Source organism: Lepisma saccharinum, chromosome 11 (assembly GCF_977018435.1).
Source record: "Lepisma saccharinum chromosome 11, izLepSacc3.1, whole genome shotgun sequence".
Taxonomy (NCBI): Eukaryota; Metazoa; Arthropoda; class Insecta; order Zygentoma; family Lepismatidae; genus Lepisma; species Lepisma saccharinum.
The window spans coordinates 21,441,127-21,585,305 of NC_139239.1; the positions used below are offsets into that span (position 1 = coordinate 21,441,127).

Consider the following 144,179-nt stretch of genomic DNA (forward strand, 5'->3'; position numbering starts at 1 on the left):
ATTCACAATGCCCTCACAGACGTGTAGTGGGCCAACCCCAGATGCCGTCATGCATCCCCATACCATCACTGACGCAGGTTTCTGTACCCGACGTGCATAACATTTTGCTTCATTCTGTTCCTCCTTCCGACAAATGACTGTTTTCCGTATTTTCCCGTACACAACATTGAAAATGGATTCGTCCGTCCACAAAACCCTGTTCCACTGCCGAAATGTCCATCCCCGGTACATTCGTGCCCACCGTAGTCGATTGCCATTGTTCAACATGGAAAGGAAGGGTTTACGTTTCGCCTTGTACACTCGGTAACCGCATCACTGTAGGTAACGGCGAATGGTTCTGGTTGACACTTCAATGTGAAAGCGTTCTCGAGTCCACAGTCGTAATTCGGCCACAGAAACATGATTGTTGGTCTGGATATAGCGCCTAAATATCCGTAGGTCACCACGCACGCTCAGCAGGCGTTTTCGACCGGGAGCCTTACCTGGCTCTGTAGTACCCGTATTTTGGTGGTGTTTGATGATGCAGTGGACGGTTGACTTGGGTAAGTTCAGTTGGCGCCCTATTTCCCGTTCACTGAGTCCATCCCGTTGCAACTCCACCACTCTTCTCCTCACGGTGTTGTCAATAGGTTTACCCCTGGCCATGGTGATGATGCACTGCGGTTCCTCGGTGCACAGCACGCGCTTATACACGGCGGACTCCCTTATCGTGTCCGTGACGTCATGCTTCCGTCGAATGCGCCACTATCTGGAATTTGCCGTATGGGTCTGGTGCCTGGTCGAAGTTCAATGTCACGCGTATAGTTCCCCGTTTTCGTTCTTTACGTGACCTTGGGTGCAACATGCTGGGATCACGATCAGTGGCGTACGCAAGGGGGGGTTACGGGGTTTAAACCCCCCCCTTGAGCTTGTGAAATATTATGAAAAATGCTGTGGGAAAAAAATTAAATGGCCAATTTTTCACAGTCAAAGATCTGGGACAATAATATTACTATTCCTACTTCTACTACTACTACTAGCTACTACCGTGCGTCCATTTCGATCTCCAGCCGAGAGATCGGGAGAAGCGTGGCGCTGTGTTATAAGAGTATGGTTTTAATTTTAGTAGCTTAGTGACTGTATGTGCCGATGATTTTGACACGCCCACCTCTTGTGAAACACGGCGTAGAGGTTTGTTTGGAGAACGTTCTAACGCTGCACCAATATCATCGAGTTTTGCTTCGGTTAGAATCCGTCGTTTTTGCTTAGGTGTTTTAAAATTTAACGATACAGTTTCTCGTAATTTAAGGACAAGATGTCTAACCGTATCTCTGTGTGGAGTTGAAAAGCATGGGAATTTCTGTACAAATTACCTACACACGTCTCGACACGAGTTTGTTTTCACGTAGGTACGTGTCATACATAAAAAAATCTTTGTTCTAACGTGAATCTTGCGGCTGGCATTCCAATCGTCTCACTGACACGTCACACATACACACTACAATAACACAAACAAGTAACTGCAAGTAACCAAGAATAACACTCTTGCGCACAGTACGAAATTAACACGCTCTTGGTTTACATTGCTTGCCACTATATTTACAACTCTGTCTTCATCTAGTCGCGAAGGAACAAAAAACTCGAGCTCGGAGATTTCGGATTGCAAGGAAGCTCACGAACACTATTGACTTTTAACGGTTTCTTCTACAGCGTAATCTTGATACAGTGTTGCACATTCAAAACCTCCAAACGATCCCCATCGGCACAAAACTCTTTCAAGGATATAAACTTAAGCAGGACGTTACTGGTCAAAACTATGATTAAAATGTTTTATTATCTGTGGCTCTTAACATCGTTTCTAAAGCGTATTTTTTTGTGTATATAAGAGCAGAACTTGGATGAATTACAGAAGAACTTTTGCGTGTTATAACACAGGTTAGTGATCGTTTTGCAATATTTATATAAATGTCTGCATATGTCTATAAAAATAAGCGGGCATTACAGGCCGCAAATGTCGGCATCTCCGTCAGCGCCGCCCGCCACGCTTCTCCCGATCTCTCGACTGCAGATCGAAATGAACGCACGGTACTACTAATAATAATAATAATTTGAATTATTATTTCCATGCAGCATGGAGAAAAGCGCAGCATTCCAAACACACGCGTCTTTCAGAGTGATGCCTTTCTGGGGTAACTATGATTTAAAAGAGAAAAATGTTGTTTTGTATCTCAGTTGCAACAATGTTCAATGCACTGGCGTACGCAGGATTTTTTTTTTCGGGAGGGCTGGAATAGTAAATGTGGATAACACATGGCTTCGTTTTGGAGGGCAGGATGCATAATAAAATATTTCGTATTTTTGGAGCTTTTCAGTCTATTAAAATTGTATTCAAAGACAAAAATGGTCATCGGGATTCACTTTAAAAGAGGTTTCGCATTTACACATTTTGATTTTTTAAAGTTCTTAACGGATTTTTATTTGAAAATTCTGATTTTCTCAAAATTTCGTTAGGGGCTGGAACACCATCGAGCATCCCTCTACGTACGCCAGTGTTCAACGAACATGCGTTTTTGTGTGTGTGAACAATGAGAATTAACTAAATAAAGTTATTGGTACGTTGTGAGAGGCTAACGTATAGACAAAGGCTAGGCGGACAAGAATACAGTCACGAATTCGCCTTCCCATTATATTGTTTACCGCAGCACGTTTGAATGTCTCTCTTTTTATATGTCTCACCTTGTTGACTAGACAATTATTCAAACGACAATAAGATCAACTATTGTAAAATGTTTTGTTGGTAAGAACAGCGAGATAATCCAGATGTGAATTATCGGGGACATTTATGCGGGGAAAAGGTCGGAAAAATTCCAACCAATTTCGGGAATCGAATCCAGATCTCCCGCGTGATTGTCACTTGTCAGACGCTCTACCGACCAGATCACCGCTGCTCCTTGGATGAGTTCCATACTTTGATTATTTCAATTTATTTTAATATATTTTCTTCTATTTATGGATCTTCTTCACCCTTGAAATGTCTCACCTCGTTAACCAGACAATTATTTCGTAACAAAGAAACAAACACATGCTCCCAGGATTTGCTAAAAATCGAATGAGTAGAAAGTAATTTCGTTTTATTGTTTTCATAAATACTAAATTTATGTAGATCTCTACTACTTAATAGTAGTAGTAGTGGTATTAGTACTATTATTAGTAATAATTAATTACTTATAAGTATTATTAATTAATTGTGATTATTATTATTGCATTAAAGTATAATAAAACAATGGTAATGTGAATTTGGAAAAAAAGTTTTAGAAATAACACCCCCCTTGATGAAATCCTGCGTACGCTACTGATCACGATTCTCGCGTGCTCACACGCCTTCTCTTACACACATGCGTCACTTCTGCGGGTCACCCATTCCACCGCCTATGCCTCTGTGCATTTAATGACGTATTCCTTTCTGGTCGAACTTCATTGTCACCAAGGTTGTAGATTGATTTGATTATTTTAGATCGCTTCGCTGCCGCTTTTGGCTAATCACTACGATGAGTGATATGATGAAATTGATGAAAGAACGCTCACAATGTACACTAAATTTGGATTCGAACACGGGATCCCTGGCGTCGTAATGCGCTCAGATAACCACTCAGCCACAGAGGTCGGCGCTCCGAAATAGAGGACCTGCTACGAATCTCTAGCTGGTCAAGGAAATCTTTAGATGTTGTAAATTGCCGTTGCTTCGTGTGGTTCTCTTTTACTTACGTGATTAAACACAACGAAGATAAATTAAAATGTGATAAACTATAGGTCTTGAATGGAATAATTTGGAAAATTTTGAAGCCACGGCCCACCTCGATGTTTTCTTCAGTCACAGGCGTAAGTTGAGGGCATAGGGGGCAGGGTCACCCCCCAATTTCCAGGTTTATTAAAATTTACAGGTTTTGTTGTATTTGTAATTTTGTTAACTTCTTGTGATGGAAAACTTTTGATTCTACTTTCCAAAAGTTACCGATCTCCATAGCGCAGTGGTTAGAACTGCGAGTGCGACGCCAGACATTCCGGGTTCGAATCCCGACCTCGGCATGGGTGTTCTTTGTGAGTGTCCCTTCATCAATTTCGTCATATCGACACTCATCCTCATGCTCACGATTAACCAAAAGTGGCAGAAAAACGACGTTAAAACTAGGGGTGTGCGGGATCCCGAAAAGTCTGGGCCGGGATCGGGACGAGAATTTTTTTTCCCGATCCCGACTTCGGGAAATGATTTCCCGACTTTTAGGGATCCCGAGCAGTCGGGAAATACTGAATGGACATTTTACAAATTCGTTAATTTTCGACGTTTTCTGCCTTCTAAGTTTCTGGAACTTATCGGAAATTATTAGTTCTTATTCCAGAAATACAAAAACAATCACTTAAAGTGAAAATCACGTGTAGAATTCGAGATTTTCAGAGCTTTAGGAAATTTTGAACATTTCCCGACCCGAAAATTTTCCGACTCTGTCGGGAAATAGCGAATATTTCCCGTCCCGACCAAAACAAATCTGTCCCGCACACCCCTAGATAGTGCTCAAGGTAGGATTGCTCATTACTGATGTCGGGTTGGAAATTGGAATTGTAAGATGTCTCCCATCCCACACTCCAAGAGTTAGTGTTCTTGTTTGTGTTGTTTTTGTTTGTTAATTTATTCATGAAGTTATAGCTGATAGTGGTTCAGAATAGTTTTCACTATCAGGGAGTGATAGGTAAGAACAGTTATACGAAAATGAATGTTCTAAAGCATTATTCGTGTGTTTCGTGAAAAGGATGTTGGTTGATAACAGTCGTTTGCAGATCAAAAGTAAGCTCATATTGGTAACAGTTAGATATAGTGAAAACACATTTCTTCAAATTTACAGGAGAAATGACGGGAAAGTACTTACGGAATTGAGTTCATACTTGTTCACTACATTCAGCTTGTATGAACACCACAAAATAATCTGCCGTAGGAGTTACGAGTAAAGGTAAAGGTTAGATTTCTTATTTAATATGTTTGTGCTCTGGCCCAAAGTACACTGTCCCCAAGGATATACAGGGTGATTCAGAATTCCTATTACTTCTAGGGATTGTAAAGGGTACTTAGTAGATTTAGTTTTGGTAAGGAACCCATGTCCAGAAACGTACCATTTTGGTACTACACATATGACAAGATCATATAATTTCACATCTCCCGCTTCACGGTAGGCAACCCACATGGATAGAGGGCGACGTCTTCAGTCACGTGATGTCATGTGTGCTGCTTCCAACGTCCTCTATTTCCAATCCGGTGTGCTTCGACCTTCACGTCAGTTTCTATTCAGTCGTTGCGGAAGACAATACAGTGTAGTTGAATACAGGTTTGCCGAGAACACCAGCATGTTGTTAATTTACGACTAAGCTGAACGTAATGGCAGAGCTGCGCAACATCTGTATGCAGCGCATTTTCCGCATCGTGTCACTACATCACATTACAGTTTTGCCCGATTAGAGCAACGGCTGCGAGAAACAGGTAACTTCAAAGTTAACAGGGCTGACTGTGGTGCTCCACGGACATGCCACACTTTCGACATTGAAGAGGAGGTCCTTCATCGAACTGACGAGTACTTGCGCCATTGCACGTCACATGAATGTGTCTCAGAGCAGCATCTGGCATATTCACCCGTACCACCCCCAGAGGCTACAGGCAATGGGTCTGGCAGATTTTGTGGCAGTGTCAATTACTGTGCATGGTTTCTACACCATGTGGAAGTTCCAGAGTTTCTTCGGCTTGTTCTTTTTACGGATGAAGCACATTTCACCAGGGAAGATGTTTTCATCAGTCTGAACAGGCACATTTGGGATGACGAAAATCCTCGTGCCATACATTCTCATGGATTTCAGCAACGGTTTGGTATCATCGATGGTCGTCTGATTGGGCCGTACCTTCTTCCTGGCAGCCTAACTGGTCCGAGGTAGCTTGACCTTCCTGCAAGAAGTGTTGGTGCAGTTCTTGGATGAAGTGCCGCTGCACATTCGCAAGCACATGTTGTTCCAACATGATGGCACACCAGCACACTATTCCCATGATGTCCGACAACGGACCAACTCCTTGGCCAGCATGGTCGCTGGATCTAACTCTTCTTGACTTTTTCGTATGGGGCCACATGATTAGTCTTGTTTATGAGACTCCTGTAGTGTCGGAACAAGACCTGGTTGCACGAGTTCTGGCTGCAGCAGACACGATTCAGCACACACCAGGTATTTTTGAGCATGTGTATGCAAACATCCTTCGGAGGTACACTGTTTGCAATGAACTTCAGGGTCGCCACATTGAGCAGCTCTTGTAGTGACCCAGGTAAAGTGGGAGATGTGAAGTTATGTGATCTTGTCATCTGTGAAGTACCAAAACTGTATGTTTCTGGACATGAGTTCCTTATCTAGGCTTGATCTACTAAGTCCCCTCTACAATCCCTAGAAGTGTGTAATAGGAATTCTGAATCACCCTGTATATGCACCCAAATTATGGAGCACTACTTCAATATCAGACACAAGAAATGTCTTCTTCATAAAAGTGGTTCCTATCCCTAGTTTTGGCCAAGCTTCCGGTTGCTAATTTTGTAATGTGTGCCTGCTGTGCATAATATGAATTAGCAACGTGGCTAAATAAATGCACATACAAAAGTGGCATAATTATACTTGCTGCCTCTTGTCTTGCAGAATGATTTTACTGTGCCATATATTACCATATATAGGTACATTTTGATGGATTTGCTTTATTTTACTTCACTTTTTGTGCCACTTTTGGCTAATTGCAAAGATGGGGATGTGTGATGACATGATGAAATTGATAAATGGACACTCGCAAACATCCATGCCCAGGCCGGGATTTAAACCTGGGACTCCTGGTGTCGTAGTGCGATGTGCTAACCACTCTGTGACATGGCCGGCTGACAGGTACATGTTTCACAGCAAGTGACCATTTGTTGATTTTTGTTAATGAAATAGACAGTGCTGTTATCTGTGCAAGTGTGTGCACTTGGGTAAATTAAGTTTTCTTTACATGTTCTGCAAATTGTATTGGTGTAAAAAAATATCAATCCCCTACAAAATGCATACATGAGTAGGTTCGGTGGATTTTGTACCATTGTCTTTTTATTTCTCCATTTATTTATCTTTTAAATGTATGCAACATTTTTCCGTTAGAGAAATGTCATTCCCTTACAAATACTTACATGAGTAGGTTAGTTTATATTGCCCTAGTACAGTATTTCTGCAGTTCTAAATGTAGTAACATGTTGAAAACCAGAAAAATGTTTCCACAATTACACATTCACACACAAATTTAAACACTGATTTCCCAAGGTTCAAGCATTTTCCTAGTGCTTGTGTGCACCATGTGAAAATCATTCAGCAGTCAAACCAAAGTCTTATTTATTATTCAATAAAATAGTTAAACAAGAGAATCTACCCTTCAGTACTAAATGGAGTGGGCAATAACTGGGCTGAGTTGCTGAACTTGCTTCTTAGTTCACAGGTGACTGTTTACATCCAGTAAAGTGGAATACTAGAGTGAATCTATGTGTGGTTATTGATTATGACAATATTGTGTACAAAAACTGTCTTGAACAGCTGCACATACTCACTCCTCTAAATGAATTGACAAATCTAAGATGGCGGCAACTAGTAGAAGCTGCGCTGATCGTCGTCCCGTTTTTCGAGAATTTTCAGTGTTTTTTTCTGAGTTTATCTTTAATCCTGGTGTACTCGTGCCTCCGCTATAGTGTTTCCTCACCGATGTCAAAGGATTTTCATGATCTATTGCGATGGAGATGTGCTGAGAGAGACTTTTCATTTTCGGCACTCGCGGCAACAGGTATGCGTGTGTCCACCATGGCTTCACCCAGCAGCAGCAGGGAGCAGTGCTCGGCAGGTAAGGGGACCCCAGCCCGGTACTTTCACTTCCTATGCATGGCTTTAATCTGTGGGGACATACAAGTGAATCCAGGACCTGTGAAAACGTTGGCAATTTTCTCTGTGTATTACCAAAATACACAGAGCATTAAGAACAAGCTTTCTGACTGTGCTGCTTTTGCATGTGAACTAATGACATACGATTGCTTGATATTTACGGAAACGTGGTTAACTGAAAATGTTAGTGACAGTGAACTACCATTCGCAAGCCATTTTAACATATATAGAAAAGATCGTGTGACTCGCGGTGGTGGTGTAATGATATGTGTTAGCACAAAATGGTCCAGTAAAGTACGCAATGACCTGAAGCGGAACTGTGAATTACTTTGGGTTGAGGTTTCAGTATCCAATGCAAATAATCTTCTCCTTGGTTCGTACTATAGACCGAATAAAAATAGTCCACTGTACCTTCTCGAAGAATGTCGAGATTCGTTACTTGCAGCAATTGCCTTGGGGGACGTTGCACTTTTCGGAGACTTCAACCTGTCTATTGAGTGGCAAGATCCTGGTCATGGAATCGCGAAGTGTGCAAATGACCTATGGTTCATCGAAACTTTCATTTCTGGTTTAAAGCTAAGGCAGCATAATTTATTCAACACCAGGAAGGACAGTAATCTAGATTATGTTGTGTTCACATTGAACAATGTAAACATTACACACGTAAGAACCTCCTCAGTTCTGACCACGATAGTTTAGAAGTGTCCATTTCCATCCCCCACCTACCAAAAGAGGTCATCTCCCATCGATCCAGAAGAAGCGCCACCTATGGAACCGAGCACCGTGGGAGGAGATAAGACGTACCCTCGAATGCTTTACCTGGGGGCTTTTGGAAGATGGGTCAGTCGACGACGCAGGTGAGCTATTTACAGCTGCCATTCATGCAACGGTGAACGACCTTGTTCCTTCGGAAAGAATAGCATCTCGCCGATTTCCAAGTTGGTTCGACTCCGAAGTGCGCGCTGTACTGGCTAACAAGAATCGAGCCTGGCAAGTTTGGAAGGACTTCCCGAGTGAACACACTTACAATACTTTCGCTGTTCTTCGACGGCACTCAGAGTACCTTCTCCGAAACAAAAAATACATAAACAGTATCAATACAACAATCCAGGAAAATCCAAAGAACTTCTTCAGTCTAATAAACTCGAAGAAACAACAGCAGAATTCCTCTTGAAATTACGCACAATAGTGAAAGTGCGAAAGGTGACCGAAGGGCTGAACTCTTAAATGCTTATTTCAACGGCAACTTCTGTCCGCTTGCCCCCCTTGCAACGTTGCCAAACGTAAGATCAGTCTGTTCTTCCTCTCTAACAAAGCTTGCCACTACAACCGATGAAGTGAAAAGTCTATTGTCGTCTCTTCCAGCTCACCGTACCCTAGCACCGGACAATATCACCGCCATGTTCCTGAAGAAAACTGGGGAATCCCTTTCTTATCCCCTCTGCATTCTTCTGAATAGATGTTTCTCGGAGGGCGTCTTTCCTCACGCTTGAAAGCAAGCTAACATCACTCCCATTCACAAAAATGGCAACAAAAACCTTGCTTCTTCCTATAGGCCAATCTCGTTACTCTCTCCTCTGTCCATCATTTGTGAAAAAATCATCAAAGACAGGCTATATAAATTTGTTTCCGTACCTTAGCTCAAATCAACATGGTTTTCTTTCTGGTAGTTCCTGTCTTACGAACCTGTCCGTTTTTCTATCACATGCTATGAAATGTATTTCAAACAATTCACAACTAGACGTTATATATTTTGATCTAGCCAAAGCTTTCGATACTGTCAGTCATCGTCTTTTGATTCATAAATTATGCAATAGATTCAACATTCATGGTAACTTTCTTAACTTGCTCACAGATTACCTTAGCGATCGCCAACAACGTGTAGTCCTTCCAGGAACTCTATCTAACTTTCTTCCCGTCCTTTCTGGAGTACCACAGGGCAGTGTTCTAGGACCACTCTTGTTCATATTATTCGTTGATGACCTTACCAACCATCTCCCAGCCGCCTCTAGTAATTACCTTCTTTTCGCAGATGACTGTAAGATTTTCAGAGAAATCTCCACTTCCAACGATGCTCATCTTCTCCGGAATGACATAACAACGTTTTTTTTTCATGGTGCCTGACATGGAAACTTACTTTAAATGCTGAAAAATGTACTACTCTCACCATCTCTCTCAAAAAGAACCTGTTAAAGTCATCTTACTCCATCTTTTTCAATAACATCAAAGCAGTATCCTCTCATCATAAAGACCTAGGCATTGTTTTCGACCAAAAACTCACATTTGAAGAACATATTACAGACACGACAAAAAAGGCTATGCGTCTCTTAGGTTTACTGTATCGTTTCACCGAAATTAGTGACATCTCAGCCCTCACCTTGTACTTCAAATCATTCATCTCCCCAATAATAGAATACTGTTCTCCCATCTGGTCCATGGCATGTCCCACTCAGCTCTCCCGAATTGATTCTGTTCTTAACTTTTTCCTGACTATAGTTCGTTACAGGATTCCCTCATTACGCAACTTTCCAACACCACATCTCGTGGCCTTTCTAAACCTACAGACTCCCTATCAGCGCCGTTTACTGAACGATTTTAGGTATCTTTACAAAATTGTCAATGGCAAACGTTGCAACACGCTCCTCCAGGAATTCCACTTTCGAGTGCCTATGCGCTCAACACGCAACACAAATATATTTTACACAAAAAAGCCTAGACTGGAAATTCAAAAAAAGATCGCTCCCCCACAGACTTCCCACTCAATATAACGACCTCCCATCAAGTGCTGATGTATTTTCCACAGAGTATGCCTTTCGGTCAACCATCAGAAGATATGTTGCTAAATAATATTTAATTGTGCTATCTTGACTTATTTATATTAATATTTTGTCTTACTTTGCTATTTTTATTTTTGTTATTTTTTGTTATTTTCATTGTTACTGATTTCAGTGTAAAATGGCTACGTGCTGTATCTGAAATTTTCTCAATAAATAAATAAATTAAGTAAACTGTATTTTCCACAATATCCATATGCCTGTGCATAAAGTGGACTTAAAACACCAACTCAATCAATCGTTTATTTTTCTAATGTGTTTTTCAGCCACACTCATGTTTAACAGATCCACAAACCTTATGATACCAGGGACACCTCCAGTTCATAACAGCATACTTATTATCCAACCTTACACTCTGTGATTGAGTGAAAAAACTGATAAGGAAGAGTTGCACTTGACTCCTCTTGGCTAAGTACCTGTCGACAGTGACAACTATCCCAACTACTGGAGTAATTGAGTCATTTACGGAAGGAGGGTAACCCACTTTACCTGACTCGCTTCAGTTACTTGGATCTTTACTCCATCAATGTAATCTGGTCTTAAGACTAGTAAATTACTTGCTACCAGATTTTAAAATATATATATATATATTGAATAATGGAGTGTGCTCTATGCATCTTGACTGGTGAATGAATGGCAATGAATATTACCAGGAGTTTTCTCTCAGTATTATTGTTTTCAGCTTTCAAATTTTCAGACATGTCCAAAACATTGTGATGTTATCTGCACCATGAAATTTTAAGCTATTTAGGAAAATTTAGATCTGCCTTCTTGTCAAAATCTACTAGTTTTATAACTTTTCCATGATGCAATTAAGTAAAAAAGCTGTATCTATCCCAGAGTTGAAAATAAGGTAAAGGAAGACATCTGGATGAAGGAAGATATTTAGAGGAACATGATTTTAAAGTTTTCATTTTAACAATTTTCATACAGTTTTGTTACAGCTATTTTTAGATAGAAAGCATTCTTGTCCAATCTACAAGGTGTGTACTTGTACAGTGAGGCAGGCTGGTTTTTCATGCCCAACTCTGTATAATTAGAAATGTTGAAAATTTAATTGAAATAAATTAATTAATGTATTAGAGGTACAACTAATGTGATAACTGCTACATACAATTCCAAAATTAATTTCTGACTTCGTATTCACTGATTTGTAAGCTTATTTGTTGATTTCCGTAGCCACTTTTCATGTTCATATGTGTACAGATCATAGTAGTAACAAGCACATTTTTCATTCCAGGAAGGAATTATGATATGAGCCAGATTTCCATCCCCCAGTACAAGTTAGCTGAAGACTCTGATAAACCACATTATGTTTATGTAGTGCAAGCGTTAGATTGTGGAAGATATCATAGAGTAGAGAAGAGGTACAGTGCTTTCCATTGCCTGCATAGAGAGGTATGTTATTTCAGCTATTTGTTTATACATGGTGGCACAAAAGTCACTTTCTGATTTTGAATTAATGATGTCTCAGATTGAAGGAGAGGCAGGGTGCATCATGTGGAGATATGTGCGCAGGCAGTGCAACTTTATTTTGAGTATCACCAGTTCCTACCCCAAGCACAGTTAGTTTATTGGAGAAATATGTTTGAGAAACGCCTGCAATAAGAAATGTGATACAGAGATTTCAACACTGAATTACCCCGGACAACTCTCATCTCAAGAATGAATTGAGGCACTGTTGAAAGGGTACAAAATATGGGAAAGCTGAAATGGAAAATAAGTTAGGTTAAGTGACCACTTGCTGTCATTGGAAAACTGGACAACACAATTTTGTGTTTCATAGTTGCCGATAAACTCAGCTTTTTTATGATGATAAAGTAAAAATTTCCATTAATCTGGTCACATGATTTAAGTGATTTAGAATGGTTGTCTGGTGAAAGTTATTTGCCAAGTTTCAGTGTTGAATTTCTGTATCTGGCTGGTCTCTTGATAAAAATAGATAGATAAAAATGTTCATAGCTGTTCTAAGTGCACCTGGGGAAAAGTTTCTTTCTTTCTTTTCTTAAGGGGTCTCACTTGCCCCACTCTCCCCTAATGTTACAAAGCTCCTTTCTTTCTGTAACTAACCCCATTTTCATTTATAATTCATGCAGTTTCAACCCACATGAATTAGAAAATGACTTCTGTACCACCCTGTGCGTGTGCGTGCGTGCGTGCGTGCGTGTGTGCGCGTGTGCGCGTGCGTGTGCGTGCGTGCGTGTGCGTGCGTGCGTGTGCGTGTGTGTGTGTGTGTGTGTGTGTGTGTGTGTGTGTGTGTGTGTGTGTGTGTGTGTGTGTGTGTGTGTGTGTCTCTGTCTGTCTGTCTGTGTCTCTCTCTCTCTCTCTCTCTCTCTCTCTCTCTCTCTCTCTCTCTCTCTCTCTCTCTCTCTCTCTGTCTCACATCACTTTAAAGGAACTTGCTCCTGAATCTAGCCCTTCAAATTGATTATTATTTATGATTTGAAATAATACAATATTTCTTTCTTGCTTGTATGTAGATAACGATGGAAGCGGCCCCGGCACCCACCCAGCGTCGAATAACATGGGTACCTGGGGGAAACCCTGGGGGGTAAAGGCGGTCAGGGGCGTGATGCTGATCACATCACCTCCACTCACGACCGGATCAAGAAAGTGTGGGGCGTTACCCCCACACCCCCTATACGCCTTCATGGCGTGGTGCTAAGCACAGGGGAGCACTTTACCTTTTTTGTATGTAGATATCTATGTAAACACTATTACTTCTGAATTCTTTGGGGGAGGGGGGACATGGCACATATGATTCCACTATCAAGTAGTTGGAATTTTGCTTTTGAGGAGAAATATTTAATGTGTTTACATTTAGTTCTTTTCACTTAGTAAGATTGTGTTGGGGGAGGGGAATAGGGCACTTTCTTTTTTGGCAGAGAGGGGTCCATATGTTAAATGTTCCAAGTCAGAATTTTCGCTGCCCTTGAAAACCTGGGAATGTCAGGGAAATCAGCTTAGTAGCGGAAGGATCATGGAAAGTCAGGTAATTTTGTAAAATTATTCAAAAACATGTAAAGTCAGGGAATTGAGTGGTTGTACTCGCTAGAATTAGACACTGAAAATTCACATTCCATATATTTTATTTTTCGTCATATATTTTCAAGTAAATAAATTCCATTAATTTGACTAGTATGCAAAGTTTAAGGCTTAACATTTGTTTATTAGCATGTGAATACATTTTACAGCGGCCTTAAAAGTTACTTGAAAATAACTGGAAAAATACAGAAATTTCGTTTCGTCTCAGCACAATTCCATTCCTTCAACCAACATAGGATGTTGATGTTTAAAAGAGAATGAAATAGCAATGGACAATTTGCCCCCCCCCCCCCTCATTATTTTACAGTTTTCTATCCCTTAGGTTAATTGCAATGACAGATTAATGTGTAGCCAAATAGTTAGTGCTCTTGCCTTTGGTGCACACAATCCTGATGTTTGAACCCTGGTGGAAGCTCCAAACTTTCAATGTTGAGCCAGCACTGTAACATAATATAAATGGAGTTGAAAGTATGCTAAGAAAAATAAAATATACAAGTATTTTTGTACAAGATATCTGCAATCAACAAGTTCAAATATCCAACTAAATTATCTGTAAAATACATGCATGTAAGCTGGTAAGATATTCTGCTGGAGTTTAGATAATTTAATTTCCGAGTATTTAATGATTGTATCTAGGCTTATGGTTGTCTTTATGTTAAACATAATTACAACATTTTCGAGAATATTCCATTAATTCTATAGGGCTGGTGAATGTCATAAATTAAAGATGGAAGTAAATCCAAAATATAAATACAGGTATTAGTTCCACTGGACATGAGATTAATTTATTGATTTTCTTGATATGCAGTGTAATTAAACTTTGTCTACAAGATAACACAAGGAGAAAGAAGGAAATCACAAAATTCACTTGGATACCACATTTTGTTGTTATCTAATATTGGAACGTGTTTTAACTTGGTTCATGGTTTTGTTTGTTTTATTATTCTTTCAAATTTAAATTCCTTTTTGTTATTTAATGTTGCTTTTCTGCCACTTTTTGCTAATCACACCAATGAGGATGAATGGTGATATGATAAAATTGATGAAGGGATACTCAGAAAGGAGATGCATGCCAGGATTCAAACCTGGGACCCTTGTCATTGCAGCATGCTGTTCTAACCACTGTACCATGGAGATCAGCTATTATTGTTTTTGATGAATTTTTGTACAGTATCACTAAACATGTCTTATTGGCACAAATAATAAATAATTTGGATAGCAAGCAATGAATGTATGAGTGTGTTCATTGAATAGGGTATCTGATTTCCACGTGAGAGACAGGGTGCGCTGCCTTGTTCCTGCATAAAAGCAGCTCTAGGGTTTACCCAGCCTGTAATTAGTAGTGACCAAAGCATGGTATTGATCACACAATCTCCAAAACAAAATTAGCGAGGATCGTGAATGTGTGGGGGACTAGCTTCACATTCCTCTATGTGCCTTTATGAAACTAACTAACTAACTCCCTAGCCTTCTTAAACCCGAAGGTTCATGGCTGCAGCAACACAGGCCTTCCATCTTTCCCTATCTTCAGCAAGTTCTATATACTATTTTCCATCCCTACCGATTTCCCTTAGGTCCATCTCAACGTTATCCCTCCATCTTAGTCTTGGCCTTCCTACAGGTCTTTTACCATCAGGTTTCCCAACAAGAATCCTGTAAACTCTTCTTTCCTCTCCCATTCATGCCATATGGCCTGCCCACCTAAGTCTTCTTGATTTAATTATTCTAATAATATCTGGACATGAATACAAATTATGTAGTTCTAAATTATGTAACCTTCTCCACTCACCTGTCTCCTCATCCCTTTTAGGTCAAAAGATTTTCCTAAGGATCTTATTTTCAAATACTCTCAATTTATGTTCCTCTTTCAATGTAAGGGACCAAGTTTCACATCCATATAATACTACAGGCAAAATTACTGTTTTGTATATTTTAACTTTTAGTTTCTTAGATATTAAACGAGAAGACAAAAGTTTATGGAGAGAGAAGTAACATGCATTTCCTGAATTAAGCCTACTTTTTATTTCCTCTTTAATATAATTTTCATTTGTTAATATTACTCCTAAGTACTTGAATTTGGAAACTGGTTCAAATGAGTTGTTATCAATAATTAGATTTTGATTATTACCTAACACTTGGTTTCGGCCTGTAAGCATATATTTAGTTTTATCTTTGTTAATTTCCAAACCTATCTCTTTAGCAGTTTTGAAAAATATTTTAGCATTATTCTTAATTGTATTCACATCATCCCCCAGTAAGTCTACATCATCTGCATATGCTAACAACTGAGTCACACCATTTAATTCTAGTCCTTCTTTAGTTTCTTTTACCTTCCTTACAGCATATTCTAAGGCAAAATTAAAGAGCAATGGAGATAATGCATCTTGTTTTAACCCATCATGAATTGTAAATTTGTCAGACATATTAATACCCACACGAATTTTACTTTCTGTTTCACTGGTGCATATTTTTATCATACTAACAAGCTTCTTAGGTATTCCAAACTCTACTAATATATTATATAATTTATCTCTTTTGACCGAATCATATGCTTTTTTTAAATCAATGATGGACATTTTGATTATATTCCCACTTTTTTTCAAGTGTGTGTCTGATGTGAAAAATTTGATCTGTAGTTGATCTGTTACGTTTAAATCCACATTGATAATCACCTATAATTTCATTAGCATATGGGGTTAGTCTTGTTAAAAGAATGTTAGACAATATTTTATATGTTGTTGAGAGTAGAGAAATTCCACGGTAATTATTGCAGTTCATTTTATCACCTTTCTTAAACACAGGAACAATTATGGATTCTTTCCACTGTTGAGGGATTTCTTCTTTATTCCATATTAAACAAATTATGCCTTTATGGTATGATGCAATGACAAGTGATCTAGAAATTTATTGAAATTAGGATGTTTAGGATAACATGATCATAATCTAAAAACAATATTTTTCTGCTTAATCATAGGAGGATGTGCGTGGAAGAGAACTTTGATGTACAGATGGAGTGTTTAGACATAATGTAGAAAATTCTGTGGGTGTTCCATAAATATGCTAAGGAAAGTTTATGGTGAGATATTTATTTATATATTTTTTTGTGTGTGTGTTTTTTATAGCTTCGGAAACATTATGATACCCCAGACTTTCCACCAAAACGAGTTCGAAATTCAAATCCAAAAGTTCTAGAGCAAAGGAGACAAGGTCTAGAGAATTACCTGCAGGCTATGCTCAAGTTTGGTCCTACTCGCCCTCACGTGTTGTCATTTCTTGGTATCCAGAGACCCCGAGGAAGCATTGAGTAAGTAATGTCATTGATTTGAGTTTCTGTGCCAATAGTAGTGGCTACACTTTATTTATCTTTATGCACAACATCACAACTTAGATTCTGTTTTTCATGTGATAACTGTCTTTCATTAATTTTGAATCAGTATTGTGAACAATGAATAAATGGCGCCTATTTTAGTGTTTTAGGCTTCAGCATTTTGCCGCTACTTTGGAAGTTAAATTACTGTTTCTAAATAGCTTGTATTCATGGCTGTTCTTGGGTTAAATTGTATGAATATAGGTTCGTCTGTCACTTTGTAACAACAGTAAGCATAACTTCGAACATACCCAACATAACAATTAAACATCTATGCAATAACAGCGTAAATACACACAGCTCAGCACTAGTCGGGGTTGAGTGCCTTTAGTGGAGTTTCAGCCAGCACAGAAAAATCTTATATTTGTGAGGGTGAAAGTGCCGAGGCTGAAAGGATCGTAGCAGGCTATGCCCAAGCATGAATAATAAATATACTTGGGATTCCAGAAAAAATTCTTGATTGATCTTATTTTTAAGCGTTAATTCTCCAAGTTGATTCAAAGTTCTGAAGGTCATGTAACACATACGTCATTTGCAGAAATTACTTGCCTGTCGTTTCTCAAGTGTTTTTACAATATTCACATATACACTGACATGTAGTCTTACCTCTCTGCCTTAAGATAATTATATAGAATTGATTCTCAGCTTATCGTAATGGCAGTATCTTAATTGTGACAATAAATACAGTGATTTCTAACTAAATATAATCAAGGCCAGTTCATTAAATAAATTTTATATTCAATTTCATGGTCTCTGCGTTAAGAAAACAATAAATGCAACTTTCAGTAAGGAATGGGTCGAGATATTTCATCCGAGTTTATGTGTAGCCAAACGATTTATAATTTTTCACATTGGAGTGCAAGCAATCCCAGGTGATACCTGCTAGGAACTCTTAAATTTTTGGTGTTCACAAGTACTGTGAGGACAGTTGGGAAGATAGTTGAAAAAGAAGTAGTGGGCTCTAATGTAGAAAGTGTTCGGAATGGATGTGTTGATTGTCATCCAACAAAAAGAATCTTCTGGCATGGGCATTGGGCCGATACCTGGTGGTGGTACATTGAATAGTGGTTCGGATTCCACTTTATAAACTGTAGGTCAAGTCCTGATTAGTCTATCTGTGGACTTAACAACTCAAACTCAGCATGGGCATTGGGTGGAATCAGTCCCCTCAAACCCTCATCTCCCCGAAATTATCGAAGTTACAATAAATGTATTAACAGAAAGAAGGTTCAGGTAGTATTTGAACAGAGTAGCCAAAGTAAAATCTATGTTAAATTGAAAAGAAAAAAAAATGATTGTAAAATAGAGAAATCACAGCGTGTTTTCATATTTGACCATTTAATATTCCACAGTTTTCCAAATTTCAAAACTTAGGGTTTTTATGTGAGTGGTCAAACAGCTTTTACAATGTTTTCTTGAACAAGGCTGTAAAAGTTTTTAACAAAACATAACAATGCATTTCAGTACACTAACTGTATGAAATATAAGAAGATAATGAAAAACAATTGTGCTTGGATATTCACTCATCTGGTGGAATGAATAGAAAAGTCTCCCCAAAGTTATAATTTTAATGATAATAAATTTGGAATAAAATTGGTTTATTTTAATCAGTTTTTAAGTTATTATTGTGTAATGATAATGATGATAAACTTTTATTTAAGTACTGAGCATAAAGTACATCAGTATGTTAAAATAGGAGATACAAAATTATACATCATTATAAGTTCATATTTTAGCTTTCCACAAGTTTGATTTTTAATTCTCTGGCCTTTTTGTGAGATGCTATAGTCGTTTTCACATCGTGAAGCCACAATGGCTCTTTTGGAGAAACCACGCGGTGTTGCCATTTAAGGTGCGCTAGCTCTTATCGCCGGCCGGGATTACCATGCTTGCTTCCTTTCGCAATAAACATGTTGTATGTATTACATTATTGTTACAGTTGTTGTTACATTTGTTATAGTTGTTAGTTTTCCATTATTGTTATTGTTATTATTATTAACCGGAGTTAACAAAGTATGGGGAGACTCTTATGAAATGCAAGCATAATTCACCTATTTCATAAAGTAACATTCATTTATCTAATGTGTTAATACAGTAATAAGTTTTTAATGTAAATGTTATATAATAAGTGTTACCTTAATCAGACAGTGGTTCAAAGCCCTCCATCGGTGAGTCTACAGACTGTTCCCAGCTGCCGTCATCAGAACTTGTCTCGTCGCTACTGGAAGAACTGTTCTTTAACCTAATGATTAGAGTTTCAATGTCATCCTGCAGTTTATCCACTTTCCACATGTTATTTTCAACCCCTTCAACATATCTACAGTAATTACACCGTTGATCCTGGGTGACTGATTCAAATGCGCTGTCTATCAAACGTTCCATTTCCTTCACCTTAAAACTAATGTTATGTCGTCCAACATATCCTTTTATCTAAATTCATACCATTTCAATTGGATTAATTTCACAATGGTATAGAGACAACCTACAAACAACTGCCCCATGCTCTTCTGCAATTGAGTCCACAATATTAATATTGAATCTCTCACGCACAGAATTTACAATACTGAGTAATTCTCTTTTAAGAGAATCGTCAGAATGGGGTACATGTTTTGACGTTAGCCATGCCGTAATATCTTCCTTATGGTTTTTTGAGGTGGGAACACTTTCTTTTTTCCTACAATGATAGGATGCATTGTCTATATCAATTACTGTTCCTGGTTCAATGTTAGGAAATAGTTGATCTTTGAACCACTGTTCAAACCTAACACTGTCCCATTTCATCATGGTAGTCAGCAGAATTTATTTTTGCTAAAAATACTTGCTTCACTCCCTGTACAAACCCCATCTTACCACCAGCGTGCAACAAAACAAACCGTGGTCCCCGAGCGGGGGACCTGTAGACAAGCCAGCCAGAAAAGCATTCTTGGGTGTTGCTATTGTTTTGTACTTCCAAACTTTAGACGTATGCCCTATATTTACCCAACTTTCATCTAAGTAAACAATGTTCCATCCCTCATTCCTAAATTGTCTCATTTTTCGTAAATATGAATGTCGCCAAAGTATAATATCGTTTCTTTCAATCAATAAAGCCTTATTTCATCGCTTTTCGAATTTAACCCCCATTTCTTGCAGCAAATGGTAGAAAGTAGAATATGTAAAATTTTTGCAAATCTTTATTGTCGTTAACTTCTTCATCACAGATTAAATTGTTGCGGGAACATTTCTAAACAAAAATGCATGAAATTTGCATCTTATGGCACTACGAATGAAATCATTATATTTCACTTCCCTGCTGGATTTTTATTTTAGTCCAGTTACTCTTTTTTTTTCCGGGGTGTAAAGATTGAGCCTTTTTTACTTTCATTTCTTAATCTAAAGAATGTACGCCTAGTGACACCAGCCACCTTTCAAAGTTCACTAATAATGAACGATTGACTATGTCCAGGGTTCTTTTCCTTTAAATATTCGAACATTCTTAAAATAGTTTTTCTCTCCACTTCTAATTCTCTCACCCTTTTTCCTGCGATCCATTGTGATGACTGAAGACTTACAGATTAGGACGCTATTTATCACTTCATGAACCACTTGTAAAAATCGCCAAAATGTCAACACACAACACTTCACCAGACCACCAAGAGTGTTAAAACATCACTGAACTGTTGGTCACGTACGAACTCATTACACCTGAATATAACTAAGACTCACGCCAGCACGTCGCCTTACTTCGCGTGCTGATCGGCTTTTAAACAAACTGCATTTACAAGAAGTAATGCCTCTGGGGACCTTTGAGTGAAGATAAAAAAAATAATTTCATTATTATCTTTACAATATTTTTAAAAATATTGCCAAATTTTCAGCACCACCATCACCAGTGACACACAACATAGTAGTGTCGGTTTTTTTGGTAACAATTACTCTGATTTTACGGCATGATTTAACGTTTTGAATAGAAAAGATGTTCAAAATTTGGTTTCAATGAAAACTTGCATTTTAATTATTTTAAAATATGAAATAAGGTTCACCATTTTCATATTTGGCAATAGCGTGCTTTATTTTCCCATAAGAAAAGCATTGTCCATAAGAGTCCATTGTGAAAACCACTATGGAATTGAGATATTCCTCCTATTGCACTTAGGAATTTTATAAGATACTAGCTGATTACCCGATGTTGCCCAAATATTTATTTATCCCAGTCTTGTATTAGACAGGAAAATAATGAATTCTAACTATAGTGTAAAATGTAACTAATTTTAAATGTGATCCTGAATGTCACCAATTAGCTTAGAGAAACTGAAAACTATGGATTCGACACTAATCTATGTCATTTGTGACATTTTATTTTTCACCCCCTTGCCGATAGGTGATGAACTTGAATTTGAACTGCATTGGGAGTGTCACAAAAACTATGGATTCCATTCGCAACACAGCCTGAATGTTAGACAACCCGAGAAACAGTATTGTTGTGAGGGATTGCATACTCATGGATGTCTGTTTGTGCAGAATTTAATATTGGTTGATCTCGATTATTTTTAAATGCCACCCCTTCCCACCCCATCTTTAGGGGTGCCAGGGGTGTCTTACCCCAAAAATATTATTTCCAGATTGCAAGCAATATGTGTACCAAGGTGTACCAAGTTTGGTTGAAATTGCTCCAGGTGTTCGAGAGTTATGCCGGAACAAACATACACACACACACACACACACATCCATCAATTTTTATATATATAGATATTATTCAAAAAGGATGCACTATCTATCTAATTGAAGACAATAGAAAATTATTCCTTTTCAATTTTCTTATTTCTTCTAAGGTAAGACTTATTTAACTGTGTTAGCCATTCAGGATAATGCTGTTCATAATAATTATTTTTAAACTTCGTACATAGTAATCAGATAAAAAGTTTCTGAACTGATTCTACTTTTTGAAGCTAATTTGTGGCTGCTAAAAAACATAATTCATTCCCATATTCCAGAATTGGACAGACTATTGTTTTATACAAGTATAAAAATCTTTTTGACAATCTTTCCATGAGAAAAATATAAAACGTAGCATCTTCTAATCATAACCATAATTATAATTATTATTATTGTTGTTATTTCTACTATTCAAGTTTTATAAATGATCAGACCTCATCTACCATGTAGTTTAATTTTATCATGTAATATTTTTGACAATGTAATAATAATGTTCGTCAGTTAATTAGAAAAAATAATTTCCCTTCAGCTCTTTGGATACTTTGGATGGAGACAAAGGTCTGGACCACCAGCCCATGTTTTCTTACGTAAAGGATCCTTACGTAGAAGTTGAAACTAACAGCAAGTTGCCAGACATAATTACCAAGGGATTGCTCATGGGCTTGTATGGTGAGCAGCATTGGAGCTAGACTTCTTCTGTGCAGGTGAAAAGTAACATATCCCGTCATCATGGTTGCAAGCATCGGAGTGTACCAGATAGTGACTTGCATTATTGTGTGGGTGGCGTACGCGTCGACTTACCTGACGCGAAAGCCATTTGGTGTGATAAAGACTGATATGGAAACCGAACTTCACTTCACGAAATCGGAATTAGGCTGCATCGACATGGCTTTGCTGTTGCCATATGCCATTGTCCAGATGTGTTTTGGTCCCATTGGTGACAAACTTGGTCCGAAAAAGACTGTAAGCTTGGGTTTGTTATTAACAGGACTTAGTACAGTTAGCTTCGGAATGTGGAGTAATTTAGCGATCTTTATAATACTGATGGCTCTCTCTGGAGCATCCCAAGCTCCATGCTGGCCAGCAGCCTCCAAATGTTTATCGTCTTGGTTTCCTAGTAGCTCGTTGAACACGGTGTTTGGCATCATTTCTACTGCTGCATTTGGAGGTAGCATTATAGCAACAGCCGTTGCTGTTTATTTGCAGAGCATGCACGGCTGGCGATCAGTCTTCATTTTGCCGTCAGTATTTATTCTTTTCATGGGAATCGTTGTTCGCTTATGCTTGAAAAGTCCCGAGGACTACAAGTTCACTATTGAAGGTGCGAAATCGTCAGACAAGTCGGCGACAGGCTCCCAAAAGAACTATTCCCTGTGCGAGTTGTGGAAGCTACCAATGGTTTGCGAAATATCCATAGCCATGTTATGTTTGAAACTTGCACGCTATTGCATGTATTCGTGGTTACCCATGTATCTCCGCCAGTCCCTTAATTACTCCCAGGTTCAGTCTGGAATGTTTTCCACCATGTTTGACATCGGTGGGGTGACGGGTAGCATTCTAATCGGTATCATTGTGGATAGGTACTGCAATCAGTACAGCTTGTTCGGAATTTGGTTGAGTATGATTATCAGCTCTTTGAGCTTTGTGCTCTTTGCTGTGACGGCAAAGAGCGGTCTAGTGTACAATTCGATTTTCATGATTATAGCTGGGGCATGCATTTGCGGGCCAGATGGTTTGCTGGGTGGGTCAGTATCTGTGTCTATAGGGGAAACGAAAGGTCGTAATGCAGGTGCAGCTGTTACGGGACTTGTAAATGGTTTTGGAGGGATAGGAGGTATAATACAAGGCCCGTTGGTAGGCTATTTAACTGAGAAATTTGGTTGGGATTTTATGATAATACTCCTAATAATTTTGCTCAGTTTGGGATCATTCGCTGTGTTGAAGGCATTCCTTATACAAAAAAGGCAGGTGACGGAGGAGTTATTGAAAAATGTAGACAGTTTTTAGTAGATGGTGTTAGAGCTAGAGTGTGATATTTATACATATGTGTATATGGATGGGACTGAAATTTGTATTTTGTACATTACATTTTTGTAGGTAGTTTTTTGTAGGTAGTTTTTGATTGATAAAGTGTGCACACATTTTCAATATGCACTCAACACGTATTTGTTTTGTTTGCTGTCCCATTTTAATGTGTGTGAATCACTTGGAGTTGTAAAAGTCTTAAAAACGAGCTACTGTCCAGGGCAGTGGAATGTAAATTGAGAGGGAAGAATTAACACACTGCACCAAATGAGCAGTTAAATATTTTCCTGCATGGTTACTTTTCACCTGAGAACACTGAATTCCTAATTTTGTATAAGTGTATACTCTTTCCTTTAAACTTGATTCATCCACCCTTCTAGGTCAGGTTTTCATTTTTCAAACATACGTACATGCACACATAATACAGGCTGTCTACTCGCCGGGAATTCCTTGAATTCCAGGAATTATGCGTGTAGTATTGGCTCTGGAAATTCTGCGTGAATTGTTCGTGAATTTTTCTCCATAGACGTGACATATTGCAACTTTTATTAAATCCATATCCCATTGAATTTATACATATTTATTAATGCTCTGAGGCAAGTTTTTAACATATTAGCTTGTACTTTTATCGACGAAGGAAAATAAAGCTACGTGAAAAATAAAATTGAATTCTCTCGATCCGTTTACTTTGTTAGTGTCATTTGCAGAACAATCTATCTGATAGACGGAAGATTATTGCAAGATAAGATATCCTGAAGTTAAATAGGTAAATTTTAGTTTGAAATTCTTATACAATTAACAATTTTTTGTATGTTAGTATATCCCGTAACATTTGTGACTTGTGTTTGTAGATGCATTTTCAGTCTGAAATCGCAAATGTAAACTCCGGACCTTAAATTTAATATTTTAAATATATATAGGGCCTACCATTTATTTGAATCGATTTAGAATTTTTGGATACATTGGAATCACATGGACCCTTTATATTTTGTTAATATATTTGTGTGGGGGGGGGAGTGGTTTGTGAGAGGTGGTAATATGTAAGATTGAAAAAGAGAAAACATCTTCTGGTGACCTTGATTTTTTTTTTTAAAAGTTCACCTTGAAATCCTGGAATTATACTTGAATTTTATCATGGTCCTAGAATGGCCACCCTGTAATATCCACCAACATATTCACATAATGGTGAAGGAAACAGTCAACAGACAATAATGAAAATTATTATGTTTCATATTCCATGGTCTTACTACATCTTCCAAACTAAAGAGAGGTAGACAAAACTAAAAATAATTCAGGCACCAGCCCCTTTTTCTCAGATTTTTTTTTACAAATACGAGCTAAGAAAGCCATGAATCCAACTAAAATATACCGTGAAATGTGATCTTAAAATATTTAATTTATTAATTAATACAAGATTGAAATTAATTCTTGCACCACACTGGCCTTCTTAAAGAAGGCTCAACTGGTAACAGCATGAATAACTATAAAATAAATTCTAATAACAGGTGGCATGAAAGTCATCATCCTATTTGAACTGACCTTTATTTTGACATCTTGTTGTTTATATCAGTAGTGTTTTGTCAGTTAAATAGAATGTACTCACGAAATTTATTGTGTGCGAAAATGAAGAAGTATACCCCCATACAACTCGCGAAACATTAGCTCTCTTGCGTGACACTTTTCCGGCCAGAGTAATATCCTGTTTTGGTGATTTGCCATGGCCGGCCAGGTTTTTTTTTTCCTTTGGGGATATTTGAAATCATTGGTTTATATGAATAAGCCTGAGACGTTCCAGCAACTAAAGGACAATATTCAGCATGAAATTGAAAACATTTCCCCGCAGATTCTTTCCAACATCACCAATGCAATAAAAAGAGCCCAAATTTGCATCAATTCGAATGGTGGTCATTTATTGTATGTTACCTTTAAAAATTGAGGACATAAAACTTACAAGTATCAATAAAAGTTTAACATAAAAAACCTACTTTGTTTGATTTAAAACGTAAGCTATAGGCTAAGAAAATCAGGTGATGACTTTTGCGCCACCTTGTACAAGCCATGAATATTGCTGCAGATTTAAAATTTCACTAGCAACAGCATGTTTATTAATCTGATTTAATTATACATGTGATACAAAAAAACACACATACTGTACTTGTTATTTATAAAAGAAAAACTTAATGGAAATTGAAATACATATGTAAAAATTTAGAACTGAATTTAAAAATGCAGTCACCAGGTGAAAATTTTCAGGCACCATATCAACTGGGTACCCTGAATTTTTGTACCCCTGAAGATGAGCTTATCTTTTCCTTCACAATTGCATGTTTATTTAGTGCTTCAAGCTTCTTTTGAGTTTATTCACAATTACTCACTTGTGTGCTCACATTTTTGCTTTTACTGATGTAATTAATGCAGAGAATAGATATTTTTGTAAGATAGTTTTCCAGCTAACGATTTTTTTCTTTTGTGTGTGTATGTGTGTGTGTGAGAGAGAGACACCCCAAAATGAAAACTTCATGATTAAAATTTCCCCATAACTTTCAGTGATTGTACTTGAGTGAGCTGGGTAAAAAGTATGACAGTGGCCATGTATTTCAGTGAATTAATGGTTTGAATACAATTTAACTGTCTTTCCTTTTATAGACTCTTATAAGAATTACATATTTTTGCATAGTGAATTCATCTTTAGTCCCCCCCCCCCATTCTGGATCTTCCTTTATGCATGTGTGTGTGTTTGTTTCACTTTTTTGGGGGGTTCTTGATTCAAAAGAACCTATCGGTCAGACAATATCAGAACTGAAAAGGATTTACTTAACTTAATGAAATGTAGGCGTGTCCTTTTTCTTTTTTGGACATAACTATGTGAAATTATTGTAACTATCTTAACCATATTGGACAAAAATACAAAGCCAATGCTCGTGATCAGACAACAATCAATGTAATGTTGATTGGCCGTATAAATTTTGTGTAACAAGACCAACTGAGGTCATAAAATTGACTCCTCCACAGAGTCTGTGAGAATGAATTTCAGTAAGAATAGCATGTCTGTTTAATGGTGAATGGCACTGTTCGTAGACGTTGCCTCTAGATGCAACATCCTGTTCCTGTCAGAAATGTATTCCCTCGTAATGGCAGCTAATCACACTGAATGCTCAATACAGTAAAACTCCAATTATGTTTCCAGATTTTACATTTTCCTGCATTATACATCAAATCTTCATGATCCGGAAAGAGCAAAATGTTAACAACATTTTCAATGCATTTTAAGATTTTACATCTTGGTTCCCTGAAAAATGTAAAAAAGAGTCTCGACTTTATTTCTTTTCGTAACTATATTACATAAATTCCATGTTCCTTAATGTATCTCTTTCCATTGAGATATATAATACAATTACTTTAACTTACCTGAATATAATATTCACAAATGTTGTCCTCCAAAAACTGTATGTAATTCTATAAAGAGATTGTAATTATCATCTTTTAATGGATAAATTATATTTTTTGTGTATGGAATATGTTCTATATGTGTCGTAGTGTTAGTCACAAGTAAGTGAAGTGTATGCATGTGTTCTTTTAAAAGTTTTAACTGCTAAGAAATGATAGTTTCCTTTTCTGCAATAAATTTATCTGATTTAGTTGTTATAACTCCTGACAAATTACCATATTCCTTCTATTTATTTATTTATGTGTGACATAAGCCCCTTCTAGTTCACTGCCCTTTTTGACACTTAATTTGTTACAAAGTGCAAATACTGAGTTGTCTACTTCGCTGATTTAGTGTCACATAGCGTATTTGGTGTCTCCGCCTTTTGTACTACTGTCTCAAGCCGTGTACAGTGTGGTAAATGGTCTAGTAGTACATGCTAACCCATCAATGAACATTCAAAGAAGCAGGTAGACATTTGTTGAATCTTGTGAAATTGAACACCCCCTTTCTTGTGTACAGTGTCTACTTGATTGAACACAATTTCCTCGCACTAGGTTGATACAGGGATGCACCTGCACTACACTTAGTGTCAAAAAGTGCAACAAACTAGAATGGGATATTAACACACTTAACTGAGCACTGTTTTGATGTGTTGTATTATAAGTATTTAAATGTTGTTATATTGTGTATATAGTGAACTGTATTATATAATAATATATACTATTGTGAGAGTCTAGTGAATATGCATGTTTTAACCTTGACTGAGTTTGAGTTTTAAAATTGTTGTTCAGTGTTTTATCGAGTATTTGAAGGAATAAGAAGGCTTATCATTATTAGGTTTTGTAGAGTTCCTTATAAAGTGTGCAAATAAAATAGTCAAATAGCAACAAGCATAATTTTTCCTCATCATGCTAACATTATGTTGTTGATTTATGGATTGAAAATATTAAGTTTCCTTTGTGTACATGTGTTTAATAAATAGTGGTTGATTGGTAATATTTGTTGTTTTTTTACAATTGTTGCATATTTCATTCATATAACATGAACCAATAGATCTTTTGTCTGTGGTTGTGTGTGCATGCAGACAATACTGAATTTTATTGATTTATGCTTCTATCTTTTTATATTTTCACAATCTTTCGACTCCTAGTGGTCAGTATGGAGTGGTTATAATGTGCTATAGTGCCAGGGGTCCCAGGTTTGAACCGTAGAAAAGGCATGAATGCATGTTTGTCCCATCATCCATTTCATTAGTTCATCATTCATTTTCATCGTCATAATTAGAGCCCGGAAGTTGGCAAAATGCCTCTTTTTATCTACTGGATATATTGATAAAATTTTTCTGGATATACGTTTTTTATGTTGTTTCGAATGTTTTAGAAGCCTTTTCATTTTGCCTATTTGGGACCCCACTGCCTATTTTTAATTATAATGCCTTTTTTCTTGCCTTTTTCAATGAAATTGGACCATTTTTATTAAAAAAAGTGTGTATATAAATTATTTTTCTCCCAAAAAACGTTGTTGGCATTTATTTTTCTTCCGTTTCTTATGTGAATAATTTTCGCCTTATTTAAGTAATATTGAACTCACGCATGTCTCAACATTGCTGAAGGAGAAAAGTGTGAGAGAAAAGTATTTCATGCTGAGTTAGGATATTGGCTTTCGGTTAACATTTCCTTGTGCATGATTGACTGCTGAAAACCTGTTGCAGAACATCTACACAATTACGTCATCACGTCCGTGTCAGGACGTTATTGACAAGAAACAGCACTAATGCCCGAGGGCCTTTGCATGCATTCCAAAATCAAGTTCTCTGTCTTTAGTTTAGTTCTGCACTTTGGAGGGAAACGATCGTTTATTTTTCATCATGCCAAAATTTAGTGTGCCATTAAGTGGTAAGTTACGTGCGTGAATTTGGTGAAAATTGAAATGATCTTCCCAATGTAGATTTTAACATTTTGCCAGAAATTATAAATAAAAGTAAGCGACTTCCAAATGTGCCTTTTTTCATTTTTAGTGCCTATTTTCCACATTATAAATGCCTTTTTGCCTGCCTATTTTAACGAAAATAAATGCCTGAACTTCCGGGCTCTAGTCATAATTAACCCAAGAAGTAGATAAGTTGTGAAGAATAGCTATCAGTAAAATGATATGTACAGAGTGCGAGGATGAAATGGTATGGAGAAGACCAGACAACAAACAGGGTAGGTGCAATGAAAGTGGAATGGGAGAAATATGGAAATTAGACGTGTGATATATCAATATCGATTAAGTATTTTTGAAGTATCAGTGCATTGATATCAACCTTGATGTCACTGCAAGTGATGATGCAACAGCACCATTCATTCTTGTGTCTTTTTAGTTCATCAGTGGCAGGGTTGGGAAGGGGAGGGGGATTTGCTGGTTGAGAATTACAGACTGCAAGACAATCCTTGTGTTTGGGGACTCCTGTGTTTGCTTATTCAATGAACAGCACAATTCTCTGTTTCCCGTAGCTAAAATTTCAATTCAAATGTCAAAGATATTTATTTAGTTATATTCATATCAATATGCAAAGAATATTGCACAACCCTAGAAGGAAAGGAAAAATTGCAAAAGGACCGTGACATGAAGAAAATATTAGGATAAATGAGGAATCACTAGAATGGTGGTGAGCTAGGAAGAAAAAATTGAGAAGCTTGATATCAATAAAGGATTAAAATTAGAGCTTAACCAAGATAAGAATGCCCCAACAAGCTCACGAAATAAAGTGCACAGTCATTTGTTCTCTCCTCGCCACAAAGCAGGACCCTGTGGCCAAGTGGTTAGCACATCGCACTGAGATGCCAAGGGTCCCGAATTCAAATCTCGCTCGGGCTTGGTTGTTTGTGAATGTCCACTCATCAATTTCATCACTCATCCCCATCTTCGCAAATTCACCAAGAGGCACAAAACGCGAAGTAAAATAAACTAAATCAGTCAATCTCCTCGCCACACAGCCTCCCCAATGGTGCACCTTGTAATCAAGGGTTCCTGGGTTTGATTCCTGGTGGAGGGACATGGTGGTTCAGATCCAACTTTAAAATGTAGGTCCAGTCCTGATTAGCCTTACTGTGCATAAATTTACTTAAAACAACCAAATCAAACAATCTATCTCCTCCCCACAGGGGCATTCTTATTGTGGCCAAGCTGTTAAGAAGTATGACTATTTTAATCACATATATCAAAAAGTTTTCAAAGGGGAGACCCTGTTACTACGTATTTGTCATTCTTGTAAACCAATACATTAAAATCAAAGTAAATTCTGTGAGGGCCAGTATGTAAACTGATTGCACTGGAACGCCATATTTCAAATAATAAAAACCAAGATGTAAAAATTAAACTCGTGATTCACAACTTGTAAGCAGCCTCCAATTATTCAATTATTCTCATCAAAATTTTGGAGCTCCCGCTGGGAATTGAACCCTTGACCAATCACATCAAAGACTGAGCACAACCATTTGGTTATGCAGGAACTCAAAGGTGTAAAAATCCACAAGCTTATATTTGAATTCAGCTCGTTAGCATTTGTACTGTTGACATGAATGTCAATAATCTTCTACACTGTATAGGTAATTATTTCACAAAGGCAATTTCTGATGGCTACATGTTTTCTATACCTTTTACTACATTATATTTGGTCTAGGAATTAATTCGTGCGGTTGTTACGCACACATTGAAGCTGTAGTTCAAACACAAAATATATAAATACCTTAAGAAAAATATTGTCCATCACGAGCCACCACTTTCGCCCATCTGTCAGGCAAGTTACGGATTCCGTGGCGAAAGAAGTCCTCATCCTTTGAAGCGATCCAGTCAAATCGTTATTCATGCAATCGAACAAGTAGTAGTCCGAAGGAGCAACATCTGGTGAATACGGCGGGTGGGGTAAAACTTCCCATCCGACATTTTCTAAATAGGTTTTGACCGGTTTTGCAACATGTGGGCGAGCGTTATCATGTTGAAAAATAAGTTTATCATGTCTGTTCTCCCATTCTGGTCGTTTCCTGGCCAGAGCTTGCTTCAAATGCATTAATTGTCGTCGATAACGTTCTCCATTAATAGTTTCACCTGGTTGCAGAAGTTCATAGTACACCACACCTTTCATATCCCACCATATGCACAGCATAACCTTTGCACAGTGAATATCTCATTTCGGTTGTGATGGACCTGGTTCACCTGGCTTCACCCAGGCCTTTTTTCATTTCGGGTTCTCGTAATGGATCCACTTTTCATCGCCAGTAACAATGCGATGCAAAAACCCCTTTCTTTTCTGTCTTTGAAGCAGCAATTCGCAAATGGTTTTTCGTCTTTCAACGTCTCTTTCTTTCAATTCATGTGGAACTCAATGTGACATCTTTTGAATCATTCCCATGACTTTGAGGCGTTTGGAAACTGTTGTTTGATCAACGCCTAATGCTTCTGCAAGTTCTTCCTGCGTTTGACATGAATCCTGATCGAGCAATGCTCTCAATTCTTCGTCTTCAAATTTTTTTTGGCTGTCCAGGTCGCTCTTGGTCTTCCAGGCCGAAATCCCCACTTCTAAACCATGCAAACCACTTCTGACACGTTCGCTCAGCTAGCGCATGGTCACCATACACTTCCACCAAAATACGATGACTTTCGGTAGCACTTTTCTGCATGTTAAAGTAATGAAGCAGAACACCCCGCAAAAACACTTTATCTGGCACGAACTGCGCCATGTTCAGTTGACTACAAAATGCTGTTGTTGATGCGTCAATCAACTGCCCTATACTACGAACGATGCGCGCTGACAGGAGTTTTCAACGCATGTGTGGATACACGGAACTGTGGGATGATACGCTCATTACGCCATCTCTTGTCCAGGCGCACGAATTAATTCCTAGACCAAATAATAAACTACATAACTATAATAAACTTTTGTGATGAAGATTTTGTCTTTTAGTTGCACCTCAAAGATTAGCTGATTTTGAATTCTAGCCTTTTTTGTCAGTAAAAAGGAACAGTGTTCTGCCCCTCAAATGTCTTGGGACATACAAAAGAATAGAACTGAAGAAAAAAGTCTAAAGTGTTGTGTTGTGAATGTAAGTAATTTACAACAAGGTGTCCGAATGATCTGGGCTATAGCCTGAAGAATGTTTTCAAGCAACATTATTAATAATAATAATAATAATGACCCTGCTTTTACATCAGGATCATTCTTAATCTCAGCCAGCATACTGCTTTACATTCCAGGCAAATAATATACCTTGCACAGCTAATTTACATGATGTGAAACTTTGCTAAGCTTTACACATTTATCCGCATATTAGAAGTTTTATTTCACCAAACAATATATGTTCTCAAGATTTCAAGCACCATCGTGTGCATTTCCTCATTTGCCGAAAAAGTGAGGAAAGAATAGGATAATGCATGCATGTTTTCAGTTTCATTACTTTAAAGATTCTTTGTTATCTGTATTACCATAATTATTAGATATGTACTGTATTTTATTTTGTATTGTCATTTTACATTGGCATAGCACCTTGACGCCAGGGGTCCTGCGTTCAAAACCCAGCCTGGGCATTGTGTTTGGTGTCCCTTTGTGAGTGTCCCTTCATCAATCTCATCATATTACCACATCCTCAAATTCATCTTGCATTTCTGGATTAAATGTGCCAATGAAGATGGATGATAAGCTGATGCAATATAGTAAAGAACAAACATAAAAACATGGAAGGTTTTTTTTCTACACTTTTATCACATGAGAGATTAATATTTGTTTCACTTTGCCTAAAATATTTATAATGCAAATGACATCACCTATTTCATATATCATTAATGACAATGGCTAATTTTAACTAATTTTTAAAGCTATGTAGCTCACTTATTTTTCTCTTTTTTTCTTTTGGCGATCAACAGCAATACTGTCTAAAATTGGGCTTAGTGAAAAAAGGACCCATACCAGAAAAAAACAATTTTATAGGAAAAGCATTTTTAAACTACTGTCTTTCCTAAGAAAGGTAATAGATGGGAATTTGTAAGTGCTTTTGTAATGAGATAAGCACATACCGCAAGCATGGAAGTTAAAGGACTTAATGCTAGATGACATGCAAAAACAACAATTTCACCAGTGAGTGACATGGGCTCCTTTTCCACTGAGTCCCTATATTGGAGTTTTTTGTACATGAATTGTAGGTATATGTGTATGTTTAGGCATATGTAACTCTTAACAAACTTCTTTCCGACTTATTCCTAACTCAAAAGGGAATGTATTTAAATATATTTAAAATACGACATTTGATAATTACTTTATTTACAAAGTTATAAAATTATTTGCAATTTCTTCTGTACAAAAGATAGTTAGAGGGTAAAGAGGGGACTGTCACTGTTCATTGAACTTGCACTGTCTCCAAGTCCAACTTCACATGCTTCCTCAAACAATTCAGGATTCACAATTTCCATCACCTTCCAAGCCAGTGTCTTTTTCAGAGCTCCTGCATTGTCCTCGCAATAGGCTAATGTAGCCTTCTTCAAAGCATCGCACTGGAACTGATCTGCCAGAAGCAAGAGTGAAGCAACACTTTCAGGGGTTATTGTTTCCACCAGACTACGTTCACACAAAGCCTTCAGTCCAGGCAATTGATATTTCTCGGCTGCAGCAAGCAATGTATGGGCCATTGAGTCCAAATTGTCAACACGATCTGTGTAAATGTAACGTAAGAGTTCTTGAAGATTTTCTGCAGATATGTCCTTGATCTCTACCTTCATGAGCACACTCTCTTGCATGTTGTGCTTAAACATTGCAGCGAACACAGGCGAACGTGCAATAAGTATATTACGATGCACACGAAACTCACGTTCTTGAGCGCACAGAACCAGATCCGTGTCCTGCTCGGCTATCAGAAGCCGTCGCAAATCTTGTGACAGACTGTGTCGTTCCACTTCAGTTTTGTTCAACCTAATTTTACAGAAAATGTTCACTTCGCCATCAGCATTCAGATGGCGATCCAAGATGGTCATGTCCCGGTAACCAACCGACAGCATTTCGTTGGAAGTCTGCATATTGAGTATCACGCGGTTGGAATTACACAACTCGTACTGCTTCACGTCTTCATTGAAAACTCCAAACTGAAACTTGACTCTCACTTGTTCCGGTTCGTCCATTGAACAGCCCAGTAGATTTAAACACAGAACAACTGGGTTTGTTAAGCGTTCACCGTGTGGTCCTGTCCAGTAGCGGATAGACAGAGTCCATCGAGTGCGCAGACCGTTAATGTTCACATCAAAGTCGGGGCTGTCAAATTCTCCCTCCTTGTCTAAGCAGTGTGCGTACTTCTTGATTATCCAGGTGTACTTAAATACAGCATCAGCAATATTTGGCAGTTGAATCTCGAGTCCAGCCATGGTTTATTCACCTGTAAAGATTTGAAAAATATTTTTAAGTTTACATAGACAATATAAGTTCAATTACGATAATAAATAATACAATATATATGCATTTAATATGAATCTTCAAGCGAGGGATGCAATGTCATTAAGTATAACTAGACACTTTGAAGTAACCATCCTCAGGTAGATCAGGATAAACAGATTATTTTCTTGATTTTATCCACTTTAGTGGATATTGTGCTCTCTATGGAGACTCATCTCAATAGTATTCACTCCCAATACCGATTTTTGAAACAAATAAAATGCATCATCAGTACGTTTAGTAATGTAATAACAAGAATTGGATAGGATTTCATTTCCTAATGAAAGTAAATTAAAAATAAAAATTATTTTCTTACTACTGAAGTTTTTAACTCGGCCTTATCCCTTCAAGGGCTGTCGAGCCACAGATTATTATTATTATTATTATTATATCAATTGCTGTGTGTTAAGGCATTAGATATAATTTAAACACAGTGGCATGATAAACAGGTATATTTCCTTATTCTGCTTTGGTTTCTAGTCAAACACCGCCAAAAACGTTATTTCTACAGACTTTTAGTACAATATTGAAACAATCTTTTAACAAATATCCTACTTTCTATCAGGAATGATTTAATGTATGAGGAAATTTATTTTCAAGATCAATTTATGGCTGGGGGGGTAGACAAGATTGTTATAACTGAAATTTGAATGAGTAAAACTTGTCTTCAACAGGAACTCTAAATGTTATTATGGGAGAACACACTTGACCAGGGAGCTATTGGGAAGAACGTGGCGGCGATGAGGGGGGGGGGGGGCAAGGGCGGGCAATTCCCCCCACTTTTTGCCACCTTTCTTCCCGCACTATGCTAAACCTTATCTACCAAGGGAAAGTAAACTTTTTTTTGCCCCACCCCCACAAGTTTTGGAACACAATTGCCGCCACTGCTTGTCGATCATACCAGTGTAAAGTCGAAATGGGTAGAACCAGTGGCGGCCCCAATTGCTTGTGGTGCAATTGCCCCTCCCACCTGCAAACACTTTTTGCCCCCCTAGTATGGTCTCTTAATGTTAAGCTTGTCTACCAAGAGAAAGTAAACTGTTCTTGCCTCCCACTTTTGACACCCAATCGCCGCCACTGGGTAGAACCTACGTTTGGAACTAGTTGGGTAGGTCATGTGATGTGGATGAACAAGAGGGAACTTTTTCCCTCATCAGTCATGGTCTTACTGTTTTTTCTAGACAACTTCCTACAATGATGAAAAGATTCTCTCGGGCTATCGACCAGGTGAGTTCTCTACGGGGAGATTCTTCAAACTCACCTGGTCGATAGCCAGAGAGAATCTTTTTATCGATCGTCGCCAGGAAAGCTTCAAGTCTTCCTGCAACTTCCTACAAGTTTCATCATGATTAGTTTTTGTTGCATAATTGAATTGTCTTTGTCAGGACACTGTATTTATAAATTGAAATGCATCTCTTCAACTACTTTCTTTTTAACCACTCATTGCAATCAAAGTGCATTGTCTTAAGTGATTAAACCGCTTGATATTCTCATTATCTTGATCTTCCCTGCCTCTACCTTGATTTTTGTCAGACTGCACGTCTCGTATTTCTACCGCGCCATTCCCTTGATGTTTACCTCGATATAGTGTAGGCGTTTGATCGGGTTTGGCATGCAGGTCTTCTCTATAACCTTTCGCAACAGGGATTTCCAACTCGTTACGCCCATCCCATCTTACTGGGAGGTCGGTCACAGTATTTTTTGTACATACGTTCGTCGGCGTTACATCGCATCATCGTCAACAAGAGCTCGCAATGAATATAAAAAGTGCTATCATTGTAATGGCTGCTCTGTCGAATTTTACAGTGATGAATAAACTCTTCCCTTTAGACAGAGACCTACGTCCATGATGCATGAATAATTAGAGGATTGGTGTGCGTACGGTATTTACTATCTATGCTCATTTTTACTAGCTATTCACCACCTCCGAATCGGAAGGTCTGTAGCCTAACTTGGAATGTTTCACTGCATGGGTTGGAAACCTGGATAATGCGTTTGAGATGTGGCGGAAAATTGAAAAATAAAGTTAATCGATTAGGTGCGATATTGACAAGTTCTTCAAACGATTAAATAAGAGAAACGTTATCGGCAGGGAAAAACATATACTTTGTGCATAGCACGGTGTGTGAATGTCGAGCCCAACACATCCTCGATCGGGGACACATGACCCTGCTCAGGCTGCCTTTCCACCCACGGTTGGCCCCAGGTACCAATTGGTAAGCCCCAGAGCCGTTTTATGCAAGGGACTTTGCTCGAGATCATTCCGGGAGTCGAACTCTGGTCTTCCGCTTCGCAGTTGGACGACCACTGTGATTTATAAAATAGACACGAGTTTGTAAACAAGTAGATTTTAAAGGAATCGGGGGCGCGAGCATGTTTTAAGACAGAACGAGTGCTGAAGACGTCAATAGATAGCTTTGAAATGTTGTTTTAAGTCCACTTTATGCACAGATAGGCTAATCGGGACTGGACCTACAGTTTAAAGTGAGACCCTCCACCGGGTATCGAACCCGGATCCCTTGATTACAAGGCGGTGACGTTACCACTACGCCATCGGGGAGGTTTGGCAATAGATAGTTGTATTGAAGGAAGAAATATAAGAGATGGGAGGGATCACCATTTACGGACATCTTGATGAGTAGGTAGTGTTGATGCGAATAGAAGCTGATGACAGGAATCTACGCAGCTACGAGCAGAATATCAGAATTATGAGAGTTCGTCAAAAGCAAAAGGACACTGTAGATCCTCTCCCTTACAGATAGGCAACCCACAATACATTCATAGACTTTTATACCTGTTACAGTGACGGATGGATTCATTTGCTTTATTTTACTTCGCCTTTTGTGCCACTTTTGGCTAATTTGCGAAGATGGGGATGAGTGATGATATGATTAAATTGATCAATGGACACTTACAAACATCCATGCCCAGGCCAGAATTCGAACCCGGGACCCCTGACGTCGTAGCGCGATGTGCTAACCACTCCGCCACGGGGGCCGGCGTTACACTGACGGAAAAGGTAATTATTATTAGTTTAATCAAATTACTCAGCTGCATATCTTTGACGCCTAGAAGTCAGTACACATATCTGTACAAATTATTTGTGTTCATTTGTATCCTTTTTGCCCTGAGTTAATACCTTCCTGGAGATTACGTCTGCTCGAAAAATGCTTTTATAGCGCAATACGACGCAGGCGTCATTGACGGACGCTGCTGCAACTACAGGGTCACAAGAACAACGTGTTCGAAGGAGGCTTGCAACTGTGAGTAATATGGCGTCAAAACAATACAATGTTAAGTTCGTGCAAATCACAGAAAATCATTCTTGCTTATGATTGAGAGACTTACAGAAAAGAATGTTACAGATAAAGGTTTGTAAGCAATGGATGATGAATCAATACAATACAAATGGTGAGTAAAATTCTTTGTACATCAAAAACTAATAACGTAGAACTGTTCTGTTGGGGTAACTAATGATTAAGACCTTGATTAGTGCGAAAAAAGTGTGATTGTGTAGATCACTATCTAATGTCCCTAGTAAGCATACACGCAAATAAACTCGGGGGGGAAAGCCATTAAAATATATTAATTGCAATAATAATGTATAGTTGCTTTTATTGATAAGCCATAATTAATTCTCAAAGATGTACTTATCTATTGCTTCATAGGCTACTGTTGCAACACAGCTCCCACTAAAGACAATGAAAGCTTCCAGGACATAGAATTATGATCTTACGTTGAGCTCACTACTGTGACAGTGTTCCAGATGTAAAATGTTTTACAAGTCTGTTTTAATAAAGACGAATATTATGTTATGAGTATATCCAAGTGAATATTTCGTGTGTGTAACGTGTTTTGATTTGGCTGAAAGATTTTTAGCGGCAAATAATTACCGTATGGTTAAGTATACTTTCGCCGATGGATTTACGAGTCTCCTTCAATTAATGGTGTTTATTTAATGAAGAAAATTGTTTATAAATGTTTCCTGGAACTGACGAGCAATTAATAAAATCCGTTTAGTCAATAGTTTATAATCAATAGCGTGTAGCATGTATGATATTATCAGAAAGCACAAAATTTCCATAAAAGCCAATTGTAAAACGTTTTTGGTCTTTTGAACGAAGTAAATATTTCTTATAAAATTATCTTCATGTAGGTATATTCCCTTCGTATTTTCTTTTGTCATATTTGCTGAAACGCTGTATTTTGTATAGTATTTCTTGTTTAACATAAAACACAGTTGATGCGTTATGACCATGCTTGTTTCTGTGATTGCGTTTGTCTAGTAAGCAACGTCATGTGACAGTAATCACTTCTTCATCTGGTGACTACGTCAAACTTCCAGCTTTGGTTCGCCACTGTTAATAGCTGTCAGGAGCGTTTCAAAAACAGCAAGTGCGCGAAGGACAAAGAGAACGCACTTAACAGTCCAGTCATGACATGATTACTTGATTTGAATTAATGCAAGTGAAACGAAATTAAAGTTTTAGACATTTACGTTTTCCTAATGTGATTGTAAACACTCAATCGTCACCATGCCAATTTAAGTAAGCCCTTTGTTGAGTTGAGATATACGCCTTTTTCGGTGTCCGGAAATAAATTTCGAATTCCATTCAGAAATTCGCGAACTTTGTGACCTTGATCACTAACGTCAGAGACTGGAATCTTACGTAAAGTCGTTGAACTGTCTTGCTACACTTCTTTATCTACGCAGTTTCTTGGAATGGTTCCAGATGCGTCAAAACAACCTGTTTACTGTGGACACGTGATACACTGAAAAATTAATCCAACAAGGAATAGACGTTCATATGTTTAACACGTGAATGGTTAAAGAAGGATATTAATAGGAATATATGCAAATTCCGCCAAAACCAAAACGAAATAGTGAAAGTTAGTAGTTTCTAGTAGTCGAATGTATATTTTCTTATTTGTGGTTTTATTCTACGTAGCTAAGTTTCACATGCATGTCTATAAAATGAATCCCTCTTTGTTTGCAATCTTGATGTTGTCTTGTGAGAGTCAGGAGAGCAGAACATTCTTAAAATTTTAAATTTGCACCGAAACTTGTACGAAAAATGTAAATGTTAGTAAAAATCTAGAAAAAAATATTGGAGAGCCAACTTATGTACAAAGGATAATGAAAACTGGACCTGGAGAGTAATGTAATAAAATTAAACCAACAAAGCCTTCTAGGCATTGAATGGAATTCTGCAAAGAAACGTCATCCTTTTGAAAATACAATGAAAGAACAGGAAACCGATTAGAATGATCCAATGATCAACCAAAATAAATCCGAATTTCAAAATACGCCAATAAAATAACCATAACCAACTCTTTGTAGTCATGTTCTTGCACTTAACAAGATTCGGGCCAACGAGAAAAACAAGCCCCGAAACAGAATCGTGACGTCAACAAGAGAGACTGAACGTTTGAACATTGGTTCCGACAAGATTAGTTTTCATTCATTTAGTTTTTAATATTCAATTACGTTTAAAGGAAACACGGAATTCGAAATGAACCAAAATAAAGTTGAAATTGTTGAAGTATACAGTATTTGTGCAAGTCACCGTAGCCATTCGGTTTCATAAAATTACACCGTGATGAAATAACGAACACATTTACGTAGAAAAATGACAAATAGAAGCCTTGATTAACAATAATCTACTTCTTGGAACCTCAAAAGAATGATATCTTCAAGGTTTGTAATGCTACAAAAAAATGTTCGCTTTGACAAAACCTTAAATCAGAGAAAAATCTTGACCAAGAAATGTGCAATCCTAGGAAACCTGCTGTTCACTTGACCCCTTTTAAGAATAGGTATGAACGAATGTCGATGAAATCTAAGGTTAATTTTATCCAACACCTACCTACTTTGGTGAAGCAGTCCTAAGTTTTTATCCAACTAAAATAAAGGAAGAAAAATCATTGATGTAATGCACTTGTGGCAAACTCAGCAAGGTCTATTTCCAGTTGCGTGCTGTTTGTACAGTTGGCCTGGTCACAGGCCAATCTGTTTTTGTTACAGGAGTAGTTAAGGGGTAGCTTTAGCGCGATAATCAATCAGTATCGATTACCTTAATCGATTTCCAATAATCGATAAGTGATCAATACATTTTTTTTGGGTGAAAATCGATTTTTTTTTAATTAGCAGTGGGTGGGGTTGTTTCCAAATAAGGAGTTGTATGTAAGGGTATGTGGGTGTTGTTAACCTAAGATAGTGATTGATTGATTGACAGGTGTCATATTTATTTATATTTTTTCCAAATAAGGAGGGGTTGTGGGGTGTCCTAATATAGTAATTGATATGTTTGTAGATTGTTGTATTGTTAAACCTTATTATAGTTGTTAATATTATTGATAATAATATAGATTGATCGATTGTTTCTATAGGTGACGTCATCGATTGTACTGGGTGTTTCCAAATAAGGAGGGGTTGTGGGTGTTCTAATAATATAGTGATTGATGTGGGTGGGGTAAATGATATGTTTGTAGATTGTTGTATTGTTAAACCTTATTATAGTTGTTAATATTATTGATAATAATATAGATTGATTGATCGATTGTTTCTATAGGTGATTGGTGACGTCATCATCGATTGTACTGGGTGATGTCTCTGGTTGTGTTGTCGTTGCTGCTCTGCGGTTGGTGTGTGCGTGTTTGTGGTTTATATAGTAGCGGTGTGTTTGTGGTGGGGGATGAATGCGTGCGCATGCTCTGTGGGGGAGTGCAGGTGGTGTCGGCAGCTGTGTGGATCGAATATTTTTAGGCTCTGCGTGGGAGCGTCGACATCTGTGAGTATTGAATTTTTTGCTCTCCGTGATATGTGGACGTGATGAAAGATAATACTCTGTGGGGGTTCGTTGACATCTGGCGGATGCTCGGTTCGAATGCGTGCGCATGCTCTGTGGGGGAGTGCAGGTGGTGTGTGTGGATAGAATATTTTTAGGTTCTGCGTAGGAGCGTCGACATGTGTGAGTATTGAATTTTTTGCTCTGCGTGATATGTGGACCTGATGAAATTGATCTCTCTGTGGGGGTTCGTTGACATCTGGCGGATGTTCGTTTCGAATGTCTCTCTCTGTGGGGGGTAGTTTTGGCGGTATGTGTCCAGTTCAAATATACATCTTTGTGGCGAGCGTTGGCATCTGACCAGATCGAATTTTTTGCTCTGTGGGGGATCGCAGGTGTGTGGATCAAATATATATCTCTGTGGGGGAGTGCAGGTGTTGTTGTTGTGACCAATGCGGTGTTTGTGTGGGCAGGAGTCTCCCACGACTTGTTGGTATAAATATGTTTGACATCGACGAGTTCGATGTGTCTGTCTCTGAGAGTGGAGAAGTTTTTGAGTAGACGAAGAAGAAGACGAAGGAAGGACGAGTTGAAAGTGATAGCGGAAGTAGAAGGAGAGGACGTCCCACTGCTAGCATCAGAATTGTTCAACGAGTAATACAAGATGGTGAGTACAAATAAATAATAACACTTATATGTCGTTAGTAAAAAATAAAATAAATAAAAAAAGTACTTACGGGGAGGTTCTGTTTTGAAGAAGTAAGCGTGTAGATGAAGGGGAAATGAAGGATAGAGGGAGAAGAAGGTAGGAAGAAGGGTAGAGGTTACTACTGTTGGGTTAGTAAGGTAGTAGGTCATGAAAATTAGGGACTAGGAGGTCGTCAACGGCCTCCTCTTCCTCCGCCAAGCTGTCCGGGGGTGAGGGGTTGTTTCTAGGAGGTGGAGGGGAGTAGTTGTAGGACGGGTTGGGGGAAGGGGGTGTCGGTGCATGCGGGTGAGGTGTGGGAGGTCTATACTGCCGTTGTTGGGGTTGTTGGGGTTCTAAACGGCAGCCCATGAATAGGTTGACGTCACCCTGAACCAAAGGGTGATCGGGTAGGACGTAATACACGTTCCCCTCCCTTTCTACAACGCATCGGGTCCTCCGTACAAACCGCCCTCCTACTTCGACCGTTTCTACTTCTATAATTTCCCGGGTGACAACCTGTAAAAAATATAGGTAAATGTAGTAAAAAAAAGAAGTAGGAAATATGTTTTGTATTTACAAGTGTGTATTGTTTTCTTTGCAGACATCGCCACCAGTTTTGTTTCCCGGGGACTACTGTCTACCATGCAAAAGAATCCACGTGATGGGAGAAAGGTGTGGTGAGAACGAGATTGACGAGTCTGCGTACTATTTGGAAGCTCTGACAAGGAAAGAAGGAGGGATCGAGAACCTGATCCTAGCATTGGAGACAAAAGCCCAATCAATCGAGAAGGATATTCAAGGACTTGTGACCCTGTACCAGACTATGCAGTTACTACAGAAGTCGTGCCCCAAAATAGAAATGTTTTTTGCAAGAGTTGTGAACGAGGAACCTATAAGGTCCTACTATACAATGCGAAGTGCGTATGATTTGTATAAACTATTCAAGAAGCAGAACTTCGCGGGAGCAGATAAGTCTCTCACCGCTAAATACAGAATGTAGTTATTCTCTAAGGATATTCAGAACTGGTGGCCCTGCCCCCCAAAAAAAAAGTGTTTTTGTTTTGTTTTTGTTTGCCGAACCCATAAGGTCCTACTACACTATTACAGAATGTAGCAAATCGAGAGGGGATATATTCAGGACTATAAAGTCGTGCCCCCAAATAGAAGTGTTTTATTTCTTTTCATTTTTTGCAAGTGTGTGTGTGTGTGGAGAACCCATAAGGTCCTACTACACTAAGCGAAGTGCGTATGATATGTACCGTAGAATGTAGAACGTGTGTGCAAAACTAAATAAAGAAAAGATTTTTCCCTGAACGCTGTGCGTGTTTGTTTGTTTACCTCAAACTAGAGTTTGAATAGCTGTGTATATGTACACTGTTTTGTTTGGTGAGAAAACTCGCACTGAGTCTATCCATGCTGATTCGAATCTATGTCGTTCCCCCCGGCTGGCGTGTGCTAACCACTTCGCCACAAGGGTCGGCAAAACTAACTTATGCGTGTGTAAAGAGAAGATTCGTAATGAGTGTATCCTTACTGAGATTCGAATCCAGGTCGTTTTCCCTCTGGCGTATGCTAACCACTTCGCCACAGGGGTCGGTAAAACTAACTTATGCTTGTGTAAGGAGAAGAAGATTCGAATCCAGGTCGTTCCTCCCGGCTGGCGTGTGCTAACCACTCGGCCACAAGGGTCGGCAAAAACTAACGTATTTGTGTGACACCTACTGAGGCGTCCGACTCTAACCACTTCGCCATAAGGGTCGGCGCTAACACAAGTGTATATATATATATATATGCTACGAGTGTCGAACCAAGGATGAGAGAGATAGAGAGAAAAAGAGAGAGGTGGAATGGTACTTACGAGGGAAACCACATCGGGCGAATGTTGATGTTGCATGGTGCTAATACTCAAACTTTTCACACGCGCACGTTTTAAAAGTACAAATGAGGCAAAGAATAGCGTATTCTGTCCTTTTATGCATTTAAAGATCTCTGCACGAGGTTCATTTATCGTGGAGGGCATCTCCCCCAGATCGGCAACTAGAAGCAGGAACGTGTGGGGTGAGCAAAAAACAATTCGCACGTGTGGCGAAAACCCGACAGTGTTGCAGCCCCAGGGTAAAGAATACCAGATGTAGTTTTTCCCTCCGCGCGGGAGAAATGACTAGGCCAGCTGTCGCTCGGGAGGAGTGGGGGGGAGCGACAGCGCTGCTGGCCCGCCAGATGTCGTGTTTTTCCTCTTCTTCGAGCCATTTCGCTCTTTCGCAAAGCAAGCAGGTCGGTCGACCACCTCGTGGATGTGTAGTGGTTAGCGCAGAGAGTCCCACCTGGTAGGAAAGAGAGAGAGAGAGAGAGAGAGAGAGAGAGGCGTCTGAGCCATATCTCTCGCTCTTTCTTCTCTCCAGTCGACCTAGTCTACTATGCTACGGCTAGGAGAGAGAGAGAGAGAGAGAGAATCACGCAAAGTGGTGTCCAATGGCGCCTTTGGCGCCATTGGACGGCCTTTGGCCGCCGCGCGCGCGCAGGGGGTTCCCTCGCTCTCGCTCTCGCTCTCTCCGTGCGTCTGGAAGGGATGCGTTGAAATGAAACACAACGGATATATGTGAACATATCATTTTAATTGCTCAAAACACACAAAAGCATACAAAATAAGAAATCATCATTAGCAGCAGCAGTATTCGTAGTAGTAGTAGTTCAGGGTGCCACACAGGTAGTAGTAGTCTTAGTAGGCACGTTCTGCATCACCATCGCCATAAGTAGTTAAGGGGTGCCACAAGTAGTAGTAGTGGTAGAAGGCTTGTTCTGCATCACCATCGACATAAGTAGTTAAGGGGTGTCCATGTCGTCAGTAGTAGTAGGTGTCGGTAGGTTCTGTCACTGCGCATGCCAACGTCGGAAGTAAGCCTTCATGATGGGGTGATACAGCTCCAGAAATTCTTCCCATTGTGCGGCACTCATCACAACGCTTCCGTGCTCGTCCTGGAGGATCACCACAAAGTCACTCATGCAGTCTTTGACGATCACTCGGAACGTGGAGGTGATGACGAACTTGACGCTTCTGCGACGAGAACAATCCAGATGACGTTCGTGGAAAAGATGCAATATTGGTGACAGAGTCTTCACGAGCTCGATGTACTTGTCCGTGTCGAGAATCACCGTGGACTCATCCTTGCGAAAGACGACCGAAGTGGCATCCTGTTTGTCCACCACGGACACTTCCAGGCTCTCGTCAACGGCGAAAACGACCTTCTCCATGCTGCTGCAGTCACACACTGGGCGACGAACTCCTAGCTTTCACTATATTTATGGTTTCTGCAGCTGCGCACGCACGATGCGCAGAAGGTCGTTGTGGAAACGTTGAAGTATGGAGCGACGTGGAGGGGGAGGGGGAAGTACCCTGGTTAGCTTGTCGTCCTCGGCGTGCCGTTGCACGCAAGCTGAGACATGTTCGTGGAGATGCTCGTAGAAGGTCATGTATGCCGACAGAAGTCGTCTGATGCTCAGATAACGGTAGAATTCAGCTTCGTTCCAGTGGATCTTCCTATCGCCCACGATCAGCATGAGATGGTGTTTGGAGAACAACGTCATGGTACCGATAGCCATACACTTCTCCTGCTGATCTGCAACCTCGCCTTCTTCTTCTTCTTCTTCTTCACCGGCGGCGATGTCCGGTTTCAGGTCGAAGCTGTACCTCTCGCCCGTCTTGAAGTATCGCGCCATAGGGGCGGGATCGAGCGCTAGGAATTTTCGGAACACGTTCCACTCGACGGCGATGTCCAGATGGTGAGATCGAAGGAACACGCAAGGAACACATCCTGCTTCCCTGCCGCCGCCGCCGCCGAAAACACGTCGATAACCGATCAGGATGCATTTGGTGTGCGACGGAGTGAGATACTCGATGCTGGGTAGGAGGAACAGACCGTCTCCACCGTCGGAACGTACTCTGCTGCTCTTTTTGGTCCCTTGGATGTAGGCGAAATCGTTGTCTTCTTCTTCGTCTGGTGCTCTCCCCCGGCTGTCGCCGCTCTCCGCCGCCGCCTCCGCTGTCAGCATCGCTGAACCTCTTCTTCGCACTTCCGTCTTCGACATCCTTCCTCTCCGCTCGACTCTCTGCCACATCCACGTCTCGCTCTCTGTACTTATGTGACTGCCGCTCCCGCTGCCAGCGCCGCCGTCGCCGCCACGTCATCGATGGGGTTGCGTCACCAGACTCACTGCTCGACGACGACGACGACATCTGCTGCTGCTGCTGAAACAACAAAGAGGAGGGGGAGGGTGAGACAGCTCTGTTTTTTTTCTTCTTTTTGTTACCAATCGTTGTTCATGATGATACGTCTGTCTTTTGTAATTTCCACCAATGCGTCGCTGAGCAGGTACTCGATGTTAGGAAAGTGGGAACGTGATGTGCTTTGGAAATCGTTGTCTTTTTCTGCTGGTGCTTTCCCGCTGACGTTGCCGCCGCTCTCTACCACAACCAACTTCTGCTCCATCACAGCTGAGCCTCTTCCTCTTCTTCGCACGTCCGTCTCCGACATCCTCCGCTCGACTCTCTGCCACATCCACGTCTCGCTCTCTGTACTTATGGAACTCGCTGTTCGACGTCATTTCCTGCTACTGCAACAACAAGGAGGAGGAGGGGTGCGTTTGTGGTTGTTGTACCGTGGGCGGCAGATCTGGTTGCAACGTGTCTGCAGTGACGACGCTCTGCAGGGTGATCGGAAATAGTGGTTAAACAGGCGCACTACTTCCCGATCATTTTGCGTGAAACAATCGGTGAAATGCGAGTAAAACGGATATTCCGACGTTGACAGACATGCATGATGCAGGTACACGCAACAGTATTGTCCGCACACTGTGCTGAGGAAGCCCTGCAATTGTCGAGAGTTGCTCCCCCACCGGATGCAATTGCGGTCCAAAAAGCGACGAAAGGAGGGTCGAATAGGTTCGATCCCGTAGGAATCAAAGTACCGTCCGTAACCCTGGGCGTCCACGTGTATGGCGACCCAATGTTGACCCTCTTTGCCGTATGGGTCGGTGTTGGCCACGAACACTGCAGGTTTCTTCACGACGACGACGTCGGCCAACATGTCGCTCGGGTACACCCCTTGGAATGCGGCCCGGGTTACGTGGTTTCCAGCGAGGGCATCATGGATCTGGGTCGTGTTCATCGTCCAAATAGTTCACATGTGGGCAGTGAACACTGTTTTATAATTCTTCTTCTTCTTCTTCTTCTTAGCGATCTGTGTGGACTACCCGTCGTGGTTAAAGATGACACGTCTGTCTTTTGTAATTTCCACCGATGCGTCGTAGAGCAGGTAGATCAGACACGTCATCGCCCTGTTGAGAGGGTTCTTGAATCGTGCCTCGATGCGGAGTTCACCCTTTTCCGGAAGACTTCTACAGCTGTTGTCGTCAGCGAGATCCGGTGTCAGTAGGTAACACAGCATGAAGTAACCGTTTGCAAACATCTCCCTGGTGATCATGTGACCTTTGTCGGAGTGATGGATGTTCGTCCCAGTGAAGAGTGTCTCGTAGCCTCGGGTGATCGCTCCACGCTCGAAATCCATTTCCAACGGTGCAGTCTGAACGAGTTGTTCTCTGACGTAGAGTGCAAAGTAGTTGAGGGACTCCGGCGTCAGGTGGAACGGGTTCGTGTTGGGAGTCCCCACGAACGCGTTGTTCGGCACCATTGTGAAGAGCAGGAAGGTAGGTATCGTGCCGTTGGTGATGTTGTTCAATGTCAGCGACTTTCCGCCCGAAGGTACAGTGAAGGTTTTCAGCTCCGAACGCTTGAAGAAGTATTTTGCGTTGCTCTTCTGTAACGCCATGCTGTGCGCCACCAGGAACGATGGGCTGATCGTGAAGTGGTTCACGTAGAGAGCTGCTTTCAGGATCTGGATTGTCACCGGCGAGGTTGCACCTTCTCCCCAAATGTAGAATTCATTCTTCGCCTTGGTCAGCACCACCTTCATGTCCACGTCATTCAGAAGGTACCGCTCCTGATTGAAAAAGTCCACGTTGAGTCTCGAAATCAGTTCCACCTCATTCTGGATTTCGCTCGTGTCGGCATCGCTGGCGCTCCCACCTTGGAACAATTCCCAACGCTTCTTGAATCCTTCGTTGGTGGTCGTGTTGGGTTCGTTATTTGTGTCCAGGTAGAAACCACTCGACGTAAGGTGAGTGTGCAAAGCGTCCTTTCCAAAGTTGACCACGTTGGTGAGATACGACTTATAGGGGTAATTGGTGCTAGAACCTGTCACCAACGTGTTGTTCAGGTAGACGCTAATTTGACTGAAGAGCGAGTGCTCCACATTGTTCACCACACCCCACTTCTTTGTTTCGGCTGCGTTGTATGTCAACAACGTTCCATCCGGTTTAGTCATCCGACAAGTAACACCAAGACGTGTTGTTGGCAGCCATCTGTAGGAATTGCTTGGTCCCTTGCTGAGAAACTGATAAACGGTCGCATTGTCCATCGACGAGATGGGGTGACATATTTCCTGGAAGTTCCCTGTAATCGCCGTCTGGAGACATGGTTCCTCGAATATATCCATTTCCGGTAACATTCCCTCCATGGTCATTGCGCTCGCTCGCGAGATCCACGTCGGGTAGCACAAACACTTCGACTGGAATCTTCGTCTTGGTTTCAGTGCCTTTTATAACGTTGTAGTCTCTCTCTAGACTAGGGTGCGGAGAATAGGTCCGTGAAGTTTCTTCGGTTATGGCCGCGACGACGACGACGGTGCACTAGGGTGTCTGTCCTTCTCCTCGTCGTCCTCGTTGACGTCTTCCTTTTTGTGTTGCGTGCTGTTCTTCTTCTCCTTTTTCGTCCGACCAACCTCGTCGTCGTCGTCGTCTTTCGTGCTCGTTTGCGTGGTCTGTTCAACCGCCTTCGTTTGCTGCCCGAACCTGTCATCTGCTTCACTTTCGCCTCAGCCTTGTTCTGTAGATTTGTCCTGGACTCGTGCAGACGCTTCCGTACAATGTCGCGGACTGGTCCTTGCGACGTGGCGACGTCTCCTAATATATTTGCTCCGGTCCGCAACGCTTCCTTACCCAACGCTTTAGCACCAGACACCACCAGCGGTTTCACCGTGCGGAACAACCAGGGGAAAAAAGAACCTAATATGCCGTGTCCACGTTGGTACCTTCTTCCCTGGTAGTACGGACCCACACCGCGACCGGTTTGAGCCTGGAAGGTATAGTAGTCGACGATCGAATTGGTCATCGTGACGGACTTTCTCCGAATGTCCATCTCTACCAGCGTCTCGATCTTTTAAGGATCTCTCTGCTGCCGTCTTTGTCGAAAGTGTAGCACCACTAGGGATGGTATGTTGTTGGCGTGAAAGGGTAAGGGTTCGTTTTTATCGTTCCGGAACTCGATGTCGATGGTTTCGAAGGTGTATTTGTCGAGCGGGTGATAGTACACTCTGTCAAACTTGTGATGTGCCACGGTGCGGTTACCCAACATCGAAAAATCCTGGGAAATCACTCGCAACAGGCGGGACCTGACGTCCCCGGTGAATTGATGTTCGATAATGTCGCAATACACAAAGACCAGCTGGCTGTTGAATGGTGTGACCGTGGGTGGGACACCGTGAAAGACGGATCTACCATCTTCATCCACCTTGTCGAGGTTGTATCTCAGGGCACTCGCGGTATTGATCATGTCGTTCTTTGTACCTTCCGCATCCCCCTTGTCCGGGAGGAGATTGTGAATGTTGGCCAAGAGTTCGGTCGGGGAGGTGTACAGTTGCGGCGGTAGTTCCAGGATTTGATCGTGAAGACCGATCTTGATTGTGTTTCTTGTGGAGAGTACCTTCACGTTGTACGGGTAATTGTGAGACTTTCCACCTCCGCCGCCGCCGTCGTCGCCACTTTCATTCATCTTCCTTTTCTTGTGATCCGGTGGAGGCACACGTATCACGTTAGGGTCATCTTCCTTGGGCTTCTTCTTCTCCTCACCACCACCACCAATATCATCTAATTTTCGTGACACAGATCCACGTCCTACGTTCGAGTCTTCCACTTCTTCCTCCTCAGGGGTGGGTATCAGCGTTTCTCCTGGTATCGGTAACGTCATGCCATAGAAGAGGTCGACGTCATCTCTCTTTTCTCGTTCTCCACGCAATTTTTTCGTTCTCCTATCGTCATTCTCTTCGTCTTTGTGCACACCTTTCCCAAAGATTGCCTCTATGTTGCTGATGAAATCGTCGATGTAGGCGCGCATCTTCTCGCGAGGTTCGTGTTTCAGCGCATCGAACATCATCATCGTCAACTCCGCCACGTGGTCGTACTGCATGACAGGGAACTTCAAGAGTAGAGTCTCGTCCAAACGAACTACGTTGTCGAAATACAATGGGTAGAGAACCTCGGACAGACCCACTTCCCAACCCGGACCCAACTCTACGGGTTCCGGTAGTTTGGTCGTGTACCGGGCGATAGTGTTTCCGGGAAAATAATCCATTGAACTGTTGGACGGTAGGAACATCATAAATTCGTCGGACTCCATGGTTCTTGTTCTACCTCGTTCGCCGAATGTCCTCTTCGCCTACCCAGGAGGAAAATGACATGGGGTAGCCAAGCCACTTGACTTTATATTCGCGTTTCCCGTTACGAGTACGACGTTGAAGGATGCGTTCGATACGATACTCTTTGTCCTCGGGAACAATGATCTTCTGTAGTTCCTCAGCGTAAAAGGAACCCTCCAACACGTTTCCGTGTAGGTCCTCGACCAGATACACCGGTACAGGGTGGTGTTGTATCGTTCGGTGAACCTTGAAATGTTCACGCGACCAATTCGGTACATACCCCTTTTCGAAGGGGAGTTTTAACTTGCTCACGCGAACCATGTCGCCCACTCGGAGATTTGTATTTGTTTTTGTAGATTTCTGCATACCTCTCTCTCCTTTCGTCAGGTTTTTCCACACCGTGTATATGTTACCTTCGTTCACATCCGCTGGCTTCATGCCTACACTTCTGTGGTACGAGTGGTTGTACCCTTCCACGAGTCTCGGAAGAACGTCGGTGTACTTGTATGTACCGCGAGCTGTGAAGTACTTCCACATTCGAGTCTTTAACGTTCTGTTAAATCGCTCCACAACGCTCGCTTTCATGTCCGTGTTTCTGGGTATCCGATGTTCTATCCCTTTCTCTTTCAGCAGTTTCTGGAAATGCGTGTTTTTAAATTCCGAACCTGCATCCGTCTGTAGAACCAAAGGTTTACGACCCTCCTCCTTCCGCAGTATGGCGGCGAAACCTCGTGTCACCTCCGGGCCTGTTTTGTTTTTCAACGCCACGGCGGACGCCCGTTTTGAAAACACATCGATCACAGTCAACAGATACCTCCAACCACGATTGTACCTTTGAAGGTTTTGCATGTCGTTGAGATCCGCCTCCCATAGGTCGTCCATGTTTGTCACGTTGTACCTACTTCTGGGGTAATGGATGCGTTTCGGTCGGTGCACGGTGTACGTATCCTGTTGTTGGAGCCACTCCCGCACCTTCTTCTTCGGTATCCGTCTCCCTGTCGCCTCCCAGAGTTTCTCCGTCGTCGTGAAGGACTCCCCCTTCTCGGGAGCGTAGTAGACGTCGTGAAGCGTCTTGTTCACATCCTCAGCGGCTCCCATGCTACGTGTTTCGACCAAGGTCTCTTTGTTCCCACGGGTCGTCTTCGTAGTCGAAGTTTGATAGGTGTTCTCTCTTCTCTTTTCTTCTTCTTAACTCTCCGTTTCTCCTCCTCTTCTTCTTCTTCCGTCGATTCAAACTCCTCCTCCCCCGCTTTCGGCCACGACCACCGTTCCGTCTGTGCGAATGGAAACTGTCTCGCTGGCGTCTCGATCTTCTTATCTTCTTCTCGTTTCACCTTTGCTGGCGTCGCGCTCTCTCCACCACCATCACCTTCCACCACAACAGGTATGTTCACCGGTACCTCCCCTCTCCGAATCACTCGCAGATACTTGTCCAAGGTCTGTCGATACAGTGACCACTTTTGGTGATCGTCCATGATTTTAGAGCGAAGGATTTTTTGCATCTCCTGATCGAGATCCGACAGTTGCGCATTCAGGTCGTTGCCTTTTAACTTGTCGAACTGATCCGGGGTCATCATGATCAGTTTTCTGTACTGTGTCGACGACGCCATGTCTCTCTCACCGATTCAGGAGTGTTCCCAGCAGACCGCTAATCACGCTGCCCAACAGCACAGGAAGAAACCCTCCTTTTTGCACAAGAAGACGTTTTCGATGCCGCAGCGGCACCTTCTTGCTGGCGAGTTTCCGCAACACGTTTTTGTACTGTCTCAACTTGCGCTTGACCACCTTCGTAACGGGTACGTTCTTGTTCAACACGTTCAGGCAACACTCGGACAGGGCGTTCACCAGTTTCGGATCCGCCTCCTTGAGGATGGCCTTGCGAATCCGTGGGTTCGACGTTCGGAGAGTATGTAAAAGCGCTTTATTGGAGCGTATATATTTGCTCATCTCGGTCGTACGACAGACATCGATCGGGGTCGGGAACGTGAACCGCACAGTACCTGTATCTCTCTGGAAACAGCTCCGAACGTATACGTAGAGGCTCCGGTGTGTCCTGCGTGAAGTCCAGGAAACAATAACTGTATGGTTGTCGGGTGATATCGTTAAATACCTTTTCGAAGCATCGCCACTTGGAAGGGTATATTTGTCGCGCCAACGTCGACACCTGCAGATGGTCCCTCGGGTTCTTGAAGATCACCATGTAGTTAGCGTTTAGGGCGATATCTCGCGATTGGGAACCTTTAGGAAATAAATTCTGAGTCAAAAGAATGACGCTGATTCGATCGTGATGAGACATTTTGGTGAACAGGTCGGACACCTCGTGCGCGTTGTAGGCGTCGTTCATAAGATCGTCCAGGATCACCAGACATGGAGGGCTGGACCTCAAATCGTCGTAATTCGGCATACCGTTATGTTGTTCCACCCCTTCCACTTTGGGTGGTGCGAAGTTCGAACCAGTGCACCACACAATCCTCTTGAATCCTCCTCCATCGATAAGTTCACCTCTATTTCGCAACAGGTTCAACACAAAAGTCGACTTGCCGCAACCACTAGGACCAGCCACGATGCATCGGAACGGTTGTTTCCATTGGAGAACCATCGCAATGACTGTGTCTTTCACCGCATTTCCCCCGTTTTTCTATTCCTCCTCCTCCTCCTCCTCCTGGACGCTACGGTAGCCGTATGGTAGGGTGTCCAACGTGGAATCTCTTATCCGTCGTTTTGTATTCACCACCTGATATGTTTTTTCCTGAGGTTCTGTCACTAGCACGAAACGTCGTTTTCTCGCAATCCGTCTGGGGTATTGGATGACCATCTTCTTTTTCTCGTTCATGTGCAGCACAAAATCTTTCACCACATCAAAGTTCAATTTCGAACTCGCGGCGTGGTCCAACGTGATACCCTTCATTTTTACCACGTGGAACTCCTTTCCCTTTGTTGGAGACCACACCTTCAGAGCATAATTCTTCGGACCGCCGGACACAAACTCCCTAATGTAGGCACCTTCGCCGAATTCCGACATTTCGTCCGTCAAATCTCCCAGGTGGTCGCCCAACTGTAGTTTCCCGCGTGATCCTCTGGTCTCGCGAAATATCACGCTGTCCGTGTCGCAGTACAATATATCTTCCCCCACAGCGTCCAACAGCTTGTACAGACGGATCCTGGCGAAGGTTGTCGTGTACGCACCTATTGCGACGTTTACTTTGCTGTTTTGAGGTGCACACTCATTCAGGTAGTCCCAACTCACAATCACCGTGTCATCGTTGACAAACAACACCTGCTTCACGTTGACACCGGGTTCCGTCAACTTTTCAAAGAGATCCCTGGGTTCTCGTATGATCGACGTCTGTGGTTTGTTACTGTTCTGCGCAAATTTACCCCAAAGCGAGTTCAGGCACAACTTTGCAACAGCACGCAGTCCTGGATTCTTGTCGATGCGCTCCTTACGTAATTCGATCCCTTCGTGCTCTTTGTAGGTACCAATATACTCCTCCTTCTTCTCATCGTCCGTGCACCACACTGGCCAACCACTGCTCTCCTGTTTGATTTGCAGAAACGTGTTCACGTACTGAGCGAACAAACCCCCCTCACCTGTCGTCGGGTCGTAGACGCTCACCTCGTACCTCCACACTTCGTACACATCCTGAATCTTGTAACCCTTCTCGACGGCGAGGCGAACTTCATCCAACACCCACGTTCCCGTGATTGCTCTCTCCGCATCCGTGTGGTCGCACTCTCCTTCTTGTCGGAGCCCCGTTGCGCAACTCCAACACAACGGAAACAACAGTTTCCCTCCCGTCTTCATAGGCAGCACTGGAATGTATAGGTCCCTCGGCGGAAGCACTCGGAGTTTGGCTATGCCGTCCATTTCCAATACCTCCTTTGGTGTCGGTGCTGATGCACCGAACAGAACCTCTGGGTGTCCCACGGGTGCCTTGGCGAATTTATTGACGGTCGGGTACAGCGATGTGATGTCGTAGTAGCGTATTTTCTCCTCCTCCTCCTCGCCGGCGCCAACCACTCCTCGCATTTTAAACACCTCCACCCTACCTCCATACAATGCATCCCTCGCCACCAGCGGAGAACTCCGAAAAAACGGATGTTCTTCTAGTTCGCGGCTGAGGTCGGGTCGGTCCCGCAGTATCCCGCGGAACGTGCACTCCCACATTTCCACCACAGTATAACCCAATAGGTGAAAGTTCGATGTCACCCTCTGCGTTCGCTCGTATCGAGCACCCATCGTATCCGCCGGGTCGGATTGGATATTCTTCGACACGGGTCTCGATCGCTCCTTATAGCAGGATGGACATCCGTGAAAATAGCACCCGTGGAATTGGTAGATGGTCCTCGTGGTTTTGTCGTACCCATCCACAGCGATGCCATTCACTGCCACATGCTCCCTTTCTTTACCGGCATACTCCAACTCTACTTTCTCCGACTTCTCCAGATGCAGCAACCACTTCAGCGCGATCTTGCTCTGATTACTCACATTGCGGTAGCCGTCACGTGGAATCACGCCTATGGTGTTGTCCGAGAGGAAATGTCTTCGGTACGCCAGGGAGCATGCCGACGCTATGGTGAAACAGTCCTGTAGAATGTCCACATTGGCGATGTCCAGGAAATACCGACGTAATTTGAGCACTCCTCTTCGAAGTACTGTGACGTCCTGAATGCAATACTTGCGACACTCGTGGGCGTTATCGTACAACACACACTCCTTCGATGCTCTGTTGTACCACTCGTAGAATTTCTGGCGGTGTTGCGGCGACATGTGGTCCGGATCGAAGAACCGGTCGTTGGGGAAGGGACCCTTGTAGTCGCGATTTCCTTTGGTGTTGAACAGATGCGGATAGAATCCCTTTGTCTCCTCCAAATCGAACGTCTTTGAGAAACTCGACAGGGGCATCTGCAAGTAGTTCAAGGAATCCAGGAATCGCAACTTCTTCCCCACGCTCATAAACAGGATTTTCGTACCGTCCATGATCACCTCGGGAGCTTCCACATCCCTCTTAAGCAAATCGGACAACACAAACATACCGTCGTAGGCTCGGAAATTGTGGGCCACCAACACAATCCTCTTGAAGTAGGGCCGCTCCACGAACACGTAGTCCATAAACTGTCGCACAGGATCCTCTCCCTCGAAGCAGTGCTGGCGAATACCGCACTGTAAGCAATCTTTCATCATATCTGTGTCCTCGATGCATACACTGCACACTTGCTGCACCACACACAAGCATGGTTCGTGTACATATGTCGAAGGTCGACCGACATAGGGTGTGCACTGCGTGGCTTCGAAATCATAAAACATAAACAGGTATCTCTTGCAGCTGATCTCCTCACCACCTCCATTGTCCCTCTGCATGTAGCACAGATGGTTCATCTCGCGTTGTGATTTGCACGTCTTGCAATACCTGTAGCCGCAACGATGCTTTGCACTCTCCGGATGGGTAGCGTCCAACAATTGGTAACATCCCGTGCAGCTTCGTATCTGCGTGCACACCGTACCCCCGCCGTAGCGAGTGCTTAGGTGGTTGTTGTAGCACACATCGCTGTTGAACATCCTGTTGCATCGTTCGCAATGCACCACATCTTCCTTCTCGCACACGGGCGACGTGTGACACAGATGACACATATTTTTGCACACGTGCCGCAAGTTTCGGGAAAAAGCGTAACACCGTTCGCAGAAATAAGGAATCGAGAACGCAGCCACTGGATTCACAATGACGTCATAGTGGTTGTCTCTCTGATTCAGCAACAGGTATATCGACTTCTTTGCCTGAGGTACCTCCTGGGCGAACAACACCTCCGGCTTCTCCAGATCGCTGAACACAAAGATTTTGTACTCACTTCCAAAATAACGCTGGAACGCAGCCAATTCGGCGAGACCTCCCCCCGTCGACTCCAGTGATACCCCGGCCTTTCTACACAACTCCATCGCCGATGACGTCAACACTCTACGCCCACGTACAAATGCTTTGTGGTATTTCCGGAAATACTCAGGATCTGACTCTTTGTCGGCATACATCCGACCGATCACCAGAGCTTTGGCCAGACATATCTTCTCACCTCTGATCTCGCTCTTCACAGTCACCACACTTTTTTTCACTTTTGCGTATCTCTCGTGCGCTACAAGACCGCGCGAGTTCAGTTTTTGTCCGTAACCGACAGGCATGGCAATCACGGACACACGCAGTTGTAGAAGGTCCGTCGACAAGAACGTGGCGTTCGATTGCAACACCCTGGCGACCACATTCCATAACATATCAGCACCCAGTTGGTCGATTCTCCGTAACGACAAACCAATCGGTCGAACAGACTCGTCAGACTTGTTCTCCAACACCACGCCCACTTTGTCCGATGGTTTGTGTCGATCCACGATGTGGTTCAGCACAGCATCCAACCCCTCGTGCACCCAACTCATGGCATCTCCGCTCTCGTCCGGCGACCTGAAGGTAAAGGTCGTCGTAGTGCACGTAGCGTTATACTTTTTCACTCGACGAACATTCATTTCTTTGATGTCCACATACTTCGTATGGGGTGCCATTTCCCGTCCTTCTTCTTCTTTTTCTTCCTCTTCGTCGTCGTCCTCTTCTACCAGGAAATCGCGGTCGCCGCCTGTGTCGTCATCCCTCCTACTGGAAGACGTTCCCGCACCCTCCTGGTTTCCGTCCAAACTACGCACTTCGGACATCAAACGTTCCAGCAAATCAAGACGCCGGCATGGTTCGCCACGACCCATCATTCGGATAATCTCCTGTAGAATCATCCTCTTCCTCTCCGATCCTCCACCTTCTCCCCTTTCATATTGGTCCAACAGAATATCGCAGGCGCTCACGTATATCTCACCCGATTTCAACAACACCATAGCGTACTGGTTGACCTGTGGTCCTCCCTACCGCAAAAGATGCTCACACCGATCGACGGTCCCTTATATCCTACCCAAACTCCAGGGATCGCGCGCGCATGCGCATCTACAGCTGCAGAGCAAGTCATTCGATCCGCGCATCCGGCCACCTGCGCTCCCCCACAGAGCAAAAAAAAATCGATCCGCGCAGCTGGCCGGATGCCAACAACAGAGCAAAAAATTCCATCCTCGCAGATGGCCAGGTGCCAACACACACACACACACACAAACATTGTACATCAAATGCTCCACTTACCTTGTCCGTGCAACCACTCGTTCTGCGCGATGCACGTCACCAGCTCCCTCATCAGCGATGGCAACTCAACCAATCGAAGCAAAGTCTCGTAAAACATAAACTCCACTCCCGTCGTATCGCCGTCGTCGTCGTCTCCGCCGGAACCGTCGACTAATCTACGGTGGTCGCGAGTAAAGTGTGCAAACATATGATACATATTTTCCGGCTGTCGGGCGTAGCTAACCCACCTTCGTATCTTCTTCCGCACGCAAACATTACAGTCACCATCTACACCACGGCCGCCGCAGACACTATTATGCTCCCTAACACACGGATGAGCCTCGCCGTCTGGGTAACCCTCGAAACAACCAATACAAAACACAGCGTACTCGGGAGTATAACTGGTCATACTGCGGAAAACACAGTACATATCCAAACTGTCGGGTAAACACGTACACGGCGACATCACACAGACGTTATCGTCAAACTCCATTCCCCGTGCCTACTCCGCTTCAATATTTCCCACAAATATACCCCTCAGGAACGGACAGTACGGACTCCAACGCCTGTGCTCTTTCTCTGCACTATCCCCAAACTCCCAATTTCCTATCTCAACACCACAAAACACACACTTTACTACGTCCGGTAACCTATTAAAGTAAAAACCCGTCTTTGCTAGAGATTTCGGATTCATAAACCTAACACCCCACCTCTTAAATGTAGCCAATCGCGACCTCTCGCTATTCAATATACCTGGCTCGTCAGTACGAACAACACCCTCTCGGAGAAAACGACAGAAAACACCCACGCGACCGTCAAAACCTCTACCCATCGACCCCGCACGACTTCTCGCATTCATTCCCTCGCGACAAATGATCAAAAAAACCAAACCAAACCACTTAAACATACAAGAAACAAACACAAAAAACAACAAAATATGCAGCTGCTTCGCACATCTGCTTCTCCTCACCTTACTCTCCTCGTAAAGCCCAAAACAACTCCGGACCGTTAAGCTTCTCATTACGTTCCAAACAACGTACAAGATCCTCCATCAAAACACTGTCCTCGATCATTCTCTGAAGACCACCGTACAATTCCATTACTGTTTTGTCGCAACCTCCACATACCTCCACATGCTTTGGCTCGTAATATGCAAATACATGCTCAGCGTTCGACGGATCGCGGAAATAGTCGCACGCGTTTTTCACCTTCCTTCGTATACAGTTCTCACAATTATCGTCGCGACTTTCCTCCGAATCACAATAACGAAAATGCTCCGTCAAACATACATGACCCTCCTGGTTAGGCGGCATTTCCCAACAACCTGCACAAAACACGGGCTTCCTTGGTGTGTACTCTTGCAATATTACAACCATACAATACAAATCGATATACCCCGGAAAACAACCGCAACCATTCAACGCTGACGTTATCAATTCTGCTTCTTCGCCCGACAACATCGCAACGGTTACTGAAACTACCAGACACCATTGCCGGACTCTCCCACAGAGATATATATTTGATCCACACAGCTGCGATCCCCCACAGAGCAAAAAATTCGATCTGGACAGATGCCAACCCTCGCCGCAGAGATGTATATTTGAACTGGACACATGCCAAAAGCTACCCCACAGAGAGAGACATTCGAAACGAGCATCCGCCAGATGTCAACGAACCCCCACAGAGTATTATCTTTCATCACGTCCACATATCACACAGAGCAAAAAATTCAATACTCACATCCGAACAGATGTCGACGCTCCCATGCAGAGCCACTCATCCACACAGCTGCCGACAGCACCTGCACTCCCCCACAGAGCATGCGCACGCATTCACCCCCCACAAACACACCGCTACTATATAAACCACAAACACGCACACACCAAGCACAGATCAGCAACGGCAACACAACCAGAGACATCACCCAGTACAAACGATGACGTCACCAATCACCTATACAAACAATCGATCGATCAATCTATATTATTATCAATAATATTAACAACTATAATAAGGTTTAACAATACAACAATCTACAAACATATCATTTACATCAATCAATCACTATATTATTAGGACACCCACAACTCCTTATTTGGAAACACCTATCAATAACTATATTAGGACACCCCACAACTCCTTATTTGGAAAAACTATAAATAAATATGACAACTGTCAATCAATCAATCACTATCTTAGGTTAACAACACCCACATACCCTTACATACAACTCCTTATTTGGAAAAACTATAAATAAATATGACATCTGTCAATCAATCAATCACTATCTTAGGTTAACAACACCCACATACCCTTACATACAACTCCTTATTTGGAAACAACCCCACCCACTGCTAATTAAAAAAAAATCGATTTTCACCCAAAAAAAATGTATTGATCACTTATCGATTATTGGAAATCGATTAAGGTAATCGATACTGATTGATTATCGCGCTAAAGCTACCCCTTAACTACTACAGGAATGGGAAAACAGAGGAAAACAACTATTGCGCAAGGAAATCCATGAACAAATTTATCCACATTGACAACAACTTGACATCGCCTACGTCAGTGTACATGTAAGAAAAAAAGAAGGAAGTAAATATAGCTTGACCTATTTCCTTCGTCCAAATTCCGCCTTTCTGGTTTGGGTTGATCCACCACCCACTTTGCGCTGAATTCTTTTACTTGAAATGTTGGTGCACAAAATAACACGCATCGATTGTACTACGTTAGAATCAAAAGCGTAACAACGTAAGTTGGTCAAGTTCGTCGATTTGGCTGCGAGTTTGGGAAACTGTGATAATTGGAGCTTTTATCTGTCTGGAACCAAGCCAAATCCTGTGTCTGGAGACCAGACCAAGCTAACACTCCCTCACAAAGTTCCATACAACTTGCAGGGACCTAAGAAGATTTGATGTTGATGTTGTTTTTGTTTAAAATCCGTTATACCACAATGCAGTAGATTGTTGTAGTGTCGATATTTAAACTTGTAAATAGAAAATTGACCCCCTGAGGGAAGGGGTTCGGTTTCCTCACACTCTGCTAGTTACACCTATATGGTTTCAACTTGTCTGCATGTAAAGTTATACTGGGAAACAACAATATAGAAACAATGTAACGCAACCACAGGGGGGAGGGGGCATTGCCCCCCCCAACCTTGGTCGGAAATGAGTTCTAGGGGGGGCAAACATTGACGGCCAAGTGTACCTGCAGTGGGCAATTACCGCCCAGAACTTCAAATTTTATGCAAATAAAAATACTTTTCGTAAAATTTTATTGCTCGCTTCGCTCGTAATACCTGCTTTTCTTATAGTCTTATGAAGTTGAGGACCGTAGCTAGGGGACATCGGGAAACGGCCCTGAATACCGAACGATATAAATGAAAAAAAGTTGTAAAATTGAATTATTGATTTGTGTTTTTTTAAGTCTACTTATGCACAGAAAGGCTAATTGAGACTGGACCTATAGCTTAAAGTGGGTTCCGAACCACTATGTGCCTCCACCGGGTATCGAACCCGAGACCCCTTGATCACAAGGCGACGATGTTACCACCACACCATCGGGGAGGCACAAAAGTTGTAAATGATATAATGCCATGGAGTTCCGTGAAATTATTTGCACCCTATTAAATTAATATTAATTTCAGCCTGCAAAATAATTGGATCCAAAAAATTTCTTCATCGCTTCGCTCGCAATTTATGTTTGTTCGCTGTAATGCATTGTAAATGGCCACACAGAGAAATAACACTTGTCTTAATTGGTTTTGTTTTAAATGCATAAACAATTGTTTTGAGAAAAGGGAGCGTGCACATTTCAGAAACAATTTATGTCATTTTTGCTGTTGGTTTATTGTGAGATGGATGAATTGATTGTGTAATGTATTTAAATAATATATGCTGTATATAATATTTATTAAAGAAACTTTGAATACGTACACAATTTAGTGTCCACAGCTTGGGCATGGATGTGTGCGAGTATCCTTTCATCATTTTCATCATGCCATCACTCATCCCCATCTTCGAAAATTAGCCAAAAGTGGCACAAGAAGCGAAGTAAAATAAAGCAAATCAATAATAATAATAATGTTATAATAACATTATTTTTATTAACATTATTATTATTGAAATTATTATTATTATTTGTACGTTTATCCTGGTACTTGCCCCCCCAGACAAAAATTCGTGGTTGCGCCTCTGCCTTTATTGTGCGACAGAAAGTAACGCGATATTAATGTGTTACTTTCCGCGTAAAGTAACCAATTTGTTACTTTTTTGAATAACTTACAGCATTGAAAATCGATTGCTACTTTTAAACGTATGAGGGGAGGAAGAATCGTTTAGTTTAATATGTCAAGCAGAAAAGTGTGTGTGTGGGAAGGGGGAGCGATCTTCGTTTATTGTTGCATTATTTACCAGTTTATTCCCAGACAGATATGCTCCCTATTTTGCACCTTTGGACAAACAGCAAAGAATAAAGTTTCTAATGTGTATAATCACTGAATCTTTGGATCATTAGCTCTTACTTTTTAAAATTTTGGTTACTTTATTGGAAAAGACACACGAGACTAAGCACAATGGCGCCTGAATTTAGAAATGCTTTATCAGCTATCAAGATAGAGTGGAGAAAACTTAATGTATTCTAATGTATGCAGTGGAAAGTTCCCGTATCATATTTACTTTAAATTTTATTATCGCGACTGTAGTCACATTTCAAAGTGGACGTCAACCGGAATCGAAACACGGGAATCCTTGATTAGGAGACGATAGGCTAACGAAAGAAACGTTTCAACTCTTTTCCAATTGAATTACATTAATCTTCTAATTTACTGTATTTACTTTTAATTCGATTGTATTGTCTTGTCCTAAAATTTATTTGTGATTTGTCGTTTTATTATGTATTACGTATTATTAGGTATTCGGTACTTTTGGGGGGAGGTGGGGGACCAGCTATAGCTGAATACGCAATGATATGCATTTTTTAATGAAATTTTGATCTACAATGGAACTCAAAGGAGAACACTGACTGTGTTTCAACGAAAAAAATTACAGCAACCCCACTCAATCATCCCGTGTATTTTGCTAAATCCAAATTGATTGATTTGCTTTATTTTACTTTGCTTTTTGTGCCACTTTGGCTAATTTGCGAAGATGAGGATGAATGATATGATGAAATTGATGAATGGACACTCACAAACATCCATGCCCAGGCCGGGATTCGAACCCGGAACCCTCGGTGTCGTAGCGCGATGTGCTAAACACTCCGCCACGAGGGCCGGTGCTAAATCAAAAAATTGAAGCCACTACTTATATGACTTTGGAGATTAACAACTGTTATGAAACTTTATTCTTGTAGCCTATTGACACAAGGAAGAATAATGTATATGAGGTGCTTGCTTACATTAGTTCCCGTAACTCCTTGACACATTTCTACTTTGATATCCACAAGGACGCAGAAAAGCCACCTCAGCAATTCTGACATCATTGGACAAATACAATTGTGTTCTGTTCTTGTCTACAAAGCATGATGTATTTTCTTGAGCAAAGCTATAAATCTTACATGTCGAGATAAAGGACAGAAGTGCAAAACACGTGCACTGCATGTTCCTTTCTTGTTGAAAGATAGATTAAAGATACTCATGTTAACCTCATCAACAGTGTTGCCACTCGTGATCAGCACGATGTAGACCTACCTCAACACCAACATAGTTGGATTTGCTGTAGGCTTCTCACGCAGTGTTTGTTGTGTGCATTACAGTAAGGTTGCTTTACTATAGTGATGTAATAAGAACCAAGATCAACTGGGGGGATCTTGGTACCTGTTTCGTGTATTCATGAGAACGATGTAATGTTTTGCAAGCTTACGTAGTTATACATAGATATTCAAGTAATTACATCAGTCGAGACTCGCAGAATAAATTTTGATAAGTGTGTTTCATTGCAAGGACAGAAAATTAACCTCTACTCGAACAATATTTGTATGATTCACTTTGTAACTTCGAATATCTGCATTATTGGACAATATCTAAACATTATTTGAGGATAATGAATTTTAGTGCGCGTAATGGATTTTTTATCACTTCAGCAATTAAACGAATATATTTTTAAAGTTAGTTGAAGCCGAGAAAAATTGCGTTTTCGTTTTCCTTGATATATATTTCGATAAACTATTAAATTTTACAGTACTAAATGGCATACCAAAAGTGATTTGCTGAATTTGGGTAGCTGCGAATGTTGACAACCTAATTCTACATTGTGATGGGCAGTAATGAATGGTTGGGGGACAAAATGTATTAAAATTATGTGCGTCTCATTATTCACGTACGGCCTATAATTTCCAGATACGATCGTCAGTGTCGGAACCAAAGTGAAAGGATATAAATAAATGCTCTTCTGAAAATAAATTTTGGATGGTATTTAGGGAATATGTATTAAATGTGCAAGCGCCCCCTCTGTCTCCCCCAAAAGCACTGATGCTCGTTCGTCCAGGAATTGATTTTTTTTAAATCTTTATTTATGTTATGTTAAAAGGACTGCAGTGCTATGGAATGGCCATGAAAGAATTCACCACCCCAAAATTCACATCTTTCCAAATAGAAATATGGAACTTTTTATGTACGTATAACTTACAGAGATATAAATCTCGTACATTTTGAGATGTGTTAATGCATGTCAGATGTACAAGTATACAAAATGCTAGAACCTATTATAACACTCACGCTTTCACTATCAATGCCTTATGCAAAACTTCATTGAAATTTGCAACACATTGATCGAACATGTCACCTTTCTATATTATGCAAATTCTATAAAGAAAATATCTGCGCATTCATAGTTTGTCCTTCTGACTAGGACCGTGTGAATATTGATGTCGATTATCGAAGATATGGACATCGATACCGACAATATCATAATTGTCGATATCAATACTCGCAATATCTCTATCTTTGGCTTTCCGATAGTTATGTAAAAAGCGAGGTCATAAATTGAAGATGAATTGAAAATAAAAACAGGAAAATCGCTACGGCAGAATATTACATAATCAGTTGAAAGTGTTGTCATACGATACAGCTGAAAGTCCTATAATATTTGCTTGGCAGAAGACATGCGAAAATCATGTGTTCGTGTCGAGTGCCATACAGATCTCTCAGTTCCTTCCCTTCCACTTCAAACTATGCGTGAAGTAAATATCCTGAGTCCCACTTGAGACACGTCTGTAAGAAAATATTGTGAAGGTAGACCAACGTTTCCATTCCCTTCAGTACATTTCCTTTATGACGTATCGGCCTTGTTTTTTGTACCCACTAACTCTTGAAGAAGTTCTCTCTTGAAGGATTCTTCTGTGTTTCTCCATTGAACCTCACGTGAGTTATGTTCCACGTAAAGATGTTGACTTTCTTTAGGTCCGTTTTAAGTTTTTGCTGGTTAATCCGGACCGGACCTCCTTAAAGTGGGATCCGAACCACCGTGCACTTCGATTACGTGGCGACAGTGTTGTTCACAACTCAGGAAGCCCCGACATATGTACCATGTATCTGAATAGAATGTAGCTTGAAAGTTTATGAGAGCACTCTTAGAAGATGCACATTGTTCACTTTTACAAAAGTACATTGTGAAAGTATGCGAGTGGCTCCTACGAAACCGTTAACACAGAATTTACTCTTCGGGAAAGGGAAGTAAGTACAATTTTCACACAAGCAGGAAAATCTATATAAACGGAAATAATCTTAAGATCGGTACAATCCACCTCAAGTTTGGAACTAGGAAGTCAGGGCCTGTAATGGTGAACAGACCCTGTGGCGATATCGAACAGGTGAATTCTGGAAAGGTTTCCAAGCTTTCGAGAGCTAACGTCTCTCTCATCTTCAGGGTAGAAGTTCGTTTGTAGTTATGCACAGATAAGATAATCGGAACTGGACCTATACAGTTTAAAGTTAGATCCGAACCACTGTGCAATGTGCCTCCACCGGGTATCGAACCCGGTACCCCTTGATTACAAGGCGACGACGTTATCAATTCAGGGTAGAAGTATAGGCGATCCCAACTTAAAGAGTTCAGTATGAGACCTTAGGCTTTGCCTTTTAGGATCACCACCCTCCAAATAAGAGTTTGTTGTTGTTTTTTTTTTTTTTATCAAAAAGGAAAGTCGTTAAAATTTGAAGAGAAGAGGATATGAATCAAGTATAGGGAATGTAATGTGATAATTTTCTACCCTTTCTCTTACAATCCAGATCATCTTACAAAAAGTATTAGTTTGCTGTGTTTTCCGCTATTTGTGGGGGTGAAAATAATATTCGTAAAATTAGAAGCTCTAAAAACATAACCTCAAACTTCATTAGTATTTGAATATGACGTGACATTAATTGGACTTACACTGTTGCGTAATTGTTTGATGCCAATGAATATTTCTAAGAATGACGACACAAATTTTATGTATCTATTTCTGGGTAATGTTCATTTGAAGGAAAAGCTGCGGCTTTCGTGTGGGAAAAAAAACACAACAATATAATCTGTGACAAAACGAACTGTAGCGAATGGCATCAGATCTTGCAACCATGATTCTTTCAAATATGGGGTCAAGATTACGAGATAAATCCAGAAAAATATTTTATCACGTGTTCATTCTAGAAGGGTAAACAGGATCAATCGACATGTGATTCCGTCGATAATTACGAGGGTCACAAACAAGATTCTATCTGAGAAAAACAAGAGGATGTCAACATCTTCAGAACATAAGAGCTTGAATACTGTAAACAACACGAGTATTGAAAGAAAAACAAAGGGTTTCAAAGATATTGAATAAGAAAAAATAAGGATATTGAACTTCCTCCTGCGTATGAGTAATACTTCTGTACAATATAGTTCGATTCCCATTAACTTTTGTTGCAGCCAATTTCTGGCATGGAAGTAGTTTAATCATCAACAATGGTTGTCTTTTAGTTTCAGTGTGTTGTGTGTTAAATGGTTAATTGAAATGCCAGCATTTGATTGGTGGAACCGTGGGTTTCGCGAAAGCCCTTGCACAACACAAATCTGCTTTGTTTGTACTAACAGCTGAAATCATTGTGACTAGCACATAACTGGAACAAGTGAAGGCGGGCACGTTAACATTTGAATTGAACAGATGTGTTTGTGTGGATCTTACAACACGGGTCGTTTACTTACTTACTGTTACTTCAACTATCTTATTTAAGCAGTGAAGGTACATAAGAAACCAATAGTTTACCTAGTTGTCTAAACAGTAGCAACAGTAGAATTGAGGAATGTATAGGGTGTCCCAAATAAAAGTATACCCAGATCGAAGGCATCCATTCGGGTTGGATATACTTTTGTTAGGGAGACGCGGTAGAAACAGTATATTCTGCCTACGTATGTTCAATCGGTTGCTATTCAGCGAGGTTTACCCATACCATCTCGTTCCAGTGAAACATCAAGAAAGTGTTGAGGCAAGGATGGCGTCAGAAAACTTTGAGCGGGTGGGTTAATAGAAGGTAGATATTGGATAAATTAGGACAGATAAAAATGTTCACTCGCATGTACTTTTCTCACAATCCCTGTCTTTCTCTTTCCTCTATCTTTTCCCTCCCCTTTACAGTTTTACTCTTTCTATTATTTTTATGAAAACTGAGCTACATCTCTCAACCATTATATTTTTCCTTATTCTCTGTACACAAGCTTTCTTCTCCGTCTCTTTTTGTTATTTAATCTCTCTCTCTTTCTCCACCTTCTGTTCCCCTTCCTAGTTTAATCTCAATCATGCTATGATCATGAATTTTCTCAATGGGATACTCACACTTAGCCACGCCCACTCGCCCTGCAGGCCCTATTCTCTCTCTCTCTAAGATCCATAGCTCTGAAGTAAGAGATGGTGGATTCGAATCGCTGATGACGTGGATATTACTCCTCATTTCGATTGTGTCTGAACTTCTCAACATTAGCGCGTTCAGGAATGGTGGAGATTTGATATTTTCTCTTTACTTGACCAGAACTCAAACTAGGAACTTCCCTATGGCGCAGTGGTAGCGTCGTAGTCTTGTAATCAAGGGGTCCTGGGTTCGATTCCAATTGTAAGTCCGGCCCAGATTAGCCTTACTGTGCATAAAGTGGAATTAAAACACTAACTCAACTCAACTCAAATTAGACTAAAAAATAAGTTTACAAATAAATATAATTTCAACTACCATAATTTAACATCCACGAATTGCTATTAAAATGAAAACATCCCACAGCCCATTTCCCATTGTCAAATTTCCTATGGGTATACATAGTCTCCCCAGTTCCCGAAACCCATTTTCCACCTCTGTGCATCAGGGGATGAAGGAGTGTATAACTCCAATCAAACATCTTGATGATACGCCAGCAACCATCGAACCGAGCACGATGTTACCCAAACTAATTTTGATGAAGACAAGTGTTTGGTAGATTCCTCAACCTCTTCACGACGATTTCCCTGACGACTATTTTAAATTGGAAAGTTTCCTTTTAAGGAATTAATAGATCAGTCTATTACGGAAACCGTTTTGAAAAACAAGAAAACGTGCATAAGTTATTAAATATACTTTTACATACGATTAAAATATACATCGTAAACAATACTCGTATATTGCCCGCCTTTGTGGTGAACGTAGCGCGCTATGAAGCTAGATATTACAGGTTGGACTGGACGTACGGCTGTGTTTGTTTCATCATCCATCTCATCTTCATTCATTGCATTCTCATCATCGCGATTAATCCAAAGAGGTATAAAAGTGGCGAAATGACGACCGAAATAGAAAGCAAGTATCGTATCGAATATTCAAACCTGGGAGAACTGATTATAAGTGCAATGAATTCTTCAAGTACTGAACAGAAAAAGTTGAGCACGCATAGTGAGGGAAAAAGTTTATAACTTGCACTATAACCAGGAAAGAGAGAATAGGAAGAGATGTTGAAAAACCTAACGAACAGCAGCTGACTGTTACCATCCCCTCGGTCCCATAGATAGCTAAGAGTTTTCTCCCTCACAACAAGGGAGTGTAGGAATACAAATCGTGAATATACTTCCAGTTCACCTTTGTGCCCGAGTTGGTTAGGGTCACTACGAAGGTTTCAGATTCGAGTCTTAGCCTGGGCCTGTGATCACCATTTCACTCTCGTCATCGCGATTAGCCAAAAGTGACAGAAAAGCCATGCAAAACACGAAACACACATGTACGTATTGAGTACTTTTGTTTTGAAACAAGAACGGTGTAAGAAAAAAAATACTACTTACCAGTATCAAACGCTCTCGACTACCACCGTACTTCCTTACGCATCTAATCTCGCATGCGTGCGTCCCATGTGTGAAACTGCGTTCGCGAGGATGTTGGAGAACGGTTCGGTTGCGCACGGCTTTTGCGCTGTTTTGATTCCGGATGAACTTTTTATAGAGTTCCAGCTCGTCACACCAGTCGCTGAGCATAAGCTGCCTTTTCTATACAAACAATTTATCAGCCGCATTGAGCGATTCGAGGATGTTCGTTGTGCCACGTGTCAACGTGAAAATCACGTGACCGTACACTTCCAAAGATGACGATCTTTATTTTTCTTTCTTTTTTTTATCGTAGTAGAAGGTAAACTCAACATCATTGGCGAAAGGCCAACCACTGTTTCCTCGCACCACAATGCGTGCAGTGCGTGGTAATTATGTGACTAGCACAATGCCGAAGAAAATGTTATTTCCTTTACAACTTCGCCTTACTGGCCTTACCTAGAAGATTCCTCGTACCTGTTAACCCTTGGCAGTGCAAACACGTTACGTTTATTCACATTTCCTTCCTTCTTCCCTGCTTTGAATATATTTATTTCGTCCAACATCACTTACAATCAACCTTTCCCAACCAAGAATCGACCACACCCCTTAAGTCTAGACGCAGTTCTTGCCAATAGCTTTGTAACCAATACAACTCAAATAATTAGTAACAGTTAATATGTATAAACGCAATGAGATACTTCAAATTTGTGCAATAACTTTAAATACCAGTAAATGTAAATCATATAAATGTTTTTGTGAGAAAAACTTAACTGTTGTGTTTGTTAATACCGCAAATCATGTGTTGTTTGATGAAATATTATTATGTTACATCATGCTAATTTATTTGGGATTACCACCGTTTGCAGTTTTTCCCATATTAATTTAATGCTAATTCGCGTACATTCACAAATTTTCTTCAGTTTTTATCAACATCCAAAGTTAATATAAGCCACAATTAGGCTACAAGCACGCCATTGAACTGATCAAATTCTTAGATTTTCCAATTTAATACATACTAAGGAATCAAACGTTTATTGTACGTACGCAAATAACATTAAACAGTTCAAAACTTTCGACACAGCTTTTTAACGACCAGCGGGAACCAACTAAACAACAGGAAATAAGTAATCTTGCTTGAGAAACAAATATTACGTTACTATTGTATGGCAATTAGAAATTGTTTTAGCACTATTTGACCTCATACAGTGTGACGCAATTTGCTCATGTCTAGTTTACGATCAAATAACGGACCAAAACTCGAAAATTATTAACGTTAACCAAAATATGTTTTGAGGTTTTATTCAAAAAGTCCAGTCCATTTTATGCTCAGATAAGCATAGTCGAGACTGGACCTACAGTTTAAAGTGGGATATGAAGCACTGTGGAATGAATAGAATGTCCAGCGACCTACAATAAAATAAACTGCTGCTTTATTTGCATGTAGGTTTGTGTACCGCTTGGATTCTGGGTACTGAATACTTTTCGAGTAGAAAAGTATCCGAATGATATATTATTATTAATACTAAATTGACAATTGCATTATTATTGTAGTTTATAAGTTCTTTGCGTTGTCCCATTGTAAAGTTTGTTATTTGAATATGTTTCTTTTCCTCTTGCACAAAATTTGAAGACCCAGTACGAGAAGCAGAGACGGGAACATTGGTGTTATTAATCATTTTACTCTATGTGCAGTTAAAGTTAGCTTTCATCCTCATTGTGTTTATCAGTTATGAATGACGCACTTCGATCGAACTATTTTTGGATGGACTCTAGTACGAACTGGTATTCTTGGATCTGAATATGTAACTGAAACTACCGCATTTCGCAAGAATGCCTTCATTGATATGTGTGTGTGAGAAGGAGAGGGAAGATTTGGTTGAATAGACAGGTGAATTCAGTGGTGTCTTAATGATTTAATTTGGGGTCGTCTTTAAACAGTGGAAATGTGTATGTCTGTCAGTCCGTAAATTTCACGACTGCATTCCCGTTGTAGTCATTAATCATTAGTAGGGTTAGGATTTTTATGACCTAAAAATTACCAAAATATGCTAAATAAAATATGCTCTTATGACCTAAAATATTACAAAATATGCACTATAATTTGAAAAATATCCCCGTATAACTAGACTATTTCAAACATCAATATCTAACTTATATATAACTTATATAACTGAAATATTTTCATAAACATACTATTTTTAGTTCACTTTATGGGCCCTGATGAGTTGAAATGCACAATGTAGATTTTAATTAAAAATGAAAAAGATTTTGCTGCAGTCCAAAAGGAAAAAAACTCGAGTGAACATGGGAGTAAGAACGAATGCACTTGTAAAATGACTGTATATTTCTTGAAAAAACGAAAATATTCTGAATATGACCGAAAATCCATCAAAATATGCTCTACCATGTAGAAATGGGCAAATATGCCAAAATATGCCCTTAAAAAGCACCTTAATTCAATTAGTTTCTTCACAATATGAATTTCTATATATTTAGGGAACACTTCACCCTTACCAAAACAATATATGCTAAATCATAAAAATCCTAGCCCTAGCGGTGGGATGACCGACCCTTTCTGAAGAAATTCAATGAAAGAAATATGAACCACTCGTCCACGTAGAACGCTCGCAGTCCCCGGCAATAAAAATGGGACACCACATGTTGCCGTAAGGAGGATTATGCATTTAAAACAACTTGCTTGATTTGAAGAGCTTTTCCCTTCGGAAATAACACTCGTGTAAAACCGCGCGCTGAAGAGGATAGCTCGATTCAGCCATTCTCGCCGCTGTATAGTACGATTATTAATCAATCAAAATAAACATAGGGTTAAAATAGTGGGATGTGCAACACTGATATCACGTATTCCACGCGCTCTGCAACGTATTCAGTCTTGCTCGACTCGCTCTTGAGCTTCAGCGATTCTTCAGCGCAATAGAGATCTCAGTTGGCGAATCTGCGGATCCAAGTTCGTCTGCACAGTGATTGCAACCGATCAAGTACATACCTGCTAATGGATGTATTATTTTGTCTGTATTTTACAAATTCAATAAATGTTTTCTTGCAAGTATGCAGTTGTGTCGGAATAGAACCCGTCTCAGTGGAACTATATTCTGCGCGCACGTTTGTATCTACATACGCGAAAACCTGCTGCAAAGTTAACTTGACGCTTGGCTTAGATGCTGAAATACCGGTTTCCTTGCAATGCGTTGTGTGTTGCCTACCTCTACGGCGATGAGCATGGGCATCGCCAGAATTTTTTGCAGGGGGGTCGGACTAATGATAAAAGTTGAATAGTAGATAAATAATAAGTATTATTACCACGGTTAAGAATGTTGTTATACAATAATAAATATTACAAACTAACCAAAAGAAATTATATTCGAAATAATAATAATAAAATTATTATCATTATTATTATGTAAATGGGGAGACTCGATCCACCAAACGAGTGAATATCAGCACAAGTATTTTCCATTATTTCTTTTTCATTTTATGCAGTTAGTATCTGAATGCATTTTGATATTAACTTTGCACGTCTCGTTCAAGAAATGGCTTTAAATGTTAGGGGGATTATTTATTTTATAAAGTTTGTTGTGTGACCTCTCACCTACAACTCTAATTATTAGAATTTTGAAAACTGTGGAACCATTTGTTCTTTGGATGAAATGGTAGAATATAACCTTGTTACTGTATTTTTCAGTCAATGTTTTTGATCCAATGCATTTTTACTTTGATTGTTCTGTTCGAACACTAACTAAATGAACTTTATTTCTGTTCTTAACAATAAGAGTAACAAACTTTCGACTTTCTTGTATCTTTAAATGAACGATGTCAATTTCCAGGGAATCCACCGACCCGTTCGACCCCCTCCCGACGCCCATGGCGATGAGTTAGTTCAATAATAACTTTTCAATATTAAGTTCTCCTATTGCCTCAGAGCAGTGGCGTGGCGTGGGATTTTTAAAAGTGTTACCGGTTATCAATCAGTAGGACTTTTAAGGGAGACTTAGGCGCTTCCCCACCTCATGCCCCCCCCCCCCCAATGTATTCCAAGTAGTTCATATAATATTAATCTGGTACGTCTGCAATTCAATACTAGTGCGCCATCGTTCCCCAGTGTGACTGGACACCTTCAGAGTAAGATTTTTTTATTATTTATTTATTAACCAATCGCCTATAACAGAGCGAATGCTCCAATTACAATAGGCATTACAATTTGCTATATACAATATAATTTACATAAATATATAATACATGATACAAACACATAGTAATTATTACACAAAACATTAGATAAATATGAATACAAAAAGTTATACAAATACAAAAGTTACACAAATACAAAAAATTACATACATATACATATTACAAATTTTGAACAGAGGAGAAAACTAAAGGACAGAAGAAACTAAAAATAAACAAGTAACAAACTATAAAAGCTTGAGAAGAATAAAGAAATTATACGAATACCACTATTTAAATAGGAAACAGGAATAATCAATACAAAGCGAAAGTTCAAATTTGAATTCGTTTATGTGTATACAAAATTTAGAAAGCTATAAATTGTATTTGAGACTATAAATAAATCACTCTAGAATTAGATCTGTTTTATTTGTATATTATATCTAATATGTTGTTTAAACTATACAGATAGTTTTTAATATTAAAAGCAAAATCCAAATCAATTCCATTCGGGACAATATTATTATGTTTACTTAATAATCTAATGATTGGAGAATTTTGATGGAATTTTGTTTGATTTATTGCAGTAAAATGGTTGTCTTACTCTTAATACCTTATAATTGACGTCAAAGTTTATCAACTGTATAAGATTTTCACACTCAAGTATACCATTGACAAGTTTGTATAGGAATATATGGTCAGCCGTTTCGCGTCTTCGTTGAAGTGTATCACATGAGAATTCATTTAGTAATTTAACATAGGAGATGCGATCTGCATATGAAGATCTCTTGTATTTTTTGTAGTAAATATGTCGTAAAAATTTATTCTGAATTTTTTCAATTTTATTGATATGGCATGAGATATATGGGTTCCATACCGTACTCCCGTATTCTAATTTTGCTCGTACAAGATTATTAAATAAATATACTAAAGAGTTGATATTAAATAAATCTTTGGAGTTTCCTAAAACAAAGCCAAGCATTTTATAAGAGTCGTTAACTACTTTTTCAATATGAGTATCAAAGGTGAGTTGTTGTTTAACCATATTCCTAAATCCTTGGTAATGCTTTTTCTACTTAAAGAATTACTGTTAATTATATATTTGTGAGTGTATCTCATATGTCGTCGAGCAAAAGAAAGTACAAAGCATTTATTGACATTAAAAGAAACTTATTTGTTTGTGACCAAACGCAACATTTATTTAAATCGGATTGGAGAGCTAGACAGTCAGTCTCATGATTTACTCTCTTGTATATTTTTACATCATCGGCAAACAATAAGCACTTGGAGTATTTAATTGTTCGTGGTAAGTCATTAATATATAATAGAAAAAATAAAGGGCCCAAATTTGAACCCTGTGGTACGCCAGAGTGCACAATAAACGGAAAAGAGGTTACCTGATTATATGTTACAAATTGGGTTCGATTACTTAAATAGGAAGCTACTAGTTTTAATAAACTTATGGAAAAGCCAAAGTTTGATAATTTCTGAAGCAAAATTGAGTGGTCTAATTTGTCAAAAGCTTTGGCAAAATCAATATATATTACATCTACTGGGGATCCCTCATTAAATGAGTCAAAAACAAATTGGGTTAATGTGATCAAGATAGACCCGATTAGGCGACTTAGCTCTTTTCTGTCAATTGAATATGGCAACATTGGTCTGTATCCGGTAAGGATCACCGGCAACTGCGCCGGCTAAACAGGCATGCCAAAAACCCGCCTCCTCCTCCCGCCGTAACAGTCTTTGCCGCTACGCGAAGTCTTCCTTGGAGTGGCTCAGGACCCTTTCCTCATGTTGCCTGTGGAGGGTACCGGATCAGTCCTCCTCTTCGCTTTTGCCGGTGTCAGAAAAAATGTCAGTCTGCAATGTTTACTTTACGCCAATATTACCAGTTTATGTACGTAATAATATTTTAAGACGGGTTCTTCAATTCTTTATATTTTGGTGTTACCTGCGGTAACAGCGGCTACATGCACGCCACGCCTCTGCCTCAGAGTTAGGCAACACACATAACGCATTGCAGGAAAACCAGTATTTCAGGATCTAGGTATCCCATTTCTATTGCCGGTGAGTGTACACACTGGACTGCATTTTGAAGACTACTGAAAATCTGGCGCCAGGATAATCCTATATCTCAATATGAATTGCGTATCGTATCACCATTCGTCACGATTAGGCAAAAGTGGCAGAAATGCGACGTAAAGTAACCTAATTTATCAATCAATAAAGCGGGAAAGCGAGGTTCCACGTGTCTCGTTTTTTTCTATTTTTACAGTATATCGAGCAGTGCTCAAAGTGGGAGGATGGGCTCACCGATGGCGTAATTAACGTCGTCGCCTTTTATTCAAGAGGTCCCGGATTCGATACCCGGTGGAGATTCGGATACCACTTTAAGTCCCGCTCTGATTAGCCTATCTGAACAAAATGGTAGACCTAAATCAAAAACTCAAACTCGAAATGGGAGGGAGGTGTCATCCAAAATTTGTGTAAAGCAAAGCATACTTATGCCTAAACTTATCCCCAAACTCGACCAAGCATTCTCCACTTTGGAGTTTCCACTTCGAGCACATCGAAAGAAAAGAAAAAGAAATATCTCTTTTCATCTCAGTAATCTGTTAAAATATAGCTTGTCTGTAAAATAGTAATTACTTGATATCCACTGCTGAACGCATGATTGTTCTTATCGGCACTTCGACAAAACAATTCGATGTGTTCTAGGTCAAGAACTAACGTTAGTACAGCTTGAATAGGAAGTGTTTTATCACAACTATCTTGTTACTGACTTAACAAGCCTTTTTGTACAATAAACATTTTTTTAACGAAGATAAAACTCTGATAAGCCCAAGGGAAAATTTTTGGTGAAGTTTTTGAAGGATTTGAGTGATCAGGTTTTGTTATCATTACCGTGTTATGCCATTATCTCCAGAAAGTTTATAGTTCAAGAGAAAGACAAGAATACTTCTTTTAATAAAAACTGAGGCCCTTGCTTTGTAATGCTTGAGAAATATAACTAGTTCGATTTTGTTGATAGATATAGCTTATCAGGAAACCAATACAAATCTGTATCATCTTCTTTCTATTTGCTGACTTCTTCAGAAATTAAAGAAAAATTCATAAATCCTCTTAATGTTTTTGCTTCACATTTATTGTTTTTTTATGTAAGGTAGAATTTTAATGTAGTAAATATTTAGGTTTACTAAATTTTCATAAATTTGATTACATTTCACTATAGTTTACTTGGAATAGATTAAATATGTAGTTATCGTTACAACTCAATATGTCCTTTCACTTGGAAATATCTCCTACATGTACAAGTAATTTTAATTATTATTTTTCTATAGTTTCATTATTTTCCGTTATTTTACCTGAATCTTTAACAGCTCTCTTTCCTCTAAGATTATTGTTGAAACAAGAATGTGCAAAAACAATTTACGAGTGAGGTTTTCCCCCTTCAATGAATGGCGACCTAGACTTTATATTACACATATTTATTTATTTTACTTGAAAATCCTAAATACGGAGATAGTCCGTTTTATGTTAATATCAACAAACGAAAATGTAACGGAATAATATTAATAGTGTATTTTAAAACTATGAAAGAATTATGGACATTTTCTTGTTATGTAGATTACCGCCATGCAGTGGCGGCGATTGGGTTCCAAAACCGGGGGGGGGGGGCAAGGTTCCAAAACTGGGGGAGCAAAGACAGTATATTTCCCTTTGTAGATAACGTTTAGCAGAGTGCGGGGGCAAAAGTGGCGAAAAACGGGGGGCAACTGCCCCCTCTCGCCCCCCTAATCGCCGCCACTGCCACCAAGTGAAAAAATGTTTTTATAATATAGCGATACGTTACATAAGTTGATAGAGAGACTGAGAGAGCATTTATTTGTATGCTACTCAATACGATGGATGGAATAAAGTATGTAATTAATAGACCTCGGATTTTTAGGTTCTAAAAAATGTGCATTTAGGTTCCTAAAATAGACTCTAAAATCCTAAAATATGTTCTATAAACCTTAAATTGGGCTCGAAAAATCCTAAAATAGGTTGCAAAAAGACTTAATTTGGTACAAAATTCCTGAAAAAGACTGATTACGTACAACATGGATGGAACATGTTATCGGTTACCAAGAACTTTGAAGGCAAGTTCTTTTTTTAAAACATTTCCACACTCGCGAAAATTGTGCTAACATTACCACATTCTAACGCAGAAACGGAAATAGTATTTTCAATGTTATGTGATACAAAAACAAACAAAGATAAATAAAATGCGACCAGAATTGTTAAATTCTTTGCTAGTGATAAATTCTTTCCTTAAGGGGGTTCTAAAGCCATGCTAAAGCATAGACCCAAATTTCTTTGGGTAACTGTACAACTAATATAGATTCCGTAAGGAAGAAATTTCCCGATATAAAAGATTGTTTTATTCACTACAACATGTGAACCTTATAATTTTGTTACGATTGAAGGGATTTAAGTAAATAACAGAAAATATAAAGTCTCCGTCATGTTCAAACTGCTGCGTACAGATGGCGCTGAAGTGTTAGTTTTGTTAATATCGGTGCATTTCTTTTCTTTTCTTTTTTCGTGGTGAAACAAAGATCACATGCTCTTCCCGCAAGTATCTGAAATACTATGTGAAAAAATTAAAACATTTCGTTCCTTCAGAAAGTAGTGGTTATCATTAAAATTTTTGAAGTGGCGTTTCGTCGCAATATACTCCGTGGTGCAGATTTAGCATACACTGTTGCCAAGATTTCATTCCGTGTTGTCTAACGATATGATCAATGCAAGTTCTTGAAAGAGTGAAAATCAAACCAAGCTACCAGAGGATATCGAATTCCGTACAGATACGAGAACAAGGGAACAAATATTCCACGGAGGATGTTAAAAACCTAAACAAGCTCGAAGGTAAGTCTTTATATTTAATTGCTTGTTGCTTAATATTATCCATCAAAAGCAAAATGTTTGAAATATAGGCAATATGTATAATTTATTTACATGTTGAAGAAATATCTTCTGATGTAATTTCAGTGAGAATATCGCTTGAACCTATCAATTTCTTAAACACTGCATGACTTTTTTACTTCAAAACGAAGTTGATAATTCTTTGCAAATGTCAAATCAGAATAGGATGTTATATTTTACTTTAGGCATAATCCTAATAACTACCGTTTTGAGATCATTACCATAACATAAAATATACGTAGCTTAATATAGATTATATCTGATATCATTAAATCAATATTGCATAAAATGCTCTATTTTCACTCCGGTAAGTTAATTTCCAAACCTACGAAACTCGTGCTATTCACATGTACAGCATCGGAATGTTTATTACAAATCAGTAGTTTGTTTAAATGTTTTTTTTTACTTTGCCCTTGTACATGGTTGAAACAAGGACTTTCTGACCTGTTTTCTGCAAGAGTTTTTCCATTTTTATTTTTGAAGCAGCTCGCAAATATTCATATGTATTAAGTAGGTCAGGCTTAATTAGGTTTGATTCGAATAGATGAAATGTGAGATCCCTGAATGTTTGCAAGTTTCAGACACAATTCTGTTATCTTCCTTTACAGAAACACGTCAGAAAACCGGTTCTGTAAACTGTATGAAGCTCTTCTGTTTTCTTGTCCTTTTATAATTTAGGACGACTTATAATGAGAGTGCATTTCGTCCAATAACTTGATGCTGTATATTTAAAGTGTAAAAGTACACCCTAACAGTTATGAGACTATAGTCTTACCGTCTATCGAACACAAATCTGTATGTTTACTGATAATTTACAAATGAGTACCCGTATAGATTAATGAAGATACCAGTTCCCATACTTGCAAGTACAAGGGCAATAATTTAATGGTGGATGACACAGATCTTCATAGAAATCATAATTTGTCCTGATTATGCTACATATATTTGGTTCAATATCATATTGAATTTCAGTAGCCGTTTGTACTAAATAGTTTACTTTGAATATCAGTGAGTATGAAGCTTGACTAGTTTTTTCTCAGACCTATGCCTGATTGATTTTGCATGGATGTATGATATTATCATTCCATACAGTTAAATGTTTTAAACATGCTTTTTTGCTTCTTGGGTGGTCCACTATGTAGGACTTCCGTGTATACAAATTTAGCCTGATTAACTTTACCCCACAAGACTACTGTTGACATCGATATTCTGACCTAAAAATATCACCAAACAGTTTGTCTCGTCCATACCTTTCATTTGATATATTACATGAACATATTTGGATAAGTTTGAAATTTGACCTTTTATGGTCAGACTATGAGCTTGAAATGACCTGTAAGGTCAGAATTTTTAATGGCATCCACCCTAGTTTTGCTGTCAGACCCATGACTGATTGATTTAGTATGGATGCCTATTATTAACATTCCATGCAGGCAAAAGTTTTTTAAGCTTTTTTGCTTCTTGGCTGGTCTACTATTATAATAATTCAAATAAAAATATAGTAGGAACTGAATTTCCATTTCATAATGCATTTCTGTTATTTTACCTCCAACTTCTGCTCCTTGGGCCAATTTATTTGTATTTGTTCCTTTTGCAGATGAGCATTTGAGAATCTAATCGAAGTGTCTTCTACCAATAGTAAAGAGCACTCTTGAAATTTGTACAAAGGACAATAGGTTTGACTGACAATGACAGTTGCGTACCATGGCAGTTGGTGTATAAGCTTCTACGGAATATAAATCAACAAAGTGGACTGTTTGAACTTTACATGGAAGAGTACATACATTTTTGCTTGATTGAATGGTGATGATTTACTAGAAATCTAGGGTCCAAAATATGCTCAAGAAATGATGTTTCAAGCCTTAATAATATCTGATAGCAAGTGGTCATCAATTGTAAATTGTATATTAGGGGGAAACAGGAGGAAGAAAACAATGCGAGGGGTGTGACTTACTTGTCTTGTCTGTCAAGCATTGGCACGCATTCATTGATATTCTTGCAAGTTGAAATTTTGAGAGGTATTTTCCCAAAATCTTTAGACATTCATTGCTTCCTGAATGCGATGATGATTTGCAAAAAGCATATCTCTCAGACAGTGGCGGCAATTAGCGGGAGGGGCACATTGCCCCCACTTTTGCCCCAATACTATACAAAACCTTATCTACGAAGGGAAATTAAAGTGTCCTTGCCCCCTCCAAGTTTTGGAACCCAATCACCAACACTGCTCTCAGAGAACGCAATAATGTTTTGCAGGGTATGATAAAGAAAAATAATAAATATGCATTGAAACAACAAGTAAATATGATTTTATATATCCCGAAAATCTAGTTTTAGTAGTCCCTGTAAACAATGATTTGTAAGTTATTGGACTTCTATTCTAATGGTATTTATTACTGTATTATATCTTCCCTCGAAATACGTTTTTAAGTCTACCTTATACACAGAAAGGCTAATTTGGACTGGACCTACAGTTTAAAGTGGGATCCAAACCACTATATACAGTCACCGGCAATAAAAATGGGACACCTAATTCTATATCCGGAAATACACGCATCCCTGCAATGCGTTATGTGTGTTGCCTAACTCTACGGCAGTGACAGAACTTGTCCGTAGAAAATTTGCTATTAAATCCACTCATCGCTGTAGATTTAGACAACACACAAGACGCATTGCAGAGAAGGGAGAATTTCAGAATCTAGTTGTCCCTTTTTTATTGACGATCACTGTACATCCACCGTCTATCGAACCTGGGACTCCTGTATTACAAGGCGATTACGTTACTACTTTGCCAAGGGGGAGGCTCAACTTCCCTCGCAATTTGTACCAATATTTTGCTGAACTCGATGATATATCAGAAGTGTTTGAATAGTTACTCTTTAAAAGTAACTCCGAGTTAATTACTTGAGAAAGTAATTCACTTACAATTACTGTCATTACTGTTCTTTAGAAAGTACCTAACATAGTTATGATTACAGTTACTTTATTCTAGATTTGTTTCATCTCGTAAGACGTTGTTCGGATCATGAGTTGCAAGCGCGATGTTCTTTTCACCACCGATGACCACTAAATGCTAAGCATTAAGTTTCATGAAATTATAACTTATTTCTTACATTTCATGTACAAACATTCAGGCAATAAAATTCACAGTAAACTTCTGTTACAAAGCAATGACGATTAACATATCATTTTATTTTGTTGAGCAAACAAAATATTTTTTAGAATTGTTTTGAACTATAAAATTACTTGTCCATGAGGATTGTTGGAGATTATGTATGTAGTCTTATATGGTAAGTGTTCTAATACAAATAAACTTGGAATACATCCTGGCTCTTGACGAAAAAATACAAAATTGTTCTCATGGTCTCAATATGTTAATAATCATCAATTGATTGATTTGCTTTATTTTACTTCGCTTTTTGTACCACTTTTGGCTAATTTACGAAGATACCTTTACGAAAGGTAAAACAAAGATTACATACACGGATGAAAAACTACGTTGTTATATTTAATAACTTATCGTTTCTCATTTTAATTATAAATTAAAATATTAAATTATTCATAGCAAGAAGTTAATAATAAAAAATGGTAATAATATTATTCTCATTTATAAAATGAATAAATAATAAATAAATGAATCTAACAAAACCACAGGTCATTTTTTTTCTTGAACGTGTTCTTTTATAAGTTCTGACTCATGATGTTTCTAACCTACGTTCATTTATCATTATTTGTAAGTAAGAACTTTTAAATACATTTCAAGAAAACTGCACAAAAGATAAACACGTTTCTCCGGAAACTAGCAGCTCCCAATGAAGGTTTTTCAATTTCATAAAGTTGGTATGAAGTTTTTACAGCAACTGAATTTCAAAGTTGTAATTTGACAAGTGACCCTTTCTCATTCCCTGAAATGAACACTCTTTCGATTGCAGATAAGGTGTGCATGCCAGTATTATACTTCAAGAGATTTGTTTTAAATTCGGGAAATGGAGAATTATAATAAAACGTGGCTGTTCTGATATTAGCATGCAAAGGAGGCAAGTTTCCTTGCCTTAGTCTATTCCATGAAAATCCTTTCACCTTAGCATACAGAGAATACAAATTGGAAACAGAGTTGCCAAATGCAGCCTTTCCCCACGTTAAAAATTTTAAAGGTAATAATTTAAGTTTTGTAAAGCAACTTGTTGATAACGTTACTTCTACTGCAAATAGTAACTTTGTTACAGGTGAAGCTACTTACTTATAGTTGTAATTCCTAAAAGAGCTCACTGTTACTTCCAAACATAGGTGTATGGTAAAGATCATGTCGCCCTTTGTATAATCCGTCAGGCGTAATATGGTGGCCTCAGAGATGGCCATTGTACTTCATTGTGCTAATTAATATAGATAGTTATTTAAGCATTCTTATCTCATTCTAATAATGTGATGAAAAATGTGGAAATTTGCAATTTAAAATGTCAAAATATTAATACCTCATAAGAGGAACTACAAGATGTCCACATCATAATGAACTGAACCGCCTGTTTCGAAGGATCGTACGGAGACATGGACGGCTTGTAAGAATCGAGGCGAGAATGAGACGAGAACGAGACAGACCTCTGTAAAATCGAGACGAGACCAAATCTTAATATCAGATCCTCGTTCTCAATGTCATTTTTTTTTAAAACAAATACCTTATGCCCAGATATTTTAATTTAGCCACTGTGCTTTTGTCGGGAATCAACACGGGACCCAATGAATACAAGATTATGTCAAAAATGACTTTCACAAAATTAACTTCATTATGCAACTTCTTCAAACGTATTAAGCAGGTTTCTACCTGACTATTTATAGGTAAGCTGAACTATATATACACACCAAACAGAAATACTATTGTTAAAGAAATTTGTGCCCGTATATGTGTGTGTATTTATTTATTTCGGATTAAGAGTTTGGAACTGGAAGTATCTTTTGGTAAACTAAAAGTATTTTAATTGTATGAAAGCCACTGTCACTGATTGATAAGGCTTGAAAATTCCCTTCTATTTTCTTTCCAGACATAAATTGTTCGAAACAATGGAAGGTATGTCAATTTGCTTGCACAAGGAAGGAGCAATGCCTTGGATATTCCTGATTGTTGATGTTTTAAAAATAGAAGTGTTTCCATGGAATTAGTGCTGCGAAAAACAAGATTAGCACTAAATGTATATTTTGCGACAAGCAAAAAAAAAAAGATTAAGAAAAAATAGTGAAGGATATATTCACGAGCAAAAGATAAAAAGGACAGTGAAGATATGGCTAACACGTCAAGTGAAGAGCAATAGCTGCCAAGCCCAGAACAGACCGAGGCAGTTAGAGAGACAGAGACAGCTACCGAGTCCGAGAGAGTTACCGAGACTGAGATAGTAGTTACTTGTATAAGTGATGAGGCTGGCCCTTCAGCCCTTCTCAAAGTCCACTGAGGAAATCCAGGTCAAAATTGATTCCTCTGAAGAGTGGCCGACAAAGAATGCCACGACTCTATGATGAAGCCGAGGAGAAGACCGAAGACGTTCCCGCAAGAGTGGTTAAGTTCGCAGACGTTGTTGAGCAGTACTCCATAAGCAACAATTCGCGGTCAATAATCTCCGAACTTCGAATCGGGATCGAGACCCGAAGAATCAAACGGATGAAACCCGACGCACATCCCGCCGAAGCCAAGACTTACCTAAAAAGGATGGAGGTACTGTTCTACTACAGCAGCCCGTGCATCGGCATCGGTGGCTTCTGGCGATTCCCCTACCTGTGTTACGTTCATAAGGGAGGAGCTTCCCTCATCACCTACCTAATCTTCATCCTCATTTGTGGGTTACTTATGTTCCACCTAGGAACGGTGGAAGCACAGTTCACTAGTAGCGGGTACATCAAAATGTTTGGTGCGTCTCCAGTCCCGCAAGGAGCAGGATATGCAACGCTAATAGTGAATATGTTCCACTTTTGATACATTCTAACGTGTTACATACGTATATACACTACATGAAAAGGTACTATAACGTCGCTTCTCCTCGTTCAATATCCACATCATGTGATCTCCAATGAAATAACGATACAGCCCATTTGCAAACCATGTGCCGGGTGAATACGATCTGCAGAATTCATTCCAATAATTTGCATCCATTACATACTCTGGTGCCAGCGTCGAATAACATGGGTACCTGGGGGAAACCCTGGGGGGTAAAGGCGGTTAGGGGCGTGATGCTGATCACATCACCCCCACTCACGACCGGATCAAGAAAGTGTGGGGCGTTACCCCCACACCCCCTATACGCCTTCATGGCGTGGTGCTATGCACAGGGGAACACTTTACCTTTACATACTCTGGTGCGAACTGCGGCGATGTACGGATGAGATTTCGCAACCGTTGTAGCAGTGTCCCGCCCATGTTTGCTACCATCGTTATAACGTACGCTGGAATGAAAACTATTGTAAGGAACGATGCCCCACACCCTGCTGCTACAGTCCAAAGGGGGAATAGCTCTGCCCCGTATGAAATTTGTTTGCTGCAGACAACGAAGGAACCAAAGACGCAGAGTAATGTTACCGGAGTTATGACCACCCAACACAGCCACCATAATCCATTAAGTGTCCTTCCACCGTGAACGAACTTCAAAAGTCTTTCGTACTTTTTCATACCGTATATGAACACAAATGCAAGCACTTCCATTATGCAGATGATCACTAGTGTCGGCGTAGCGTGGGTATCCAGCAGTTTGAACCAGTATATGCCATTTTCTCGAATGCAGAATGCAGAGACTAGGAAAATAAAGAACACGGTGACTATGATGCGAGGCAATCTGTCCTTCTTCAGAGTGGGATAAACGTCGTACAGACTCCACTGGAAGGCGTCAAGTTGTATCACTATCCAAGAGAGTGCGGTATAGCCGAGAGAGGCAAACACCAGCACGTTCCATAGCTGGCGACAAGGCATGGTGGCTATCATCGCAGGATAAACAGAGAACATCACTGCTGGCCCGTCCTTTGCCAGGGAGAAGAATGGGATACCTGTCTGCGCTTGCAAGAAGCCCAGGCCGCAAAATAACAGGAGTCCGAAGATCACGCTCACAGCCGTACTCAGACCAGGGACGCAGAACACTTCCCACCAGCAATTGCGATTCACGTAGTTGAAGCGAGCTCGATGAACCGCAGTGCCGTGTCCGACCCCGACGGTGAACAGCGCTTGGACTGATGCGCCCACCAATGCTCCGACGCTAAGAAGTTCCTTAATTTCAGGTACAAAGAATGCTCTAAGCCCATTCGCTGCACCTGGAAGAGTAACTCCACGGATCATCATGATTATCATGGCTATGTAACCGAGCGGCATGAGAAAGTAGAAGCTTATGCGAAACTTCTTCCAGCCTACGTTACAGCAAGTAATTATCAGAGCGCATAATGCGAGATGCAAAGCCTCCAGCAGGATCCTCAATACTTGAAGATGTTCTGAAGGCGAATTTCGTAAGATACTGCTCTGACGGGCTCTGTGGATTAGCTGCTAAGCTTGCAAAAGTACTGCTTCCCAGCTCTGTACAGTTTCCGTCATTCCAAACGTTCTTGCACGTGCTCCAATCTATGCTTTGGCTCAGGGGATATGCCATGAATTTTAATTTGAAATTACTACTACATACAAACAGTGCCGGTTTTACAAGTGTTGGGCCCTCCTGCAAAATATTACTAATGGCCCGTAGCCTGAATTTTATATCGAGGAAGGCAGCAGCGAAAAACTTGTGTGTGTCAGGAGGGGCGGTACAATCCCCTAGGATGAATTTCTCAGTACATTACAAGTTATTATACATGTTTAATGGAAGTAAAATTAATTTCCACTATACAGTGTTTAAATTATATATTTGTAGAATTTCGGGTGGAGCTTCAGTCTCCGAGCCCTGAACGACCCGCTCTGATTTGATCGGGCTTGGGAAAGAAAATGCCAAAGGTTTGCTCTTTTTCAGTTTCTCCATTGTATGTGGCGAGATTTCATTGTAGTTATTTAACTTTGATTTTCTGTCACTTTTGCCTAATCGTAACGTCGAGGATGAGTCATGATAGAATTAAGTTGATGAAGGAACACTCACAACGAACACTCAACCCCTGGCCAGGATTCGAATTCGGTATCCCTGGCTTAGTAGCGCGCTGTGCTAACCACTACGCCACGAACGTCGGCATACACTTCTGGAAAGCTAGATAGAATTGAATTGAAGTTTTGCCAAATCAAATACAGATGAAACTTTCGAGAAGTTACTTTTGAAAGCGACAACAATTGAACTGGGAATGGTGGGTTGATATCTGTTTCAGATTATTTCTGTAATTGCTGTGCTTTTGCTTACAGTGCGGTATGCGTTGGGTTGGTCATGTAAAGTGGTGGTTTGGTAAGGAAATTAATTTTCGAATTAATAACCGATTCTGTTGAACTGATCAACCGGGAAATTCAAGCCGGGGATTTATGTCTTCATTATATTCTAGAATGTTCCGCAGATAAAATGTTTCGTTAATATTACCAGTAGTTCGACTCCATCTCTTATTTAAGAACGTTTCCTTTCCAGCTTTCCAAAGAATAAATAATACGAAGAATCGTCCTACTCGTGGCAGGCTTTGTTGTGCAGCTTCCAAATGATGACAAATCTTTACACAACGATCGCGCTCGCTGCGACTACAACAATGAAAGCGAAAGAAAAGTTTACTTGCAATATTGTCAATAAAAGGTTTATAGAACATTCTCCGTCTTGCCTCGATAATTACTCTCCTTAAATTATCGTCACATTATTCAAGAAGCCAAAAAACGAATTTATCCAGTGTAAACTGATAGATTTCCGGCGGAGGCTCGATCCCCCTGATCTCCACCTTGGATGCGTGATGTTATCAATAAAATAGTTATGGAACATTCTCTATCTTGCCTCGATAATTATTTCTCTTCTTAAATTATCGTCGAAGGTTTCAAGAACCCAAAAACCTAATTTATCTAGTGTAAACTGAAAGATTTCCCTGGGGAGGGGCTCGACCCTCCCCTCTGATCCCCATCTTGGATGCATGCTATTATCAATAACAGGGTTGTAGAACATTTTCTGTCTTGCCTAGATAATTATTAGTCTCCTCAAATTATCGAGAAGCCAAAAACCTACTTCATCTAGTGTAAACTGAAACATTTCCTGAGGGGGGGACCCCTCTTATCCCCACCTTGGATACGTGCTATTATCAATTACAGGGTTCTAGAAAAATTAAACTTGCCTCGATAATTATTTCTCTCCTTAAATTTTCGTCACATTATTTTATTTCAAACACACAAGAAAACAAAAAGCCTAATTTTATCTAGTGTAAACCGACAACTTTCGGGGGAGGCTCGAGCCCCCTGAACCCCCCTTTGGATCGGTGCCTGAGTCAACGCAGCATTTGCTTTAAACGAATTCACAAAATGTTTTCAATTATTTCAATTACTGTCCTCACTTGGCCAGTTTCGTGTTTGAATTAACTACACTTCCCGTTGCCTTGAACTTTTCATACCATCTCCTGATACTTGAATTTGCTGGGGGTGGTTTCCCATATGTTGTCTGGAACTTTCTCTGCACTGAAACACAAGATTTTAACTCTGCAAACCACAGAACACACTGTGCCTTTTCCTGGATGGACGCCATCTTAAGTCACATGATCACGTGATTACCAGTGCAAGCGTGACTGAGCAGTGTGGCCAGAACAAAACTTTAAACTTCCACCCTTCTCACCCAAAACAATGTGTATTGTTAAACGCAACAGCTAAAAAGTTATAGAGTTTTAGTTTTTTGCAGGACTTTATGGACTCCCTGTAAATACTTCATATAAAACAACGGATTTTATATTAATATTTCGACTATTACTACCTTCCGCTGATGATAGGCTATATTGCTTATTTCTGTAATAAGAACATATAACTAAAATCTCATGGTTATCAATTTCCCTGATTTACTACTATTTTTTAATCCACTAACTCACCTCTAACCAATATGGCGTCATCTCACATCGAGTACCCTAATCGACCAACCTGTATGTATCTATCTTGGTTATATTTACGCGGAGACCTGGCAACCTGGCCCTCGGTTGGCATGGCAAACGGTGCTGCCATCTGTTATAGAAAAATTACCACAAAATTGCCTTTAGTACGGCCTTAAGGCACGTGAAGAAGACTGCAGGAAATACAGCATCAACAACCAACATCTATCTCTTCACAGCAGCAGCATGTATGACTTCAAATAACATAATCAACAGTAAACGACTCGCCGTTATTCATAAATTGTGCAAGCATCGAGCAGAAAAATTTGGTAAGAAAATGTGTATATTTTATCTTCTGTCTCGCATGCTCATGAGGTGGTGTTTTTTTTAGTCGCTTTACTTGGCGTAGGGACATTTGGTCAGTTGTAGGAACATTTTGACTACGTCTGTAGGGACATTGTCGAAAAGTGGTTGGCAACACTGATAACATATTGCGGGGCCTAAGCGAGATCTGAATACAATTCCCCGATCCGTTCTTTAAAATTTACATCTCAAAGTGCATACGTACAAAATCTTCAGGTATACGTCACCAAAGGTATTTTGAAATTTAAATACCGTATTTCTTCGAATTCCCGGCTCACCTTTTTCTCGGGTCTTTGATCTTGAAAATTTGGGTGAACCTTGGATTCGATGTCGTATTGATCAGAGTATGTATGCATAAACAGGGATAGAAAAATACAGCCTGTTTTTTTTTAATATTTCTAGTTAGCTAATGGAAATTTCCATTACCTTTTTTATAAACAAAATAACGAGCACATTATGTGTTTTTTATAATGTTTGTGTGTTTATCACGTGGAACATTACATCATCATAATAAACATGCTATTTTATTATTTTCACTGTTGCTAGCCGAATTTCAAAATCTGTGGTGATATGGTAGAGTCGCCATATTATTAGAATTATTGCATAGTTTATCATGGAGTTAAAAGTTTAGCCTTCTTGAGGAGGGCCACTCTCGCGCAAGAATTAATTGCTTTTAATCCAATCCAATTAATAAATTAAATGTTTTAAGATCATATTTCAAAATGTGTAGCTTCATCTTAGTTGGATTCATGGCTTTCTTAGACCATTTGCAAATAAAAAATAGAGCTCGCTCTGAGGATAAGGCGCTGCTGCTGAATTCCAACCCTGTGGTATTAGTGTAATATATAATGAAGTATTTGTAAATTTCAGTAAACAAGTTTTCTCCTCGATGTTTTGCCGAAGTACAAGTATGGTAAAAATAAAATCACCCTTAACGAAATTTTGTTTCCTTTAAATTTGTTGTGATATTTCACAACAAAGAGTCAATCTATTTTTAGTAGTGAGCTATGTGATTTGTTCTTATGCTGATGTTCCTGTAAATAGGTGGTCAGTGAGCCAGCTTTTGCAAAGTGCACAACAAACGGACATTAAAAATGGAGAGACAGAAGCATCACTCATATGATGCAGCATAAAGTTATTTTGTGTGCTGAGGAATTGGAAACTGTGAATCCGGTCGACCTTTGACCATAAGCGAAGTGTACGTTCGTCGTTGGACACGTCAACGACAGAAATCTGTCGTCATCAGCCGCTCTCTTATACATGGGAAAAAGTGGTATAATATATAGACAGGGCTCGAAAAATCCCGGTCGCCAGGTAGCCATGGCGACTAAAAATCTCAGCCTGGAGACTGTGATCTTATGTACGAAAATGTATAATATGTACGAAATTTTAATGATTCTAAGTCCAAATTGCAGTACAGCGTAAGTTAGTATTTTTTTTTTTATCAACGTTGTGAACATTCCATAGAATCCGTAACAATTTCTTACCCTTTGTCCCCAAAAAAAACCATTTCCTGCTTTCTAAAATGATTTAGCGTTGTTTTGAATACCGTGATGCTCAGTATCTTATACAGAGTGTTTCAAAAGTCGCACAACCCAATCTTTGTAAATGTATATCATGAAAACCGTAAGAGATTTTCTGCATTATAGAGCCTCATCCATTGAGATATTTTTCAATGCTTAAAATTATCAGTTCACCCCGTACAGAAAATTATATAAATTAATAACTGACGGAAAGCAGCATTTGTTCCAGAAATGAACTTCTAAGAAAAATATGTAAGAAATTATCGAAGGGTCATAATTAGACATTTGATGACTGGTGCCATGTCAGTCTGTCATTTGCGACCAATATTGGTCACGTGCAACATTTGATTACTTTTTGATTGGCGATTTTATGAGTTGCGTGAAAAGTGCCATTTTTCGGACATATCTCCGTATATGACAACACTAGCAGGTCGAAATATTGCCAATATGTGTCTAAGTATTGGCTATACATTTACGTGAAAAATCGTAAACCAAGATTTTGTGCCGAAATTGGACTCTTTTGAGAGAATCCTAGGTTGTCCCTGGTTACATTGAATTCCCTTCGCTCACTGTGCCTGTTTTTTTTAATTGATTCAGCATGGCGCATTCATTGGAGCAGTGCGTGTGCATCGCTGAAGAGTATTTTACTACTCATTCTTACACTCATGTGCAAGAGGTTTTCCAATAAAAATGCCCTGCTTCTGCTGTACCTCACAAAGCAACTCTTTTACAACCATCAAACACCAACAGATGATCCCACAAATTTTTTAAGAGTTGGTATTTATTGTTGAAAATCAGTTCTCAGATGTTTTCAGCAAATTAACAATGTTTTTTTTTTTAAATAATGTAATTGCTTTCATTTAGGTAAATGCTAACATAAATTTATGAACCCAGTGATAGCCTACAGGATTAGCTTAGTGCAGAAACCCGGTGTGAATATCTCTTACGATTTTCATGATATACATTCTTAAAGTTTGGATTGCACGACTTTTGAAACATACTGTAGTATGCACAATTGCTAGTAGGTGGTTTCCTGGCGCCTGATATTCAGAGCTGGCGCCTATCATTGAAGAAAATTTGTCGAGCACTGTATATAGATAATTCTGCAATGGTAGGGGCGGGCATATCCGCCAATTGTTTTGTAAATTCTCTATATTGATCTTCCTTGCACCAGTATATGGCGGGCGGTTCTGTGTTTGATTATTTGGTCTTCATTTGTGATGATGTTATTTTTTATATATATATTGTATATTTTAGGTAGTCTTATCAGATTGGTCCGTCGAAAAAACTATCGCGTTGTAGATTAGGAATATGTATGGGTTTATAAGCGACATAGGGAGGCTGTACGAGGTGTTCGAACTTATTGCTAGGTCATTCTCCGTCAGATCGACCAGAGCCTCCAGGTCATGTGTTTTTTGATTTGGATGAAATTTGGCATGAAGGTTCAATCATATCTGGAAGGCTTGTATTACAAATATTACGTTCCTCCGAGAAATAGTTCTAGAGTTATAGCCTGTGGAATAAGGTGGTGCGCAACAGAAAATGTGACCCAAATCTGGGAAATGAGTCTCAGAGCTAACTTCATGACTCAATAACTTTAGAACTATTCATCACAGCCTAGTGATATTTACACACCAAACAAACCTCTCACCAAGGAAAACGTGTATTGCATCAAAATACCCTCAGCCTGTTTACGGTACCAAATAAAATACCCCAAAATATGCCTTAAAAAGCCTTACGCGTCAAAAAATGCATATTTTGTGTGCCGCTGTTACAACTGTAATCCAACCAGGAAGGTGGCATTAATTTTTCTAGTAACTCTGATGTGAGCTCAGTGTGCATACATATGTCGTCCCCATATATATCACTAGGCTGTGATGAATATGCAAGAAATTGAAAAATCACCGGAAAATGGTGGATTTTGGAAATGGTGTAGCACAAAAGGGACAAGAGATATCGAAGCCCAGTTGAATACACTACATAACTAGACCTTCCTCTAATGTGTGTCAAAATTTCAACTTGTTATTGCAAGGCACTAGTGCATAGTAATGGTAGACCCTTAAACGCCCAGCGCGTTTCCGGAGGGAAGTTTACAATTGCGCAAGGTTTTACGGTAAATGAAGATTTATATCTCCGTAACTACAAATGCTGGAGTTGCAAATTATAGCTTGTTTCTTTCAGTACAGTCTCAGCTACACGCCTATTGTTGAAATAGTACAATCTGCATTAACCAAATAAAGACGAAAGTTAATAATCTTATTTCTTCATTACAAAATTTCAATTTCGTCGGGCCCCCACGTAGGCAACGCCAGAACGTGAGTGTTCAAAACAGTTCCTGCGTATTGCCTGATATGTATTTCATTCTCGTAGCAAGAATTGTGCACTTACTGATGATACTTTCGTAGAAAAATATTTTCTAATATAAAAGCCGTGCTTTTTAACGGGAAATTCCAAATTCCAAATATTGTTATCTCGGAAACTATGAATCCTAGAGTTAAAACTTATACCTCGTTTTCTTCCGTACACACTAGACAATACGTCCATGATCGAATAAACTTAATTTTCATTTATCAAGTAGAAGAAGAAGAAGAAAGTTAAATAAAACTATATTTTTACGAAATTTAAATGTCATGAGGCCCCACGTAGGCAACGCCGGAACGTGATGGTTTAAAACGGAACCTGCATATTGCCGGATATGTGTTTCATTCTCGTGGCAAGGATTGCGGACTTGCTTCTGATACTTTCAATAAAAATAAAAAAAATTGATGAAAAAGCAGTATTTTTTGGGGGGGGGAAGTTGCACCCACTCTCCCCCTTAAATATATTCAGAATCATGTTGAACTTTACTAAATACTAATATGATGCTTAAGGCTCTTTGTGTAGCACTCAAAACATGTACCTCTTAACATTGCCTGAGTCGCAATATGCTCCAAAAGTCGAAAAAGCCAAATGTGACATATTTCACGTCTCGGCGTTTATGGTTTAAAAACATGTATTGGAACAGATGACGATTTTTTGTAACAACCCCAAAATTGGGCTTTAACTTTGCAAAAAATTACGAGAAAGGAAGTACACGATTATTTATTGTTCTTTAGACATACATTAACAGGGTGAATTGAAAATCATTGACGTATTTAAATCTAAGGTAATAAAAATTGCACAAAGCACTTGAAATACCTATCACTTAACCTAACTTACAAGCTTAAGGAATTACTTTTGAGTTGGTGTTTTAAGTCCACTTTATGCACAGTAAGGCTAATCGGGGCTGGACCTACAGTTTAAAGTGGGATCCGAACCACTATGTGCCTCCACCGGGTATCGAACCCGGGACCCCTTGATTACTAGGCGACGACGCTACCACTGCGCCATCAGGGAGACCATTATGAGAAGTCGAAAATTGTATTTATGCTTATCAACCTTTGTAAGAGAACGTTTCATTGGTGATCTTTGATATCCAGAATATTCTAAAATCAGACGGCTACCACCCGGTTTATTTAAAATACTAAATAGTTGACGTATTCATTCAAATTGTAATGTTTCACTAGAATTTATAACCGGATAAAAACATAATGTTATAGTTTTATCGCCCACAAAAATTAGCCCTTCCTGTCTATTTTTCTATTTATTCCATTTTTTTAAAAAAAATAATAAGCCCAGGGGGGGCGAGGCCCCGGGCGCTCGCCCTTTGCTACGCCTCTGTTGTTATCATAATTCCTCCCATTGTCACGATAACCTGAAGGTCAGATTTGAGGAGTTAAGAGAATATACACATAAATAAAAACGGATTCTCTGCAGTGATCTCGGGTCCGATTCTCTTTTAAGGCGTTACCCCCACACCCCCTATACGCCTTAATGGCGTGGTGCTATGCACAGGGGAACACTAATAATATATCCAAAAGCATGACAGTTCGGAGGGGCGATCGCCCCTTTAGCCCTCCCCGTGGATCCGCGCCTGAATCCATGTAGTAAATTTGTAAATTGAATGTCCTATAAAAAGGAAAAATGAAGTAATGACATACCAATTTTTTTTTTCTGTGACACACACCAATAAAAGTGTTCACAAAGGCCTAATTTGAAGTTAAATTTCCATCCCCACCCGCAAAGATAGTTCGTTTACCTTCCTAGTTCGACATCTCTGGATAATCCCTCAATATTTTTTTTATGTTTTTTGTTTTTTATTGTTTTGAAAGAGGAAATGTTAAGATCGAAGAGGGAATTTTTTGTAATACAAGGAAATTTCATTCTGAGCCAGGAATATCATTGCATGATGGGTATAAAAGTCATAATTCATCCTGTGTGAGTATGCAACCCGTTAATCTCGGTCGCACGTCTATGAGGTCAATATGGAGGGCGAAAAATCATGGTGCATATTGTTGGACATAAAGTAAAATATACAGAACCTTTTTACCTGTACTATAATTGGCGTATGAATAAGGAGAGGGTACAGGGGATGCTATCCACCCCGGTAAGAAAATTTTCAAGTTTTCAGGAATTTCCACTTCGAGCACTTTAGGCATTCAAGTTCGATGATGATAACGTCGCCGTTTTGTAAACAAGGGGTCGCGGGTTCGATACCCGGTGGAGGCACAAGGCTCAGTGGTTCAGATCCCACTTTAAACTGTAAGTCCAGTCCCAATTAGCCTTTCTGTGCATAAAGTGAACTTAAAGCAACAATTTAATCAATCAACCAATTCAGTTAGATAATGAATTTTTTTCTTGGACAATTTCTGAACCAGGAGGAAAGCGCATAATTATATGTGCCAATTGGTGGCACTGCGGGAAAAAAAATATTACCTTTCATCGCAAATCGGAGATGCAGATTATCTTCCATTTTGCTTTGAAAATTAAAATGTCACCTTGCCGACCTCCGTGTTGGAGTGGTTAGCACAGTGCACTACGACGGCGTGGTTCCCGGGTTCGAATCTCAGCCTGGGAATGGGTGTTCTTTACGAGTGTCCCTTCATTAATTTCATCATAGCATCGCTCATCCTCATCGTCGCGATAGAAGCAACGGCAGGCAACCTGTGTTATCCGCGACACAGCGGTTTTGAGTTCTGTGATGATCCACCAGCAAGTTGGAGAATCTGCCGCTAGATGGCAGGGAAAACCCAATGCCTTGGAAAGATAACTTCTGCTCTTGGCGAAATGAGCAAACACTGTGGCGGCGCGTAGTGGCAGTTTCATGTAACTACTTGCCAATATCTTTTTACTTTTTGGGACCTGCTATAAACAGGAGAGAAAACGTAGGGGGAGGGGTAGGAATTTCTGTTGCACAGGGACGTCGGAACCGGGGGAGCAGGGGGGCGACTTGTCCTCCCACTCATCATGGAGGGTAATTTTGCCTCCCCCGGTCGCGAGCTAAGAATGAGACTATATTTTTTCCAACTTGTGTTTCGTTTTGAAAAAATTGGAAAAATATTTTTGCACTAGTTAAATAAACGTGGCCTCAAGTTTCGATACCTGCAAGAAGTACGCGACATAAAGATCCATGTGCAGATAAGAATCGCAGCCACGTCTCCGCAAATCGAATTATCCCCTTAGAAATTCGCCGTTTCGATTTTACGGACACATGCGGTCGGTGTGAAAAAATAAACTCCGCGTACCCCGATGGAAAGGGGCAGAGAGCAGCCTCATTTTACATCTCTTCTTTTCCATCTGCAACTACATTCCATGGATGCAAGAGCTCCGAACCAGGGGGGCAGGTGGAGCTTGAGCCTTCTAGGTAAAAAGGTGAATGTGGGGAAAAAAATCGAGACGAATGCGAGACGACGCGGTGGTTTAGTGGATAAGGCGTCTGACTGCCACGCGGAGACTCGGGTTCGATTTCCGTGCTGGGTGACCTACGGTCGGAATTTTTCCGGTCTTATCCCCTCAAAAAGCGGCTCCCGGGGTCGCCCAGCCTAAAATGAATGGGTACCTGGGGCAACCCTGGGGGGTAAATGCGGCCGGAGCATGGTGCTGATCACATCACCTCCAAAATGTCCGAGATCGAAAATGTGCCCACCCGATTGCCCACCCAATCAAATTCATTACATATATACAATTAGGGAAATGTAAACGGTTCTGTAAGTGTAGGCTGATCCTCACTCTATGTATATTTTACTTGTGAATATTGTAGATATTAGAAAGTTCACAAGTTTCAATTCATCCCATAACAAGCTTTACTGTCAGTTGGCGAAACTTTTCTCTAATAAGTCAGTTTACGAAGATTAGAGCAAATATCTTGTTGAATGAAATTAATTTAAGCTTTTCTTTCTACTTCCTTAATTTTGTCATTGGAAAGCTAAAGGAACTCTCAGAACTCTTTTTGAAATGTAATCTAATCACTGCTATGATTAGAAGCAATCAACAGGCTTAGTAAGTTTTATGGGATACTCTCAAAAATCACAATTAATCGGTATGTGTATATGATCAAGAGTTCATCAGGATTTAGGAGGATTTGCAGGGTTGCAGCTTTCAATGGAGAAAAATTGCTTTGAAATCAGCCATATATTGAAAAGGAAAAAAAAGATATTAGGAATGTGGAAGTATAATAAGTATAACTTGGATGGTTGGTTGATTTAGTGTTTTTAAGATTACTTTATGCACAGTAAGGCTAATCGGGACTGGACCTACAGTTTAAAGTGTCCCTCCACCGGGTACCTAACCTGAGCCCACTTGATTACAAGGCGACTACGCTAACACTGCGCCATCGGGGAGGCCCCTAATAAGTATAGCTAACCATCTGACATGACTTGGGCTAAAGGTTAGACTAACTGAAACTGTGCATAGATGGGAGTTCTTGATGTTGTCAGCACCGGCCCTCTACATAAATCTCGGCCTGATCAAAGTAATAAACAATAAACAAAAAAAACATCTTCCTTGCCTTAATCGCAATGATGAGTATGAATGATGATGATGAAGGGACACTCACATAAACACCCATGCTCAGACCGGGATTCGAACCTGGGACCCCTGGTGTCATAACGCACTGCGATAACCACTCCGCGGGTAATTTCATGTGTCACTTTCTTTATTCTTTCACAGTTTTTTTACATAACTGTCATCTTCAAATAATGCAATGTTTCTAATATTATACGCCAAGGGTCCCGGGTTCGAATCCTGGTCGGGCTTGGTTGTTTGTGAATGTCCATTCATCAATTTCATCCTTTCATCACTCATTCTCATCTTCGCAAATTAGCCAAGAGGCACAAAACGCGAAGTAAAATAAACTAAATCAATCAATCAATCAAATCTAATATTACAATTTTTAATTTTTCTAATTAAAAACGGTAATCACAATTACTACCATACCGAGGTGACCAAATTTCAATGTAACAGTTTTGTAGGTTTGGAAAAAATCTATTGTATTACTGAACTGATGTAATTAGTGGCTAGCACTAGTTACAAGTTCTCTTCCAACATATAAATTTTCACTATCAGTTATGCAGCTCTTATGATTAACTTACATAAATTTCAAAGAAGATGAAGAAAGGGGTGGAAAGAAACCTTGAGTCGAGGGTGTCAGAGACCTATAATGAGGTAGCCAAATTAAAGGAAAAAAATAATCAGGCAATAATCCACGAGTGGTTTTTTTAAGGTCCATATGCTCAAATAGGCTAATTTTCACTAGAGCTTCATTTTATACTTTAATCCTAAAGATTGTACATTGGCTTCCACTGGGGATTGAACCCAAGACCCCTTAATTATAAGATGTGAGCGTTATGCGATCGGAGAGACGATATACAGAAACAACTCCGTCAACCGTATCATTTTATCATAACATAAGATGCGTCCACTTAAGAGGTAGATTACACTATTATTATGATTGGCTCATGGACGTCCCCAGCCCCTCAAAGAAGGAAAAAACGCTTATTTAAATGGAAGCTATCATGTTCCTGTAGCAGCACCCTTCCAATAATTAATATAAATTACTGTGAATGAAATGAAATATATATGTGTGTGTAATGTATAAGTTTATGGTAAGATGCATTTTACAGGGGGGCGTGACCCCTTGCACCCCTTCCTACCGGACACCCATGGATTGGCCTGAGATTTAAACTACTTCTTTCATGTACGGACAAAAATATTTGAGATTTACAGTAGATAAAACCACGTCGTTGTTCGCGGAATACTCTGTTTTGATAAAAAATTAAGCCTTGTGGAGTTGAAATTACTACCTCAACTTTCGAAGTGCTATGAACTGTTGATACTCTATTTGTGGAAAGTAATCAAGACTGATTTGCCTCTTTGTTATATTTCAAGTCGATTTTCTGCTAGTGTTGACCATTGGTGACGGTAAGATTGAATGGTAATTACGAACGTCATGAAGGGACGAACACAAACACGCAGGGACACACAAAACGCAAAGAGGAATATCTTGGCTGCGGTTACAGGCATGGACGTCCGCAGAATTTTTTCCAGGGAGGGGCAAGGAAGGTATCTTTTTTCCAGGGGGGCAACAAACAAGCCCTTGAGACTCTCCTATCCTGTTTCCACCAAAACATAAAGTTCATCCAGCGATCTTCCAGGTCCTGGGTTTGGTTCTACCCCCGCCCCTTAGAAGTAGCACCAACACCACCACACCGTATGCGAAGAAGCCGTTAATCTCGGGTTCCTTTTCTTTCAGCCTCCTCTTTCCTCCTCTGAAGCCACACCTCCCGATTCGCACCCGCCATGTGACGAGATCTACCCCCATCGTGAAATCTGGCACTGCCGCACTCCTAGTGATGGGTCGTTCGTGAACGAGTCGTTCAAAAGTAACGACTCTCTCTTGTGAGCGGTGAACGACTCGTTCACCAGAATTGAACGACACGTTCAAAGAGTCGTATGTGTGCCACGACTCCTCCGCCCGCCAAGCAACTATTATTCCATTATTCCCTCTCCTTTCCACGAATTTTGCGAGGAAGGCGCATGCGCAAGTGTATACTCGCCTGGCGGCCGGAATTTTTGAAAGAAAGCAAGTCGATTCTGCGGGCAGCAAATGGGGACTGGAGAGGAGAGGGAGGGGGGGTCCTCTCTGTTCCTTTTCCCGTAAAGCTGGCTGAAACGTGCCGTGTACGATGAGAGGGGAAGGAGCATGCTCGCGAGTCGACTCTTTCCTTCGTTCAAAGAGTCGTGGCACACCTTAGCGACTATTTGAACGAAGGAAAGAGTCGACTCGCGAGTGTTGTTTGCAGAGAGAGAGCGCGCAACCTCAGCCCATGACGGGCAGCGAAGAACAGCCAACAAATTTGTCCTGTAGTTTCAAGTTCGGCCAAACCATTAGCGCTAAAATTACAAGAAATTAAATGTTAGTAAAAAATATTAGGGGAGTCTTGTAAAAATTTTGAGAAGGTGTTAGGCACAGACCTCTTGATTACAATATTCCGATTAGCCTTTATGTGCAGATAGGATAGTCGGGACTGGACCTACAGTTTAAAGGAGGATCCGAACCTCCACTTTGTATTGAACACGGTACCCCTTGATTACCGGCGACGTTATCACTACGCCATCGGGGAGACCCGATTAGCCTATTGGAGCATAAAAGTGGACTTTAAACATTGTCTGACAAAATCGTTTTCATATGACGTGAAATATTTCATTAACCTTAACGTGTAAATATTTTACTAATGAAAACAGCATTAAAGAATAAATATAGAAGTTTAATCATAAATCTCATCGTACATGATACTGCAAAAAAGCTTTTATTGAATGACTGCAGAATTAGGAACAACTACGTAAGATGGACATGGGTCATGTTCACGAGTGATATGAACAGCTGTTGGCCATCTGCGGTGAGCCTACGTGTTAAGGTGTTTTACTAGTAGAAAGCAACATTAAAAAAAAATACATACGTATAATTTGGCCCGCTTTATAGAAATTCGATCATACATTATGATATTGGCAGAAACTTATATTGAATGACTGTAGAACAACAAAAAGCTATGGATATGGGATGGACATGGATAATGTTCAAGAGCGATATATATTTCTTAAACACAGCTGTTAGCCATCCGCGGAGAGCGAGCGGGTGGATCCTACTTTAAACTGTAGATCCAGTCTGCTGGCGAGACTGCCGCCGCCGCGCCTTGTGTAAGAGAGCTCGCGACTCGCGAGCGAACGATGAGTGAGCAGAAGAGTCGCTAAGGCGAGCGAGTCGTTAAGGTGCTCCACGACTCTTCGTGCCGTCTCGAGAGTCGTGAACGATGAGTGAGCAGAAGAGTCGCTAAGGCGAGCGAGTCGTTAAGGTGCTTAATGACTCTTCGTGCCGTCTCGAGCTCGAGAGTCGTGAACGAATGATGGGGAAAGAGTCGTGGGACTGTGCTGTGACTCTTCGTGCTGTTTCAAGAGTCGTGAACGAGCGATGATGTGTCGCAGCGCAGATCTGGAGTGCATTTTGTTGACTCGCTTTCTCACATTTGTTGCGATATTAAAACCAGTGATCGAATGAAAAAAAGGAAGAATATGTAAATGCACGTTATTACTAATAAAAGGTTGATATAATTATATAGCATTTCTGTGTATGCTATCGTACTGCATAATTTGCATTATCCGCAGCATGAAATGTAAACTGAAACAAGATACAAATATAGAAAATCTCACTCATGAGGCAGAGTAATGAAAACAAGTATGTGCAATAAATTTTGTTTGTGTGTGTGTGTGTTTACTGTTTACACATATATGTATATCCATACACATACAGAATCGTATTTGTATTTTTCTTATTTTATGCCGCTTTTCTTCAAATTTTAAGTAATCGCGACGATGAGGATGATGCGTGATGATACAGATGAAGGGACACTCGTAAAGAATATCCTTGACCAGACCGGGACTAGAACCCGGGGACTTCTGTGGCAAGATCAAATGTCGATTACTTCAGAATCTTGGCCATCTAGTCGGCTACACGCACACACACATACACAAAAATGCAATACAATTTATTAATCTTGAAGGACGTACGTTGTGTTCGTTTACTTAAATACAATCATCTGCTTCAAAACCTCCTACCCCCTTCCCCCTCTTCAGGCATGTGTTTCGAGAAAAATAAGCTTGGCGACTCTTTTGAACGACTCATTTGAACGACTCTTCTCAGTGAGCGAGCGCTCATGAGTCGACTCGCACAAATGAACGGCTTGAACCCATCACTACGCACTCCGGAGCTCACCTTCAACACAACCTTTCACTTCGAAGCCTCAACCTTGAAGTTATAGGGGTCGACGAGATAAAAATGGCGATAAGGAAACTGAAAAAGGGGAAAGCGGCAGGACTTGACTCCATTGGGGCGGAATTTTTCAAAGCCAACGAAACTGACATTCATATGGTGGAAGCACAAAGCAAATTAATGGACAAGATTTTTAAAGAGGGGTACTTTCCGAAGGACTGGGCAAACTCCATAATCTGTCCTATTTATAAAGGGAAAGGGGACAGAAATGACGCAAACAATTTCAGGGGCATTTCTTTATTACCTATATGGAGTAAAATTTACACACACATCTTAAACCGTAGGATCCAGAAATGGACAGAAATATTCGACAAAATTTCACCACTACAAGCGGGCTTCAGGAAAGGGTACAGCACGTTAGACAACATATTCATATTACAAACTCTCGTACAGAGGAAAATAAAACAGAAGCGGGGGAAATTATACGCATGTTTCATTGATTTTGAAAAAGCATTCGACAAAGTTCATAGGGATATTTTGTGGGGAAAATTGTATGAGAAGGGAATGTCCGCGCGCATGATCAGAGCACTGCAAGCAATATATGCGAGGGTAGAATTCGGAGTAAGATGCGAAGGAAACCAAGTCTCGGCACTGCAGCCTTCGCTCAGGGGACTCAAACAAGGATGCATCCTTTCACCAGTGCTATTTTCACTGTTCATAGATTGGGTAGCGCATGAAATTAACATGGACCAGGATTCTATCCCATGTATAGGAGTGCAAAGTATACCAGTCCTTATGTATGCAGACGACATAGTCATCTTGTCCGAGACAATAGAGGGTCTTCAAAGGGGCATAGATAGCATATATGAGGGGTGCATCAAATATAAAATGAAGGTAAACATTAAAAAGACAAAAATTATTGCTTTCAAAAATGGCTACATATTTAGCAGACAAGAGACATGGACATACGGGGGAGAGTTAATCGAGCGGGTTAAAAACTTCACATACCTGGGGGCAACGCTCTCCATGACAGGGAGTTGGACACACCACATAAGGGCAAGAAAAACTAAAACAAAATTTGCAATAGAACAAGTCATAAGGACAATAAATAAGGCACCTCAAATGCCTTTCCCGGTCATTCAAAACCTCTATTCATCAGTAGTGTTGGGTACATTAAACTATGGAATAGAACTGTGGGAGTTAAGGGGGGACAACACAATAATTGGCATACAAACAGAATTTTATAAGAGAGTAATGGGCGTAAGCAGAGGCACGGCCAACTGTGGGATTCTTAAGGAATTGGGACTGAACAGAGACGCGGTACAAGCACGGATGAGGGTTGTTAAATATTGGATGCGATTATCACAAGAGGGCCAAACTACGCTGAGGGGACAATGTTTGGAAATACAGACAAGAGAGCATAACGTTTACAGCTGGGGCCTGGAAGTGAAAAATCTCTTATATAATAGCGGAATGGGTTGGGTATGGGAAGAGGGAGGAAGGGGGGGCATCTCAACAGAAAATCAAATCAGGGACAGGTTACTGGACATAGACAGGCAAGAAATAATAGCAGACTGCCAAACAAAGGCCTCAATCAGGGAACAGCTAAGAGTAAGAGAATGGGGGAAAGCGAAATATATCCAGGTCGTGGGAAAAAATGAAAGAGGCGCGCTGGCATGGTTCAGATTAGGGGGATGGAAACAACTAAGAAAGAGAAACGAAGCAGGGGAAACGATATGTCCTTTGTGCGATGGGGAGGAGACGGACAAGCATATCCTACTGAATTGCCCTTCTACACGTGACCTAAGGGACAAATGGATGAAAAACTTAACAGGCAGGGAGATGATAGAAGTGGTAGACGACAGAATAAAGATAAAGGAAGCGGCACAGCAAGTGGGGAAATACCTGGGAGAGGTAAGAGAACGGCGGGGGAAAGCTATTAGAGAAGGCAGCGAAATGAGTGATCATGCTCCAGACGAGCCATCTTTATAGTGTAAGTGTGTGTAAAGCAACATGTATGCGTGTTTTGGTGAGAGTGCAGGAAAAGAGAAGTGAGGAGAAAGACTGAAAGAAGAACTGTCGAGGGAGGGGAAGAATGTGTATATAGGGAACAAAGTAAGAGACAGCTTAAACGAAGACTAAATGTAACAAAATAGTGTAGAAAAATCAAAAATATGTAGTGCGTACAGCCTATGGCTCGCACAAAAAGAAAATAAATCTAATCTAAATCTAATCTAATCTAACAAACAAGCCACATTTTGCCCAATAATAGTGTTGTTCCCTAAAAAAACAATGCTTAAATTTGAATTTATCATATTCATGCAATAATTAACACATATTATCGTGGCTGGAATGAAATTATATGTGAAAAATATATATTTTTTGGTTGAATCTCATTTTCCAGGGGAGGCACGGCCCCCCTTCCGGACGCCTCTGGGTACAGGCGCCAGATATTCATTTGCCTACAAGAATACAGTTTCCAGGGTGTACTATTCAGGAGGGAGGTTGGCATTTGAGTGTGTTCGAAAAGGTCACACTTACAGCCCAAATGATCTGTAAGAAAAATACGATGATTAGCTTTGATGAATTCCTTGTATCCAAATCGCATTCTACACAAGGTAAGAGGGAAATCTCGAGTGAGAGAGAGGGAGGGGGAGATTCGTGTTAGTCAAACTCACCTAATGCCTTACGTTTGTACATACTGCCCACCCTAATTTATCAATATACAGTTTCTGCCCACCCTGTCGAAAAATTCTAGCGCCGCCCCTGCTCTGAGGTCTAAAACTAAGCCATCAGCCCTGAACATGACGTTTAAAACAAATCGTAAACTTTTCATAAATCTAAATGGCCAAGAAATGAAAGTTCCTCCCTTGGTTGTTCCGCCTCTACCCACAAGTGCTATCAATATTGCCTGATGTGAAGAAGCCACAGGCAAGATTAATATTTTGCTCCCCCTCCCCCCAGTCACGCCTAAGAAATCAGACTACATATATTTCAACTTATCTTGGTTGTGAAGAATATTTGGAAAAATATTTTTGCACTAGATTTGTGAACGTCCACTCAAGTTTCCGTTAACATCAAGAAGCACGTGACATCGCAGTCAGGTCTCTGCAAATCAAGTATCCCCGTAGGAATTCGCTGCTTCTGTTTCCAATTTTGTTAGAAGCCTGCCAAGTTTTGTACCTACAAGTGCGCTAGCATATAACAATGCACCGGGGAGGGGCACAGAGGGCAGCTTAACTTTAAATCTTCCGGTGCACTTTCCGAACACGAGGAGCTTTCTTTAGAGACCCCTTGCTGTCAAAAAGGTCATCGGCCATGAGAAAAGGAGCACCTTGTAAGTTCTTGGAAATTCAAACCTAAGCTAATCTCACCTTCCCTTTCCAAATTTAGACTTGGTCAGACGACCCGGTCATTGTTCAGAGTAGAATAACTGCAGAGGACGTGTTTCGGCATTTACTCTACATATTGTAGTGATGAGTGTGGATTTCCTTCCACACCAAGCGATATAACTGTGCATATATGGTTTATATACATTTAAATAATTTGCAGAAAGTAGACCGACTGCAAGATCGCGCATCAGTGCACTGCAATTAGTCGCCTGATATAGAATCAAGAGATTGGTAAGTTTTACTTCTCTCCTTACGTTTTCTTTACTAATTTATATTTTCTGTGTGAAAGGATATAAAAAGACGACACTAGAGACAGACAAGTATCGTTCCGATACACCTTTCGGGCTTTAACGCTGCAAACTTTGGAGTGTATGAACAACTTCTTCTCGTGGGAAGGGAGGAACATTTATTTCTTGGCCATTTAGATTTATTAAAAGTTTACTGTTTTATTTTAAACGTCATGTTTAGGGCTGATGGCTTAGTTTTAGACCTCGGAGAGAGGTAACACCGTTCATTCTTATGTTCACGGGTGACTTATTTTTATGTTGGGAGGTTAGGTGGCAATTTCGAGGCATGATTAGGGTGACCAGACGTCCTCTTTTATCCGGACATGTCCTCCTTTTTAGGTGTCTGTCCGGCGTCCGGGCGGATATCTTAGAAATCGGTAAATGTCCTCCTTTTTTTTTGGGAAGAGTATAGCATCGACCGTAGCAAATATGCTGCATAGAGAATGCTTCCACACATAAGGATCATCATATCACTTGGGGCACGTTAAATATTCAAGCAATGCTCACCTAGCATCTGGGAGCTGAACAAGATCACTTCCCGACTGTCATCAGTAACTAGGGGTGTGCGGACAATTTTTTTTTCTTTTTGGTAGGGACGGGATCTGGACTGGAAATTTTTCAAATCCCCGACATTCGGGACGGGAAAAACTCGCAATTTCTCGGAAATTTTCGGGACGGAAAATGTTCGAAATTTCCCGAAGCTATGGAAATCTCGAATTCTACGCGTCGTTTTCACCTTAAGTGATTGTTTTTGCATTTCTGGAATAAAAACTATTATTTTCCGAGAAGTTCCAGATATTTACAATGTAGAAAACTTCGAGAATTAACGACTTTTTAAAATGACCATTCGGTATTTTCCGAGAGCTCGGGATCCCGAAAAGTCGTGAACTTCCAAATGGTCATTTTTGAAAGTGGTTAATTCTTGATGTTTTTTTGCATTGTAAGTGTCTTGACACTTCTCAGAAATTGTTAGCTTTTGTTTAAGAAATTTCAGAAAAAAAGCTTCTTAAGGGAAATACGTGTAAAATTCGTGATTTCCCCAGCATCGGGAAATTTTAAACATTTCCCGTCCCGAAAATTTCCCCACTTGGTCGGAAAATTGCGAATTTTTCCCGTCCTTAAGGTCGGGATTTAAAAAAATGTTCGAAGATGAGGATGAGGATGAGTGATGATATGATGATTTTCATGAAGGGATACTCACAAAGAACACACATGCCCAGTCTGGGATTCGAACCCGGAACCACTAGCGTTCTGGCTCGGTGTGCTAACCATTCCGTCACAGATGTCGGCCAGTTCAATTTCGAGTCATACATAGGCGATAGAGAAACGCGTAGTGAGAATTTTAACTATTAAGTTTACTTTTATGAAATAACGAAGCGAAAGTGTAAATTCATCAATGATCTTGCAAGAAAATATCCAGTTTTTAAAGGATGGAAGAAAGGAATATGAGGTAAATTACAAGAGCGCTCTCACTTTCTCCTGCTGTTGAAAGAGTGATAGAAATGTTCGTGGCATTAAAATCATATTTCTTGACCCAATCTAAACTACTTAAACTTTAAATTCGGTTTTGGAAATAAGTTAAAGCAAAGATTACTCTTACATTTGCTTTCACTTATGGGGATATCTAATATCCAAGAATTGGAAAAATATTAAAATTCTGTGCTTCAAAATATAGATATTCTTAGTTATGATTGTCATGTGTTAATTAGTAGATTAGGAGATTGCTTTCGTTGCTTAAAGGTAAGAAGAAATCATTGAAAAACCATCAGAATTATATGTGAGCAAAGTGTTGGTAGTTTTTTTACATTGATTACATTTTGAGTAATGGCAAAATGCGTTGCCATTTTTTTTTTTGGTGTCCTCTTTTTTATGACTTTGTCCTCCTTTTTCACCATGCTCTGTCCTCTTTTTTGAATGTATATGTCTGGTCACCCTAGGCATCATCAATATTTTATACATCTCGGGGCTGGGGGGTAGTGGGGGGGTCGTCTTGAGTCTTAGGTTCTTCTTTCAAATCTGAAACATCTAAGAGGGTCCATTGATCAGAAAAGACATGTAAAGCTCAGACTGATTTCATACCAAGTACATAGCTGCTACGATAATTTCAGATCAAAATATCTAATTTTAAAACTGTTGACATAGTGTGGCGACTTGCCCCATATTTGGCACCTCGGCCCTCTCCAACCATGCACTATATTTGAAAGACTTCGTTACGAAACTTATACCTAGAAATACTCTACAATTACTGATAGTCTGGGATTTAAAAATATTAGTAAAAGGTGAAAGAATCGTTTTGTTACGCCATTTTAGAATCAGAAATGTTTTATATGTTGAAATATGAAAAAATATAGCGCTTACAAAATAAAATATACCATATTACCCAGTGGCGTCTCGTGGCCTCAAATTTGGCCGGGGCTTATTTTTTAAAGAATTTGAAATATAATGACAATTCACATGAATTACAAAAAATAGGTATTTTTTTCTTCTAGACTACAAAACTGGACTTACTTTTTTGAAAGAATTTAAAATGTAATGACAAATTACATGAATTACAAAAAAAACGGGTATTTATCTTCTAAACTACAAAACTGGACTTATTTTTTTAAAGAATTTAAAATATAATGACAATTCACATGATTACAAAAGAAACAGGTATTGTTGTGAAACATACCTTTCTACGAACGTTGACTCCTGTTCTTCTGCTCAGCAAATTTTGTTATTACTTTTTCGTTGAAGCCCTCTATGTTTGAAATTTATTCTATCTCTATTGTAAGCAATTGCCAAGGCATTTGGTCTATCTTGTCCCGTTGCATTTCTTAAGCAGGTTTTAATACGCTTCAATGTGCTGAAACATCGTTCAGATTCAGCTGTTCCCACTGGAGTTATTAAAACTATGTTTGTCATTTTTACTGTTTCTGAAAAAGTACCCTCTAAATAATTTTAAATAAAAAATGAATGCAATCTACTGATAGAGTTTATGTTTTTCAACCCTTCACTACAATAAAGGACACGAAGTTCCCTCTTTAGTTTTCCCTCTTCTATGAAGGGATAATAAATCTGGGAAGATGCCTCTGTTTAAAGATTGTTCTCTTTCATTATGTCCTCGTAGAGCAAGTTCATGTCGACCACAGAATTTTAAGCAATCGATAATTCTATTTAATATATGCCTATTTTTCCGGACAAATTCATTGTGTCTTGTAATTGACAGCCTATGTCCTTCATCAATTTGTGTTCGAACATCAACCCTGCCAAACTCACTCAAACATAGCGAATGAAAGCCACCAAAACACTGCAGAACAACACGCGAGATCGGACGCGACGCAACGAAGCTAGCCCCGAATCAGCACTCAAATCCATTGCACTCTCCCCTCCTCTCTCTGCAACAGACGATGAATTTACGTGGGTAAAAATCGCCTTTTAAAAGACTGTGCGATAGTTATGCGTTATGGTGATTGATAATTACGTGAATACGTCCGTTTTTATTTAGGGGCTAAGCACCGGAAGCCCCAAGGGACGAGACGCCGCTGATATTACCTCAATCTCATCGACTGCCTTCGCGATCAGCCAAGAATGTTAGAAAAGTGAAGTAAAATAAACTAAATATATCATTAAATTATTTCTTTTTAACTCTTTCATTCATGTAATTCTTCTTTAGTATACGACGTTTTTGTTAAAATTATAGAAGATTTATAAAATGATGAAATGGTAAATCAGAACACAGCTACGGGCAACTTTCTTTTTGTCACATCGATCAGAAAGCTTCAGAAACATGGATTTTCTCAATACGTTTCCACGTGTACTTCGCACCCTTTTAAAAGTAAAGTATTGCGCTTTCAGTTATTTTACTAATCAATCATTAAAGGAATGCCTCAATACCATCATGCTTCACTGTATGCGAAGATCGAGTACCAGGCGGGAGTGGAAATTTGCTGTAATTATCGTAAGACCTAAAATTTCAGTTTTCATGTATTAAGCGCCGTTTAATGGAATTATAAGTAATAAAATATTCCGTAATAGAGGTCTCTGGGCCTTCTCTTATGAGACTTCGTCACTGTGGATATGCATATATTCATTCAATAAGTATATATTTATTATTTATGTACTAAATAAATATATATATATATATAACAATAAAATAAAATAAGCTATTTAATAATAATTATAATATATATATATATGGGGGATAAGACTGTAAAAACTGGTTGATAGATTTGAAAACCTGCCCCCCCCCCCCCCCGCACTCGGAAATAAGTTCCGACGTCCCTGCTGTTGCATGCATAGGTCTGCATAACTGTGTACTGTAAATGTAAACAACGTTCAATTCAAAGTTAGCATAACGAGTATTATTTTAGTCAAATTTATTTGCAAAATGCTGATATATATTGTTTGTGACATTTCTATCCTTTCAAAGTTATATCTTTATAATTTTGTAATATAGTATGTTTTGGAGCTGTGTCAAGGACAGGGGTTGGTTCAACACACCCCTTACAACCCCCCAAAATTTCTTGAACTGCCTCATAAATATTACAAAGGTCCAATTTATGGTCATTTTGGCTCTTACACCCTCCTGAATACGAACCCACCCCACGATGGAAAATTCTGGATCAAAGCCTAGTGACACTGCAGTAAATGAATGCATTCACAGAAAATGAAAATAATTTTAGACTAGGCCTGTACGTCACTGTAAATGGAGTACAACTATTTGGATGAAGGCCTTATATAATTTTTCTACGTAGTTTTTCTGGCACTATTGACTCATGTCAGCAATGAAGATGAATGGTGATTCGAGGTATCGAACCTTGGACTTTCATTTGTGAAGATCGTGTATCTGCACTGGAGTACACAGAGGGGGGGGGGGGCTGAAGGGACAACAGCTCCCCGCCCCCCAAAATTTTTAGAAAATAAACATTCAAATGAAGGCAGCAATGAAGTCGGAAGAAAAACTTACAATAATCCTCGATAACCATTTTTGTGTTTGCATAACTTAAAAGTTTTAATTAAAATGCTAAAATGCTAATTGGAGCTCATATCTCACGAAAATAAAAGGCCAACAACGGGGTATCACCGAAATTGATTTACGGTGATCCAAGCGAATATATTTTGTGTCTCTGTTCAGTAAAGTTAGCGTCGCTCTGAACCCGCGATCAAATTTAGCTGTAGATTTTGGTACAATTTCAATTGAATTCATATAATCCTTGAGTGACGCAGCGTATGAGTTCAATGTCACCATTGTTTTGGAGGTTTTTGTGAAGTTCATTTCTCTTACATATTGAATTTATTTGGACATTTCTGTAGAACCAGTTCTTCTTTTCCAGTGTGCTACGATTCTGTGATATACAGTGTTTGATGTGAAAATTCTTAGCTGCAAATTTCCTCGTTCGAGTTTGGGATCAACTTGAAGAAAATGCAATAGGTGGATGAGGATGCTTATGCAAATTATCTAGCTGTGGGGGGTGCTTTATGAATTTTTTTGTTAGCCTGGGGGGAAAGCATCACCCTGCGACCCTTCCTCCGCCCCACATATACTTCTAGCACTGATGATCTGTTAATAAAACCGTTCTTATTTCATGAAGGTCTTTAAGAAATGCATGTTCAGTGATCTATCGGAAAGAAATTGCATCGTTGAAATTATCAATAATAATATGGACGTTCACTAACACCCAAAATTAAACACCGTGTCCATGTGGCAGCAATCTTTTTGGAGACCCAATCGGCATTTCATTGAATGACAAAGTTTTGGTGAATAGAGTCCCATCGTAGCTTTATTATCTATCTCTCAAGACTGAAGTTCGCTGCTAGTCTTCGTAGCAGATAAGAATTGACCTTGTGATGTTAGGTCACAACCGACAATTTAAAGGTCCAATTCAACTCCCATAACTGAATTGATAAGTTTGCTTGGGCATATTACTCACTATTAGTATTAGAAGGCTAATGTGAGTGGCTCTTAAGTTGAATCTTGGCCTGACGCAGGCAGGGGACGGGCTTTGGGGTTGAACGAGCATCCACTTCAAAGTCCAAAAGAGGAGTGTTTACTTTAAACACCCCCAAACAGTATTTTTTTTTAAAAAAAAATTGAATCGTTTAAATTGTTGTTCTATGTCTACTTTATGTACAGAGAGGCTGTTGGAGATTTATCTATAAAAGTAACCACGTTTATTCTTTCTTTATATATTTTATATTGCATATAGCTTCAATTGTTTATTTGTGTATATCAAATACCTTAAGTAACCTGCACTCCCATTGGCTAATTCATTCTGAGCGCGGTGTCTAGTTGCCGCCATTTTAGCGCGGTAGTTACTTCCAGCCAGTGTGCGTAGAGAAGCCACTCGGGACACAACCAGAAACCATCGTGGACAATTATGGATACCGTAAGCCCAACGTGGCTACGTTTCATTACTGGCGTGTTGTTGTAACACCAGCTGCAACTTCGTGTAAACAGTTTTCCCTAGACAGGAGTGCATGGGAAGTGTAATCAAGTGTTATGTGCATATACCGTATAATACATAGTTATAGTTATCAGTGTGTGTGCCTGTGTTTTCTTTACAACTCCCAAGAGGATCGCGGTGAACTTTGCCCTGTAGCGACACAATCCATACCAGAGAGATGTAAGTGGTAACCTACAATTTCACTTACATTTAGATCCAACCGGTTCGGATCATCATTCATTTCTGGTCCTTCACAGCCGGACAGGTTCTACATTCAGTTTTGGTCCTGTACGGTCCGGAACGCAAACATTTATGTCCTCCGCAGACCGCGATCTCCTTTGTATTGAACATGAGGTACGTTACCGTCAGTGATTTTTAGTGACATTGTGTTGTGCAAACATTATTTTAAACTACAGTAACTACAAGTTACTGAAAGCATTACGTTATTCGTTGTAGCGCGAGATATTTTCCACGTAGCTGAAGGACGATCGGGTCTTCCCCGACCGACAGCGCTCTCGCTGTTCGCTTGTCAGTGACGTGTCACGGTCCGCTCCCTTCGCCGCTCGCACTGTACGAGGACTTTCGGTCCGCGACCAGTGACATGACGTCATTCACCCGTGGTGTGTCCCTGAGTTATTTTTAGACTGCAGTTTTCTGTTCTTTCACGGGACTGGCTTTTTCGTTCGTTTTCGTGCGGGGAACTTTTAGCGAGGAGAAACGTATCGCGGAGAGTTGCATCAAGCAAGCCCACGTGTGCAGACGTGACATCACCATAGAGATCGTGCATCAGCGGTTCCAGTACTCGTCAGTGTCAACGACTAACCGCAGTGTTGCAGCCTAACCAGGATTTGAGATGCCCAGATGGTCCAGTGAAACCAGATCGGTGAGTACAACAGTGTTTGGTTCAATACTTCCTCATTTTCTCCTTTCATTTCAATACGCATTGCTTTCTTTGTCCCTCCCACCTTGAGGCATGGCGGACTTAGCACATCTTCTAAAGCAACGTGCCGCCTACAGGGGGCAAATAACGAGATTGCAGTCATATATTAGCAGTGTTGATCCAGAGGCACCGAACGTTCAACAGATCAAGGTTCGGCTGGAGCAACTGAACATATTATGGCCCAAGCTAGAAGAAATTCAGGATTGCATTGAATTTGAAGCCACAGACGACGAACACACGGCGGTTCGAGAGACAATCGAACTTTCATATTTCGATCTCAAATCGCAGATGCTAACATTAATTGAGGGAAATCATTCAAATACAGATGGCGCGGAAAATGAACACAGGGCTTCGTGCAAGTCTCAAGTCAAGTTGCCATTAATAGAGCTTCCGCATTTCAGTGGAAACTACACCCAGTGGGTATCATTCAAAGACACATTTTCTTCGCTCATAACGATAATTCGGATATTTCAGATATTCAGAAATTCCAGTATTTACGTGTCGCACTGAAGGGTGAGGCATTGCAAATCATTGAAAGCATACCAATTACAGCATCCAACTACGGTGTAGCGTGGAAACAACTCCAAGAGCGTTTTGACAACAAGCGTCTCATAGCTGCTTTACACGTCAATGATATTTTGCATATAAAACCAGTGTCGAAAGAAAACGCAGAGGAATTGCGATCGTTCACAAACACAGCTATTATCTCCATCTCAGCGTTAAAATTATTAGCAGGAGATAGTTCACTGTCAGATATAGTGTTAGTTCAACATCTTACTTCTCAGCTTGATGCCACCACACGAAAAGCTTTTGAATTAGAAGTGAATGATTCTGAATTTACCACTCTTGACAGTTTGTTTCAATTTCTAGAGCACAGAACCAAGGCTTTAGAGAAATTCAAACCAATTTCCAATGAAAGATCAACATTCACACCACAGTTTAGTGGCAACACCAAACAACAAAGTCACAAACCTGCGCATCCTTCTCCTTCAAGATCGTATGCTTCTACTGCATCTCCTTCATGCCTGTATTGCAAGGATACTATGAATAATAATAAGCATCCGCTGTTTGCGTGCAGTTCTTTCAAAGCAGCTACGATAGCTCAGAAGTACAAATTTCTTCGAGAAAAGCAGATCTGTTTCAATTGTCTTGGACAGTCAGATCACCAGGGATTTAGGTCAGGATGCAAGGCAGGATCTTGCAAGTACTGCGGCGAGAAACATAATTCCCTTCTTCATGAAGATAAGAACAGCAGAGAACGTCAAACACAGAAGCAACCCAGTAAATCCAGAAGTAAATCGGCAGTAGGCGATGATACTCGTTTTCAGAATAATGATGCCCAGACTAAAGCAACATATTGTTCTGTGAAGAACAGAGAAACTTCGCAAGTTCTCCTAGCCACAGCAGTCATAACAATCAAGAACGCATACGGCGATTGGCTCCCATGTCGTGCACTTTTGGATGGAGCCTCGCAGAGTAATATTATGACAGAGGACCTTGCTCAGCATCTACGCATCAAGAAACAAAAACGCCGAATACCTATCCAAGGGATAAATGAAGCTACAGTGCAAGCCTTTCTCACCATGGAGACTCAGATTAAATCCAGCATTAGTGGATTCACCATGGACATATCTTGTTCCATCTTGCCAAACATCACAGGTTCGATGTCAGCGCAGAGGCTCGAAACTTCCACATGGGGAATTCCGAGTGACATACATTTAGCAGATCCTAGCTTCTTTACACCTGGCAACATTGACCTACTTCTGTCTGCAGATGTGTTCTACACGATTCTCAAGCCAGAAAAACTTTCAAGACCAGGAAACTATCCAGCGTTGCAAAACACTGAATTTGGATGGATTGTAGCAGGAAGGATTCCTAATGCACCATCTACGAACAGACCTTCGAAGTCATTCTTTGTTCGCACAGAAGATAAAGTCAATTTTCATTTACAGAGATTTTGGGATTTGGAGGAATTCCATGATAAGTTGCCTTCGCCAGAAGAAATCGCCTGTGGAAAACATTTCCAGGAAACTACATCTCGTGATCGAGAAGGTCGATACACAGTCAAGCTACCCTTGAAGAAGGAGAGATCTGTTCTTGGTGACTCTCTGCAAACAGCGATTTCACGATTTAACCAATTAGAAAGAAGACTGGATCGGAACATGGAATTGAAAAGAGAGTACACAGAATTCATGGTTGAGTACCAACAACTCAAACACATGCAACCAATTGGGACATTGGAAGATATATCCAGAGACAAGGAGACAAGGTACTACATTCCACATCACTGTGTGATCAAGGAATCAAGCAAAACTACACGTTTAAGGGTGGTTTTTGATGGAAGCTCGCCCACAACTACGGGGGAATCGTTGAACAGTATACAGATGATTGGTCCCACGATACAAGAAGAATTGTTTTCAATTCTGCTCAGGTTTCGTAGACACAAAATCGCACTGACTGCAGACACGGCTAAAATGTATAGGCAAATTAACATGCATTTAGAAGACAGACCACTTCAATGCATCTTATGGAGAGCATCACGTGACGAACCGATCCATGTTTACAGTTTGAACACAGTCACTTATGGATTAACTTCAAGTTCATTCTTGGCCACAAGGTGCCTCAAACAGTTGGCAGAAGATGAATCATCAAATTTCACAGTAGCCACTCATGTCTTAACACATGACTTCTACGTTGACGATTATCTGGGAGGAAATCATTGCATTGAAGGTGCAATAAAGCTGCGTGAAAGTCTCACAGAATTACTCCAGAAGGGAGGATTCAATCTACGTAAATGGTGCTCCAATAGCAAGGCAGTGTTACAATCTATTCCAGAAGAATTGAAGGCAGTACAGGACCTAGTGCAATTCGACACAGAAGGCACAAAAACATTGGGAATTTCATGGCGCCCATCGACGGTCGAATTTCTTATGGACAGCAAGGTCGCCACAACAGTGGATGTACGCTCGTTGAAAATCTTCTCAAAGCGCCAAGTTGCCAGCATAATTGCACAAGTGTTCGATCCAATCGGACTAATATCGCCAGTGGTGATAACATACAAGACATTCCTGCAGCAGTTATGGCTCCACAATGTAGGATGGGATGATCCGCTTCCTATAGATTTGCAGAAAACATGGCGTCGTCTTCATTCGCAGCTCACATGTATTAACGAAGTAAAAGTACCACGGTTCGTTTTGGCTCCAGGAGACATACGTAAAGTTCAAATTCACGGTTTCTCTGATGCATCAGAGAGAAACTGTGGCAGTGTTCTCTTCGTAAGATCGATTGATTCAGAGGGTCACATAAGTGTGAACTTATTGTGTTCAAATACCAAGGTAGCTCCGGTGAAGAGAACCACTCTTCCACGTTTGGAATTATGTGCGGCAGTTCTACTAGCCCAACTGGTACACAAAGCATTGCCCATACTGCGTCTATGCATAGACACCATTCACCTATGGACCGACCCAAAAATCGTCCTAGCTTGGCTGGCGTCACCAGCCAGTAAATGGAAACCTTTTGTTGCCAACCGAGTTGCTATGGTACAGGAACTCACACAAGTCAGTGACTGGAAGCACATTCCGTCAAAAGACAATTCTACAGATCTGATCTCACGAGGAGTCGATGCAAAAACTATCAGATCACTTCAGCTTTGGTGGCACGGACCCGGCTGGCTCCAAGAAGACGAGACACAGTGGCCATCCTCGAGTTTAGCATTCTGTCCAGACGACAACACTATTCCAGAGCAGCGTAAGGTAGCAGCTACCACATTGGTCACTCATGTAACAACTGAAGAAGAAATCATATCTAGATATTCAAGTTTATCCAAGCTACTGAGAGTAGTGTCACTCTGCAAAAGGTTCATCAGCAATTGCAGAAACTCAAGAGAGAAAAGGAGTGAAGACCTTACCACCTTTGAAATTCAAGGCGCCACACTTGCCTGCATCAAGATAACACAACGTGCATTCTTCTCTCAGGAAATCAAAGATTTGTCTGACAAGCAGCAAATACACAACAAAAGCATTTTGAGGAACCTTCATCCATTTCTCGACAATGAACAAGTAATTCGTGTCGGAGGAAGATTGGAAAACAGCGAACTGGAATTCCAAAGCAAGCATCAAATTATTCTTCATCCGAAGAGTCATTTCGCGAAAATTCTGATATCATCAGAACACAAGAGACTTATGCATGCTGGTCCACAGCTTCTCATATCACTTCGTGAGAAATACTGGATACCTCGCATACGACAGGTGGTCAAACAGATCATTCACCAGTGCAACATATGCTATCGTTTGAAGGCTTCAGCTGCCCAGCAGCTGATGGAGCAGTTACCCTCCAGTAGAGTGAGACCCAGCAAGGCATTCCATCACGTAGGCGTTGATTACGCAGGGCCATACCACATCAAGAACGGAGCCGCAAGAAGCAGATCCACAAGAAAATGCTACATTGCAGTTTTCACTTGTCCTGCCACAAGGGCAATTCATCTAGAGATTGTCTCAGACTTGACATCACAAGCCTTCATCGCACCTCTACTACGCTTCACCGCGAGAAGAGGAAAATGTGCAAGTATTTTTAGCGACAATGCTACGACGATCCATGGTGCTAAAAATCAATTGCAGGAATTACGTAAACTCTTTCAATCACAAGAGTTCAACAAGGACATCAACAGATTTGCAGCAGAAGAGAATTTCCAATGGAAGTATTCTCCACCACGCAGTCCATCATTCGGCGGGATTTTTGAAAGTGCAGTGAAGTCTATGAAATACCATCTTCACAGAGTAGCAGGAAACGCCGTGCTAACATACGAAGAACTAGTAACTCTGTTATACCAAATAGAGGCCTGCCTCAACTCCCGTCCTCTTTCCACACTCCCTGATTCTCATGATGAATTCAGCTACATTACCCCTAGTCATTTTCTTATCGGAGGTCCTCTAACCTCATTTCCTGAACCAAACATTACAGATCTGGCTGCCAACAGATTATCCAGATGGCAGCGCATACAGCAGTTCCAGCAGCGAGCAGTGGCGAAGCTTGGTCTTAAGGGGAAGGCAAGCAATGCAGTACTCCGAAAGAGTGGGAGAGGGGGTTGTTGTCCCAGTTTTTCTAGGAGAGAAAGGGCATTTTAAATAATAATAATAATAATCCCCAACTCCTCTCTCAACAGCCATGCTTGTTAGTTCAAATTCTTGGTCACGTTATTGATATAACTTGCTATTACTTACAGTTTCCCGTACACAATTTGAAATATCCATGTTTGTTTTGGTAAATTCTCAGCACACCAAACAAAAGAGAACTCTTACTTGAACCACTCGTTCTTCCCACACAAATGGAAAATGTTCCGAAAAGCTCCGAAACTAACAGAAAAGTGATACCAACTTCGTTGTAAAAATTATTGTTCACGGTAGAATAAAATAACTGACTTGAAGCTTAAAATTATATGAAGCATTGGAATAATAAGTCATTAGAACAGGAATAAAATACGCCGGTTCTTTTTTTTGACTATGTATCATATTAATAAAAATAGTATTTTGAGTTTGATAGCATTTAGGACTTGCTATTTGCAGGTCTCAGAAGAGTGTTTCATTGCTTTCTTGACATAAGTGTTATCGAAAAAACATCAGTTTATTGAATTTGTTTGTATGGAAAGTCACGAAAAATATCGTGTAAATTATTTGGTAGTAGTTGTCAACACTGGCGTGGCGTTGCAATTTGAGATGAGAGAGTGTGAGGCGGACAATAGCCAGCTGTTCTGCAGATTCCAGTGCTCTCCAGCGCCGGGGACAACATGTTTATCTGCACGTTTTACAAATCGTGAAAGTTAAAGTAATGCTTTAAAGTATGTTTACGTGGAATTGGAACAGTTATAATGATTTATTTCAATAATTCTGTGTTTATAATAAAGCAAATATCCATCTTCGATATCGTGTTAACACTTATATGCTTTCTGCTAGTAGTGTCTGCTGTCTGCTTGGCTCGGCTGTTTTCGAGAGAAGCCGAAAAGCTCCGAAAAGCAGAGCTTTTATTAGTGGTTTGGGGACCGTACCTTCACCAGCATCTACCCTTCGCCATATGATACTTCAGAAGCGTTGGTTTCCCGCGCAGTGGCTGCAAGCAGAGAGTTTGGTGCTTGCCAACGGGCTGCTGAGAGAGTTTGCGGCCGTAAAATTTCGCGAAATCGAGTGCGATAGAAACTAAATAAGGCACTCAACATTAAATACATTAAATACTATTTTAATAGTGCAAGCAGTGCTTGCATTGCTTGTACTATATCTTCGCCACTGGCAGCGAGTATGGAGGAAGTGGTCTCAGGACTACCTGCATAGTCTGCAGCAGCGACAGAAATGGACAGCCGTTCAGTCGAATTTGAAGCCTGGCACACCAGTGCTATTGAAGGACAATCTTCCACCACTCTCGTGGAGAGTCGACGTCATCCAAGAAGTGTTTCCGGGAAGGGATAACCTAGTGCGCGTAGTCACCGTTCGTACTAGAGACGGAGTCTACAAGAGAGCATTAAGCAAAATTGTGTCTTTACCACATTGGGAAGAAGACGCTCCATGAGCTAAAGCATTGACAATATATCCCCTAGTGTTAGGTTGGATGTGAACATTCCAAAGGGGGGGAGTATGTTGGAGATTTATCTATAAAAGTAACCACGTTTATTCTTTCTTTATATATTTTATATTGCATATAGCTTCAATTGTTTATTTGTGTATATCAAATACCTTAAGTAACCTGCACTCCCATTGGCTAATTCATTCTGAGCGCGGTGTCTAGTTGCCGCCATTTTAGCGCGGTAGTTACTTCCAGCCAGTGTGCGTAGAGAAGCCACTCGGGACACAACCAGAAACCATCGTGGACAATTATGGATACCGTAAGCCCAACGTGGCTACGTTTCATTACTGGCGTGTTGTTGTAACACCAGCTGCAACTTCGTGTAAACAGTTTTCCCTAGACAGGAGTGCATGGGAAGTGTAATCAAGTGTTATGTGCATATACCGTATAATACATAGTTATAGTTATCAGTGTGTGTGCCTGTGTTTTCTTTACAACTCCCAAGAGGATCGCGGTGAACTTTGCCCTGTAGCGACACAATCCATACCAGAGAGATGTAAGTGGTAACCTACAATTTCACTTACATTTAGATCCAACCGGTTCGGATCATCATTCATTTCTGGTCCTTCACAGCCGGACAGGTTCTACATTCAGTTTTGGTCCTGTACGGTCCGGAACGCAAACAGAGGCTATTCGGGACTGCACCGAACCACTATGTGCCTTCATCGGGTTTCGAACCTGGGACCCCTTTGTTACAAAGCGACGACGTTATCACTACACCATCGGAGCAAGAACATTTTTAGATCCAAATTTTACAAACTGAAAACAATATTGATTTAATATGGCAGAAAATAATTCATGGGCCGCCATGGCATTCTTTTACATTTTTTTTTCATTTCGGCGCCTAGAGCCAACTCCCGCCGCCCCCTAGCTAGGGCTCTAAACTTGACAAGACTGTTAGAAAAGCAGACATTGCGAGCGAAGCGATCAACAAAATTTTACGAAATTTATTTTTATTTTAATAAAATATTTGATATCGAGGGGGGCAATTGCCCCTATGTGATCCCTGCAGGTACTCTTGGCCGCCTGGAAGAAATAATGTAACAAAGACGTGAAAACAAATCTCATCTTGGGTATATTTTTGTCCTGCTACTCTAAGATTCTACTAGTCTTGCTCCCTTTTACCTCAATGTTTGCCCCCCTAGAGATTTCAAGAGATTTCCGTTCAATGTTGGGGAGGGGCGATAATAGTATAATATCGTTTAATAACGGCGAAAAGATCCCTCTACACTAAATTTATAGGTGAAAGTATCATAACGTAGGGACCTAGACGTCTGGATGGGGGGGGGGCAAGGATGGCCACGCCTACCCCCTAGAAATCAAATGTCAACCTAAAAGTATACGAGGGTTACAGCAAAAGTCATGGCAACTATTTTTTATTTCACGATAATGCGGGTCAGGCAAGAAATTGTAAAACATACAATTGGAAGGTCACCATATATGCTAACGTTTAATGAATGAATTTTGAACAACATGGAGATCTGTATGAGGATATAGAAAAAGACAAAATACGCGCAGTCACAGGTCGTCCTGAACGTTGCATGTCGGCAGTTGCTACTCTTCCACTTCCGAATGCTGCTGCCCACCTCGCAACAGATCAGTATGGTAGCGCATCATTTCCTAAAGCTTCAACAAGCTCAGAGTGACATTCTCTCGCATTCCTTCCACGGAGAACTGCTATTTTCACAAAAGAAGGCTGTTCACGCCGGGTAACATTAATGCTGCACGACTGTTAAACACGCACTGACTTCCCACTTCCCTCAGTTCAATGTCTTGGCAGCCACTCCCATCTAGTGACGTCACAATACAATGCATGTGACGGGGTCTGTATATTTTAAAATTTCTTGCCTGACCTGCATTATCGTGGGAAAAAATGGTTGCCATGACTTTTGCTGTAACCCTCGTATATTTCACACGTATAATTTGATTTCAGTCATAGTAATTTAAATTAATGCGATAATTTCAAATTCAAGTTGTATATTTTGAGAGGGCAACGCTATTATCGGGGTAATATGCCCCATGAAAAAATACCTAGCTTGTCCCTCCGTGGAAAAAATCTGCGGACGTCCATGATTAGGGGGGCAACTGCCCTCTTTGCCCCACCCCCCCGTGCCCACGCCTATGTGGAGAACAACGAAGTAGTCTGCACGAAAACCTACTAAGCCTGTTTATTACGAAAGAACGTGCTCCACAAATAACTTTTACAGTTAAAAAACACGTGTCAAAGTATAGTGTTGATCTCCGCTGTCATAGCCGATGATAAGTGTTGACGTCACCACTCGTTAAAAAAAATACATCTCGGTGAGACAAACAGTTTAGGAGCTGAATATATTCATGAATTTCCCGTGTGGAAAGAATACTCATTAAGCTCATCTCTGTCGCACAAAAGAAGCTGCTGCTGGTGCAATTCCCTTTGAAGCCTTGCGGTAATCGATTGTGTTGTTGCAAGGCCTCAGCTGGAGTAGTAAAAGCGGGAAACCGCAGACGGTATCATCCTTTGTTTTAATTCAGTTACACTCCTTTGTGGCGCAGCTGTACTACCCCTATACCGTACCCTCTATAAATCAAATGGGACTCAACCTGCATTATCTTCATTGTGGCATGCTGACAATTCGAGATGGGAATTCTTCAACGAATTCCAGATTTTTTCATGCATCTATATATGTGTGTGTTCGGGGGGCTGCGTGTGTAATGTGAAAGTCTGCGAGTTACAGCGAAATAAATGAACACACACACACTGACCTAACCATAGTGATGCACAAGACGATGAGAAGTTCGAAGTTGCTCATAGCTTTCCATCTTCGTATCTATATAGTTTCCCATAATAGATCTTGCTATTGTTTTTAACAATTACATTAACATGTGATTTGAATGTAATGTTAGTGTCATAGATCACACCTAGATCTTTGATATTGTCTCCATTTGTTAATTTTATAATTAAAGATTATGTATTTCGTTTTCATGCAAATTTAGTTTTGACCACATTCAGTTCCAATTTATTGGTTTGAAATACAAATCTTTCCGTAATAAATAACAATCATTAATGTACGTAGTACACAATAATCAGCATGAATACCGCTATTTGGAATAGCATGCACCATATCATTTATGAATAGCAGGAAAAATAGTGGTCCTAGAGATGACCCTTACGAAGCACCTCTCTTCATGTTGGTTATTTCTGAATAAAATGAATAATTATAACTTTGAGTTTTCTGTCAACAAGTTAGTTTTTAAACCGTTTACAATAAGTATCTGATACCCCAAGTTTATCGACTTCATAATAAGTAATATCTCATGTTGCACAGAATCAAAGGCCCTTCCTATATCCAAGTATAAGACAGCAACTTTTGCTGCACTGTCTCCAGCCGATATTCAGGTGAATTGCAGCTTATCTCGTCCAAGTAAGCAGCGTAGGTCAGTTTTAGAATAACATGCACATGTAAGAAATAGAAATGCAGCACATGAAATAAAGCTTTTGAAAATAAATGAATGAGGAATGTTTTTTTGTTTTTTTTTTTAGAATTGAGCATATTTTGAGTGTACTTACCGTATTGAGAGTGGACATGAGGGGAAAATGTCCAATAAATCAAGTACAGTGGTTGTCAAGTAGTAATTATTATTCCAATACAGGCTGCTTGCTAAACAAGTTTCCTAATCTTGCAACTTTGGACACTAATAATACCTGGGAACTCCAATTGCCCTGTGATTACGTGATTAACATGTGGCCTTCCCCTGTACCTGTCAACCTCGACATGTTGCATGTGTTTGTCGAGAACAAGGGAACATGTTGCTGTCAGCTCCCCCGCACTTCACACGCGCGTTACACCCAAACTTCATGTTCCAGTTGCCCAACCCTGACAATGGAGGTGGTTTTAATAATCAATGACCGTGCCAGATGACAAACACAAACTTACTGTTTGTCTTCGTGATTCTTTGACACAAAAATATGCTCTAATAAAGGAATGGTGACCAGTGTATATTTTCCAAAGTCTTGGATGGTCAGTGATGTCCACAAGGGGAGGTTGATGGGTGTTAACCCCCAATTTCGCTCAGCATTTCTAAAATCACCTTAAATGCTGTAAAATATGGCAAAATATAGGACTGACCATTAAAAAGTAAATCATGCCCCTCCCCTCGCCCCTTCGAAAATCATGTGCACGCCACTGTGGATGGTTATCTTTCTCCAAATTGGAGGTAACGCCATTCTCAAAAGATCTGTGTCAGAGCGCATGTTTTGTGTTATATATTAACATTCAGCATTTATAATGCAATAGCTTCATTTGTTGTATATATTTATTACAGCATTTTATGTATGGTAAGACTTGTAAGCTAAGAAAATTTTACTAGGTTATAAAGTGGTCCTGGATTCGACTCCCAGAAAAGATATATATTATTTAGTGGTTCGGATCCCACTTTAAGCCATAGGTCAGTGTTTCTCAAACGCTTTCGTTAAATGCAGTGGTTGACTCCATACAAAAAGATGCCACAGCGTCTTTCAGTAATTCGTATGACTAATCACTTAGATAACAACAAACCCAGTATAATTTGTATAATCTTCACAATAATCGACTTATGAATAGAGATGTTCACCATGTGTAGAGTGACCCTCATAGGGGCAGACCTCACCCTTCAGAAGACTTTTAAGGTTGAAGTAGTTTGAGAATGAGGACGGGGCTAGCCGTGAGGCTGAGGCTCATGCGAGGCGTGAGGGTGTCTGAGGGTGATTGATTTTGGTTTATTTTACTTCGCTTTTCTACCACACTTGGCTAATTGCAAAAGATGAGGGAGTGATGTTATGATAAAATTGATGAAGCGACATTCATGTGAACCCAAAGAACACCCATGCCCCAGGGTGGGATTTGAATCCGTGGCCCCTATGTCGTAGCGCGCAGTGATAACCATTCCGTCAATGAGGTCGGCTGCATCTGAGGGTGAGGACTTGGGCGGGCCGTGGGAGTGGGTTCCGAGGAAGACTGTGAAGGTGATTGGTTTTAAATTAACACCTCTGATGATCAATATCGAAATCTTTTGCTGCCCCTAAGTTTGTTAGAAGTTTGTTATTAGTAGTGCTCTGAAGTTGAGGAAAAATCCATTTTTTTTCCTAGTGTCCGAAGACGAGGCCCAACATAATACATGTTCATTTTCGGTCATTGTAGGCCAGAAAAAGGTGAGTTTTATTTGTCCTTTTTTGCCTTTTTCGGCATTTTTTTGGCTTATTGGTCCTATTTAACCTTTTTTCAGGTCTTAACGGCTTTTTCTGACAACTTCAACTTCTTTCGACTACGTTTTTACTCCACATTCTCAATTCGAATCATCATCAGTTCATCACCTCTTAAACATCCTTTCTGTAGTAAAGAAATAATAAAAAAAGAGAAATAAATATATTTGAACCATCCCCGAAACGAGAGAAAAACATTTTTGGACGACTGAAGCAGGTACTGTACAAGATCCTTTAACCGTAACTTGTCTGGAAGGTCGCGCTGTAAGTGGCAACTTTCTCTTGTTTTGAAGCTTTCAGCACGGTGTATACGACCAGACAGCACGCGCTGTCTTTGTATTTTTTTATTCATTAAATATGTAATTAAAACTTAAGTTATTAATTAATTTGGATCCCGTTTATACGTCCTTATTTCTGTTTTTAGGTCTTTTTTTTATATTTTTGGGTCTTTTTATAGGTTTTTTTTTTTGGCAATTTATAGGTCTTCAACTTCCGAGCCCTAGTTATTAGTGTACAACCGTCGTCATGTAATCAAGAGGTCCCGGGTTCGATACATAGTGGTTGATCTGTAGCTAGTCCCAATTAGCCTATCTGTGCATAGAAGTCCAAACGAAATTCAAAACTCAAGAAGTCGAGAAACAAAATATAAGTATATTATCCTGTGATTCGAAAGTCAGGGTCCCATTAGCCTACAATCACGCAATTTCATTTTTCGACATTTGAAAATCTCATGGAACTATGGTGGTAGAATGTAAAAACATGAAGTTCCGTTCCCTGTTGACATCCGAGTGCTTTACAACCCTTTTTCTTGCGTGCATCTTGATGGAAGAGGTTGGGAGTCGGGGGTCACATCACAACAAAAGATGCCCCTGCATTACCTCCTAACTAGATTGCCTTGCGAACATTCAAAGTCGGAAGTTTCGTATGGGGAGCAGAAGCGACAATTCCTCTCGATGAAGTTAGGAAACTTGGCGGAACTTGCCAACGCTATTAGCAGATGATAAAGTATCTAACTATATTCACGTCCCATCGTTTAATGAGCCGTGGCTTTCCCTCCCTATGTGCTGTTTGCCCTCGTGGCGTGGATATATAGGGCTTCATCAATGCAATGAAACAATATTTGCTTATCGTGATTGCACGTTCTGGCGGAACTGATTATGTGTGTGGATAGTTAGGGTTGGAGAGCATCAAAAAATGGATAATTTAATGCTCCAATGGGATGCTAATTTACTCGATGGTAATTACTGGTATGTTTGATTGGATCTGTTAGAAATAAATGGAAATAAGATATTTTGTTGTAAAATACCTATACGTAAATGTTGAATGTGATGTTTCAGCAACACACACAGAACCTAAAATACGTCAGTTGACACAAATATTTATATATCTTTTACCGTAGTAACACAGTGCATAAATTGCTAATGCACTTTTGGTGGAACAAAATAAGTGACTACTAGTAGGCTGATGTGTTTAGGGGGAGGGGCTCCCCGATGGCGTAATAGTAATCAAGGGATTTCGAGTTCGATACTCGGTAGTACAAGCACATAGACTTTCGTACCCCACTTTAAACTGTAGGTCCAGTTCCGATTAGCCTATCTGTGTCGAATCCCGTCCTGAACAGTTCATTGTGGATGTCCCAAAGGTCCAACCATAGGGCAATATGGCTTTAAAAAAATATGTTTATTTATATTTAAGTAATTTGCTGAAGGATAAGCATACAGCCTAATTCTGCGTTTAATATATAGGGCCTATAATAGGAAGAAAAAGTACTATGTATTCAAAATTACACATGAACAAAATACAATACGATTACTACATATTAAATATACTAAACACAAGTTACATTGGAGTAATAAAAGCAGTTCTATTAATTATATGCATTATCTACCATTCAAACTTGCACATAGAGAAGAAAAATATAATTAAGGATTACAATACAATAAAATATACTAAAACACAAGTTACTTTAGTAAAATAAAACATGTTACATTGGTAATATAAATTCTTTACCATCCATCCAATAGTGGTAATATTGTGTTAAAACAAAAGTAAGACATCTATTGTTTCGAAAATGAGAAATTGTAGAAATAGAAAAGCAGTTAATTCTAAGTACATAATTCTGCGTCCTCAGGTTAATTTTGGATGGTAAATATGGAATATCAATTGTGCACTAACTAATATACAATTAAATTTGTGTGTAATCCTGAGCATTTCTTCTATCTAAGAGGCCCTCAATATTAAATGTATATAACTGATAAAATCTATAGAGTCTGAGTTTATTATACACAAATAAGATTTTCAATTTGAAATGTATCGATTTGGACTTAATTGTTAGCATTTCGCAATAGGATCAGGTTCATGAAATCGAGAACCTTTCCGTTCCGTCTCGTCAGAAGTGGCAACTGACGGTTTCAGTCCATTAGATTTGTTTGAGATATTTAACTAAAATTGTAATAGTAGCTACATATTACAGCATCCACATAAACTTCCCCTCTACCTAGTTATGCGTTGTTGCCGCGAAGGGCTTAGGAGAGTATGATGTCTATATTGCCTTCATCTTTTTGTGTCTTGTGGTTCTACTTTCTTTGTTAATTATTATTATTTGTCGTGTCTGTGGATTCGATTGTTCTAACAGAGGTAACCTTCCGCACAAGATCTTTACACAAATCTGGGTTCTCTTTTCATAGTCATTCTTTTTTCTCTCACATTTTAATCTTTTATGTTTTCCTGGTTAACTTAACGGTATAAATTAGGAAAAAACATTTTTCCCCAGTTGGGCAAGCTGATTGCCACACACGATTTCCGACTTTAAATTTTAAAAGGGAAGAACATTTCAGAAAACTCGTGTCCATTACTATTTATTTATTATTTGATGTTTACGTAAATATTTTAATATTATTATTAATTATAATACAGCGCATCATTTCACTAGTCGGTAATCTCTTTGCTGCAAAAATCAGAAAAAATAAAATCATGTTAACAAAAGTAAAGCGTTCTGTTTCGTGAAAATTTCCATTTCGAGCGCTGCCTAGTATTACGAACATTCTGTCTTACATTTTTGCTTATTGTGATCTGGTAGTCAAAAAAGTTCTTAACGATAATGTTAATAATGCTATGCAAGTCATCTGAGTAGTAATATCGCTCTACTTATCTGCTTCGAATATGTATTTACTAGTAGGCTAATTTACCCTGTTGCAAGCAATACGTATCCCGCTGATATTGCGTATTCGAGCCGTTACACATTAATTGTTTCCACGAAGAGAGCAAGTAAAATTTATTGTCAACACATCGTGTGCTCTCCCCAGCTATTTGTAGCCAATTGTGCAACCTAACCGACGCGAGGCTTGATCCATTGTCCGCGTAAATGGGACGCCTTACTGCTATTAGTCAATCCAATCAGCTATGAATACACACGCAAGTGGTATGAAAATAAGGCTTCAGTGCACATGAGTACGCAACGCATAGTCTCAAAGGCGATAATCACTTTTCATTAGAGCAAGTAGAATAGGACATAATCTTTTTAGGGGGATCAGGTTCTTGATATAGAATTCAAGTAGTAATAGTCACAACATAATCAATATTATTATTGTTATTATAAATTGATATTAGAAAATTATTATTATTTTGTCCTTTCTCGCTTATTTTGCAGTTTGTAAATTTGCATTTTTAAGTCTCCTTAACGTCATTTTCCATTAACTTCATTCATTTCAACCTTCAAACATCTGGTTGTCAAGTTTTCCAAATAATTTCACGAGTACCGTGACGCTCTGTCTAGTCTAGAGCGGCCCTTCATCAATGTCATCCAACCAATATCCCATCCATAATCGTCGCGATTAGCCTAATGAGACAGAAAAGAGCATATTTTTTAAAAAAAATCCTTGATGCTGAAAATAAATATGTCAGCCACGCCCCTTTACCTTTCCCCATTTCCATGGACGTCAGTAGATTTATTTCCAGGGAGGAGGAGGGAAAGCAAGTTTCTTTCTTTCAGTGGATAAAACTAAGCATATTTTCCTTCATAATAGTGTTGGCCCCTCAAAAAATGTTCCTTCAGTTTAAAGTCATCACATTCCATACAATAATTAACGCAGATTACCGTGAATGAAATGAAATTATATGTGTGAAATCGATAGTTTTATGCTGACATTCATTTTTCATTGGCGGTGCCCCTCCCCCCTTGTCCCTCTCCCTTCCGAACGTCCATGCCCACTTCCATTTTAGTCAATGTATGTTTAGAAGTACTACACAATGTACTTCTGGAACGGAGAAAGAGATGAGAGGAGGGGGTAATGAAAAACACAGCTTCGCTCGAACCACAAAATGGAAAAATTAAAAAAAGATGGAAGAGTCCCAAAAAAAGCAGCGAGTGACGATAACACAGCAATCGAATCGATTTATGAGCACGTGACACCCTTCTACCAATGCAGACTGCGGGTTGGTTGCTATCTGGCCCTCGTGCGGTCAACTTTCGAAACAATGAGTACGGGCGGAATCAAACAATTGCTTCGAATCCAATTACACTAACGAATGGATTAGCTGATTGACAGCCGGATGGATTGATCAGAGTAGGGGCCCGGGCTTTCCAGCATGGCTTTATTTCAGTTCTAGCAGCTGCAACAGCAAAATAAACATTCCAAGCATGGGGTTGATTTTTCGTTCATTTCCCGCCCGATTTACGATGCATTTGGATTACAACTGCGAATTTCCATTTATTATATTTTATTGTGATATATGAGTCTATCGGCAGGATTTTGTTCCTTGTGAACAAATTGTCAAGTTACGTGAACAGAATATGAAGGGTTTAAACATGGGTGACGCCAAAAAAGAATGTAGGGGGGTCAGAATGGTAGAAATAACAAAATTACAACAATATCAATAAAAATATTGTCATGATTATTATTATAAAATAATAATATAAATTAATACAAATAAACCAATTTTATTCCAAATTTATCATTATTATATCCTTGGCGAAACTTTTCTATATATGCTCTATCCATCAGATGAGTGAATATCCAACACAACTGTTCTTTATTATTATTTTACATTCCATACAGTTGTGTGTACTGGAATGCATAGTTAGTCTATTTTGTTATTATCTCTTGAAGCCTGAGTCAAGAAAATGCTTTGAAAGTTAGGGGTAATTTTAGTAATAGTGTTTATGTTTGGTGATCTCTCACGTAAAACTTACTTATACTAACTAGCACCAAGGCTTCTGAACCTCGGAAAATATGCAAACTTCTACAGGCTTCCCCATGACTTAAACTAGTGACCCTAACGTAATTCCACTGCTTCCATGCCAGAGTTTCAAATGCAGCGGTGGATCTATACTTGCTTCTGTGCCGCCACTGCCTAGGATGGGCCTTGGTCTTCCTCTGGAGACGCTGCTATTCGTCATTCTCCTACTTTCGTCTTCACATAATGGGCTGTGGAACTCGTTTATAAATCTTCTAACTTTTTTTGCATTTCTACGTTTGTTCCTGTCTTCCGCTGGTGTCTTCATCTCTCTGTGGCTTTCACAATTCACATCTTGAGCGATTTGTTTGGTATACTCCATCCTGGGCCTGCTAATGTAGTTTCTTCCTTCATTATTCCTCCATCTACATCCTACATCCTACATCTTCTCTTTCCACATGTTTCTCTTGCTATGTGCACCTCTGAAAACATCTTCGTTTGTCACTCTGTATATCCATTTAATCTTCAACACACTCCTTTCAGCTCCATCCACTGTCCATGTTTCTCACCAATAATTCTGTGCTCTAGGCAAATGGCTCGAGGCCTCTGATCCTTGGGGTTAATAATTGTTGCTTCTGAGTATACAGGGGCATATTTTAAATTTTAAATTGTGTCTCCATATTTATAAGTGAAAAGAAATGAATAAAACAGACAGACCAAAGAAACTTTAATTTGAAACAAAAAGTTTTAACTACAGGATACAAGAACTGCAAATGAATTCAACACTGAACTCATTTTCAACTCAATTTTCCCCTCATTCTGAAACCAGTGGCTCCCTCTTGTCTTCAAGAACCATGCATGAATAATACAGAGCCCGAAGCAGAACTTTACCAAATATAGTCTTGCATTATGCATCACGCATCTTTGTTATCTCTGCCAGTAAAGTAGAGGGCCCAAACAATCATCACAAACTTGCATTCTACACAGTAGAAAACTTCCAACAAACAATACAAGAATAGTCTTCTGTTTCGCAAGCTTGCAAACTGAGAAGATCGAGGTGGAACATTTAGTTTCTGTTGGTTTCATGAACGTTAATGACATTGTACTTATAAAGTACAGGGTGGGCCAAAACTTAGAGTAAAATTTGACAAGTAAGTAACTTGTAATAAAAAAAAACAATTTCAATTATATCACATAATTACAATGAATGCTTAAGGCATGGCGATTTGTTTGACTGCTCCACTATTTTCACTTCTCGTTCTTTCATGATGCATCCGAGAAAAAATGTAATATCCTATTATATTGAGGTCATGCTGATTGAATGTGCAATGTGGGAAAATTTAAAATATGGCGACTTAAAATCAGGGTTTCTCTGTATGTACACCTGCAATGGAAAGAATTGAATTAGTAACAAACAAAACAAGTTATTTACATCAACATGTCAAACCTACTCTGATTTTTAGACCACTCTGTATGTACAGTCACCGACACTTCTGAATTGTAACAACTCCCTTAACTTTCAATTTTACTACAACCCAGAAGTGTCCGTGACTGTACATATTGTGCCAATATGACATCGATATTGGTGACACGCTGGTGCTGCCATCTCTGTATCATCTGAACGTTCTATGTACACTATAAAATCTACTACTGATCAAAAACGTCTCGTGAACGCATGCGGTGCATGCTGAGCATGCGTCAATTGTGCGAAAAAGGACAGCTTGCTCTGTGACAACATTCATGAGCATTTCTACATTCTAATTTCTTCATATAAGAAGTATTTATTTTACACGAGAGCGTTCAACTAAGCTCATATTACATTTCTTGGATCTGAAGTGAAATAAAGTAATAATTCTTTTCCCACAATTGATGCATGCGTCACTTCAGATCCAAGAAATTTAATATAAGCTTAGTTCAGCGCTCTCGTGTAAAATAAATACTTCTCCTATATGAAGAAATTAGAATGTAGAAATGCTCATGAATGTCGTCGCAGAGCAAGCTGTCCTTTTCCCCACAATTGACGCATGCGTTCACGAGATGCCTCTGCTACTGATATTTTATGCTGCTTTCTGGTGCAGCTTTACCTGCTCTCTGGCAGATAGAAGGAAAATTTTCGGAAAAGAAATGTCAAATATCCGTTCACCGGTAATATTTCATGGGAATTTCAGTCAGCACATTCGTTTTATTTGCTTCGTCTGCGTCGGCAGTCGGTTTTTCAAACTTCAATATAACTGACGACCTTCATTCAATTTTCCAGACCGTTGACGTTACCCGTCGACCATATAGAGAGGGGGCTTCGTATTTTACGGATGACTGCAATCTTGCTGTGAGCCACTGGTTGTAGATGGAGAAAAACTGAAGACCCATTGAAACCCATTGAAAATGTTAAGTAACATGTTACGAGCTACAACTGCAACACTAGTCTCTGAGATGGGAAGGGAGTAGATGGGGGATGCTTGTATGGATCAACAGTAGTCAGTGCAGTAGATGCTTATGCAAAATATACTAGCTGGGGGTGTTTTATGAAATGTTTCTTAATTGGGGGATAGCATCCCCCGCGTCCCCCTTCACTTAGAGCACGGTGAGCAAATTACCCCCCTCCCCCTTGCGTCGTGGTTAAAGGAAATTGGTTCTCGTTTCAGAGCAGATGAATTCACATTAATGTTACTACTATTCTACTACTAGTAATAATAATCTTATTCACTGATTGATTAGGTTTCTTTTACTCGTGCCCTCCCGATTCGCCTCATCCCATTTCGCCTTATTTATGTGACACGAACTTTCTAAGGCGAAACGGGCCATCCCAATTCGCCTTATCATGTTTCGCGTTACACACAAAAAATTTCCCACCTGGGAATATTATCGACTTGACGGGTAATTCATAATGGGAGAGCAGAGCTTGTGATGTTGCGTACCTTGGCTCCCATTGTCCTGTCGGGGGAAGAAGTACTATCTACATCTGGAACACACGAACACGATTCTACTCCAGGAACGATCGCAGGTAGAACACTTTTGGATAAGATGAAGAAACGTGTGCTAGAGAAGCCACTGACACCTGTTCCAAAGGTGTATAGGTATGTGTACGAACGATTATTTTTACGAACAAATTTTAGGTTAGGTTAGGTTAGGTTATGTTAGGTTATAATAATGACCCTTCATGTCGATATTTCCTGGTGGGAAATGTTTTGTGTGTAAGGCGAAATGGGATCTCCCGTTTCGCCTTAGAAAGTTCGTGTCACATAAATCATTTGAAATTGTATTAGGGGAGGTGGAAAAACGCAATAAGGCGAAACGGGCCGTAATCCATTTACTTCGCTTTCCTGCCTCTTGTAGCTACTCTCGACGATGAGTGATGATATGATGAAATGAAATTGATGAAGGGATACTTAGAAAGAAGACCCATGTCCAGGCCGGGATTCAAACCCTGGACCCCTGACGTTACAGCGCGCTGTACTAACCACTCCGCCACAGAGGTCGGCATATTAAAGTTATCGCCAGGGGCGTCGACCCTACGCAGCAAATGTGGGCCCGCTTTCCTGTCCACACAAATAGACTGCATATTAAATTTTCAGAATTATTTGTAAAGGAACAAGAATTACACTCGGAAGGATAAAGAGAAAGATAAACATTGGAAAAAAATAAAGAGAAAAGATGACAGAGATATGCAGGGAGAGAGAGAGGGAGATTAAACATTGGGCAGAAATTTAGAGGCACATAAAGATGGAACGGCAGAAAGAATAAAAATAGAGAAATAATATAAGCAAGAGAGGGAGATTGAAACAGAGGAAGAAGGCATAGAAAGCTGGAAATGTGGGAAGAAAGAGAAAGGATGATAAGAAATGTGGAAAGAAAAAAAGAGAGAGAAATGTAAAAAGAAACAAACGTGCCAAGAAAGAGTATGAAAGATGAGAAGAATGAAATAGAGAGTAAGGAAGAGAGATTATGAACTATGAAAAGAAAGAAAGGTACACACATGGAAAGAGAGAGAGGGTAATTGATTGGTTTGCTTTATTTTACTTCGTTTCTGTGCCACTTTTGCCTAATTTACGAAGATGAGGATGAGTGATATGATGAAATTGATGAATTGACACTGACAAACATCCATGCCCAGGGCAGGATTCGAACCCGGACCCCTGGCGTCGGAGCGCGATGTTGATTTGATTGATTTGTTGATTTTAAGTCCACTTTATGCACAGAAAGGCTAATCAGTACTGGACCTACAGTTTAAAGTGGGATCCGAACCACTATGTGCCTCCACCGGGCATTGAACCCGGGATCCCTTGATCGTAGCGCGATGTGCAAACCACTCCGCCACGGGGGGCGGCTAGAGAGACTGTAAGAAAGGTAGATCGTAGAGAGGAGGAAAGAAACGTGAAAACAGACAGAAAGATGGAAAGGTTAATAGAAAGAATAAAAAAAATAGAATAGAGAAAAATGGAATTTTAGCATGACCAGTGAAAATTACCCCCACAAATTATTCGTCAACCCTTGAGCCTACCCGAACGAAATTCCCTGACGCTTGTTGTCTGTTGTGTGTCGCTTGTCGCTTCTGTCTCGAAACTACACACGGGGTTCAGTCTACAAGCAAGCTTTCACAGACCAAGGAAACACGAAGCACGCCATTGAGAAAACGGCCCAGTTCAAGCGACAAGTGTCACGTGCAGCTTGTCGTGTCGCTTCGGGTCGGTTGCATTTATTACTGGGGGTTTGTTTCCTGGCGTTACGTGTCGCTCCTGTCGCTTCAGTCTGAAATAACCCAAAAACTCAATATGCTGACCAAGGCAGAATTTATTTTATATTAAAACATAAGCTAAACATTACGGTTATGTTTCAAAATAAAATAAATTCTGCCTTGGTCAGCATATTGAGTTTTTTGTTATCATGGAGACAAGGCTTAATGGTGTTATGAAATAACCCGAAAGGAACCGAAGTAGCATGACAATCTGCATTTCTCGCTTGTCACCTCGGTCTGATGACCTCTCATGCGCAGTGAATGTTTTTATTATTTTTTAAAAGACTGGAGGTGCTCGTGTCGCTTCTCGCTTTGGTTTTGAAACACATAATCAAAGAGGCTATGAATACGGAAAGCTTAGAGGTGCATCATATCAGATGTTTTATGTTCAATGGGAAAGTGATCATATCTAATTTACAGATTTACAGATATCACATATGTTTCTGCCCTCAAAACCTACTTTACAACGTGCGTTGTACCTATTCTTGAATATGGTTCCTGTATTTGGTCAATGGCCTGTGATAGCAATATAAAGAGAACAAACAAAGTGGTAAATTTCTTTATCAGAATAGTCAAACATAGATGTCCAGCCCTTGCAAACTTTTCCAAACATGACATCCTATCCACTCTTCAAATTCACGATCCTTCCCTTCGCCGTCAAGTTTCAGATCTAACATTTATTTTCAAAATCATGAATGGACAACTTTTCACTAACGAACTCTTGCCACATTTTCACATCCGGATCCCACGTACCAACAGCAAATGCAACAACTTATTTTACACAAAAGCCTCAAGGCTATCCTTAGAACAAAGGTCATTTCTCTATAGGCTACAAACAAGGTACAATACACTAAATGATCCTCCAGGCTTCCATCTATCTAAGCAGGCTTTCAGAAATGCGTGCAGCTGAAGAGAAATTAATATTTGTTATACCCTAGTTATTGTTTTTTTATTATTATTATTATTATTATTGTTATTGTTACATATGTGTGCATGCTTCTCATTTGTTAATTTCTATTTTTCTCTCTGCTGATATCCTGATATAAAATGGATTCTCTCTGTATTCAGGATTTCTCAAATGAATAAATAAAATAAATAAATAAATATTCACCGGATGTTTACATTTCTGTGCTTCCTTGGCGCTGGCGGGAACTGCACTTCCGGTTTTGAAAATAATAACAGGGAATTCAAAGGTGTAAAGGCAGTGTCTTCGGAAAAGGCGACCATATTTGTGTGGCTTTTGGTTTCAACATGGGATAGGGAACAATAATTGTTCTGAGACAGACCCGATACGGAAAAATCAGTGGATTTAGGCAGTAAAGCGAAAAGATTGGACACAAACACGAGGGAGTAGGCTCTGTAGTCGGCACTTCACCAAATCAAATGTAAATATTTTACTTGTTTCGAAAATTATAATTGTCTAACGCACATGTTTGTTACTAAATGTAAAAGTTGGAGCTATTTATAAATCATATTATAACGCATTTGCCTTTTGGTTGTTGATAAGCGCTCTCTCCATGGTCGTCGTGAGGGGGTGTCAAACGGGTCATTCGACCCCCCCCCCTGGAAATTGGCATCGTTCATTTCAAGTTGTAAAAAAGCAGAAAGTTTGTTGTTTTTATTGTTAATAAAAGATCTTGGTTAGTAATCGAACAGAGTAATCAATGCAAAATATGCATTTGATCGGAAAAAAAGTGAGTGAAAAATACAGGAATCAGGTTATATTTTCATATTCTACCATTTAATGCAAAGAATAAATGGTTTTCAGAATTCGAAAAATGTTATAATTTTATATGAGGTCACACAATATAAACTTTGTGAGTATTTTTTTCTAACATATAAAGTCCATTCTTGAACGACACTTGCAAAAGTTAACAACAAAATACAATAACTGCATTTCAGTATCGTAACTATGAAATATAAAAGAAATAATGGCAAATAGTTGTGCTGGATATTCACTCGGCTTGTGGATCGAATAGCATGATAATAATAAACAACAATAATAATAAATTTGGAATAAAATGTATTTAATTAGGTTATATTATTAGTGTATAATAATAATTATAACCGTAGTAATTATTATTATTTATTTTACTGTTGTAATCGAAGTATTGCAATGTTTATAATTAATGTAGGTCTCATTTCAACCTGCGGAAGTCTTATCAAAAACGAAACTGTTGGTTGCTTTGGAAAATATTAGTATTGTCCTTTTATCTGCATCCAAAAGATCCGGGAACTTCCCAATTTTCTCGAGGTACTTTTGTTTCTCTATATCACTTAAAAATTGTAAGTGATCCGATTTGTATCCGATCTTTTATAACAGAATAAACTCGAAGACAATCTGTATTCTACTTGTTTACATTGGGAACTTGGCCAAACCGGAAGTTCCATCCCCGCCTTCGACAATCGAAATGTCAGATCGATTTTTTTTTTCACAGGATCATCCCCCATAGGTACCAAGGATTGAGTTTACAGCATGTATTTTAGAATGGATCAAGATAATCATAAATAAAAACCTTGGTAGAAAATTCTAAGAACGAAGCAAACACACAGAAAGTCTCCATTTCTGGCGCAATGTTTCGCTCGACTCTTCTCAAGCAACATATCGTTTCCTTGACGTCATCCGAAGGGGGAAGGTTTCAGGCGGGAGTGATGCATTATTTGTAGGAAATGGCCGGTTCCCAGTGTCTGGCAGAGCAATTATTAACTAACCGACATGAAACATTTAGCGGTCAAAATATTGTCCGTTCCGCCTCTAGCCAAGCAGAGACGGCTGCAATTATGTTCCATAATTAATGAGACACATAACTCATGTCGACGATTCTCGCGGAGGCGGAGAGAAGGCGCGAACAGAAAAAAATCCATATGCGTGTTTCACGCACCAATGCATATCGTTAAACGTTTTTTTTTTTTGTTTTTTTTTTTACCTCTGAAGCATGTTTCTCTGGTTAGGAAGAGTCTGTGGTTATATTTCTGTCAGGGAAAACCTGGAAATCTAGAAAAGTATGAAAATGTCATTACTACGGCTCGGATTTTTATGACTTACAAGGGAGGTTATCTAAGTGTCCCCCTCCGATTTCCATGAAACTTGGCAAGTGTATAGAGGGGGGCCCAATGGAAGAAATACATGTTTTTGTGTTTCAGCTAAAAAAAAACTGGTTTTAGGGGGGAAAACCTCCGTTCAAATGTCAAGATGAGGAGAAATTCAAGTGGGGGTCTGACCCCAAAACCACGTAAATATGGCATAGGAATAACACGCACATATAATTGGAACATACACAGCACAAAACTGTAGGATTGTCAGTACCAAACGCAAGTGCTATCGTGAAGGACGATGTCGGTTGAAGTTCTGTGCTAACAGTATTGGCAGATACACAAGTGGGACACTTGAGATATGAAGTGCATATCACTGGCAAACACAGGTCTGTGCTGTGTGTGTTCCAATTATATTTGCGTGTTCTTCCTATGCCATATTTACGTGGATTCGGGGTGATCCCCACTTCAATTTGTCCTCATCTGGACATTTGAGGGAGGGTTTTGCCCCCTAAAACAGTTGTTTTAGCTGAAACACAAAACACGTATTTCTTCCTTTGGGCCTCTCTATACACCTGCCAAGTTTCATGTAAATCGGAGGGGGACACATCGATCAGATCCCCACTTCAATTTGTCCTCATCTAGACATTTCAGAGGGGGTTTTGCCCAGTGGCGCAGGAACGGTGGGGTACAGGGGTACATTGTACCCCCTAAATTTTTGAAGGGGGTACTGTACCCCTCTAAATCCGTAAATCTAATTGTACCCCCCTTAGATAATTTGACAGACGCAAGCTGCTACTGTTAAAATAACCTATTTTCAATTAGCTGAATAAAAAAGTTTAAATTGTTTATAACTTATAACCATTATCTTCCTTACCACAGAAATTCAAACCATTGTAAACTTATTCTACTACATTGTTCTTTCTATGATTTAGTTCATTGACCTGTGTTCTTGGAAACTTCTTTAAGGAGATGAAAATTGTTTAAAATCTGTGTGGAACAGTGGAATCAGGTAAAGTTTAGCCTACTCTCAGAAAATCACTCTCCAGGCGAATGCTCTTTTGCTTAAGGGGGTACACTTTTCTTAAAAAACGATCGCGTATATTCGAAGATAAGATATAAATCTTAGTCAGAAGAGTATATGACTGACCTTTTCTTTTGAGTTTTTCAAATGGAATTTTCCGAAACGATATACTTACACAAACTAGACTAGACACGACTGACCAACTTGGGGGGTACAATCTACTCCTGTACCTCACTCATAATTTTCATAACTTTGTAAGAGGATATTCAGAAAACTATACTTAAACCTATATACCTCGTATTAAGAGATTTGTTGAAAATACAGATGTTACTAAGACAAGAGAAATCGGTTTTCTCTCAAATTTCAAGACGAGAATGAAATAAATCTCTGCAAAATCAAAGCGAGACGATACTTGATGTAAGAGACGATCTCGTTGGAAAATCTAGTTATCATGTTTGAAGAAATTGCTTAAAATAAATTTAAAATGCTATCTCTTTTTCAGACATACCAAGTGTATATCTAATTTATTTTTCAATTTAGCCGTGTATTTTATTTATTGTAATTGCAAATTAAATCCAGTAGTGACAATTGCAAGCCTGTGCTGCCCTTTTTAATCTAGTCAGGATAAAAGTCCGTATTTCGATGGTTCGCAGTGTCGAAACAAGATGTAAAGCAGAAAAGCGTTATCAACTAAAGTTTTTGCTTTAATGAGATATTGTACGTTGTGAGAGTGGTGACACAATGTACATGTTGCTTATACTAAACATTTCGTGTGTCAGGTTAGACACCTCGCCTTGTAATTAAGGGGTCCTACATGCAAAGTGCTTTGGATTCCACTTTAAACTGTAGATCCAGTCCCGATTAGCCTATCTAAGCATGAAGTGAATCTAGAAAAAGTTTTAATAACTTCTGATCCGAAACCGAGACAAGAATAAGCACATACAAGAACGAGAAGGACCTCACCACCAGTGATGTGCGTCTTCGCGTAAACAACGATAGTTTACATTCTACACGTAGACTATGTTATACACGTAGATTACGTAATCTATGTATACAACATGGCGAAAGGTGATAACTTAGCAAAGAGCGCCGTAGAATTGAAAGAAAATTATACTACGTATCAGTTGCTGATGTGTGTGGAGAACTTTTCATACTCTTTCTTCCAAATTCGAACAATTTCTCACCTAGGAAGAAACCTAATGTAGGAAATATTCTAGTGCTTTATGGGGGAAAGACCACTCTTGCCTCACGACTGCCATCTGTTGTCTTCCTTGCATACTATTTATCTTCTTTCATAGTTGATAATAGAAGAGAAGATAAATTTTGTTGTAAATAGGATTCTTTTCATTTCGTTAGGAACCAATATGGTTGAAAATGTCACTTTCATTTCATGAAAATCTTGAAAATTAATTTTAATGCACTTTAGATTGTCTACGTAGTCTACGTAAACTACAACCCAATGTAATCTACGCGTAGATTACGTGTAGACAACGCATGTAGACGTAAACGTATAGTCTACGGCACATCACTGCTCACCACACAGGAGACGAAATGAGGCTGTGACAATTCTCGACTCGTCTCATCGCGATATCATTCCTATGTGAAATGAAATGCTTCCTACACATTAAAACAGTGCGATTTGTGATTTTATCAGAGGGAGGAGGACTTATTTTTACCTATGTATTAGGTATACTTAGAATTAGACACTAATTGCTTAAAATCTAATTTGATATACAACGAAACACAAACACAACGCCATTTTAAGTTAAACCCGAAAGTCAAACTGTAAGAAAATCAGATGAATGTACGAGAGAAATGAGAATCACTGCAGGTTCTATGGTTTGCCAGTTTGCTTGTCAAGGCACTGTGATGCTTAGACTTGATCCAACTTGTTGCAAATTTTTCTGCATGAAAACAATGCACTGGGGGTCTATTTATTGAAAGGAAAAGTAGGTTTAAAACTTCTAAATGATTTCTCTAATCAGTTAAGTTAGGTTTATTGCATTGAACTCACTTTCACATTCAGTTGATTTTGGATTGGATTCACAAGGTCTTTGAGTGAGATGGGAATGTTTGATTGACTGATTTGGTTTATTTTACTTCGCATTTCTGCCACTTTTGGCTAATTACGAAGATGAGAATAAGTGATGATATGATGAAATTGATGAAGAGACACTCACAAATAACACCCATGTCCAGGCCGGGATTCAAACCCAGAACCTCTGTCATCATAGCGCGCGCTATGCTAACCACTTCGCCACGGAGGACGAAGAATTGGCATGTCATCCTAAAACACACGCATGTACCTACATTCTAGATTTAATACCACTACATATGAAAAGAAACCTTGGCTGGCTCTTCATATTGTCCACCAAAGATTGAAATGAAAGAAACTTTCGAGGGTATGGTTTTCCTTGATTGCTCTGAGATCTGAAGGATTTCGGTTTTGTATGTGTAATAATAGTACTTTCAGTGCTTGAACAGCGTCTTTAAGTAGCATACAGCTAATTATATTACAAATAAATGCTTCGCCATGAATTTTTTAAAGATATTTTTATATGTAGGCATGGGACATTAAAATGATCTGAACACTGAAGTGAAACTCTATAAATATGATATATTCAGTAATATGGTTTCTATATCCAGTAGCTGGGAGATGATTATTCCTGGTTGGAATGGCTCAAGATACGAGGGGGGGATCTTCCTCACACCCTTTAAATCGCAACCTGCTTTAAAATGAATAGATGTATCTTTGTTTCCAATTTTCACATTTCGAACTCCTGATTTTCCGTTCCATTAAATTCAAAATTAGCCCAGAACAAGGTCCAGAGCTTTATACGTTTCGGAATTATTATCTGATCTTAAATTATCATAAATTCTAAGAAAAACAAAGAAATAAAAATTATTTGTTCAAATTTAGCATTAAATAACAGGAAATTCGTGTGTGCTGTTCTAAAATGGAATATTTCCCATGCCTTCACATTATAACCAGGAATGGGAACCTGTGAAGTAATATATATATATATATATATATATATATATATATATATATATATATATATATATATATATATGGGAGACTGAATTTTGTACCCCCGAAATAAAAAACGTTCCTGCGCCACTGGTTTTGCCCCTAAAACCTTTTTTTTAGCCGAAACACATAAACACGTATTTCTTCCTTTAGGCTCCTCTTTACAATTGCCAAGTTTCATGGAAATCGGAGGGGGACACTTAGATAACCTCCCTTGTTAGCATTTTTTTTTTTTTTTTGGTAAGGGTGATGTGTTCCATAAATGTATAGAAATTCATATTGTGAAGAAACTAATTGAATTAAGGCGTTTTTTAAGGGCATATTTTGGCATATTTGGCCATTTCTACGTGATAAAGCATATTTTGATGGATTTTCGGTCATATTCAGCATATTTTCGCTTTTTCAAGAAATATACAGTCATTTTACAAGTGGATTCGTTCTTACTCCCATGTACACTCGAGTTTTTTTTTTTTTTTTTTGACTGCAGCAAAATCTTTTTCATTTTTATTTGAAAATTTACAGAAAGTATTCATTGTGCATTTCAACTCATCAGGGCTCATAAAGTGAACTAAAAATAGTATGTAAGTGAAAATATTTCAGCATAAGTTAGATATTGATGTTCGAAACAGTCTAGTTATAAGGGCATATTTTGTAAAATTTTAGATCATGAGAGCATATTTTATTATGCATATTTTGCTGTTTTTTAGGTCATAAAAATCCAAGTCCTATTCATTACTGTTTCTCGGATTCAGGTTTATTAAAATTTACAAGTTAGAGGTAAATTGATGTTTATAATTGGAAAGGAATGCTCACCACAATATTTTGAACAACTTTTGTTACAATTTTAGAACTTCGGTGGGAATCGGCAAGAGCAGTGGTTCAAAGTGAAATAATCCTGGACGCTATATTTTTATAGGATGGAAACCTTAAAAAAAAGTTACTTCTAAGTTGCAAATTTTTAATCTCCTGGGGCCTGAGCAAAGTAATAAAAAAATAAAGAGTAATCTTTGTGATTGCACAAATGTAACGGTTATTTATAGGGCTGAGCCGATGTTTGAGTATCGGCATCCGGAAAGGTGCCAATACCGGTCGTTTTTATCGTCCGCAAAAAATGGTGCGCGAAGTTTGCGGTCACATTATCCTGGAAGATATGCAAAATTGGAAATTTCCATTGATTTTGTACCAATATTATGTGGGAAACCTGTATTTTGTGATTACATAACAGGTATTCTTATATTGTAATGTAATTTTTGAACATTTTAAAGTAAAACTCTTGTAAATTAATGCTTATATTTGGAGAGAAATGCCTACCGACTAATGTTAATCAACATTTTGAACAACTTTTGCTTCAATTTTAAAGCATCGGTGGGAATCGATAAAAGTATCGGCATCCGTTAAAATAATCCTGAATGCTATTTTTTTAGGATGCAAAACTCGAAAGAGTCTGCTCCCCCTTCCCCCAGTGGCGCAACCTTGGGCTGAAATGTGTTCTAGGGGGGGGGGGCAAACATTGACGGCTAAGTTTACCTGCAGGGGACAATTACCGCTCACAACTTCAAATTTTATGCAAATAAAAATACTTTTCGTAAAATTTTCTTTTCAGAACCGTAGCTAGGGGGTGCCGAACGATCTAAATTAAAATAACTTGTAAGATTGATTGATTTTTAGTTTTAAGTCCACTTTACGCACAGAAAGGCTAATCGGGACTGGACCTACAGTTTAAAGTGGGATCCGAACCACTGTGCCATGTGCCTCCACTGGGTATCGAACCCAGGACCTCTTGATCACAAGGCGACGATGTTACCACTACACCATCGGGGAGGCACAAAAGTTGTAAAAGAGAGAATGCATTGGTTTCCCGTGAAATTATTTGCGCCCTATTAAATCAACATTGATTACAGCCTGCAAAAAAACTGGATCCAAAAATTTTCTTGCTCGCTTAGCTCGCAATATATCATTTTTCCTCTCTGATGCATTGCAAATTTCCAGACAGAGAAATAAGACTTGTCTTAATTGATTTTGTTTTAAATGCATGAACAATTGTTTTAAGGAAAGGGAACGTGCACATTTCAGAGACAATCTATGTAATTTTTGTTGTTGGTTTATCGTGAGATGGTAGAATTGGATGCGTAATGTATTTAAATAATATATGTTGTTTATACTTTGTATTAAAGAAACTTTGAATACGTACACAATTTAGTGTCCATGTCGCTCCATGTTGTATAATGTGAAACATATGTCGTGGATGAAATACATGTTAATGTAAAGAAGAATTATATTTGGAATGTATTTATCAAGCATTTTCTGTCTTTCAAAAATAGTTTATGTGCTTGTTTTCCATTAGTAATGTGAAATTGAACGTGTTGAAATAATAATTCAAATCGTTTGTTCGAACATAGATGTCATGGCACCAACTTCAACCCCTTTTTGCAAAATTTACAAGGGTAATAACATCTTTGATACTACTACTACTACTAATAATAATAATAATAATAATAATAATGTTGGTCCCGGTCCGAATCCCGGCTTGGGCATGGATATTTGTGAGTGTCCATTCATCAATTTCGTCAAATCATTACTCATCCTCATTTTTCGCAAATTAGTCAAATTTGGCACAAGAAGCGAAGTAAAATAAAGCAAATCAATAATAATAATAATAATAATAATAAAGGTAAAAAAAGGTAAAGTGCTCCCCTGTGCATAGCACCACGCCATGAAGGCGTATAGGGGGTGTGGGGGTAACGCCCCACACTTTCTTGATCCGGTCGTGAGTGTGGGTGATGTGATCAGCATCACGCCCCTGACCGCCTTTCCCCCAGGTACCCATGTTATTCGACGCTGGGTGAGCGCCGGGGCCGCTTCCATCGTTAGAAAAGTTCCCGGATTTGAACCGGCCGGGGATCGAACCCGGGACCTTTAGCATGGTAGTCAGACGCGTTACCGCCTGAGCCACCGCGGCCACATATAATAATAATAATA

General features: G+C 39.8%; 6 protein-coding genes across 11 annotated transcripts in view; 2 read left to right on the plus strand and 4 right to left on the minus strand.

Moving 5' to 3' along the window:
- LOC145994673 (sorting nexin-24-like) overlaps positions 1 to 22,574 on the plus strand; it is a 51,476-nt gene extending 28,902 nt beyond the window's left edge. For 2 of the 4 annotated variants that reach the window (XM_083130804.1, XM_083130808.1), the window contains exons 2-4: positions 12,019 to 12,176; positions 16,946 to 17,127; positions 22,415 to 22,574. In XM_083130804.1, the coding sequence (XP_082986930.1) occupies positions 12,019 to 12,176; positions 16,946 to 17,127; positions 22,415 to 22,574 (500 nt within the window). Of the gene's footprint in view, positions 1 to 4,592; positions 4,725 to 4,801; positions 4,820 to 12,018; positions 12,177 to 16,945; positions 17,128 to 22,414 lie in introns of those variants that run through there. The other 2 variants (XM_083130805.1, XM_083130806.1) reach the window with 2 other exon arrangements.
- Positions 22,575 to 22,614: 40 nt separating this feature from the next.
- Positions 22,615 to 28,336, plus strand: LOC145994672 (uncharacterized). The gene has a single exon (XM_083130803.1). The coding sequence runs from the start codon at positions 22,615 to 22,617 to the stop codon at positions 23,890 to 23,892; it is 1,278 nt and encodes a 425-aa protein (XP_082986929.1). The 3' UTR covers positions 23,893 to 28,336.
- A 5,332-nt stretch (positions 28,337 to 33,668) lies between these two features.
- LOC145995170 (speckle-type POZ protein B-like) lies at positions 33,669 to 69,368 on the minus strand. Of its 3 annotated transcripts, none has more exons than XM_083131722.1 (2): positions 69,187 to 69,368; positions 33,669 to 34,737 (listed from the first exon to the last, which is right to left on the minus strand). In XM_083131722.1, the coding sequence occupies exon 2, from the start codon at positions 34,724 to 34,726 to the stop codon at positions 33,683 to 33,685; it is 1,044 nt and encodes a 347-aa protein (XP_082987848.1). In that variant the 5' UTR covers positions 34,727 to 34,737; positions 69,187 to 69,368; the 3' UTR covers positions 33,669 to 33,682. The 3 variants fall into 3 exon arrangements, with proteins under 3 accessions (XP_082987848.1, XP_082987850.1, XP_082987849.1); XM_083131724.1 differs by lacking the exon at positions 69,187 to 69,368 and adding an exon at positions 42,319 to 42,762; XM_083131723.1 differs by lacking the exon at positions 69,187 to 69,368 and adding an exon at positions 40,661 to 40,770.
- LOC145994966 (uncharacterized protein F54H12.2-like) lies at positions 47,516 to 48,847 on the minus strand. Its single transcript, XM_083131499.1, has one exon. The coding sequence runs from the start codon at positions 48,845 to 48,847 to the stop codon at positions 47,516 to 47,518; it is 1,332 nt and encodes a 443-aa protein (XP_082987625.1).
- Positions 53,436 to 57,662, minus strand: LOC145994967 (uncharacterized). The gene has a single exon (XM_083131500.1). The coding sequence runs from the start codon at positions 57,660 to 57,662 to the stop codon at positions 53,436 to 53,438; it is 4,227 nt and encodes a 1,408-aa protein (XP_082987626.1).
- Positions 69,369 to 84,396: 15,028 nt separating the features above from the next.
- On the minus strand, positions 84,397 to 85,696 carry LOC145994968 (sodium-dependent dopamine transporter-like). Its single transcript, XM_083131501.1, has 2 exons — positions 85,009 to 85,696; positions 84,397 to 84,461 (listed from the first exon to the last, which is right to left on the minus strand). Exons 1-2 carry the CDS (start codon positions 85,694 to 85,696, stop codon positions 84,397 to 84,399), a joined length of 753 nt encoding a protein of 250 aa, XP_082987627.1.
- Positions 85,697 to 144,179: the final 58,483 nt, after the last annotated feature.

Bases quoted from the DNA above. Each gene is read 5' to 3' on its own strand.
- LOC145994672 (XM_083130803.1), top strand. From the start codon at position 22,615: ATGGTTGCAAGCATCGGAGTGTACCAGATAGTGACTTGCATTATTGTG.
- LOC145995170 (XM_083131722.1), bottom strand. From the start codon at position 34,726: ATGGCTGGACTCGAGATTCAACTGCCAAATATTGCTGATGCTGTATTT.
- LOC145994966 (XM_083131499.1), bottom strand. From the start codon at position 48,847: ATGACCATGGAGGGAATGTTACCGGAAATGGATATATTCGAGGAACCA.
- LOC145994967 (XM_083131500.1), bottom strand. From the start codon at position 57,662: ATGGTGTTGTTGAAATCGGGTGAGATATACGTGAGCGCCTGCGATATT.
- LOC145994968 (XM_083131501.1), bottom strand. From the start codon at position 85,696: ATGCCGCTCGGTTACATAGCCATGATAATCATGATGATCCGTGGAGTT. The intron at 84,462-85,008 runs GTATGAAAAAGT...TGAATTCTGCAG, and splicing joins TGCATTTGTGTTCATATACG to ATCGTATTCACCCGGCACAT.